Below are 144,179 nucleotides of genomic sequence, written 5' to 3'. Positions count from 1 at the left end.
GTTTATTCAAAAGAAAGAAAAGCTCTGAATTTACAATGCCCTAGACTGGTTGGTCTTACTATACAGCTGTGAGACCTGGCCCACTGAGGCACACACCTCAACAGTTTTGAACACAGATGCCTGAGGAGCATACTGGAGGTGCATCTGAGCAGGCAAATCACAAATATAATCATCTGTCAATGATTTGACTAGAAGTACAACATTACATCTATCATTTGATGCTGCCACTTGTCCTGGTTTGGCCATGTTTGCTGAAGACTGGCCAAGATTTTTACTGTCATTCTGGAGGTTTAATGATTTGCTGACATGCTCAGTATCACCAAGGATCACTATAATATTCCCTTTATCACCTTTGGTAATTATGATATTAGTATCTTTCTTGAAATCTGTAAGGACCTTTGTTTCATCTTTTGTTAGATTCTCCTCAATATGTTTCTTTTTGGACAAACCTTTTCTGAGGGTACTAGAAACCAAGCTTCTGGTATCTTGTGGATCAAAATTGATTGTTTTCTTGTTTAGAGTTATAGTTGACTATACACTGGAGAGGATTTCTTCTACTGGTATATGTTTGGGGGGATAGAAAATTTCTATACTTCTGAAAGAATGTCTAATTTCTTTTGATCAAATGTTTGTTGAATTAAATTGATGACTGCTGGACCTGGTGACACTCTATGAGTACATATAACCCTTGTAGAAAACTCCTCAAATGTAAGTATTTCTAGCTTATCTACATGTACTTTCCTGGTTATTGAAAAACAAACTTAGAATCTTTGTCATAGCTTAGGTAAGCTTATTACCATCTACCATTAGATGGTAAGCCTCAGAGCATACATAGGGGACTTTCCAAGGAAAATTCTCCACTGAGGTAACAGGGATTCCCAGTATGATTTTAAAATCAACGGAAATTAAATTTAAAAATTCAAAAAAAATTAAGAGAATTTTCCAGGGATAATTTTCAGCAAGGGGGAAATTCTCCAGGGAGGACTTTCCAGGAAGAATAATTTAAATAGAAGAATTTTTCATAAAATATTTTCTGCGGGAGGATTTTTTTTTGTGTGGGAGGGATTTTCCACAGAGGGGGAATGCAGGTTTCCCAGGATGATTTGAAAAATAATAAGAAATTAAATATTAAAAAAACAAGTTTTTCAAACTGAAAGTAAGGGGCAGCATCAAAACTTAAAAAAAATAGAAATTATTATGTATATATGGAGGGCTATCCCTTCCTCAGTCTCTTGCTTTATGTGATGAAGTATGACTTTTTGTCAATTCTTTAAGAATTGCTACTGAAACATTGAGCCATAGAGTTGGAATAATAAGCTTTTTTAAAGCTCTTAAAAAACTTTAGCATTAATAGCAAAGGTTGAGGAAGAGGCAGTTTCCCTCATATTTAAAATAATTTCTGTTTTCTTTTTGAGTTATAATGTTGCATGTTACTTTCAGTTGAAAAAACTGTTTTTTTTAAATTTAATTCATCAAATCAACCTAGTATCTGTTAATCCAGGTTTCTTATGGGGAACATCATTGGTCACCTCCTAAAGGTATAAAGTTGTATATGTCTGTTCTGTTCTCTTTTCTTCTTTTTTAGTGAAGTCCACATAGTAAGTTTTCAAATCCAAACATTTTGTGAAGTATAAATTGACAATGTTCCCCTGCAGTCTGCTGGGATGCCTGTGTTTAGAGTGATATCAAATAAAACTTATTATCAGTTAATATCAAATAAAACTGTATCAGTTATGCAGGCTTAATGTGGTGGTCACCTCCAAAAGGTATACAAAATCTGTATGTTCCTGTTCTGAGCTCTTTTTTCTTTGTTTTTGGTAAAGCCCACATAATGAGTTTTCAAATTACAACACTTTTGTGAAGTATAAATGAACATATTCCTCTCTATGCTGCTGTGATGATCTATTTTATGATGTAAATGAAATTCAGTATCTGTTAATCCAGGTTCTCAATGGAGAACATGACTGGTCATCTTGAAATGGTGTGAAAATCTATATTTTCCTGTTTTAGGCTCTTTTTACTTCTTTTTTTGTAAAGCCCACATAATGAGTTTTCAAATTACAGCACTTTCGCAAAGCATAAATGAACAATGTTCCTCTGTATGCTGCTGTGATGATCTATTTTATGTTGTAAATGAGATTCAGTATCTGTTAATCCAGGTTCTCAATTGAGAACATGATTGGTCATCTGGAAACGGTAGGAAAATCCGTATTTTCCTATTTTAGGCTCTTTTTTCTTCTCTTTTAGTAAAGCCCACATAATAAGTTTTCATATTACAACACTTTCATGAAGTATAAATGAATAATGTTCCACTGCATGCTGTTGTGATGCTCTAATTTAGGGTGATATAAAATGAGATTCAGTTTCTATTAATGCAGGGTCTGTATGGGGAATATGATTGGTCATATCCAAAAAGTATGAAAATATGTGTGTTGGTGTTCTGACCTCTTTCTTCTTTTTTTTGGCAAAGCCTTAAAAATAAGTTTTCAAATTGCATGCACTTTGGTAAAAGTATAAATGAAGAATGTTCCACTGCATGCTGTTGTGATGCTCTAGTTTAGAATGATAGGAAATGGGGTTCAATAGCTTGTCCCCTGAGAGTGGTTTTGTTGTAACTAAGGTTTTCAAAATTCTGAGAAAAACAACTTTGAAAATTACACCTTTGCTGGAACTTACACAGTACAACCGATTTTCTTTGCAAATACACAAAAAAAGAGAAAAATAACTAGGAGTGTTTCCCAAATATGAGATGAAAAAGATGAAGTTTTCATTGTCAAAACTTGAAATGGAACACAGATGCGATAATCCAACCTTACCAAAATTTTAGTATTTTAGATGCAACAAAATGGTGTGGGCTACCTATTCTTTTCACCATGAAGGTACAATAAACGAGTTCTGATGCAGCAATACTATTTGAAAAAGTATAAAAATTAAAAAAACACATCAGAAACGTTCATTTTTCTTGAGTTTCTTTGCTGGCCGACATTTTGCTTCAATGGAATCCTCCTCTGGACATGGATCTCGCACAGATGAAGAGGCTTCCAAACGTTCAGTAGCCCCCTTGACCTTGCAATACTGTTCAATTTTGGTTTCAAAATACTTCTGGTCTTGGTTGGGGATGAACTTCAGGAGACACTTGACATCTTTGATTTTTGTATCAGGTAGATCAATATTTTTGCCACAAAGTTTGGGCAAAACAAGACGTTCAACAACACGAACAGCCAAAATGTTGGGACACTGTTTAACCAAAGTACATTCTTGTGATATAGTAGCCATTTGCAAGCCTCCAGAGAAGGAAGTTTTGGCCCAAACTCTCTTTAGCGTTATCATGACAGAACTCAAGTTGTTTTACTTCTGAATACAGTACCAATTAGTACTTCTACAACTTTCCTGGCTTTTGCAAGTCAAAGAACTTTGACTGGCTCATTTGTAGGATATTCAAAGGATGTGTCTTTCTTACTTTCAGTAACTTCCTCATCAGACCTAGTAGAGAAAATAAATCAAGGTGCTTTAGCCCCTGCTCAATAGCGCTATGTACAACATCAACCTCCTGTATAGTTGAATGACCTGGTTCACAAAACTTCATAACCACTTTTTCTAAGCGTGACAATTTTCTTAAAGCATCTTGAATGGCAAAGCTTATAATTGAGTTTCGGTTCTGGGACACGTAGGAGTCCGACCAAGCAATTAACTGACAGATATCAGGGTAAGTATCAATAACTTTTTCCAGTATGGCCACTAGTCCACTAGCTATTTCGTTTGCTCCATGTCCAGCCTCGAACTCGGACGAAATGCAACAGTATACCTGTTTGATTTTCTTACTGTTTCAGACTGTTTGAAAAACTTACTGTTTCATTATAAATCCATTTTTTAATGTTATATAATCCACCAGCACCAATTTTCAGCAATTAAGTTGGATAAACAAATTTTATTTTGCCGTTTTCTTCTTCCTTGACGCCGAATTTTCAGTTAAAGTATGTGTTTTCGGTCATTTTTGACGAATTAATGCTACATTTCCTCAGCGCCAAAATTATTTATATTTAGGTTAGGTTAGTTAGGTGAGGTCAAAAAGTGTTTAAATTTGAATTTGCAATAGAAGCGATTATTAGATTTATAAAGAACATAAAAAAAGCATCAAGTGGTATGTTCACTTTATTTGCAAGTCAATAATATGTCCATTATATTTTTTAGTCAATAATATGAACTGCAAAAAAATTTACTGACAGACTGCTGCATTACAAGCAAGCACTACCAAAATGCGATCATAGCTAAGATTTCTTATGACAACTGATACGCAACAAAAATCATAACTTATCAGGTATTTGATCATATCAAACTATGCTCTATATATGTACAATGTATCATAGGATATATATAATGTATAATATAATATATTATATTCTTTGAACAAAAGATTAGTCAACTCCACAAAAATGAGGTACCCGGATTCCTGTAAATATTGTGCAGTTTGTGCAGATATAAATAATGTCCGTTTGTGTCTCATTGTGAAACGTTTACCAAATCTTTTCGTCTTCAAAAGTGCAAGTCGACAGAGTTCCGACAAAAATGCCCACGTAATTTTCCCGTATGAGAATCGACGGAATCGGATATAGCAAAAAATTTCACATTAGATGTCAATCTTAACTCCACTTCCCAAAAAAAGTTGCAGATACGACAGAATCGCTCTCAGGGGACAATCTGTTAATGCAGACTTTGTGTTGGGAACATTATTGGCCCCCTCCAAAAGTTATAAAATCTGTATGTTCCTGTTCTGAGTTCTTTTTTCCTATTTTTTAGTAAAACCTACATAGCAAGTACTTCTGTGAAGCATAAATGAACAATGTTCCTCTGCGTGCTGCTGGGACGCTCTTGTTTAGGGTGATATCAAACGAGATTCAGTATCTGTTGATGCAGGCTTCAGATGGGGAACATCATTGGTCACCTCCAAAAGGTAGAAAAAATCTTTCTAGATTAATACTTCAATGTAGCAACAATGTCCATGTTCAAAGTTGTACTGGTGCTTTAATCTTTTCAATATTTGCTAGCAGATATAACTCGAGGAGGGGGGGGGGACGAAATTGGCTAAAATCAGTTTAGCTATTTTTTAAAGATTTAGTTTAGGTCTAATGAGCAAAGTTGTAATTTGCGAGAATCAATATGCATATTTTTAAAAGAGTTGTTTTTAAATCTTCACATTGAAATTACCTTATCCTACAGTGCACATGTTGAAGTTTAATATTCTTCCTTTTCATCTATTTGGTGGATTTTATTGCATGAAAGCAATTTGTAATTTGGCTCATTGAAGAAATAATAGCCTTCCTACAAATTTTAATTTGTAGTTGATAGTAAAAATGCTTTTTAAGAAGAAGCTTGTAATAATGAAATTATTATGAGCAGGATTGTTTTTATTTTAATGCAAAAAGTGTAATTATTATGTTGACTAGAAGTTGTAACTATTAGAAAGTTCTGAAAAGAGGGTCTTGTGAAAAGAAAAGACATCTTATGAAAAGAAAGTAATCTGGTAGAATTTAAAGTCTTGCTAAGCTAGTTAATTTTATATCCTACTTTAAAAATTAAAATTTCTATGAGAATATATATATATATATATATATATATATATATATATATATATATATATATATATATATATATATATATATATATAATATATATAATATATATATATATATATATATATATATATATATATATATATATATATATATATATATATATATATATATATATATATATATATATATAATATATATATATATATATATATACTAGCTGTTGGGGTGGCGCTTCGCGCCACCCCAACACCTAGTTGGTGGGGGCGCTTCGCGCCCCCCCCAAGCCCCCCCGCGCGCGTAAGTCGTTACGCGCCATAATAGTTACGCGCCATTGTAGTTGTGTCCCTATGTCCCACCTGTGAATATAGATAGATATATATATATATGGTTTTAACTACGTAAAACTTGCGAATATACAACATTCTTTGCTGTCCCATTGTCTTTGCATATAAATAGATTGTCAGGTTTACCGACTCTTGAACATGCAACATATAATGGTCCATGGGAAAACAATCTGTATTCAGATCTATACCTCATGATTCTAATGATTGCCCTTGAGCTTTGTTGATGGTGATTGCTAATCGACCATTCCCTGTCCCGGTGTCCCGGTCGTCATTTACATCCCCCTGTTTCCCCCGGTGTCCCCGTTGTAGTTGTGTCCCTGTGTCCCGGTCGTCATTTATATTCCCTGTGTCCCGGTCGTCATTTGTATCCCGGTGTCCCGGTCTGTATATACATTCGTTTTTTAGTTTTGTTTTTCTCCTTTATTTTTTTCCTTTTTTTTTCTTTTTTAGCTTATTTAGATTTTTAGATTTTTTAGTTTTTTTATTAGTTTTTAGTTTTTTTTTTTCTTTTTAGTTTTTTTGTCCCGGTCGTCATTTATATCCCCCTGTTTCCCCCGGTGTCCCCGTTGTAGTTGTGTCCCTGTGTCCCGGTCGTCATTTATATTCCCTGTGTCCCGGTCTTATTTTTCAGTTTTTTCCTTTTTTTTAGTTTTTTTTTATTTTTTATTTTTTTAGTTTTTTACCTTTTTTTAGTTTTTTTAGGTTTTTTAGTTTTTTTAGTTTTTTAGCTTTTTTACTTTTTTATTAGTTTTTAGTTTTTTTGTAGTTTTTGCCTTTTTTTAGTTTTTTCAGTTTTTTTTTAGTTTTTTATTGGTTTTTACCTTTATTTTAGCTTATTTTTCAGTTTTTTCCTTTTTTTTAGTTTTTTTTAGTTTTTAGTTTTTTTAGTTTTTTACCTTTTTTTAGTTTTTTTAGTTTTTTTAGTTTTTAGCTTTTTTATTTTTTTTATTAGTTTTTAGTTTTTTTTGTAGTTTTTGCCTTTTTTTTAGTTTTTTTAGTTTTTTAGCTTTTTTATTAGTTTTTAGTTTTTTTTGTAGTTTTTGCCTTTTTTTAGTTTTTTTAGTTTTTTAGCTTTTTTATTTTTTTTATTAGTTTTTAGTTTTTTTTGTAGTTTTTGCCTTTTTTTAGTTTTTTCAGTTTTGACGTCACCTGATCCAGTTTTTTCAGGTGACGTCACCTGATCCACGATCCACAGATCCACAGACAACTTATTTTTATATATATAGATAGTTTTTTTTTTTTTTCTTATGTCCTGGTCGTCATTTATACTCCCTGTGTCCCGGTGCTTTGTTGATTGCTAATCGAACATTCCTTTTGTCCTGGTCGCTTTCTCTTTGAGTGTCGTCATTTATTAGTTTTTTCCTTTTTTTCTTTTTAGTTTTTTATTGGTTTTTACCTTTATTTTAGTTTATTTTTCGGTTTTTTCCTTTTTTTTAGTTTTTTTTTATTTTTTATTTTTTTTTAGTTTTTTACCTTTTTTTAGTTTTTTTAGTTTTTTAGCTTTTTTACTTTTTTTATTAGTTTTTAGTTTTTTTTTTGTAGTTTTTGCCTTTTTTTAGTTTTTTCAGTTTTTTTTTAGTTTTTTATTGGTTTTTACCTTTATAGTTTTTTTAGTTTTTTAGCTTTTTTTTTTTTATTAGTTTTTAGTTTTTTTTGTAGTTTTTGCCTTTTTTTAGTTTTTTCAGTTTTGACGTCACCTGATCCAGTTTTTTCAGGTGACGTCACCTGATCCATCCACACATCCACAGACAGACAACTTATTTTTATATATATAGATATATATATATATATATATATATATATATATATATATATATATATATATATATATATATATATATATATATATATATACAGAAAAAATTATTTAGACCAGAAACACAAAAAAAAGGCTTAATTAGGAGAGAAAGCATTAATAAAAGCAAATTATCTTTCTTGTCCTGTTTGTGGATCTACATGTGCTTTGTGTTTGTGCCAGGTTTTGTTCAAAGGTAATATAAAGGTAGTAAATATATCAGTATCCTAAAACAAAAAGAGTGTAAAAAAATATAGCATGTCCTGTGCAGCATTACTATTCAGTGCTAAATTGGTATTAGAGCAAACAAGGTAGGGTAGAGGAGGAAAGCAATCTAGTGACCTTTATTTCTATTTCAATAAACTTTTGTCTTTTAGAATTATCTCTTTGAGGATTTGGTGTCCAAGTTGTGTCTCTCTTCTAGACTCTAGATTTCCAGAAAACAATTCTGAAAAGTTGACCTTAAAATCACTCTTACAATTCATTTTTTGATTTAAATGGAATTTTCAGTGTTAATCAAATTTTTTGAAATTCTGTAACCATGTAAGGGTTAGAACCTAAAGTTGTAATCTGATTCATAGGTGGAATTATAAGATGGTGTTGTCTGTAGTCTTGGTTTGAGTGCATTTATTAGAACCAGTTTTTTTTTATGAAAGTCAAGATTCGGTGAGAAGTAAGTTATAAGTGCCCTATTTATCAATCAATCAATCATTTCGAGTTTCAGTCAGTTATGCCTTTCGAGTTTATTGGCCCAATTGTGTCATGAGGGTGGGAAGGAGGGGGGCTTTAAATTGTCACTTGTATATTGACCAGAATAGTCAGTTAGGTCTCAATCAAAATTGGGTAAAAGTAAGCTGGGTCATAGTTATCCCTTCTATTGGTCTGTGACCAATGTTAACTCTCTGGGTGATCAGGTCAGGAAGTTCTTTTCACGGGGACAATCCATCTGAGGTGTTGTTAAATATTGACCAAACTCGGCTGGTTGCTAAAGTAAGCGTCCTAGTTAGGCTTATTGGGGGTCTAGGCCCAATTCGAAAACGTTGGGAGAAGAGAAGAAGTTGGGCTGGTTTCTTGTCATCACAACATTTTTCAGAGTATATGGGTGGATTTCAACTGAAGATAAGATAATTTTAAGATAAGATAATTTTATTGAATGTAGTACATTTTTGCTGCACCTGCTATGAAAACCCCTAAGGGCTTGTTGGCAGCAGGTCGGAGTCTTCTACTCGGGATATTCTAAACAACACTTTTTTATGTTATTATACTTGCTAATATATACTAAATGCACATATTTACAACGACCATTCTACTTCCATAAAACACATACATAAATTCCATTCTTTTGCAAGGAAAAACCTTTTGGTTGCAGCCTTTAAGGTTACCAGATGACTTGCATTTCGAATCGCAACCGGTATTATATCCTAAGCTCTAGTCGTTTTTCTAAATTGATGTACTAGGTTTGATGCTCCTCGTGTATCATGACTATGGATATCACTAATAATGGAAAAAATGTTTTCGAAAGAAGAGAGAAGTAAATTATTAAGATATTTATATTCGATTCGATTTATTTATAACTCATCTTTTACAAAAAGAGGGCGAAACTCCCTTAAGATGGAGTAATAAGAAAAAAAGCTATAATAAATGCAAATAAACACCAACAGACAATCAAATAAATAATGCTGACCGAGGATGAGATATTATCGACATAGAAGAACAAAAATCATGTAGCCTTTTATCAATAACACATATAGGCGAAACTAGGCGGAATTTATTAATTAAGTAACTATTTCTAGTCCAAGGAGGGTAAATGAGAAGGAATTTCGGGTAACGAAAGTATACTTAACCCAACAGATAGTTTATGAGGTTCTCTAAAAACCTGCCAAACCAGATAAAGAGAGAGGAGATGAGGTACAACTAGGCTATTATAAATTTTTGCAAGATTTAATTTATCTATGTGTTTAATATTAGATACAATTGAAGCATAAGCAATTCCCAGTTTTTCTTCCAATTTTCAAGGGATGATTTCATGGTTTCTTTCATATTCTTTCCAAAAGGCACTCCAAGGTAAACTAATTTTTAAGAAAGGGGGACTTGAGCATTAGCTAAAGATAAAAAGTAGGGCCATTTGTCTCTGTAAAACTGAAAGCCACAACAGCAGTTTTTTCTACATTGAAATAAAGCTTAATTGCGTTTTCACATCCACTAAAAGTAAGGCTTAAATTCAAAATCATCTGCAAAAGTCATTAATGACAAATTAAATCCAGGGTAAATACAACTAAAATTAACAGAATCTCGGGCATATAAAACAGAGTTGTTAAATAAAGACGGTGAGGTAAGGCCACCTTGACGGACTTCTTTCAAAATATCAAAAAGGCAAGATCCTCCCTTTAACTTCGCCTTAAGGCGATGGTACATTTGTGAAAATATTAACTTGATATTCTCTAGTTTTTGAAGTATCAAGAAGTTGATTCTTAATGTAACTTTGTTAATATTTTGAGTAATGAATATTTTAGGTGATTAAATAGCTTTATTTTGAATTTGTTGAATTTTTTTTTTGTAAGATGACACACAATTACTTGCCCATATAGAGCAACCATAGGAAATATACGGGTAAAAAATAGTAAAATAAAATAATATAATACTTTTCTTTGAAACTAAGTTTTTAACTCGGTGAAGTACACCCAGATTTACCAAGCCTCATCTACCCAATCCACAAGTTTGATTGTAGTCATTTTGGTTGATAGTCTTTTTCTGAAACCAAATTGTTGTTTGTGAGAATTATTTTTTTTCAGGGTAATCATTTAGCTTCGATCCAATTACCTTTTCATATATCTTAGAAAAAAAAAGAAGAATAGAAATGGGTCTTTAATTTGAAGGGTTATCTCTCTTACCACCTTTGTGTAATGGTATTATCCTAGCGACCTTCAAAGCTTCCAGGAAAATCCCGTTTTCCATTGATTTATTAATCAAATAACATAGAATAGATGTTATAACTGACTAAACCGATTTGGCAATCGTCAAGGAAATTCCATCTACGCCACTTGAATTCGAATGCACTCTGTTGATAATTTTTCCCACTTCATTTACATAACAAGGAATGAAAGTCATTTAAGTATTTAAACTTTGGATTTTAAACTTGAACTTCGGATTCAACTATTTTGGGAACCTGTTCATTTTTTCCGACCATCTTCACATAGTTTTGCATCCTCACTACAAAAATATGTACATATATAGTTTGCTATATCGTTCAAAATGGTCAAATTCCCCCTTTAAGTTTGTAGCTTAATGATAAACTCTGTTTTATCCTTTTGACCCAGCAGTGAAGTACTGTTTTCCAGGCTTTTTTTTTCAGGTCACATCTATGCTTCATAAATTCATTTTGCAAATACGTTTTTTAGCTTATCGTTTCGATCCGTTTAAGATATTCGATGGGTCATTTTCTTCAAATGCTGGAGAAAAATCTATATGACCTATTTTTATCTCAAATCTTTAAAATTATCTTCTCTTAAATCACGGAAGAATTTTTTATTTAATTGATCATTCTTATTTATCATTCCACAGGAATTCTATATTTTACTCATGAGAAAAAAGTTGTCTGATCCATCTGTAATTAAAACATCAGCATATGAACATTCAAGTCGATTTCTGTCCACGAATATATTGTCAATTAGCGTTGCAGATTTCCCAGTAACTCATATAGGGGTAGTTATCAGTGGATATAGAAAAGAATAAATCATTAAATTGAGAAAATGTAGACGATTTGAAATTTTAAGGAGGCTAATATTAAAAATCTCCCATTAGCACTTTATATTTAGGTTCACTATTAAAATTTCCATGAAAGTCACCATCTCCCTAATAAAATTATCATCATTATATGGTGGTGTTTTATATACTAAACCGACAACTAGTATCTCAACTTTGTCTTTTATTAGTTTGGATTCAACTGGCTTCTGGGGGGGGGTCTTTGTCCCTAGATTCAACTAATATGTCGAGTTTCTACTGTTTTGGTTTTTCTGTGAATCCAGAACTACTACTGTGTAAGTTAGAAAACTCCTGCAAAAATACGAAAATCCTGACCAATCCTAGATTCTCAAAATCTCGAAAGAAATATTGTCAAGGCTTAAAATTTTTTTTTAAGCCTTGATCTGCATCTGCGCAAAGGAGATGTTGTATATCACCACAATTTGATGGGAAGTAAGTGATGGGTTCCTAATTATGCCTTTATGGAATAAAGTTCCACCAGATTTATGTGGGGAGGAAGAAGGGGACGTGTAAACCTGTTTTATCAGGACATTACTCAGATTAGGGTGTCAGATCTCAACAAAAGCCGGACGAAGTGCCACAGTTTTATCATTTTAGTTCTTCACCTTGCCTACCCCTAAAGGGGGAAAGCTTTTTCTATATTCATGCCCTTTATGACTTTTACCATAAATGGATTGTTGGACCTTTTTTTTAACTTTGTGGGAGGTAAGTATTAGTTTCCTGTGTAGGGTACTATGAGGTCTATATTCAATCTTATCTCTGGGGTTGGGAGGGCTGCTCAAAATTAATATCTACTAGAAGAGGCTAGCCAATTCCAACCTATCATGAAAAGAAGTAACAGGTAGCATCATAGTTATGCCCTTGGGGAAGGGAGGGGAAAGGGGTACAAATCAGCACCAACTCTCGGTAATAGTGTAGGATGGCTAAAGTTCTTGCTATTACAACATTTACCATAAATGTTGTTCGGAATTCAGTGAAACTTGGTAGCAGGTGAGCTAATTTTAACAGGGCACTTTTTAGGGTTTAGACAGGATTTTGCGTCCTTAGGGGAGAGGCTCCTAAATCGCTGTCGTCATAACCCTTACCAGAAGATGTTGTTTGATCCCATTGAAAAAGTGATGAGAGAAAATATGCTACACTTATCGTTCTAGTTTTTGGATATCTAGGATTGATTTTAATTTTGTGAAGGTAGAGGGGCTTCTAAATTTAAATCATCAAGATATCACCAAAAAGATGGCATTTGGTCTCAGAAAAAAATTATACAGTTAGCGTTGATTATCTATTTCCGATCATTTTCAGAGTATGGGGCCAAATTCGTCTTTGAGAAAGGCTAATCGCATCCCAATTAACATTGGGAGGATTTGCAGCCGGGACTGTAGTTGAACTTTTAAGGGTGTTGAGTTTTATCGATATATTATAAAGCATTTACTATTAGAACCAAGTACCATATAGACACTCAGATCTTGTTTCAGTTTTTGGTCAAGGTTCACTTTCGTATCCGTAGACTGACCGTTTTAAGGACGGACCATAGCCGTAAGAAATCGCCCGAGGGTTATTGCATAGATAATAAATAAAATAGAAACTTTAAAAAAATGACTAAGAAATGCATGTCCTTTCAATGGGTCCTTGAGGATAAAAGCACCTGTTTATCGTGTGTGGTTCAATTTCAAATTATCACTCAAATTGTTGTAAATGTAAACGTTTCGTTGTCGTTTGCATATTGTATTTCGTTACACATGGACCATTTCCATTGTGTATCATAACTTTCAGGATTTTAGCACTCGTCAGCTACTAAAGAATTACAATAATGAAATGATTGGATTCTTGATATCTAAAAGTATCTGGCAAGCATGGTTATCCATACCCATTTTTTTTTTAGGGCAGGGGACGTAAAATGTTCAAAAAAAGTATTTTTGGCTACAATTTTCCGATTTCTTGGAAAGAATTCTGAGAGAGAATTGTTTGCGAACCGAAAAGTACTTATGCTTTAAAGTTCATTGTACAAGCTGTTTGGTCATTTGACGTCGATAGTTTTTTTTTCAGTTTTGTTTTCTTTTTCTAAGCAAATCCTAATTCAATCTAAAAGAGCGTATCGTCTGTGGTGAAGATTATATTCGTGAAGATTGTATCCAATTAAATAGTAAAGTAAAATCAAAATATATAAGTAAAATAACTGCCATCTAATTCTGGGTTTTAGTACTATATCAGTATAATAGTAAACTAGATATTACGGAACAGAACAATGGAAATACTGGATAACAGGGTTGTTTTACTGCCCTTTGTTTTTTCGATAAGAAATAACTGTCAGCGATTATTTGTAACTAAATTTTTCAACCCAAACACATGTTGATGTCACTATTGCCAGATACCAGTTCTGAAAATCGGGCGTCTGTTCCAAGATGCTCAAATGCAAAGATAAAAATGATTTTCAGGAATATAAGTTTGATTTTTATGGCACTTGGTATTAATCAAGTGACATATAGCAATCGCAAATTCTGTCGGTCTGTCTTTCCCGGTTTTGCTACTTTAGGCACTTCCAGGTAAGCTAGGACGATGAAATTTGGCATAAGCTAAAGATTGGCACATGCCATCTTTTTGGTGATATCTTGATGATTTAAATTTAGAAGCCCCTCTACCTTCACAAAATTAAAATCAATCCTAGATATCCAAAAACCAGAACGATAAGAGTAGCATATTTTCTCTCATCACTTTTTCAATGGGATCAAACAACATCTTCTGGTAAGGGTTATGACGACAGCGATTTTAGAGCCTCTCCTAAATCGCATAAGCTAGGACGATGAAATTCGGTTAATTCGGGAAAAATAGAAAAAATGAAGTATTTTTAACTTACGAACAGGTGACGGGATCTTAATGAAATTTTATGTTTGGAAGGATATCGTGTCTCAGGGCTCTTATTTTAAATCTCGACCAGATCCGCCAAAATTGGGGAGAGTTGGGGGGGGGGGCCTAAAATCTTGGAAAACACTTAGAATGGAGGGATCGAGATGAAACTTGGTGGGAAAATAAGCAGAAGTCCTAGATACGTGATTGACAGAACCGGAACGGATCTGCTCTGTTTGAGCTGGGGGGTCAATTCTGAAAATTAGAAAAAATGAATATTTTTAACTTACGAAGCATTGATCGGAGCTTAATGAAATTTGAAGTTTGGAAGAATATCGTGTCTCAGAGCTCTTATTTTAAATCCTGACTGGATCTGGTGACATTGGAGGGAATTGAGGGGGGGGACCTAAAATCTCGGAAAACGCTTAGAGTTGAGGGATCGGGGTGAAACTTGGTGGGAAAAATAAGCACAAGTCCTAGATACGTGATCGACATAACTGGAGCGGATCCGCTCTCTTTGAAGGAGTTGGGGGGGGGGGAGGGTTAATTCTGAAATATTGAAAAAAATGTTTTTAACTTACAAAGGAGTGATCGGATCTTAATGAAATTTGATGTTTGGAGGGATATCGTGTCTCAGAACTCTTCTTTTAAATCCCGACTGGATCCGGTGACATTGGGGGGAGTTGAGGAGGAGGACCTAAAATCTTGGAAAACGCTAAGAGTGGAGGAATCGGGAAGAAACTTGGTGGTAAAATAATCATTAGTCCTAGATACGTGATTGAAATAACCGGAACGGATCCGCTCTCTTTGGGGGAGGAGGGTTAATTCTGAAAAATTAAAAAAAGAGGTATTTTTAACTTACGAAGGGGGATCGGATCTTAATAAAATTTAATATTTAGATTGATATTGTGATTCAGAGCTCTTATTTTAAATCCCGACTGGATCCGGTGAAGGGGAAGTTGGGGGGGGGGGCCTAAAATCTTGAAAAACTCTTAGAATGGAGGGATAGGGATGAAGTTCGAAGTTCGGTGGGAAAAATAAGCACAAGTCCTAGATACGGGATTGACATCACCGGAACGGATCTGTTCTCTTTGGGGGAGTTGGGGGGAGGGTTAATTCTAAAAAATTAGAAAAATGAGGTATTTTTGACTCACGAAAAAGTGATTGTATCTTAATGAAATTTCATATTTAGAAGGACCTCGAAACTCAGATCTCTTTTTTTAAATCCCGACCGGATCCAGTGTCATTGGGGGGGGGGGGAATCTTGGAAAACGCTTAAAGCGGAGATATCGGGATGAAACTTGGTGGAAAGGATAAGCACAAGTCCAAGATAGGTGACTGACATAACCGGACCTGATCCGCTCTTTTTGGCGGAGGTGGGGGGGGAGGAGTAATTCGAAAAATTAGAAAAAATGAGGTATTTGTAACTTACGAACGGTCGATCAGATCTTAATGAAATTTGATTTCTAGAAGGATGTTGTGCTTTAGAACTCTCATTTTAAATCTCGACCAGATCCAGTGACATTGAAGGGAGTTACAGGGGGAAACCGAAATTCTTGGAAAACATCAAAATCGAGGTATCCTACGAATGAGTGATCAGATCTTATTGAAACTTGATATATAGAAGAGTCTTATGTCTCAGATGCTCCATTTTCAATTCGAATCGGATCCGGGACATAGAGGGTTGGAGGGAGGAAACAGAAATCTTGGAAACTGGAAATCTTGGAAAACTCTTAGAGTGGAGAGATCGGGATGAAACTTGATGGGAAGAATAAACAAAAGTTGTAGATACGAGATTGACATAATTGGTACGGACCCGTTCTCTTTTCGGGAGCTGGGGGTTGTTAATTTGGAAAAATCAGAAAAATTGAGGTATTTTTAACTTAAGAACGGGTGACTGGATCTTAATGAAATTTGAAATTTAGAAGGAACTCATGTCTCAGAGCTCTTATTTCAAATCCCGACCAGATCTTTTGACATTGAAGGGAGTTGGAGGGGGAAACCAGAAACATTGGAAAACGCTTATAAATGTCTTAGATACGTGATTGACGTAGCTGGACTGGATCCGCTCTCTTTGGTGGAGTTAGGTGGTGGGGTTCAGTGCTTTAACGAGTTTGGTGCTTCTGGACGTGCTAGGACGATGAAAATTGGTAGGCGTGTCAGGGAGCTGCACAAATTGACTTGATAAAGTTGTTTTCCCCGATTCGACCATCTAGGGGGCTGAAGGGAGAGGTAAAATTAGAAAAATCGAGGTATTTTTAACTTACGAGTGGGTGATCGGATCTTAATGAATTTTGATATTTAGAAGGACTTCGTGACTCAGAGCTCTTATTTTAAATCCGGACCGCCATTAATCCTCTGATTTTTCTTTTAAAGCAATCTATTGATTCTCAGAATTTTGCTAGAGCTCATACCATATGAGCTCTTGGCTCTTTGTGCTTTCGACCTCGTCACAAGTGCCATATGGCTCTTGTTCTGTTCTCTGTTTCCATGCAAAACTTTTTGCAATCAAAGTTTAAACCAAAGAATATGGCTAAAGGGCTGGAGACAGTCGGCAAACGGTAGCGGTACAAAAACAGTTCCCTTTGCGCAAAACTAAACATCATGGGCACCAATAATGAAATGCAGTTTATAGGTAGTTGCATGATTGATCCCAAATTATTTCTATTGGTTTTTCTGCTGAAGAGAAGGAAACGAGCGAGGATTGAAACAGCTCAGGAAGAACATCCACCAAAGAAATGATCTTAGGTCACATCCATCTTGGATGTCCGGAATGGGAAATTCGGTGCCGTTTTGTAATTAATAATTTATTTATTACCCGCTTATTTTAACAATTTAAGCGGAGTAAAAACAAAAGGAAAGAAAAACAAAATTACACAGACAATACAATCTAATCAAAGGCTGGCAAGGACCCAAGCGTTGACAGGCATCAGCACCTAATCTAGAATAAAGTTTTTTTTATGAACAAAAATAATATCAGTGGCACAAATCAGTGACCCATGATCAGTGGCACAAATAGTATCAGTGACAATCTTCCAATTTCTATAAGAACACGGCAGACACAACAAATATTTGCAATAACGAAAATACAAAACTCTTATATTTTGTAATATATATTTTGTAATACTATATTATAGTAATATTATATTTTGTAATGAGAGATTCCGGCACCGGAACCTAGACAATTTTTCAAGCTCAAATCGCGGCCGTTTTCTTTGCAATTTGGTGCTAAAAAAAAAAGTTACGTGTGTCCAGCCTTAACTTATAAGAGTGGGAACTGGCGCTAGTGTCGACAAAAAAACTATCAACGCCATCTAGTATTTGGAAACACTTGGTATTTTTTCAAGCTCTAATCATTTTTCTGTTAGGAACTGAGATCAGACATTATTATCACAATTTTACCAATTACACTAATTAAATTAATTATTCTTATTATTACACTGAAAAATGCCAAGTGTCGCCAAACGCCAGATGACGTAGATTTTTTTTTGCTAGCACTAAAGCTGTTCCCGATTTTATATGTTACCCATACTCTTCGACTTAAACCTTATCTTCGTATATTTCTGCTAGCAAAGTAGGTGTAACTAGACCTAAGTTGCCTGAGCAACGTGAAGTGTTGCGGCAACCTTTGTCCGGCTTCGCCGAATAAAGTGTTGCGAGAGCAACACTTTGGTTTTGTTTCTTTGCTATCGGTTAAACGCTGAAGTTGTCAGCCTATCGAAGCTTTTAAAACGTTATGTTCAAAGAAGAACGCGATCAGTAATCGCATGATCAAAGGCTATTCCTCAGCGTTGAAAAAACAACAATAACAAAAGAATATCGAAAGAAGGGACTAAATTGACTTTGCAGCCAGTTGAACTTTATCCTTTTCAATCGTAGACATCGTCACGAATCAAGACTTGGAACAATATCTTATATAACCTAGTTGGTATTATAAAGCTATTCGTAGAATTTCAGGATCAAAATACCATAGATGACACTCTCTTAATTATTACGAAACTGCCTCGTTGTTTTACGTTATCGTTTGTACCCGTTGCGTAAACACTTAATTCTAGGTTACAGTGAGTATGGGTAGGCTACACCAATTAGCAAAAGTTACAAACCCCTCTTCACTAAAGAAGACTGTAGCCTAACAGACGATTATTACTTACAAGTCCCCCACATGTCTTACCACTGGAACCAACTCGGTCTTACCATCAAATACACTGGAAACAAATAATAGGTACACCAAATAGCAAAATTTGCAAACCCCTCACTGCCAGAGATGATTATGAGCTAACAACCGACCTTTCCTTACATGTCCCCTACATGTCTCACAATTGGTATCGGCTTATTTTTGGTTTCAGTGTGTACCCTACTACTGAAGTTGTCAACCCCTTGAAACTTTCAAACTAGTATAATCTCCTGTAGGAATTGTTGTACCAAAAATGGATGATATATACTTTGATCAGCTCATCAAGAGCTATCGATTGCCGTCAAAAAAAAATTCTATCTGTCTTAGTTCAAAAGTTGTTTTTTTTTTTTTTTTGCCGTAGGCCAACTTTCTAACGTCACCACTTAGAAAGGAGCAAAGGATAAGCTCCAATTTCTTTAGCAATGATAGAACTTTTAAAGCTTAAGAGGTACATTTGATAACATTTCTCTACCTCAATCCCAAGTCCGAAAGAACAAATGATAAACCCAGCCAAAATCACGGCAGCACTTTCGGAGTTGTCAACCCCTTTAAACTTTCAAACTGGTATATCTCATGAAGGAATTTCAGCTCATCAAAAGCTATCGACTGCCGTCGAAAAAAAAAATCTATCTGTCTTAGTTCAAAAGTTGACTTTTTTGCCGTAGGCCAACTTTCTAACGTCATCACTTAGAAAGGGGCAAAGGATAAACTCTAATTTCTTTAGCAATGAGAGAACTTTTAAAGTTTAAGAGGCACATCTGATACCATTTCTCTACCGCAATCCCAAGTGCGAAAAACCGAATGATAAACTCAGCCGAAATCACGGCAGCACTTTCGGACCCGTGGGAAAATGCCGCTTTTTTGCTTCTCTAAATTTTTCTATTTATCACTCAAAGAAGATATATTGGCTGTGAGGCAGGGTAACTGTCGCATATATTTAACACTTATAGATTTTAGTCCATCTTCAATTTGAAACTGGTGCCTGCCTGCTTGCCTGCTAGAACGGAGCTTTCCACTCGAAAGCAGGAACATGGTTTGATGAAACGAAAGCTTGGCTGCATAACTTCAGATAGTTCTCTCTGACATAGGCTATACAACTCCTCTTCACTTCACACACTATATGCTCTGGCTCAAGGACAAGCAAAAACCATCCTTTTTGGCCCCAGACAAGAGTTCTACGAAGCTTTCCAAAATGTAAAGTCATATTCATCAATCCGGCCTAAGGTCCACACTTTCCGTAAAAACCGCAGAGGTTAGACCCTTACCACTTTCTAGGAATAAGCTGAAATCGGGGTGCTAGGAACAAAAAAAAAAAAAAACACGACAAAACCAAAGTGTTGCTCTCGCAACACAATTAGAAAAATATATTTTTGTCACAGAAATGACAAAATACTTCTATAACCGCTACTTCATCTTTAGCTGTTTTTTTTAAAGATAGCGACATCAAAACAGGCATACACCCTTTGTTCTATGCCAATGCATTGGCAAAACACAAGCCGAGCAAATTTAAAGGTGAATAAAGCAAAAAATACCTACGAAGTAAGCTAGCTAAAAAAAAAATTATTTTGTCCTGGAAGGACCATCATACCTAGGGCCGTTCCTAGAGTTGGTGGCGCCCCGGGAAAGATTAATTACGGCACTCACCCTCCCGACTCAATCATAAATAGAGTAAGACCCAGAAGCCCGATCCCTGACACCCCCTCCAGCCATCGCACCCGGGCAGCTTACCCTGGTCGCTCGCCTCTTTGAACGACCCTAATTCAATTAAAGTTATTATAAATGGGACATAATGGCTCAGATCCGCCATCTTGTACAAAAATGAAACTCCTAAAATAGGTTATATGTTTTGGAAAAACTTTTCGTTTTACCTTTGCTCTTTCACTGTGAATTTTACCGTGAAATTTTGTACAATAAAATTGAATTTTATTGTGTTATCAGGTCATTTAGAGGAAGGAGAAAATGAGAGGGAAGCTGCAGTAAGAGAAACTGTGGAAGAAGCCGGAATAGGTCTTCAAGATTACGATATTCTCAACTTTAAGGAAAGTCTATCCGTAAGTTTATTAACATTCTTACTCTTATCAATTTTGGCATACATAATTTGATTTAACCCAAATACGGGCCAAGTTAAATAAACGATATAAGCGATATAAAATCTTCATAATTAAGAATAATAATTCCAAATTATTCCATGAGTGCCGGGAAGACGCGTGGCTCTTGAAGGATGTGGTATCAGAAGATTTTCCTATGGAGATATTACTACTATTACTTACAACTCCCTGGTGCACTCAGCCGCCTGATGCCAACACAGCTACGCAAGCTCCTCCATTCCGAACAGTTCAAAATCTTCCTCCTTATACCATCCCAGGAAGTGCTCATTTTCCTTAATTTTTTCCCTAGGTCATCTACCACCCCATTCAGGATGACCTGCTTTTCGCTTTCCCTAGACGGTTGGCCTACAAGAACAATCTTTGGAAATCTGTCATCCTGCATCCGCAGAACATATTCTAGCCATCTCAATCTTTCTCTCATTATAGCCCTAGAAAGTCGGATGGAACGAAATTGTTTCGTACATCTTACTGTTTGAGATACGGTCAGTCAGCCAGGTACCCAAAATAATCCGTAGGCAATTTCCCTTAAAAACATCTAGCAAACCCATCTCCATTTTTCGGACCACCCACTTTCCAGAACCATACTTGACCACTCTCATCATTGTAGCTTCTAAAATTCTAACCTTTGTTTGCAGACTGATCTTCCTATTCTTCCAAACATTTCAACTGCGAAAAAAAACCCTGTGCCTGTGGAGAAGAGGTAACAAAATTAAGAAGTTTATCTTTTAGACTACAATTTTTAATTTTTCGGAGTTTTTCTTCCCTCTAACCCCTTGGATTTTATAGATATCGTGTTTTCTTTTTTTGCTTTTCGCAGAATTTCGGTTCGTCATATTAATGGATTTGGATTTTTTGATTACGTGATTTTAAAATTTCTTCTTATTTTAATTTTCCTATATTTATGTATATATGGAACTCTGAATGTCTGAGATCTGGTTAATGTCGATATTCCCTGGTGAATGTCCGAGTTTTCTTTTTCTCTGCTTGGATTCAATTAGCATTGCGAATCAGCTTTTTCGGTCTTATGCAAGCTTTGATCGTAAAAGTTAAGGTTAGGTTAGGTTGAGCTGAATCAAAATAGTTTATAAATCTCAAAAATGCGTCAAAAACCTAACCCAACATAGGCCATCACCATCAAACCTTACATAAAACTGAAAAAGTTGACTGGCAACGCTGACTAATTCCAAGGAGAAAAAAAAGGTATTTCGGAGATCCACATGTGAATGTTGACATTCATCAATTTAGGATATTTGAAATGTGATAAAATGATATCATCCCAGCTGTCCTCTGTTTATCATCTTTTATTTAGTTTCTTTTTCTGGTATTAAGCATATATAATCTTTTTCAAGTATGAAGTAAAAGGAAGACCGAAGGTCTCAGTATATTTCCTGGCACGACTTAAAGACCCAAACAAAAAGATAACTATGTCAGAGGAACATCAGGACTACAAATGGCTCAACCTAAAAATGGCCAAAGATATTGCCCAATTTCAAGATTTGTGCAGCCTTCTTGATCGTTGTGAAGAATTCATCCGAACTAATTGTGATATGTAATTCTATTTCAGGTATTTGCTTTGCATTCTGTACACGACCATGATGTTTAAGTGTATGTGAAATTTTTCCCAAATTAAAGTAGTCTCCGATGAGCTTATAAGTTCTATTTTTGTAGCCGTACTTTTGAGAACTATCTTAAAATCACGTTCGCCCCAAAGAAAAAAAAAATTACCGATAATGAGAACGATGCCAGGTACTTCTTACTTCAAAATCTATCACAATTTGTAGAATATCCATCTAACCAGTTTAAAAGTAAGAACTAGTGATCTAGATGTATCTCTTGAGGATCAGAAGCCAAACTGACCTTTATTTGGAATTGAAAAAGGACGGGGCCCTAAATTATTTTAAACAGGACATCTAATGGCAGAGATGGTAAAGTCAAAGTAAGCCCCTCACCTGAAAGTTTTGGGAGTCTATATCCGATCTGACCCACGTGGAGAGGAGTGGGCTACCTAAACTCATGTTATAATGTGGGGTCCTATCCAAGAATTATTTTTTTTTTTTTTTGGGGGGGGGGATAAAAAATTAAAAAAGTTATCGAAAATTCGTTTATATTCGTTTTGTTACCTTTTTACGGGTCGGACAATCATTTTGGGGGGGGGGGATCAAGCCCCCCTATCCTCCCCTGGATTGTGTTATAAGCAGATCGGACTGAAAAATGGTCGTATATCAACCAAACTGTGTGGGAAGTAAGATCAAGATTTTAGTGTTGCATTTCGTAGGTCTAACCCTGAAGTGACCTTTTCGGGAAAGGGAAAGAGAAGGGGTCACTAATTTCTTCTCATGCTGATATCCGGTCGAAGGCAATACTGGATCTCAACCAAGCTTGGTTGAAAGTGAAAGTTGGTGTCCAATCTATGCTTTTTGGAGGCTAATATCTATTCTTTTTTCGTAGGGGGGGGGGAAGGGTCCTAACAATTTCTTTTATCGTAACTTATTATAAGGTCTCAGCCAAATATTGTGGTAAGTAAGAATCCTAAAACCTTCTTTTATGTGTTCATACCTTACCTTTGTCTTAGGAGGGATCCCAAAATTATTGTAACCGGAAAGAGTTGTCAGGGTTCAGTACAATTTGGTGGAAAGTAAGAATGATTTCCACAATTTACCTTTTCAGGGTGTGAACACAAAGAGACGTCCTTTTTTTATGATGATGATGTCTTTCAGACGATGCTGTATAATCTCAACCAAACTTTAGGAGATGTGTAAATATCCTAGTTTTCTTCTTCAGGCGTTTGGAACAAATTTATTCTCTTTGGGGGGGGGGGCTATGACGATTGCTCTTAAATTATTGTCATTAATGTTTAAAAGGTATCAGTGGATCTTAACTAAAAATAATTAGAAGTAACAGTTAATCTTCTCGTGAGGATCGGAATCTCTTTATTTGGTGGAATTTGTTCAAAAACACCTGTTCAATAGCTACAGTTAGTCTCAGTTAAGATTGTGCTCAGATATGAGCAAAACTCGAAAAAAATATGAAACTTTCCTTTGAAACATAAAAAAATCAGTTATGGTTAGAACCTATTTTAACAACAGGGTAAAAACCAGGATTAGAACCTGATTTCTCGATTATGTTCAGCTTGTTGTCTGTCAGAACCGCCCACACGCGCAGTGGCATAGTGGGCTACAATTTCTGTACCAGTAGGCATCTGAATGTAATATTTTTATAGTACAAGGAAAAACATTGAATTGCCACAAGGTATTGAGCACATTTAATATGCATTTAGTGTTTAATGTACTAAAAGGAGGCTAAAGCTTAAATTCTAATCAAACAGTTCGTGGTAACGAACTGCAGTAAGGAGCTACCCGGCTCACTAGCAACCGAAACTATAAAAATGGAATTTGATACCAATAGTTCAATCAAAAGAATCATATTTTTATGCTGATTCTAAATATATAAGTTTCATCAAGTCTAATTTTACCCATCAAAAGTTACGAGCCTGAGAAAATTTGCCTTATTTTAGAAAATAGGGAAATACCCCCTAAAAGTCATAGAATATTAACGAAAATCACACCATTAGATTCAGAGTATCAGAGAACTCTACTGTAGAATTTTCAAGTTCCTATCTACAAAAATGGGGAATTTGGTGTTTTTTCCCAGAAGACAGATCACGTGTTCATTTGGGTTTTTTTTCAGGGGTGATCTTATCGACCCAGTGGTCATAGAGTGTCGCGAGAGGGCTCATTCTAATGGAAATTAAAAGTTCTAGTGCCCTTTTTAAGTGACCAAAAAAAGTGGAGGGTATCTAGGCCCCCTCCCACGCTTATTTTTTCCCAAAGTCACCGTATCATAATTCTGAGGTAGCCATTTTGTTCAGCATAGTCGAAAAACTTAATAATTATGTCTGTCGGGACGACTTAATCCCCACAGTCCCCGGGGGAGGGGCTGCGAGTTACTAACTTCGACCATTGTTTACATATAGTAATGGTTATTGGAATGTGTACAGACTCAACGCCTCGCTCTTTACGCTAACGTTTTTTATTGTTTTAAAAAGTAGAGTTGTGAGAAAGAGTAAAAGTTTAGCGTAAAGACCGAGGCGTTGAGGAGGGGACAATCCCTTTCATATACGGAATAATTTCTGTTCGTTTTAAGTTTTAAAGTCGCTCCTTACTGGCAGTTAAAAAAACTTGTTTTTTGTATTTAATTGAATAAATAGAATTGAAAAAGTAAAATTCTTTTTATAATAAATAAAATTGAATCAGTAAAATTTGATTAGTGTAATATGCATTTTCATTTCAATGCTGTAATAACTGGAAAAGAAAATATTTGTAATATAATTCGCTTTCAGTGAAGCGTCAATGAAGTAATAGGCTTTAGATTTTTAAAGTTAGAAAAGGGGACAGTAGCTAAATTCTTGTTTGTAGTGGAGCTAAATTTGTCGTAAACGGTCTTGGGAAGAAATAAGACTAAACTAAATATTTGATATCTAATTATATCAGCCGCTGAAAAGCCCATCAGTTCAAAATTTGATTTTACTGTAATTTTATTTTTTATTTTCAATGTTGTAATAAGTACGTGAGAAAATGGTTTGTAATAAAGCACCATTTCCAGTAAAGTGCCAATGACGAAGTTGGTTTTAAACTTTTACAGTTAGGGAAGGAGGTAGTACCCATACTCTTTTTTGAATTGATTTTTGTTCGTTTCAATTTGTATGTTTAATTAAAGCTTTATTCGTTTTAAGATTTATTTATTTATTTGTATTAGTACATATTGTATGTTTATTTGCTATGATTGTTTATTTATTCTTTGTTCGTTTTGGGTTTCATTTATGCTACAGTTGTAAGATTTTTGCGTTCGTTTTAAGCTTGATTTGCATATTCAGTTTAAGCTGTTTATTTTAAGATTTAGTTATTCATTTATATTAGTACAACGAAAGAATAAAAACACAAGCAATATGAAACCAGAAGAATGGAACAATAAGAATTATGAAAGAAGACATAAGAAAACTAGAAAAAACTTTTTAAAAAGAAAAACCAAAAAAAATTGACCCCTTCCCCTCCCACAAAGAAAAGCAAACCAAATGTATTTAAGCTACTCCAACCAAATCCAGGTAATAAGAGTCCAGCCTAATACAGGTTAAATTTTAATTACTTGTAGTTTTAATGAAGGACAATTGTGATTTTCACCTTCTCTTCGTCACTTGATTAGTTGCAATCCTCTTTTCTTATTGTTAGACGTTTCTGTTCTTTTCTGGCTTTATCGGCATTGAACATGCCTCGTTTGACGCATATTTCTTATTAAAAAAATAGCGTTCATTTTTATCTTTACTTGTCCCTTTTTCGGTGGCCGGTATTAACCCCAGTAGAAAATACCCCCCGGAAATAGCGTTCCACGAATCCCGCCCGGAAAATTCCACCACCACGCAAAGGACTAGAACTCTTAATTACTGATCTAATGAGCACACTCCGAAGTTTCTGCGACCTTGAGTTGGAGGTGTGGATGAGGAAGGGACAGTCCACCTCCTCTACGGAATAGATTCTGCTCATTTTGGGGTTCAGTTTTTATTCTTTACTATCATAATAACGCGTAGACCAGAACTATTCGCAGAAATCGTAAGGGAGTAGATATCAATTTCAAATTTTTGATGCGTTTTTAAAGTTTCTTTTGAACCTTTCCCCTCTAAAAAACCTTCGCTGGAAAACACCCTTTTAATGCCCGTTTGCTCGGAAACTTGTCAACCATAAGGGGATTACTGGCATAATTTTAAAAACAATCAGAAATTCAAGTCTTTTTCAAACGAAAGCGCGCTAAGAAAAAATTTTCACCTCAGATCATCCACAAGAAATTTTCTGGGTGGAATTTTCAGCTAGAATGGAATTGTCTTGGGGGAATTCCCCTGGAAAGGAAGGAGGGTGTTTTTACGTGAAAACACCTTTCCACGGTGGATTTTTTCCGTGGGTGAAGGAATTTTTCAGGGAGGAAGAGCTGAATTTTTCGGTGTTATTTAAAGCGACCAGAAATTAAATTATAAAAAAGTTTCTTCAACTGAAAGTAAGAAGCAACGTTAAAACCTAAACGGACAGAAATTATTACGCATATGAAGAGGGGTTCCCCTTCCTCGAGACCTTGCTCTTTGCACTAAAGTTTTGACTTTTTTGTCCCAATTCCTTAAGAACGACTCCTGAAACACAATGGCCGTTTAATAAGAATAATAAGCTTTTTTTTCAATTTGCAATCACCTGTTATAAAATAGTGCCGGTGGGTGCAAAGTGGGGAAAGGGGATGGTGCCTGAAGCCATCTTGAGGGAGCCGGATTTTTTGGCATTACCTGATTAACAAACAGAAATTAAAATTTTAAAAAGTACATTTTTTCAACTTAAAATACAGAACAACATTGAAAAAGACAAGAATTAGTCCATATATGAGTGGTGCCTTCTATTCTGATTAAACGGCCCAAACGTTTATGAAGTCTTTCTAAAGGAATTGGAGAAAAAGTCGAACTTTAGCGTAAAAAGAGAGGGTTTAAAATGGGAAAGCCCCTCATATATTGAAAAATTTCATTTATTTAAAATTTTAATGTAGGTCCTTACTTTCAGTTGAAAAACTTGTTTTTTTTCTATTTAATTTCGTATAAGGGTTACTGCATAGACGACACATCATTAACACAGGATTCTGATTAATGGACAATTCTTCTGGGCTTGGTCTGCTTTGGTGGCCGTTTTCAGACTGAAAAATCCCTTCCTAGCTAGTTTATTTACTATGGGTTGCCTCCTCGTAATAGCATAATATTTGTAGGCACGGATATATAATGGGCTGGAGGTAATAGGTTTGAGACTGTCTGTGCAGGATTTCGACTCTTGTCGATAAAAGAGCGTTGCCAAGTGCTGAAAACCATGTTGTGATAAAGAATAGGCCCAGCATTGCGCAAAGCCTCCCTTCATACTGGAGGTCCCAGGAACTTCTTGCTCTCCGGTTCTAAGTCGACTTAAGCGCTCGGAGTAGACTTGATATGAGGTATTGGTCTCCGTCCTGCCTTGGTATCCAGGATCATTGCTTTTCCTGAGGCCAAAATAATTTCAATGATTTAAAGAACATGAAAATTGGAACTTGGAATGTTTTGACGTTAAAAAATAGCTATCGTATCGACATTTTGACTGGCGAATTGAGACGATTCAAACTGGACTTTTAGGAGTTTCAGAAACTCATATCCCAGGGATAGGAAGCATGACATTAGGTGATATAGAATTTGTTTACACGGGCAGGAAGGATAGGGTACAAGACAGGGAGTAGGGCTTATGATAAATAAGGAAGCTATTAAGTCTTTTTTAGGCTGGGAATTTATTAATAATGTGAATATATAGTAATGTGATATAATAATGTGAATACTAATCACTCATTTTCTGACTAAATTGTTCAGGGTTTCAGTTATAATAGTATTTGCCCCTGTAGAGCCGACTGAAGGAGATATTCAGACGACGGAGTGATTCAGATGAATTTTGCTTACAGTTACAGAAGCAAGTAGACAGGGTCCCAGGTACAAATATAGTGTTTTTATTAGATTTTAGCGCCCAGGTCGGTAGAAATAGGGATAGATGGTATCCTAGCCTAGCTAAATTTGGTGTGGGAAAAGAAAGGGATGCAAACTGTTGCATTTTGTGTTTGGTTATAAAATGGCACATTAGTTAACATCATAAATGCGGGATGGTAAGACAACATACCTTATTGATTATGTTATTGTAAACCGAAGACTGGCAGGATCAATACAAGATACTAGGGCACATAGGAGTGCTGTTATTGATGTTAAAAGTAAAGATTACCATCTGGTAGTGTCCAGGGTTAATTTAAAATTGAAATTTCGGAAGAGTAACTACCTCCTGGGAAGTTATAATGTTATGTACGAGAATTTGAGAGAAACCTTTCAGGAACAGTAGAATACTAAACTGGAGAATTTAAAATTTGACAATTTGGAAGATGGACGGAATTGCTCTAGGAAAACAATTAGTTAAGTTGCTAATGGTGTCTTAGGGAAGAAAGTTAGGGCTGCAGCTAGGAATATTAGTGAAAAAGCTGTATGTTTAATTGTGAGAAAGGGCTTGTACAAAAATTATCTGAGTGATAGATCATATGAAAGCAAAAGGTAAAGAAATTGGAGAAAACATTAAAATAGGAACAAAGGAGGTGTGAAGTGGAGACCATGGATAAAATTGCCGAGGATCTGGAAAATGCAGCTATAAGGCATATTAGTAAAATGTTGTACTGGTGTGTTAATAAATTGAGAGAGATTAGTCAATCTGGACCTGTTCCAGTTAAAAATAAGAACGAGGCCACAATTACAGATGAGGATAGAGTTAAAGAGAGATGGGCAGAACATTTTGAGAATGTCCTAAACCGAGATAGAGTTGCAGGAAAAGATATAGAAGAACAAGAAAAGTTTACGATACTTTAGATGTGAAGGAAGATTTGTTATGCGAGAAAGAATTAGCGACAGTACTAAAAGGATTAAAAAATAATAAGGCTCCAGGTGCTGATAGTGTGGTAAACATGTTCCTTAAATATGGTGGCTCTGAGGTTAGAAATACGTTACTGAAGATTATGAATATGATTTTTGAAAAAGGTGAAGTACCTAGTGATTTAGGAAAATCTTAATTAAACCGCTGTATAAAAAAGGTTGAGTGTGGTAATTATCGAGGCATTCGTCTGGTCTTTGTAGATAGCAAATTACGTAGTAATAAGATACTTTTTAGACTGAGAGATGCTGTACACAAAGTTTTAAGAGAAGAAAAGCGCAGTTTTAGAAATGATAGAGGATGTATTGACCAAATTTTCACTCTCAGGTTAATAATTGACAAGTGCCTGAGTTATTATACTCATTAGTCCTCACTTTTATAGATTATTAACAAGCGTTCGACTCTGTCGATAGAAGAGCTTTAGTAAAGGTTTTATCCTTGTATGATATCCCCCTTTATATGGACCACTTTGATGAATTTGTCTTAAGAAGCACAGATAAAGGCAATGGGAGACCATGGAATCAAATGAGGAAGAAAAAATCTCCTGGACTTAGATTGTGCTAGTATCCTAGATCAAAATGTGAGCAAAATGAAAGAACTTTTAGAGGTTTTGCGTGTTCAGGGTGCTAGAATAGGTTTGAAAATAAATGTAAAAAACACTAAGTCACTAAGGCCAGGTAAAAGTGAAGATGAAAAGATGACGCTGGGTAACAAAAAGATTGATCAAATGGACAGCTTAACTTACCTTGGTAGCATAATTAGTAAAAATGGTGGGAGCAGTGAAGATGTTATAAGTAGAATAGCCAAGGCTCAGGGTGTTTTTCCACAGTTGAAAAAATTGTAAGAATAGGAATATAAGTCTGCAAACCAAGATTAGAATATTGGAAGCTACAGTGGTCAAATATGGCTCCAAAGTGGTCAAGCATAGGCGCTCTGAAAAGCGGATGAAGATTTGCTAGATGTTTTCCAAAGAGATTGCCAACGGATTGTTCTGGGTATCCGGCTTACTGATCGTATTTCAAACAGTAGGCTGTACGTAAAGTGTGGTTCAATCCCGCTTTCTAGGGCAATAATGAGAGAAAGATTGAGATGGCCAAAGATTGTCCCTTTCCGCCAACTGTTTAGGGCTAAACGGGAAGCAGGTCGTCCGCGGTTGGGGTAGGAGGACGTCATAAACAAAGATTTAAAGGGAATGGGAGCTTCCTGAGAAGGTCTACAGATGAAGACTTTGTATAGATTGGGATGAAGGAGGAGTGTGCGTAGCTGTGTTGACCTCTGGCGGTCTGGTGTTGCGGTGGATTGTTGTTAGCAGTAGTAGCAGCATTGATTATTATAAATATTTTAATAACAAATACTAAATTATTGAAAATACCAGTGCCGTCCCGGAAGTATTACGATTTCTGTCAATTTTTCATGTGGAGATGTTACGGCGCAATTATCCGGTGGTTTGTTTCCCAGTGTTTTGATTTCTGAGAAATAATTTTCATGGAATGGGGCATCTCTGGAGTGATCGAGAAACTAATTAAAGATTAAAGTCTTATTGAAATGAAAGGATGCTAAGGAAAATTCTTCAGGCTGAATCGTCCGCAGGCGAGCTTTACAGGGAGGGGGATTCTCAGCGAGGATGGAAATGTCTGGAGGGAAGTGCCGTCCCGGAAGTATTACGATTTCTGTCAATTTTTCATGTGGAGATGTTACGGCGCAATTATCCGGTGGCTTTGTTCCCAGTGTTTTGATTTCTGAGAAATAATTCTCTGGAGCGATCGAGAAACTAATTAAAGATTAAAGTCTTATTGAAATGAAAGGATGCTAAGGAGAATTCTTCAGGCTGAATCGTTCCTTGGCGAGCTTTACAGGGAGGGGGATTCTCAGCGAGGATGGAAATGTCTGGAGGGAATTTGACGGGGGAAGGTTTACTTTACGTTGGATGAAATTTCAACGAAAGAGATTTCCGTGAGGGGGATGGTTGCCCCCACCATATATGAAGGATGTCCCCCTCCTTACCTTGATCTTTACGCTAAGGTTTGACTGTTTGTACCAATTTTTTAAGAGCGGTTACTGAAACATGGGGGCTTTTTCATTAGAATAGGAAGCTTTTTTAAAAGTGCTAACAGCCTTAGCGTAAAGAGTAATCCTAATGAGGAGGGGACAACACTTTATATAAGGAATAAATCTTCCAAAATCGATTTGCTTATTTTGTTTTTATTTTTCATGTACGGTCAGCCAAATTCGAACCTGCATTAGTTGAAAAACATACAGACTTAAATAAAAGAAAAGTTTTTAATTGGAAGTAAGGAGAAACATTAAAACTTAAAACAAACAGAAATTCTTCCGTATATGAAAAGGGGTTGTCCCCTCCTCAACGTCTCACTCTTTACGCTAAAGTTTTTATTGCTTCATAAAATAGAGTTGTGATAAAGAGTCAAACTTTAGGGTAAAGAGCGTGGCGTAGAGGATGGAACGACACCTTTCATATACGGAATAATTTCTGTTCGTTTTAAGTTTTAGTGTCGTTCCTTACTTTCAGTTAAAAAACTTGTTTTTTTCCATTTAATTCAAAAAAGAAAAGCCTATTGTCTATTGCTTAAACATAGCATTTGTTATTGGGAAGTAAACAGACATTTTTCGGGAAAGGAATTTTCTCTGGGGGGAATTTCGAGTGGTGGGATGTGGGGATGCCCCCTCTTAAATACTTCGCTCTTTACGCTAAAGTATGACTTTGTATCCCAATCCTTTACAAACAAAAAGTGAAAAACAAGGTTAGTTGAATTAGAATAAGATAGCTTTTTGAACATTCTAAATAACAATAGCGTGAAGAGCGAGGTACTGTGGAGGGGGTGTTATCCCCCTATCGTAATAATTGCTGTTCGTTTAATTTTTTGTCCTTACTTTCAGTCAAAAAACCTGCTTTTTTGTTTAGTCACGAAAAGGCATAAACGATTCTCAGGAGAAAACATTGAAATGCCGCTGATTTTTAATATTCAAAAATAGCCAGTAGATTATTTTTCTTTATCCTGGGGCTTAGCCCGTGTAATTTCAAATCTAAATTTTTATGGTAAGAATTTATGTCATCGAAGCTTTTTTCAATGTTATTCAATGTTTGAAAAAAAAATTGTGCAAAATACTCTTTAATTACAATTTTTGTTATTGAACTTGGGCAAAGCGAAGAGTAAATTAATTTGAGCCAAAAAAAAAAAAAAAAATCGGAGATATCGAAATCATTATAACAAATATAGAAAGTGAAAACATTGATATATCGTTTAATCAAATTATCGCCCAAAACATCCAATTTAAAGCGAAACATCTCATCGTAAAACTTAGCTAATAAGGGCCTTGAAGCAAAACAGTAGTTCGCTTTGCATGCATGATTTAATTGCCTATAGGCAGTTTTGCCTCCGCATCGCCTTTGCCAACGTGAATTAAAGTCAAGTAGCTGTTGGCATCGAGCCATGTCTATTTGTAGAAAAAGCCAAGACAGATAGTCCGACTGAGTGAGAGGCAAATCTGGTATCAGCCCTTATTATGATTGTATAAAAATGATGTCAATTCATTTGTTGATAGATAAGTCTATCTATCATCCGTCCGTGCGCCATTCCTAGGGTAGATAGTCATAGAAGTAAGGGATGAAAGAATTGGATTGATTTTGGGTAGATGCGTGACGGACTATGTTCGCTGGACTTGTGTGCAAAATCAGGGACTGAATTTGCTTGGACTCAGAGGCGAACAAGTGAAACATAAGTGAAAACCTAATCAGCCATGTAAGGGGAGAATGTGACGCAAATTATGCAAATAAGGTAAAAAAAATTTCTGGGGTTCTGACCATATCTAAAATTCTGTTATTTCCCGTAAAAATTAGAAATTATTAAGTGAACTTTTTAGAAGTCACCCAATGTTCAATTTCTGTAGAACAGGAGAATTTAGCTTATCGGGAGATGAGAGCAAAGGTTATAATTTTCGTCTATATTTCTGGAAAGGTGTATTAGAATATCCGTATTTCCAATTTGTTTAGAAGTAAACAATTAGGTATATTGTTTTTAATTCCTTATGCATATTAAGGCTTAGCCTCTAAGGTACACTTCAACCATTCTTTCTTTGACCTAATTCATTATGGAGGATTGGTGTGTCAAGTCCTGTAATCATGCCCAGGGATGGCTCTAAGGGGTTGACTCACCCCTCTGGTTTTTGGGAAGTCGTTTATTTTGACCTCATTGGGGTCCTAGGTGCTCAATTCTGAGACAGTCTAAGTTGTAGTTCCTTCTCCTGAAAACACTTTTGCATTTTTAAACTTCTCGGTAAGGAAATGACTGACTTTGACAAAACTCGGCTTCAATGGTAAAAAACCAAATACCAAAATCGCTTGTACATAGAATAGAGTCGTTTCAGTTTATCGTTTAATTTTCTAATGTCGTTTTTCAATAGAACCGTTTAAGTTAAATCAAGTTTAAAGAGGCCGGACTGGTAGCAATTTATGCCTTAAAAACCTGCTATGCTTGCGTATGATTTGTTTCTGTCTGGTCGTTTAGATTCTTGCTCTTACTTTTTGTGAAGTCATTCAAATCGTCTATTTTGGCCTTGTCCAATCCCCAGGTGCTCAATTCAGTCAGAGACCGTCTATGTTGTATTTTTCTTCTCCTGGAAAGGTTTTGGAATTTTTAGACTTCTCAGCAGAGAAATGGTTGATTTTAGCCTTGCTTAGCTTCAGTCGTAGATACCGAAAACTGAATTTGCACGGAAATAGAATAGTCGTTTTTATTTATAGTTTAATTCCTCTTTTAAATAATTTTGAATTTAAACATATTTGTTTAAATTAACCCAGGTTTAAATAGACTCGTCTGGTAGCCTAGCAACTGGCCTTAAAAATCTGTTTATGTTCGCCTAATGTCGAATTTTTCGGTCAAACTTTGACTACGAGTGGAAAAGAAGGCAAGAAATTCCTAAACACAATAGAAAAGTAATTAGAATTCAAAGAAAAGAAGCCCAGGAGACCCTTTCAAAGCAAATGTATACAGGATACTGAAAAAAACTCGATTATAATACGAGGTTGAAAGTTGGATATAATGTTGGAGAATAACAGGCAAGATTTGGCTGTGTACCCAGAATTTTTTCCGTAGGACACGAGTGCTTTTGAAGACTGCGACAGCCCATTCAAGTCAGAAGGTAAGTTCTTGCCAGGGACGACAGTAATGAGCGACGTTAAAACTTCTAACGAACAGAAGTTAGATAACAAATTATTCCAAATGTGTGCCGCCGGCTGTTTACGGTAATTTTCATGTCAGGCCATCGATCAACACGGATTACGAGAACGAGTCAAACATAGGGCAAGGCGTTTTCGATCAAAGACCCAACAAGGTATTTTTATGACATGTTTTACGAGGTCGAATACACTATATCCTTAGTTGTAGGTCTCAATGACATTGTTAAGACTGTCTGGGAACAATTTACGTTGAATACAAGGGATATCTTGGTGGAAATACAATGTACATTATCTTCTGTGTTGAGCTATGGAAAGAGTTAACAGTAGATTTCACTGAAGAACTTCTTAACATTCTTTCAACAATTAGTGGAGTTGTTGTCGAAAGTCGCAATTATGATTTTGAAAGAATAGTTCACAAGGGTCCAGGAAAGGAAGCCAATCTCTAGTGAAAACCAAAAAAAGTACCTTATTTCATGTGGTCTTACATGACTTCATGTAATATATATATATATATATATATATATATATATATATATATATATATATATATATATATATATATATATATATATATATATATATATATATATATATATATTTCATGTGGTCTTATATGTTATATATATATATATATATATATATATATATATATATATATATATATATATATATATATATATATATACATATACATATATATAAAATCGAAAACGAAGTATGATTCCGACAATTTTCTATCCATACAAATACAAAAACGCGAGTACAAACTTCCTCAAATGAAGGTTGATCTTACTATAGATGCAACTTCACAACAAAATCATCGCTTTCTAAAAATTTTATTAAAGTATATATTTATTGTACACACAAAAAGAAATATTTATGTGTAACACCGGCGTTAACATTAGCTGATAGCACAAAACTGAATAGTCAGAACTGACAACAAGATACAGAGAATGTAAAATGAAGTAAAATTAAGTACAATATTTTTCCTTAGATTCACCAAAACATTGCATCAGAAAGTTTTCGGTCTCTCTAAGAGGAATTTCTGAATAAACGGATCAATCCTTTATACACTCAAAAACACAAATGGTTTCCCCCTGGTACAAGCTCTTTGATGATGATATAAATTACGGCTAGAAGTAAAACATTTCTCACAAACATCACAATTGAAAGATTTTTCTCCAGCATGATTCATTTGATGACGAGATGAATGGGAACATCTAGTAATTTTTTTTCACAGAAGTTACATTTGAAAGATTTTTTTTCTGTGAGATGAATTTCTTAAAAAATGTATCAATTCGTTTACACACTCACAAACATAAATGGTTTCTTCTTGGTATGAGTTCTTTGATGATGATATAAATTACGTCTAGAAGTAAAACATTTCTCACAAACATCACATCTAAAAGGTTTTTCTCCAGTATGATTCCTTTGATGAAGAGATAAACTGGAACTCTGAGAAAAAAAATTTCCGCATAAATTACATTCAAAAGGTTTTTCTCCTGTATGAGTCCTTTGATGACGAGATAATTGAGAACCAGAGGTAAAACATTTCTCACAAATATCACATTTAAAAGGTTTTTCTCCAGTATGAGTCCTTTGATGAAGAGATAAACTGGAACTTTGAGAAAAACATTTTCCACATAAATTACATTCGAAAGGTTTTTCTCCTGTATGAGTCCTTTGATGACAAGATAATTGAGAACTAGAGGTAAAATGTTTGTCACAAATATCACATTTGAAAGGGTTTTCTCCAGTGTGAGTCAACTGATGAAGAGATAAACTGGAACTACGAGGAAAAAATTTTCCACATAAATTACATTCGAAAGGTTTTTCTCCTGTATGACTCTTTTGATGAAAAGTCAAACTGGAACTTTGAGTAAATTTTTTTCCGCATACGTTACACTCAAAAGGTTTTTCTCCAGTATGAGTCCTTTGATGCCGAGATAAATCACAATTAGAAGCAAAGCATTTCTCACAAATATCACATTTGAAAAGTTTTTCTCTAGTATGATTTCTTTGATGGCGAGATAAATCAGAACTAGCAGTAAAATACTTTTCACAAACCTCACATTTGAAAGGTCTTTCTCCAGTATGATTCATTTGATGACGAGACAAATAGGATCTTCTAGTAAATTTTTTTTCACATACATTACATTCAAAAGGTTTTTCTCCTGTATGAATTCTTTGATGAGAAGTCAAACTGGAACTTCGAGTAAATTTTTTTTTACATATATCACATTTGAAAGATTTTTCTCCTGTATGAGTCCTTTGATGACAAGACAAACTAGAACTCTGAGTGAATTTTTTTCCGCATACATTACAGTCAAAAGGTTTTTCTCCAGTATGAGTATTTTGATGCTGAGATTTCGCAGACATAGCAGTAAAATATTTCTCACAGATATCATATTTGTAAGGGTTTTCTCCAGTTTGAGTTCTTTGATTACAAGATAGATCGAAACCCGAAATTTCCTTTTTAGCAGAAGTGCTTTCACTGAATATATCAATGTCGGGGGGCATGTCGTATTGACAATCTAGATTCATTTCTGTTTTTAGGCATATTCTTGTACGATCAAGCTTATTAAATGCTCTGGATCCTTGTTTTGTGATACCATTTTTGTGGAAGGTTGCAATAGAGGGATCTAGAAAAAAATTTCACTCAAATTACAAGGTCTCGCATTTTACAAGCAATATTAAATTTGATATACGATCTAGCTTTTGTCAACTGTTAAGCTAACAAAATTACAAATAAGATTTGAATCTATTAGGTATTACATCGAAATGAAAATATTTTTTATCCCCTGGACCCATCTTAGCGTAAAAATCACGATTTTCCGGGATTTTACGATTGTAAACAAAATTGTCTATGTAAAAGGATAGTAAAATATCCACATATAAATCCTTTTCAATTGAAATTGTCGGATACTAAATTGTGCCTTACAAACAGTCTCTTGTTGATTCTCTTGAAGGACGTTCCGGCACTATATCTTCAAGTTTAGAAACAGAAATATTTGGCAACGTCTTTTCTAATAATCTGTGGTGTCAGGGACACCAAAACTATCCAGTATGACGTTAGTATATTTATTGACTAGTTCATATCAATTTTGGTTATCATAATAAGAAAACTTTCAACCGAATTACGATTATACTACACATATTACACAGAAATATGAATTAAATTGAGATTTTTTTCATAGCTTTTTGTAAAAAAGAAAACTTTGGATTCTGAAATTGGCTATAAATAATCATTCAAGAAACCTTTGTAAACCTCTTTCAGCCAGAGGGGCCATTTGGACAAAATCTTGGGGTAGGCATGAACTCCATCTTGCCCCCCCCCCTGAATCACTTCGTGTCGCGTAATCATCTAGGAAATGGGCATTTGACAGAACTCGAGAATTTTATTATGTATCAAACCTACTTTCAAAGTTTACAATGGTTAATAGCAAATAGCGTAATTACCCCAAGGGTCGTCAAGTAGTTATGCTCTTCGGTTAATAGGCGTGCAGTAATTTCAAATCAATTGGACAGAATGGATTATGTTGGACATAATGGATTATTATGGCCGGCAAAGGGCCCTTTGTGGTGGAAGCTTGGGCCCCCTGGAAAATCTGGGGTGGGCATTTGCCCACCCTGACCCCCCCCCCCCCCCCCAAATGGCGCCTTTGCTTTCAGCAACCTTGATATGTGAAAACTTGTCGATATTTGGGAAAAATCCAGCCAATTGATCAGAAAATGACTTAAGAACTACCAATCATTTTATATTTTCTGTCGTTTCTTTTAAGAAACAATATTTAGGATTTATAACCGGTTTTACTGTTCATCTTCAGTTCTCACCTTTTAGTTTATCAAAACTGACTTGAATGCTTCCCCTTTTCATCAGCCTTAGTAAATAAAAACTTGTTGACATTTTGAAAAATAAAAAATCCAGCCAGATGATCCGAAAGATTTTTCTGTTGTTGCTTTTAAGCAACAATATTCAAGAATTGAAACCGTTTTTAGTGTTAATCTTCAGCAACAGTATTCATTATTAACATTAAGCAACAGTATTCAGGAATTATAACTGTTATTAATGTCTATCTTAACAGAAAAGGCTTATCTAGCATACAACTTTTTTGTAATTTCAAAAAAGAACTTGAAACCCTGATGGCATTTTGTTTTCTTATTTATTCAACGTTAGCAGGACCAGAGTTTGGGGGTTTGTTTGAGAGCGTAACTGAAATTTTGAATCAATCTACATCCATTTCAATACCTATTCGGTACAAATGCTGTACTTTTTTTGCTGTACATTTTTTACAAATATGATTTGGCAAAAATGGGTCTTTTTGTGTCTTTTCCGGTGTGAACCAGAGAAGATGGGAAAGTTTTGCACTTTATTTTGAAATTTCCATGACGAAAAAGGATTTAACGCTGGAGTTCCATCTTCAGAAATTCTATTCTCTGCGCTTTTAGTAAGTGCCAATATACAAGTTTTGAAAAAAATCTCCCCAGTAAAGAAATAAATACATCAATTAAATCCAAAGCGGATTCATGAATAATAGATGCTATTAATTTTTAATTTAATTCAAAAAGCTGCATTAAACCCAAAAAGAGTCTTATTTTGCTATAGTTTGTTTTTTCAAAAGCAGAAGCCATTAAATGGAGCCTCAGAGAGACTTTGACATGAATGGGGAGCAGAATTTATCCCGAGTTTTTAGTTTACCAACACCACCAGTGCATACATCTACTGTCAATGGGCTTGACAATACATGCCAAACTTCAATTGAAAATCCCAAGGGATGAGATTGCTCAATAAATTATTCAAAATCGCTCGAAAGTATAAAAATTACTACCCTTACAATCTTCTTTTATAACCTAATTTTGTAGCACAGGATTTTAGTCATTAAACATTTAATTCGCACCTACACAACGAAATTTTTTGTTCAAAATTGTTTTTTTCAAAACTGTTTTACCATTAGATACGCATAGACTAGACACTATATTTTACATCAGGCTGGAATTTCAGACCACACAAAAATAAAAATTTATTTCCAGTTTTGCGGCTATTTTTCAGACTCACTACAATTCAGAATTAAATTATGGTATACTGTAATTATTGAAAAAGTCTCTTTAAAAAATTCTAAGAATAAGCCCTAAAAATTAATTCAAGCCAAAACATTACAACTGAAATTGCTACTTTTGCAATCCCTGTTCATTTTGATATGGAAACCTACAAAAAGACTTCTAAAATGTTACCGACACCATCCAAGTTAATATTTGGCTCCAGTTGAAGAGATTGGCAATCAGGATCGAGCTTGGCAGATACGTCTAAGAAAAAATTCAAAAGACTGCCTTCCACTTTAGGTAGTGACATAGCATTTGGAGTGCCAAACAAACTTTTTTCATCATTGGCCAATATATCTTCAAGCTCTAAAGGAAATTCAAGTTTAAATTTAAGTTTCAACACTTGCATGTCAAATTTCTTAACTAAGAACTTTTTTTAACCAATAAAATTTTCCGCAAATTTGGATTCAATACCCACCTTTGCGTCTTTTCGTTTTATCGAAGCTCCGTCGCTAGTCAATTAGTACCAATTCTTACTGTGTGTCGAGGTTGCGTTGTTTTGGATTCGAGTCTTGAATTTTTTTTTTCTAGTCCCTTTTTATCAGATAAATGCCCTTTTTGTAAACTTAACTTCATCTTTCCTTTTACTTCTTTGTTTTTTTTTTTCTTTCTTATAAGTAACAATTACATTTTCTTAACAATAAGAAGTAACAATTTTCTAGCAGGCGATTCAATTAGCTGCACAGTTAAAAGAGTGACTCATTCCTGTTAAAAATGTATTTTTGGACGCCAGTTTGGCTCAAATTCATAAAGGAGTGAAAGGGGGAATTAGTTCACAATTGTAGATTACGTGTCGCTTTATGTCACACCCTGTGTGGGATTTTATTGGTTGACCTTTGTTTTTCACATTCCCAGTTATTTTTATCTTTGTTTTTTTCCCACTGCCAGAAGTTGCAGTTTTGTATAACCTTTGATTTGGAAAGAAAAAAGATTGTTTTCTAATTTGACTCCTTTATTGTTAGCCTAGAGTGACATAGGTTATTTGAGAACTAAGATTATATGGGCTTGGTATAGGAGATAACCCTATACTGAGCAAGATCTTTCCGTGAGGGAAAGGAAACATTTTTTTGAGCGTGGCGACCGTGACCTTTAGCGTGGTGTCTTTGACCAATTAGCGTGGCACTTTTGCATCACGGGAGGTACACTTGTCATAACCCTAGCAGTTGCAGGACACGTAGAAATCCGAAGCGCGTTAGAGTTACCCTAAACCCTGCAGCACAGCCAGATTAATCTAGTAGCGTTAAATATCTCTGTAAAACTGAATTTAACCTTAAAACAAATTTCCAAAGCGATGTGCTTCTTAGATGAAGCTATGGTTTTTTTGTTTAAACAATCCTGACAGCAGAAGGAGTTTTAAAGTGTCCCAGGCGGCAGCTACAAATATTAATTGCTACAAGCAAAATTTATTTTACATTAAAAAAAAAAGCTGTACAAAAACATTGGACCAATTTTTTGTGAAAGAAAGTGGACTTATGACAGAACCCCTATATAACTGAAACTTCTTTTAACGGAAACCTGTGAAACTGAACCCTGGTTTAGGTCAACCCCAGGAGAACTAAACCCTCATGCAAATCATCCCCCATTTGACTGAACCCTCATACAACTTAACCCTCATTCAACTGTCTAAAAAAAAAAGAAAGAAAAATAGATCTACCAAGAATGTTTTCCAATCCTGCCCACTTAATTTTATAATAATACAATAGACCCTATTGAACATTTTGATACATAAAAAACAATATTTGAACTATATGTTTTTGGATAATAACATTACCATAAAATAGAACTCTTTGAAAAAGATACTTTTATTAATATGCACAGTTTTTTTTTTATTATTTTGAAAGTATTTAAAGATTGAAACTACTTTTTCAATTCTTCACATAGGTGTGCAACATAATCAAAACTTTCAGCTAATTTAATTTGTAAATACGAAATAACGCTAACTGGAAAGCCCATAATTTCCAAAAAAAAAAAACAAATAACGCTTTATTGGGCAATGATCTGAATTTCCTGAAAGTTTTCTTCAACTTTTGAGAGCTCTGGGGTTACCCCAGAGGTTAAAGTTTAAAAGCTCTGAAGTTAGAAACTCCCATTAAAACACGAACCAAATATTAGCTTCTAATCAGCACTAGGTCAAAATTATTTTTAGCCATGGGTTTGAGTTGAGTAGGTTTTGATTTGAAAAGGGTTGAGTTGCATAGGAGAAGAGTTAAGCAATGGGTTATAAGAATGGAGATTCAGTTAAGTGGAGGTGAGTTGCATAGAAGTTCACTTATATAGCGGTTCAATTGAATGATGGTTCAGCTGCATGGGGGTTTAGTTGAATAGTGTTTAAGTTGAAATAGGGTTAAGTTGCACAATGGTTCAGTTAAATTGGGGTTTCAGTCAAACCAGAATTCAGTTGCACCTGGGGTCAGATGAAAGAAGGTTCAGTTAAATGTGCAGGTACACCATCAGATTCGTCAGAAGTTTTGGTATCACAAGAGCAAAGGAAGAAACATAGAAAGAAAGATATAAAAAACAACCTTAACAAGTGGCTGAGAAACGAAAGCACTAAGAAAAACAAGGACGCGATTAAATTGAATATTAAAAACAGACCCAAATAGGCTGACAAAGAAAGATATACTGGTAAGCATGAGTACAGGCATCCCCCTCCCCTACACAAGACAGGCTCTTACAATACATGGAAAATCAGCAAATTTCCTTGATGGAGATCTGGACCTCTAAAGTCACCAGAGTATGGAATCTGGGGAAGATTCCAGCCAGAGAAAACCCAGAGCCAGTGATCTAAACACATGGACAATTAAAGGCAGGAAGGAGGATAAATAGAGAGGTATAACAAGTCATTTTAAAATAAAAAGTGGCACAAATGTCTAGAAAGAAATTGTTAGTTATTCCAGAAATAATTATAAGTCATTTGTTTTCAAAACCCAAAGCTATGGTTGACACAAAAATAAAATACATATAATAACTAATATGAAATAACTTTTTTTTCAATTTCAATCATTTACAGTTTATTTTATGTAATATTTTTAATAGTAGTCTAAATCAGCAACAAAACCCTTGATACCAAATACCTTCCTTAACAGCAGTACAACTAAAGTGGTTGAATGTGTCCATCTTTCACCAAGTTGTGTCCATTTGTCAAATACACATTCAGCTTTGGTAAATTCTGAAGGTAACCTTATTAGGTATCTCCAAACTTTGAACAGGTTTCAATATCCTTTCTTCCAAAGGTGAAAGGGAGAACCAAAAACTAAAAAACAGTTGGAAGATAAAATAACAAAAAGCAAAGAACCACAAGTTAAAAAAAAGATGAATGAACTGACATTTTCCCTTTTATTACACAACGTTCTGACTTTCATTAGCTGATATATTGCTTTCATTCACTGAACTCTTGCAGATCTAACCCTTGAGGCAACTGAACCTTTGTGCAACTCACCCCCTTTTTAACTGAACCTTCATTCAACTCAATTCCCATTTAACTGAACCCCCTACAATTGAACCATATTCAAATGAACCACATAAAACCAAACCCTTGTAGAACTCCAAACCTGTTTAAATGAACCCTTATACAATTCAGCCAGCTTTCAACTCAATCCGAAAACAAACCAACCCTCACTCAACTCAATATTCATTCAACTCAGCCCCAATTAGCTCAACTGAATCTGCTGTACCAGTTTAATTCCTGTTAATGGAATATACTACTTTAGGGGCAATAAAATTCACTTCATTAGACTGTTCTAGAACCATTTTCAAAAGTTGAGTTATTTTAAGGCAACAGACCCCCTCCTTCCCCTATTTCATAACTTCCCTTGATTTTAAAAGGGATTATCAGCAATATCTAAGGAAAAGCTAACAATATTATATGAGAATAGTCAGTCAATTTTGAATTAAACATAAAGGAAATACGCTTTATGTACACTAAGTTGAAAATTAAAAGAGAATTGTGAAGGGAATGCAGAACTAAATAAAAACAATTTAAAGTATTGTGAGCTTTCATGGAAAATGCCACCTGAAGCACAGTGTTAAATGTAGCACTATTTCATCATGTTTACCAGTATTCTCCTGCATGACCAAATTGTAGTACTTTTGTGCTACAATTTTTCCCTTTTGTCTTGGACTAAATAACAAGGATTTTGAAAAAAAAGCAAGAAGATATTACAAAAAAAAAAAAAAAAAATAAATGCAGATCATCTTTTTGTCATGTCTGATTTAAAAGATTGGTGTAAAGTTAGATATAACCAGACACAGATCTCAAGAAAAAAAAAATCAGTGGTTCTGATAGAAAAAGATATTTTTCATCACTATTTGTTAAAAATAACATCCCTGGAAAGAAATTGTGTGCTTTAAGTTTTTGATCTACGGGTTCCACTACAAGGTACATTTTTTTGATTTTTGAGTTACAGGAGACCAACATAGGTTTTGGGAAAGAAACTATGGAAAAAATGGGCAATTAACACAACTACAAAAGCAACTTGTTGATGCAAAAATTGAATAAAGGTTACTGGCCAAATTTGGGAGATAAAGCATTTATTAGTACCTATATTTATCATTTTCAACTAATATTTATCATTAAGTGCCATTTTAAGTGGCTTCCCTTAGTGCATCAACTTATTTACCTGGACTTTGAAGTTAGCAATATTTTATCTTCTATCCCCAAGAGCATTCATTGTTAATGGCAACAGAGACCAAACTGCCTTTCCATAACAAACAAACACACTTAGAAACAATAGGAAAAAAAATCCTCAAGACAGTGGAATTACATATATTCCACTATAGACAAATATTGACTGAATTGAATTCCATTGTCTTGAGAATATTTCCCCTATTTTTCTATGTGTGTTAATTTCATTCATCCTTTGTATTCAATTTTTAATTAAAACAAACAAAGAATTGTCTTCTTTCTTCTGAATATACATAGTTGCCAAATGGTGCACAGTTGCCAAATATAGCCAGAGATTATATTTCTATAGCATTATAGGTTACATTGGTTCAGTTGTTTTGCCCATTTTTGGAGGTAGTATTTCAAATTTTTGTGTAGTTCAGGCTATATTTTCGGAGATAGCCTGTGCAGAAGGGAGCAGTAACAAACATTCAAGAGGCTATGTTAGTACCAGCAGGGTTTCCAATCCTTAAACTGCTGGGGACAGGTGATCTACATATTGGACTTCCCACAGGTCTTATCTACTGCAGAATCTTTAAAGCTTGTAACACAATGCCACCAAAAGGACCTCATCAGAGCCCCAAACAAGGGATCAATAAGTGCACAACATGTGACAAGAACTTAGATGTAGACTCCAGTGCTAAGAATTGCAATGGATGTAGCCTCTGGATGTGCATTGATTGTCTGGAAATGTCAAAGGCAGAATTCTCTCTACTAAATAAATTGACATGGCAAGTTGGCTGTGAATAGAAATGCCCAGTTTGCAAAAGCAATCTACAAGTGACAGATAGAGCATCTTTGAATGATATTCAAAAAATTATGGACAAGACTTTTCAACCATTCCAGTCAATTCTTAGAGCAGTAAAAGAACTGAACAATGATGCAGTGAAAGAAGCATTTGCTGAACTGCAAGAACAGCCAACCACTAACATTGACAATCATTTTGGTAATATTGAAAGCCAATTGACAACTCTTGAACAATGTCCCTTGTTTGACAAGGATGTAGTTCAGAATTTGGTTGAGTCAGAGAATCAAACATTGAAAAGTGATTTTCAGATGCAGTTTGAAACCAAAGTTAAACTGATGATTGCAGTTTTTTTTTTAGCGACTTTTAGCATCAAAAGCTAATAGTGTCGTTTTTGGGGTCCCCTCTCAGAGAAGTTTACATGGAAAGATACCTTGCAAGTCATTGTGGGGTCCCAAATATAAGTGTTTTCAATGTCTGTCATCTGAGCAGTCAGCAAAGCCAAGCTGCAGCCACCACACCAAAAAAAGCCCTTTTCCCATATTATTCTATGGCCCAGATTTTAAGACTAAGAAACAGATTCTGCAAATGTCTTTCAAAAGAAAAGGTTCAGGTACAATTCAATTCCAGAATACTGTTTCCAGGACTGACCATGAGAAAAGAGCAAAGCTACACAAGGAGTTGCAGGTCAGGTATGCACAGGGCAAAGCTGACTCTCTATGGGAACTCTATAGTTCCAAAAATAGTCAACTGACTGCAATGGAACAATAAATGATATACCATGTAATATAACCAGTGTGAATAGTCAATTAGATGGTAAGGTTTTCCAAAATATAGCGTTTACACATAATAATAGAAGTGTGGCAAACAAAGAGACTTCTATGACTTCCAGCAGACTCAGTGTTGATGGTGGCAGCAGCTATTGTAAGAACATTGCTGGGCTTAGTGTGTTTTTTAGTTATGTTGACTGCATAACATTGACATTTCAGGAAATCAGATATGTCCTCTATGCAAATGAGGGAGACCTTTTGTGAAGTCAAACCAAAGCAAACCTCCCAACCCCTGACTGAAACCCAGATACAGATTGTTCACAATCCTTCCCTCAGATGAAGGTAGAGGAATTGCCATATATGTATGTGATAAGATCCAGATAGGCATAACTGATATTGAGTTATTCACATCTGCATACACTGCCCCCTCCCAACCCCACAACACTACTTAATTTACGCTCAAGCGTCTCCAAAAATATTAGATAAGGCTAAACTTGAATCTTGGCTTAAAAGCTTAATCCAAATAAGTCTGTTGGGCCAGATGGCATCCATCCACACCTCTTAAAGGAAGCTCACATCCAATTAGTACTGCCACTATCAAGGCTCTTCTAAAAGTCTACCGTTCTCAAACATTTGGTCACAAATAACCATCTATTGAAACACCAACATAGATTCCAACCAAGCAGATCAGTTGAAACAAATCTGATTGACTCACATAATTACATAACTGAGCTCATTGACCAAAGTCTCCCAGTTGATATGCTTCTTCTAGGCTTTGCTAAAGCCTTTTATAAAGTCTGTCATCTAAGTCTCCAGTTGAAACTAAAGGTAATTGGTATTGAAGAGGATGTGACGGACTGGATTGTCTTTCTTGAAGGGAAAAAAACAGCAAATCAAAGTTTTTGGTAAAGGTGGTAGAGCTTTCTATTCTGAAATACCAGATGTCTTAAGTGGGGTGCCTCAAGGAACTGATTGGGACCTACACTTTTGAATATCTTCATTAATGATGCTCCTAAAAACACGTCTAATAAACTTTGCCTGTATGCCAATGACTTGAAACTTATTGGTCCTGCCAACACACAGCAGAATATTGCCTCAATACAGTCAGACCTACACATCTTTTGCAAATGGGCCAATATATTGAGGCCTGAGTTTAATGTTGAAAAGTGCAGGATTCTCTATTTTGGAGTACATTTTGAAGCAACCCTTGATAGCAATACTCAATGTCATCAAATGCTAGTGTCAGACAATTAATTTCCAATAGTACCTCAGAAAAAGATTTGGAGGTCATTGTAGATGAAGACCTAAAATTCTACTGCCACACCCAAGGGCACCAGCAGAAAATCTTCCAGGGGGGGGGACACCAAAATAGAAGTGGTGGTTGGTAGCACAGAAAAAACTATCAATATTTCAATGATCTCTATTAGGATTGATAATCAAACAGTTCATGGTAGCAAACTATAAGTAAGGAGCAACCCAGCTCAATAGTAACCAAAACTCTAAAAAACTGAATTTCTATACCAATAAACACATTAATATGGATGGGTCTAAAATAGATGGATCTTTTGATATATCAAACGAATCGGCTTATTATGCTGATTCCAAATATATAAGTTTCATTAAGTTTAGTCTTACCCATCAAAGGCTACAAGCCTGAGAAAACTTTCTGATTTTCAAAAAAAGGAAAAACGATCTCCTAGAGGCCATAGAATTTTAATGAAAGACGCATCATCAGGTTCAGCATATCAAAGAACACAACTATAAAGTGCAGAAATGTGGAATTTTGTAATTTTTGCCAGAAGAAAGATCATGAATGAGTGCGTTTTTTTTTGTTTTTTTTTTTTCAGGGATCATTGTATGGACCCAGTAGGCGTAGAACGTCAGGAGATGTTTCATTCTAGTTCAAGTCCAAAAAATTGGAGGGCAACTAGACCCCCTCCCACACCACTTTTTCCCAAAATCATCCAATCAAAACTGTGACATAGCTTTTTTTCCAGCATAGTTGAAAGGCCCAATAACTATGTCTTTGGACATAAAGTGACTACCCAAAGCCCCCAGAGAAAGGTTTTTAAGTTATAAAATCTGCACGTTGCTTTATTTTTCATTGGTAAGTATGCATATGTTTTTCAGGTGGGATGGAGGACGAATTTTCTGCTGGTAGAATTTTCCATCAAAAGGGAAGTTTCCAGGGGTGAACTTTTCAGGGGAAATTTTACACTGGGTGAATTTGCCAGAATACCTATACAAAATTTCTTTATATGTCTTGCTTTCTCTTTACCAATTCAATTTTATATATAGAAACATTATAGTTTCATCTGACTCTTTGTCAAGCCAAAAGCTGCTGTCTTCAGCTTCTCAGCATAAGATGGACATAGATCATTTCATTGTCTTAGCATTATTTATAATCTTGTTTCAAGAGGCATAAGAACTTACTTCCAGTATGTTCCAAGCTACTCAGGTATAACTGGTAACCATCAGGCAGATGAAATTGCAAAAACTGCTTTCAATATTGAACAGCCATGTGGGAGACTGATCCCCATTAGAGACATATACCACTGGAGATTATTAGAGGTATTGTTAAATAAGAACAATCCCATTTTAATACCCTTCCCCAATAAGCACCTTTCTAAAGCTTATCACAGAATTCAGTCTGGCTCATATGGGATAGGTTATCAGGCGTTTTCATATCAGTTCCTTCTTCCCTCTTTGCAGGTACTGTAATTTAAAAAATGAAACAATTGATCATTACCTATTTGAATGTAATATGCTGATGTCTGCACAGTACATCCTGCAATTTAAACTGTTAAAGTCCTTCAAACACCACAAAATCTCACTATCAGCTACAAGTCTATCTGACTATACCTATACACAGAGCTCAGAAATCAGTGTTTATCTTCTTATATTTTAACTCCTAGAATTGAAAGGTCTCCTGAGAGAAATCTGAGCAGATTCACGATAAATAAGAAGCAACCAAATCAGTAGCTCTGTTTGTCTCACAGAGGAATCAAAAGGAAAAGGGCTGAATAGTCTCAAGTGAAAAGCCCTTGTTTGCTGAAACAGAAGAAGAAAATACAAAGCAAACAAAGGCTGAATCACCCTGGGGGATTAAAATAAAATATCACTAGCTTCAAAGTCCTGCTAAGTAGAGATACACATTTAGGGAAGCTGCTTAAAATGTCACTTAGGACAAATATAAGTAGAAATAAATGCTTTATCTGATGAACCCAGTCAATAATCCTTTATTCAATTTAGCAAAGTTCTAGTTTACCTACTTCTTTTTTTTATGATCTTCCCAAATGAATTTTACCCCTACCCCTATACATACCAAGACAAATGGACATTTGTCATTGCAGTCATTTGCATCAAGAATATACTTTACCAATACTCCCACCCCTAATGTGCAAGTATATACCTTATACCACAGCTGGGAGGCATTTAAAACAGTAGTCCTAGCTGCAAAAAAGAAATGTACCCAGGTATATTGGTTGCTCCTGCCAAAAACACTCCCCTTCCTACCCAAAGAAGTCAAAAGGACTAGACAGAAGAAGAGACCAGCATGGACCAAATATATAAAGTGCAAATGCATAGTCACTATGACATGTTCAAGAAATGTAGAAATGGGCTAAGAAATTTGACTTGGAAGATTGTAGAAAACCACAAGGAGACAATTGCAACTGATGTGAAGCAGAATTCAAAGAGGTTCTGGTGCCATGTCTCACCAGCTAATGCCTCTAAAAATGACATCCCAGATCTCATGAAAGAGGATGATACAAAGGCCTCATGGACTAAAGAAAAAGCAGATTTGCTTAACTCTAGCTTTGGTACAAACTTCTCCACACAGCCTATGCTGACCCTCTACCCACTTTAACAGAACAACCAATCCAAGAAGCAATGTACTTGACAAATATAAGCTTAGAGAATGTTCTGAAAGGGTGTAAAAAACTGGATGCCAACAAAGCTGCTGGGCCAGATAACCTACAACCCAGACTGTTTAAAGAAACAGCTGAACAAATTACTAAGCCAATAGCAGTGATATTTGAGATGTGATTCACTTCCAAATTGCTCCCGAGTGACTGGAAGCAGGCCAACATCAAGCCTATCTTCAAGAAAGGGAGAAAGTACCAAGCCAGTAATTATTGCCCTAAAAGTCTTATATTAGTTGTATGCAAGGTCCATGAGAGTATATAAATGATGCACTGGTCTCTCACCTTGAAAAAAAATAGTCACTTCCAAAAAGCCAGCATGGTTTCCACAAATGTTGCTTAATTGACACAAACCTAATTGAATCATACAACTTTGTGAAAAGACTCTTAGATGATGGTGGTTATATTGCTACATAGCCTTTAATAAGTAGAGCATCAATTTCTCCTGAAACTAAAGCATAAACAGCATAAAATAATTTTGTGTTCAATTATTTTGTGAAGGTCAGGGCCCTCTACAGGGAGAAGTGGAGATAGTTGCTATTATTTATTTTTATTTTTTCTTTGTTTTTTGGTTATAGACCAGGCCACTTCATATCAAAGGAGCTGTCGTAGAAACTTTGAAAAGGGCTCATTCGATTGGAAATTGAAAGGGCTATTGCCCTTTTAAATACTCGAAAGGGATTTGAGGGCAACTAGCACCCCTCCCACGACCACCATTTCCCGAAACAAATCCAATCAAAATTTTGAGATAGCCATTTTGCTCAATGTAGTTGAAAGGCTCGGAAATTATGTCTTTGAGGAAGACACCCCCTTCCCCCCACAGCCCTCAGGGTAAGGGTTGTAAATCATGCCATGGAGGCATATAAGGTTTATAGAGAAAATGTGATCGTATAAATTTCAGAGGAAGCTCATTGGACTGGTTATCAGAAGTTCAAGTGCCCTTTTTGAGATTCAGATTGATCCAAGGGTGGATCCCACAACCCCTATTTTCCCGAAATGCAATTAAATGGAAACTTTGAGATGGTATAGCACCAGGGTCTACCCTCAAATACGCTTGTCCTGTTTGGCATCTCCAATGAATTGTCGGACAGAACAGAGGCAGATCAAAAAAGGAACTGCCCTTCTTTGGAGAGCAAATCTAGTCACCCTTAAGGAAAGGAGAGCACAAATTTCCTTGCGCTTTGACAACAGTCCCATGCATAGTCCTCGTACTACTTCTCTTTTCCTTAGTGAACATTTACCCTCCGAACTCGTCCCCCACGTTCTGTTTTAAGAAAAAAATATGTGAAAAGATAATGTGATAGCCGCTTTGTTAAAATTTGAAAAAAACTTATTTTATTAATATATAAATAAGGTTTTTATGGAACGGGTGGTTGTTCGGATCGGATGGAGCTCACTTGATTGCAAGTCGAAAGTTTTAGCACCCTTTTTAAAAGTTAAAAGCGAATAGAGGGACGTCACAACCCCCCCTGAAGCCTATGATTCTCCAAAACGTATCTGATCGAAATCTTAAGAGAACTATTTTGTTCAGCATTGGTGAAAGGTCCAGTAATTATGTATTTGGGGATGTCAATCTGTCGACAATCCTCTGGACAAGGACTGTAAGTTGGGAAATTCGCTCATTGTTTAAACATAGTATATGTTACTGAGAAAGGTATGCGTGTTTGAATTTTTCTTTCTAAGATGACGAAGGGTTTTCAGCTGAGCCTTTCATGTTGAAGGGAGGGTTGAACTAAATCAAAAGACGTTATGTGTGTACTAATTGTTAAAAGTGTAAAACACAGGATTAATTGAGTATATTAATTTGGAAAATTCAGGAAATGATAAGGGAGATCAAAAAATCAAAAAGACAATATCAAAAAGACAATATTTAAATATTACCAATACTACAACACCTCCCACCACTACTACTACCATATTACTCCGTTAACAGTATCAAGGGGAAACTTGAACTGAATCAAAAGAAACTATGCGCATGCACATTGTGCAGATAGTGTATGTCAGTAGTTGATTTGGGTATTAAGTTGGAATATTCAGAGCATACTTAACGGGGAAGATCATCTCACCATAAGGCAACATATGCACACTACTACTAATACTACTGTCACTGCTAAATTTACTACTACTTTTCTATTGCAATTACTTGTAGGGCTAAGAGTATTGGGAAGAAAACTTCTTGAAGTATATGAACATAAATAATGACGAACACCACACTGCCTTTCCATAATACAAATATAGAAGAGAGAACAATGCGGACTTTTTTTTTCCAAGACAGTGAATTAACAAAACCTATTTGAATATTTTGAAACACACGAACATTATTAATCAACAAACTTTTCTGGAATGCTGCAGCAGTAATGAAATTATTCCTAGATCCTTAAGGCATAATTTTCACTTAAGCGCTTTGCGAGAGTCACAGTTCACACTTAAATTACAGCTAAAGACGTTATATTCTTAAGCTAAAGACGTTCATATTATTAAGGACAAAAAACAGAGAAGACAAGTAATTTCCTCAGAATGAAAATCCCTTTGGAATTTTCTGTATCAGAATTTGTCTACTGATGATTTTTTGCAGATTGTTAGGATGGAAAGGAATTTATTCCACCATGATCTCCGTATGTCAAAAGAGAGATCCACTAATAAGTTTGCAAGGTTGAAATATGAGTCTCAAATGGTCAACCCAGTTTACAATCCTAAGATAAGTCCAGGACCTGTGATTGTAAATATTTCATCTAAAAGACTTAGCTAGGTTGAAGAAAAAGTCCTAGAACAAGGGCCAAAATTCTCGTTTTTACCGAAACAAGTTCTAGTTGCAGACTTTGTAGTATCTTTCGAATCCTCTCTCCACAAATGTAGTGCTCTTGTTTCAAACCCAGATACAGTTATATCTTGCTTGATTAACACTCTTTACAACACTTCATTAAAGCTTCCTAATTCTCCAAATAACGCAATGTAAGAATCATATGACACAAAAGTTTTGAACAAACTCCGTAATGATTCCTCAATAATCACCAAAGCCGATAAAAGTAATTCCTTAGTAATTATAAATAAAAATGATTACGATAGTAAAATTCAGTCACATTTAAATGATATAAACAATTTGCTCAAAAAGCTATAAAAGAATTAAAAACTCTGAAAGAAAATGGCAGAATCAGTCCCCAGTTGTACAATAAATTTCTCCCTAGTGGTGTTTTTTGCTCAGAATTTTATGGATTACCAAAATTGCACAAACAAGGCATCCCTCTTTGCACTAACATTGGAAAATGGTTATGCACTGCATTTAAACCATTGCTTCACTCCCAAAAATATTATATAAAAAATTCAGTTGATCTTGTAGAAAAATTGAAACAGATAGATATTTCTGAAAATTCCATATTAAGCAGCTTTAACATAATTTCTATGTGTACTAGTATTAAGGTTTCAAAATCTGAGCAATTATTACAAAATAATCTGGAAAACAATTATCATCTAATCGAAGAGTCAGCAATAGGTCTAGACATTGATGTTCTCATGCATTTGATTAAACTATTTAACAAATATTCCATGCACTTCCAGTTTCGATATTCATATTACAAACAAAAAAAGGGCCTTCCTATGGGAGCACCTCTATCAGGCCTACTCGCAAATATTTTCGTCGAGCATCTGGAAAATTGGGCACTGGATTCATATTCTCTTAATCATGTATTTTGGGGACGCTCATGGACGACGTAATTTCAGTTTGAAATTACGGCGAAAATGAACTTAAAGATTTTCTAGAACATTTAAATTCTTGGGATAGAAACCTGAAATTCACTCTAGAGACCGAAACAGATGGAAAAGTACCTTTTCTAGATGTATTCATAGTACGTAGGGTGAATAAACTTAATTTTACGGCTTACAGAAAACCTACGCATAATAATAGATACCTTCACTTCAAATCTAACCATCTTCCACTGTTTAAAGGAGGCGTGGTAATATCTCTTGTGGATAGAGTACTTAATATCTGTTCAGAGCCGTATATTAAATTAAATATTATTACAGACATACTTTTTGGCAACGGGTACCCAATTTTTCTCATAAATACTGTTTTTGCTCAAAGATTAAAGATATATTCTTCTAAAGTCTTAAATCCCACACCAGTAAGTAATTCGAATAAGCCCACAACCACGATTTACCTACCTTATATTCCGAAAATTACTTCTAAATTGAAAAAACTTTGTTTAAAAAATAATTTACGTGTTGTCTTCACAAGTAACTTAAGTACAATGAATCTTCTCAATTGTGGTAAGGATAAAACCCCAGTTACTCGTTTAAGAGGGATGTATCAAAGTATTAAAATCTAAAAATAGGTCCATATCTTTCGATTGAGCTTTAAACAATCATATTTGCTAATGACCTCTAATTAGCCAATGACCTACGAATCAAACAAACTGTCCGCGAGGCAATCAAAATCAAACATAACTTAATTAATAATACATCCCAAAATAGTTACTTGGCTGAATACACATTCAACCCTATGTGATAATAATAATAGTAATAATATTTATTACCCACAAATATACAAAAGTATAAACAGTGGAGTACAAAGAAAAAATTAATAAACAAAGCAAAAACAAAAGTACACGTGACTCAACAATGGCAAGCACAATAAAGCTAATAATATAACAAAAAACAACAACAGTATAATAAAATAGACTAACAGATCAGTAGAACAGACGAAGTAAAGCTGTATTGATAACTAGAAATATTTACAAACACAATATAGACCGCCGCTCATCTTTCGCATTTATCAAATTCATCATTTATTAATAACCCACAAAGATAACCCTATGGAGAAAAGAAAAAGCAAACGAAATTAACAAAACAACCAAAAAAAGAAACTAAATACTTATCCTACATAATACATAAATAACAAGAGAAAATATAACTAAACTAGAAAGATAACTTATAAGAAGAAGAAGATTATGGCAGCATCACCCCATACAGGGAATTATTCTTGAAGAGAGATCGGACATAGCGAGAAAGCCGATTTTGGACGGCCAGGTATGGATTAAGAATGCCATATCTTTCACTAATCCAAGAGTTTCTAGTCCAGGGTGGTAGGCCTCACAAGAACTTACAAAAACGGTAAAAGCATGATCGGATGGTACGTTTGTTCCGATCGGTTAATAGAGCCCAAAACGGGGAAAGACCAATAACATGTGGCTGCACCAGCGCATTGAAAAGTCTTGCTCTGATATGTCTATTATAATTTGTCTTGGTAGATATGAGTAGACCATAAGATTTGCGGATCTTGCTGGTCAAATGTTCAACTAGCAGTGATCTCGGAGATTTCACATCACAACCGATTGGGAGCCCGAGGTAAACTAAAGTAGGCGCTGGTCTAACGACACTATTTCCAAGTCGGATATCAGGAACGTCATCTGAGCTTTGACGGTTGAAAACAACAGTTTCGCTGTTACTTTCGTTAAAAGATAGGTTTATTTCGGAATAAGTGTTTCTTAGAATATCAAAGTTCTTTTCTATCATCCCAAAAGAACGCCTTAAATTCAGTATATCATCGGCATAATTTAACAGTGATATATCTCTACCTCTAAACACAAGACTCATCTCAGCATCTTTTTGTGGTTCTACAACACTATTATTGTAAAGGGTAAGGGAAGAAACTGCACCTTACCGTATGCCTTTTTCTACAGGAACTACTACAGCCGAAATTTGTGGACCATCAATCGTCGGGACTTTAATTCTAACCTTCAGTTTCTTATATAAATTTTGGAGTGGTAGGACGATTGATCTTTCAAGGCCACGTTTGAGCGCACACGACAGTATCTGAGCATGGACGCCAGAATCGAACGCTCGGCATACATCATGACTAGCTGCTATAACCCTTTCCCCTGTCTGGCCACGCTCTAAAAGTACATTACAAATGAGATGGTGAACATGTTCCCTACTAACAGATTGATCAAAACCAAATTGATTATCAGGGCTTTCACAGACTCTACATAACTCATCAATAAAAAGAAAATCAAAAATTTTGCAAAAAACTGCTGCAACTGTTATGGGGTTGTGAGAACTGCATTGAGCAGGATCTTTTCCTTTCTTTCATACCGGCATGACAACCCCAACACAGAAGGAATCTGGCACTAAACCGCAAGTGAAGATCGTCTGGTATAACAGAGTGAGATGCTCAAGGACCCTTTGGCTGCCATGAGCTAAGTGTGTGCCACAAACTCGGTCAATGCCTCGCGAGAACTTCTTCTTTGCTTTAATTATCGCCGCCCGAACATCAGAAACAGTTACCACAAACCCGAGTGAAGGCGATGCTTCACTTAACAGGAGATCAAGGTTATCTTCATATTTCGACACAAGCTGAGCGTCGGGTGCTGCAAATTCTATTTTGTAATAACTATTCCACTGTTCTTTTGTGGGCCAGAGGCTGGGACCGTCGCAATCAGTTCTTTTTTCCTTTTAAGGAAATTCCATACGGCACTTGGCTCACTTTTCAGCGTGTTACTATTTTCGCCCAGAATGGCAGCATTGTGCTTCTGCAGGCATTTGGCAAACTTTCTTTTCAGATAAATCCGCACCGTATTCACAGCACCTGACCGGGGCTTTCCTATATCCATCCACATTTTGTGCCAAAACTTAGAAGCATGACGAAGCTGAGCTAGGAGTGGGTTTTCTTTCCAGCGTGGAACTTCAGTACCAATACGAACCCTGCGTTGTGGTACCGCAGCACTTTCAGTGACTCTCAAAGTATCGATTATTTCCATGCAATATACATTTAAATCAATCTGTTTCTCAGTGATTTCTAGACTGGGATTCGCTTGTAGAAGGTGGTAGGGTACCTTGATCCTTCCCATAATTTCATCACAAACAGACTGGTATACGTCTATATTGATCTTCTTCCAGTCGGATTTCTTACGCCACTTCCTGACTTTGCTGGGACCTATGCTTGGCTGTATAGTTGTATCGAAAGAACAGGATACGGGTAAGTGATCGGAAATGTTGATTGTAGTGTTCACATATTGAGAGGGGAGAGGCAATGTTGTTTGCTTGGTTTGAAGAAAGAAATCAATGGCCAAGGTTGCTCCTGCATTATGGATGTATATAAAACCAAAATCGTTCAAAAGAACCTCAAGACCGGCGAGGGTATTAAGGAAGATTTGTGAACGTGGGTTTGTAACAAACAGATTACAGTCCATGTCACCCGCTAGTATAACGTTTTGTCCCTGTTGTTTTGAACCACTAACTGAACTTGCTAATTTTTTTGCAAGCAATACTGAACTTGCATTCAGACTTAAGGTCTCGGTAGTCAGTTGGCATGTACACTGAGTAAATGACAGTCTCGTTTATTTTGACCGCAACATAATTGTCAGAAGAGGAGTGAAGAGTCGGTAGAAGTTCCGCTCGGGTGAGTATCGCTATACCACCGGATGGCCTACCTTCTCCACTTTGACTGGTTATCGCTTAAAACCCAAATACTTTCAGAAAGTGTTCTTGTATACATAATACGTCACATGACTCCATTAGGCGATACAGAAAAAGCCTTTTATTAATAACACCACCATTTATGTTCCAAGTAGTTATCCTTAAAGTTTGACTGTTCATTTCTTAAGCAGTAGTTTCTGTGCTTCTGGGCATTTACATGAATAACAGGGGTGGCCGGAGGAGCCACAGAGAGCGCATTTCATGAAAAGTTGACAGGGGTTTTCTTTGGAGTTCTGGTGGTCACCAGCGCATTTAGAGCATCTCGGGGAAGCTTTACAGTTATTTGCAGTATGACCGTAGCACTGGCATTTGTAGCACTGGGTAGGCAAAAACTTGTACTCAGTTATGGGTAGACGCTCGTAGCCAATAACAAGGGGATTCTCAGTGGCATACTTTAGGTGGTCACGTGACTCAAACTTTAATCGAAAAGACCTCGTACTTCCTAACTGAACAACTTCTGTACAGTTATTAGCGAGATCGCATAGGTCCCTTTTAGATAGTCCGTCAGGCACTTGGCGTACTATACCGAAAAAGGCAGGACTCTTCACTTTAGAATTAATGGATTGGTCTGCTTTGCTTAATGCGTCTGCTAGAGTATTGGCGGCACCCTTGTCCAACAGAACTACTTGCCATGCATCCCTCCTAGGCCTCAAAACAACTATGCCTGAACAGACACCCCCACAAGCTGTATCCAGGAAATCTTTTCGAGCGTCAGGATTATTCAAGTCTTTTGGTGGATTTTTCACAATAACTGAATAGGACGGTTTTGCGGGTGGGGGAGGTTTCATTTCAAAAATAGTTTGCACGACTGACCTTGCTTTATGGTGCTCAGCAAAGCTTTTAAATTCCATGTAGAGTTCATTAACCTTTCGATTTAACGTAACTGTTGTCTCCCCTGGCACACACGGGACCTGATCTGGCTCGAAAATCAGATAATGAGGTAGGCTTATCTTTTTCTCGTCACAAAGATCAAAAGCTCGAACCATATCGCTTACATTATCAGTCACTTTGAGGCGCTCAGTTACCCTAGTAATAGAAGTGTCAGCCCACAAGATCTTCTTTGCTTCAATTAACATCTCTCCTTTGTAAAAATCGCAAGCAATTTTACGATATTATCAGCTGAACAACCTGCATTTCTAGCCTGTGAAATGAAATTCAACACGGGATTCAAGACAAGTCTTTCACCTGGCATACATCCGGTGAAATTATCAAATTTTATCAAAATTCGTGGGCGGGACCACAATAGTTGTCAGTAAGGGCAAGAGCAAGTCAGGTAGCAATATTCATAAGATGTGTTCACGGCAAAGACTGATTGAAGACTTATCAAGATAATCTTGAATTCTTCTTTAATTCTTGAGGTAGACCGAAACTGTTGGAAGTGCAATACTCAAACCACCTGTTCCCAGCAGTTTAAGGATTAAAATCCCGCCAGTACCAATACGGCCTCTTGATCGTTTGATATTGCTCTCTTCTGCACAGACTATCTCCGGAAGTACGCAAAAAACGGCTATGCTAGCGTATTCTATGCTGTCAAGGAAACACAACGTTCGGCAACTGCGCATTTATAGCAACTTTATACATTGGGAAGAAGAAGAAACACTTGGATTTATTTTGTTTGTTTGGCTAATCCTCTTATTTGGTAGTCCCCATGGGGATAGAGAAAATTTGCTAACTTCAGAATCCAGGTAAGTGGAGTCAAATGCTGAGGGAAACCACTCAAAATAACATTAAAGGATAAATATAAACTGGAAACATCAAATATGAGTAGAAGTAATGTTCTGTCTCACAAATTTAGCCTATAATCCTGTATTCAGTTTTCAGACCACCCAGTTGCAGTTACTGCTGCTAATTTTTTTTTGTAAATAAGATTAATTATAGAAAATAATCAAATCCAAAATAAAACAGAAATAGGAACCCATAAAAACAAGCCCAATCCCAAAAGAACTACAAGATTAGTTGCAGAAAAGGCAAACATTGCAATAAGAAATTATTCTAGTTTTTAATAAATACAGCTAGTGAAATGAATTAACCTTTTTAGCTTGTAAAATGTTAACTTCTATCACACAGTCTTGGCTGGACTTTTTAAGAAGTAATGATGCCAAGGCTATTTTAGAAAACAGATTTTTAACCAAGAACTTTGATTGTAAGTGTTTTTTTTTGTGTTATTTTTTATTATTTTCTTTGCTATAGATGGCCCTTAGATATAGGGATGAAATATTCAAATAGGTTTTGTTCATTTGCTGTCTTGGAAAGAAAAGTCCTCATTATTCTATCTTCTGTTTTTGTATTATATGAACATACAGGCTATCAAAAGGACATGTCAGCAATGGCTAATTGTATTAAATTGAAACTTCCAGGACTTGACAAGAGCGATGTTCAACTGACCAAAAAGCAATGGATTAATACTACTGCTGCTAGTAGTACTATCACTGCTATTACTAGCATTATCAATACTACTACTGTGACTCCTAATATAACTGTGCCTAAAGGTGAATTTTGAGGTAGTCACTATTGTGACTACTTTTACAACTATGTCTTCTGGTACTTAGATGAAATTTTCCAATTTTGGATATGCAGAAACTGTATGGAATTAAATAGAAATACACATTGCCCACACAGGTTGTCAAGTGGACACATCAGAAATTTTTCAGCAATGGTTGATGGTATATTTTGAGCTGAAACTTTCAGCGTGTGTTGAGGGGGATGTTGAAGAAACCAAAGGTGCTATGTAACTAATGCTGTGTCTACTAATGCTGCTACAACTGTTGCTACTGTGCAAGTGAAGTGTATTAAACTGAAGCTTTTAAGCAATATTTAGGCCAATGTTGAACTAAAAAAAAAAAAAAAAAAATTAGAGCATGTAACTTTAAAAAGATGACAAAGCAATATCTGAAGAACAACTTATTTTATTAATTTAGACCTCTAAGGGTAAGTTGTGGGGGATTTTGAGCTAGCCAAACGGCACTATATTTATACTTTTAATGGTACCACTACAGTTAATGTAACTAATGATGCTGATGGTATTAAGGTGAAACTTTTAGGGAATGCTTAGGAGTTTCAATTAAAGGAAAAAACTGTAGGCATGTAGGTTTTCAAGAGGGTATATAAGCAATATCATAGGCAGCACTTCTCTACAATGGCTAGAATTATCATTGAAGCTTTTAAAGCAGCCGATCCAATTCAAAATTTAAAATTCTGGTGCCTTTTTAAGAGTAACAAGAGATTGGAGGGCAAGCAGCCCTTCTCTTAAGCCTATTCATTTTCCAAATGCATCCTGTCACAATTTTGAGACAGTCATTTTGTTCAGTACACAATAGGTACAAACGGTCCAGAAATGTCTTTAGGGATACTAGGCATGTCAACCCCCCTCCAATTATCCAACTGGCCCATAGTGCTTTAAAACTAGATGTTGCTTTAAAAATAAATAAAAAGGCATTGTAGTTATGATTGCTAATAAGACAACTCAGCAATATATTGAGAACAACTGGGGGTATTAATTTAAAACTTTTTTTTACTTCTTCTGGTCTTACAATTACTAGTTGCAAGTTACCACTTCTGCTCTTATAATTTAAATAAATAAAAAGAGTTCAAGTGTATCCAGGTTGTCAAAGAGCATAGATAGAATCTTTTGGGAATGATAATAAGTTATATTTTTCAAGTCAACTTCAGAAGCTATAAAATTAAATTAAAAAATACTGTCTGTGTCAGGAATAAAAATTGTTGAAAAAGTTTCTCCAACATACAAATAGCAACCCTTATTATGAATTATTTTACAAAAAAAAACAAAAAGAGTTTAATTTTTCTTTGAAAAAGAATATGTCAATAGAAACAAAAACCCATTAATTTTAAAAACCTTTTTCAAAGAAAAGTAAATAACTTTGTTAAACCAAGAATGAGTAAAAATGAAACTACCACAAATCATTATCAATAAATAAATGTAACTCAGAAAGAACAATAATTACAATAAATAGCCAAGTCAAACTCAAAACTAGCAAAAAATTTACATGAGTAGGGCTGATAACCCCCATGCCTTTTCAAGACTAGAACACAATTTGTACTTTACTGAAAACAAAACACATTTGAAATGTTTTCACTTTTCTTACTTTTATAAATGAAAAAAAAAATCACAACTTCAAGGAATATAAATATCAGTATATGTCAATTAAACTGACAATCCCTGTTTTTTTTTTTTTTTAATAAAATGCATATTGTGTTCTAGTCTTGAGAAAGTATGGGGTTGTCAGCCCTACTCATGTTAATTTCGGTTTGTTTTGAGTTTGACTTGGGTATTTTTTGTTCATTTTGAGTTTTATTTATTTATTGATTGATTATTATTATTGATTATTATTGACATTATTTATTACTTATTCATTTTTGCTCATTCTTAGCTTAATTGAGCTCTACTTTTATTTGAAAAAACTTGTTTTGTGGAAAAAGTTATTTAAATTATTTCAGTAAAAGGGTATGTCATGTCTCAAGTCTCCTAAAAGCTCAGGAGACTTTCAAAAATGTTTAGAACGTAAGAAGAAATAAAACTGGAAGTAGTCTTATTTGCAGTCGTAGCATTAATAGCCCAGGAAATTTCAATTTAACACCTTTACCTGCTCCTAAGACATTGACAATGCATCTTTCTGACAACCTAGATACACAGTTTCTTTGATTTAGTTCAACTTACCCCTCGTCATATGCCAATCTTTAACCTTGATACCCTTGCCCTTTTTGGACACACCCAGTGTCAAACACTCCTCCCTCTCTTAATGATATTTCTTATGTGTATAAAATTGAAAAACTGCAGGGTTTATATTCCTTGCCTTGGAGGCTGTGGTGGGATCAAATACAAAGAGGTATAATTTCTGAAGTTTTAAGATATTTCAACCAAAATCCTTTGTGCTCCCTGCTATTCATATTTTGCTATAGAAGTTGAAGATGTTTTGCAAGAGGGAAACTTTGATGCTCCAGACTTCATTCATTCTTCTAAACATGAAGATTTTATTTTGAATACTTTACTCACTTTTCACGACCAGCTTAACTTGATATTTACAAACAGGAAGTGGGCTCCACATGCAGTGTAGTTACTAGCCAAATTTCTGGGGGAGGATGGTGAAGTGAGGGATTCTACCAATTATCTGGTCATATTTACGGACTATTTTTTGTCAATATTTAGCATAATGTCCGTTCCAAATGCAATACATAAAATCACTGCACAAGTTGGTAAAACCGCTGATTTTACCGACCAAGATTGAGATTTGGTATATGTCATGTCGCTATTTTCATGTTCTTTATTTATTCAAAAGGAAAATTTTTGCACTAGCTGCAAAATAACAGCAGTCGCCAGTAAAACTACTGTGTTTACCGACTAAGTTTGAGACCTCTGTTGATGACATGTCAGTAATTTTGTGGTCTTTATTTAACCAAACAAAAGATTTTGGCGGCGTCGGAAAAATTGTGGCTCACGATTTTCGAAAATATCATGCCACGATTTTACTGACTTCCCAAAACATTGGGGGGGGGGGGTCTGAAGCTAAGGTTGTTAACCTGAAGCTTTTAAGTAATTTTTAGGCAGACAAAGAACTAAATCAAAATGAACTATGAGCAAGTAGATTGTGAAAACGGTGTAACAGCAAACTCTATGAAACGGCTTACATTATTAATTTGGAACATTCTGGCTATGATATGGCGGATTTTGAACTAGCCTAAAGGCACTATATGTATGCCACTACTACGACTACTATGATTCATTTGGCTAATGAGGCCAAGGGTATTAAGCTGAAACTTTTAGTGAATGTTTTGGGAGAATTTCAATTAAAAAAATACTACGCATGCAGGTTTTCAAGCAGTATTATAGAAGCGCAGGGCTATCACACGGACTTTTAAAATAGTTCATTTGATCAAAAACTAAAAGTTCTAGCGTCCTTTTTAGAGTCAAAAGTGACTTTTAAGGAAAAAAGCCCCCTTCCAAGCTAATAAATGTTCGAAACACCTCAAATCAAATTTTGAGATAGCCATTTTGTTCAGAATAGTTGAAAGGTCTAGTAACTCTGTATCTCAGGATGTCAACCGCCATAATCCTTTGACACTAATACACCTACTAAATCAAATTACTATCCTACTGCTACCACTAGTTTCGAAACAAATCAAAACACGCTACACACATACAGTTTGTCAAGAGGACACATCAGCAGCACCTTTGGAACATTTTAGTACTAAGTTCAACTGACGTTGTGTATTAAGGGAGATGGTGAAGAAAACCAAAGGTGCAATGCAAACTGCTACTCCTGCTACAACTCAAGTTAAAGGTATTAACGCAAAGCTTTCAAGAAAATTATAGATGTATGTTGAACTAAATCAAAATGAACTATGAGCAAGTAGATTGTCAGAAGGGTGGAACACCAACATTTCAGGAAAGGTTTTTATTATTAAGTTGGAACTTTCTGGGTATGATGTGACGGATTTTGGACTAGCCAACAGGGACTGAATATATGCTACTAATACTACTACTACGATTAACTTAGGATCTATTAAATATAAAAACACAAATAAAACATAACTATAGGGACTGATCATTGATCTCTGGGGCCTAAATGTAGCCCCTGGAGAACGTTGAGCATTCATATTAATATACCACTGGTTATTGATAAAACAACAAGGTATTAAACTTTGAAACCGAAAGAATACTGAAAAAAGACACTGATAAGCATTTAAAAAAGGCACAAATAAAAAGGCATGCTAAAAAGGCACTAAAGAATACTGAAAAAAGGCATTAAAGAAAAAAAATCCTCCTAAACATTATCCATTTGTTCTAGTAGAAATAAGATGCTTTTTATGGTTCTAGGCGTCTACCTCTCCGGAAAAATATCCAACCACATAAACTTCCCCCCTTAGAAAATACCCTCCACGGAAAATACACCCCCCACGAAGGAAAATACGCAGATATGTTCTTCGATTCCTTTGTGTTGAGTCGAGATCCATTTTTCCTGGAGTTCAGCTTAAAAAGCTTCAGAAATTTATGTAATCTGCTCCAGGGCTTGACTAGTAATGAAAATATCGTCATAATAGTATATTAAAGACAATAATTGACGATAAAAGCAATGAGTACAGTCAAAGATATTGAGCGTTGATATCAGAATTGTTGAAAAGACCAGGCGGTGGGACTACTCCTTGATAGACCCCCTTCTTCACTGGAAAAAATCTACTATGAAATTCAGGTGGCATATCTTCATCAGGCGGACGCGTAATTTGGAATACGAATTCAAAAGAGAATATACGTCAGGATGGTTCAGTCAACGTTTATTAAAACATCAATAAGACCAAGCAAAATATAAATTTAATTTTTTCGAGGGAGGGGACGAAAGAAGATTGTTCCCTTACTTTTTTCTGTATTTAACTTTTAACTATATTTTCTGTGCATAAGTCTCCTAACACTATTTTCTGTGTATCAGTACTCTTGTACCAGGAACGTGGGGGTGTAAGTTCAGGTGGTACAAAAACCTCAGTTTCGGGCTGCTATGTACATACTTTCGGCCCAGCAGATAGTTTTCAGTTAATTTTTTAAATCAGGTCTCTTAGTCTAAGATACAAATCTAAAACTGGCGAAAGTATAAACTTTTGTCAGTAGACCTTCTCGTAGGCCTTCTAACAAATACCATACTTTGAAATAAAATATTAGGCCCATGCATAAATGCGTGTAATCACACATATGTTTACAACAAACATCATACAGTACCCTTTAAAATCTTTCTCAGAGAAATGCAATATAAAGAGCCATGTTACCTTATTTTGTCATAGAAGCCTCTTCTGATGACACTCCAACAAACACGTAAATACTATTTATTAATTTAAAGGATTTACAAAAAATAAAATAGAAAAAATTACAAAATGAAAAAGAAACAAAACAATCAAATCGCTGCAATAAGAATAAAATGAAATGTACCGAACTTTTTTTAAACAGATTTTTTTTTCTACTGATTTTATTTAGCAGTGTTCATGTTTTTGTTTAGTTAGCAAAAACAAGTAAAAAGTATTCTTCGCCATGAAAGAATCAACTGATAAATTTTTTAACAATAAATTTGGCAGGACTCGAGAAATCCAAAAGTCAACCTTCTTAAGCAGTCGCCATTCAGAAGAATTCGTCGGTCAAAGTCTCCATACCAGACTGTTCACAGGAAGCAGATTAACAGGCAACAGCCAGGGATAGATTTGCTAGCCACTAAGATGGATCTAGCGCGAATTTTAATCTTCTACGTGGCTGGAGCCATCACAACCTCTACAATAGGATGCTCTGATCAATAAATACATGAAATACATACCTTTAAATACATTGAAGTATTCCATATAAATAGAAAAAAGAAATATTACAATTTAAAACTACTGAAAACATAGCTCCTTGTAGCATTTGCCACTTTCCAAAAAAAATTTTTGACGGGACTCATGATGGCCTGTCTTGCATTTTCCACCTCTGAGCCAGTAGGCCTAAGCATCGGATTGCAATACTTGATGTTACATACAAAAATATTTAATTAATTCCTACTCCCCTTCCCTACCTCTTTCTACATTTACCTGAAAACCCATGCACGTTTAGCAGTTTGGACATTAAATCAGCTATGATGGCCTCAGCCCCTATCACTATCTGCAGAACGACTCGCCCTCTCCCCTTCATGGTAGCTGATACGCAATTACAGATCACCAAATTTAATTTTATTATAAAAAAGGTGAATCAAATTCGCGAAATCCAGTACTGCTACCCTGTGGCATTACTTCCACTGCAGCTTTGAAGCGTAAAATACATGTTTTAAATACTGTTACGATCACCCTGGGAAAAAACAATAGACCTGCATCCAGATGAAAATTTTTTGTTTCTTCTAGAAACAAAAAATGTAAAATTCTACATTTTGTAACATTGCTTGCTGTTTTGGGAGTGTTTTGCTCTTTTTTTGAAAACAGGGTACATTTTCTTGGATTTATAACTTTTTTGGGCGATAATAAACTGAATGGATTTTGTACTAATTTAAAAAACTTTTTTCATAAGACAAGTTTTCCAAAGAAAAGTAAAGAGCTCCATTAAGCCAAGAATGAGCAAAAATAAAGACAGATAATTTTAAAAGTCAATTATGCTTATTTGAGTCAAACTCAAATAAGCAAAAATTAACATAAGTAGGGCTGATACTATGACCAGAACACAATTTGTGCTTTACTGAAAAAAAAAAAAAACACAACAAAACAACAAACAACAAATGACCGTGGATTTTCAGTTAAATTGACATATACTGACATATCTTCGTTAAGGTTTTCATATTTTTTTTCATTTATGAAAGTAAGAAAGGTGAAAACATTTCAAACATATTTTGTTTTCAGTAAAGCGCAAACTGTGTTTTAGTCTTGAGAAGGCTTGTGCTGTTTTGGGGTGGGGTAGGGGTATCCGCCCTTCGATCATTTTCAATTTTAAAAAGGTACTATAACTTCTGATTACCAATCCAATGAGCCCCTTCCAAATTTTATACGATCACCCTTTCAATGAAAACATGTGCCCTCAAGGCATTACTTACATCCCTTGCCCTGAGGGCTGTGGTGGGGGAGGGGGTTGTGATCTTCAAAGACAGAATTTTTGGACTTTTCAATTACGTTGAACAAAATGGCTATCTCAAAATTTTGATTGTATGTGACTGGGGAAATGGTGGGCATGAGAGAGGGGTTAGTTATCCTTCAATCACTTTTTGATATGAAAAGGGGCACTAGTCCTTAATTTTCAATCGAATGAGCACTTTTTGAATTTCCTACGACAATAAACGTTCATCTAAAAATTTCTGTCAGATGCATTTCGGGAAAGTACAAGGTATGTAGGGGTGAGGGTATCCACCCTCCAATCACTCTGAATTTTAAAAAGGACACTACAATTGCTGATTAGCGATCCAATGAGCCCCCTTCGAAGTTTATACGAGTATTCTTTCTATATAAACCTTAAATGCCCCCAGGGTATAAGTTACAACTTATGCCCTGAGGGCTGTTGGGGGCTGTCATCCTCAAAGACGGGATCTTTCAACTACGTTGAACAAAATTGCTATCTCAAAATTTTGATTGAATGTGTTTGGGGAAATGGTAGGTGTGGGAGGGAGTTTAGTTGCCCTCCAATCACTTTTAACTATTAAAAAGGGCACTAGCCCTTTCAATTTCCAATGGAATGAGCTCTTTTCGAAGTTTCTAGACGACTCCTTCGATACAAAGTTCCCTGGTCCAAAAAAAAAAAAAATTACATTGTGCCCACATCACTCAGTTGCATTGGAGTATCGAAACAAAGAGGGTCTACACTACATGGCCATTGTTAAACCAAAATGTGGTATCTTTGCAGGCAGGGTGAGTTTTGAGTATGGGCCCATAGAAATGTAAAGATCTTGGCAGAAACCCACTTTAGGGGCTTTAAGATTTTGGAAATCTGTCGATCTAGGGATGATACATGAAGCTTCTAGGCATGAAGAAAAGCACAAAATATCCTCTCGGAGGATGTTTTTAAGTTCTAAGAGGGAGATGTTTTAAGAAGGTGTTTAAAGACAAGTCTAGACTGTTACAATCTTTGGGAAGCAATAAATATTTCCGCAATTTTGGTTTGAGTCGGATTTTCCTGATCAGACTCCTAGTGGATTAAGATCAAATGTAGAATAATACGTAATGCATAAATATATTATTGGCTAAATGGATTGACCCCTTTAACAGGAGTCTTCGACGTTTAAAATTTTCTCAGATTTGTTTTATTTTTCATGCAAAGTTAGTCACTCTTTTATTTGATTTTTTTCTAAACGTATTTATAAATAAACTTGCTCCTAAGAAAACACATCTTCAAATATACTCGTCTGCCCCTCACCCAAAACCAGTATTTTGGTATCTCCTCCCCCCAGGAAAATTTTCTATGGACGCCCTTGAGAAGAAGGTGGGGTAGACCCCAAAAGTTTACATTGTGCGATACCAGTGGGAACGATCATTTTGTTTTAAATAATTAGAATTTATCACCGGTTTGATTATGTAACTAGGAGAGTCGTGCCAAAAAGACTGGTTTGGTGCTAATCTGTCGTTTATTGTTTGGGCGAGCCCTCTTGACAAAGAAAAAAAAATCAAGATGCGTCTATGTTTCAGATTGGACTCGCTACAGCTACAGTGTTAATGCGTATTTTGAATATCCTATATACAAAATGGCACCTGCGTTAAGTAAAGATTTACCTGATATAGAGGTACTGTTTTACTTCATAAAAAAATTATATGTTAGACTATGTTACCTTTCCATTTTTGATGTTTGAAATGAAAATATTAATTGCAGATAAAAATTTGTGAAAATAAATTTGATAATTTCATCTGAATTCCAACATAAATATATAGTATATAATACAACGTAAATACATAGGTAAATATATCACAGTTCATATGATTGACTTACCAATAAAGTGAACATACCATTCGATGCCTTTTTTATGCTCTTTACGAATATAATAGTCGCTTCTATCGCAAATTCAAATTTAAGCACTTTTTGACCTAATCTAAGCTAACCTAACCTTATAAATAATTTTGGCCCTGAGAAAATGTAGTATTATTTTGTCGAAAACGACCAAGAAAATGGTGCTGAGAAAACATAGTATTATTTTGTCGGAAACGGCCGATAACTCGTACTTTAATTGAAAATTCGTCATTTTTAAGAGCTCAAAAAGTGCTTAAATTTGAATTTGCGATAGAAGTGATTATTATGTTCGTAAAGAACATAAAAAAGGCATTAAGCGGTATGTTCACTTTATTGGTAAGTCAATTATATGAACTGTGATATATTTACCAATACATAGATTAAGTCAGATTTGCGTTTATATTAGACAGTATCAGATAAGGATACCAGATAAGAATACCAAGAGGAGGTTTGAACCTACAATAATAGATTGGCTGCTATTGAGAAAGAAGCATGTTAAAAAAAAGACTCGTACTTCATAAATTGCTGAATAATTGTAGCTAACGCATTTTGTATGCAGCTCTGCTATACTTCATCCGTAAATTGGATCTACTGGGACGAAACAAAAACCAGAAAAACAATAATGACAAGTGGTGGATTGTGTACAAAATGTATAATTCGGGCTGTATAATTGCACATTAGGGGTTGGGTGTAAAGTATAGGGGAGCTCCACGCACAATGTGTTAGCTACAATTATTCTGCATAATATGAAGTAAGAATTGTTTTCTTTACGTCTCTGTTTCTCAATAAGCTCTAAATTAGACATTTACCTACCTTATTGTTAAAGAAAATCTTTTCATAGTAGAACACCTGCTTTTTCCCCTTCTCTGACTTAAAATCCCGAATACAGACCTGTGCGCTGGGGGGGGGGGCGATAGGCTGCACGTCATGTCATCTTATATACACTAGAGGCAATATAAATAACATTTTATCTTGGAGTTTGAAGCAAAAAAGTATTTGAATATTTTCAGAAAAAATATTTTTTTTCTGAAGGAAGTTAAGAGTGAAAAATAAAAACAAACAAAAATTATTTATTCGTAATTCATTCAACATATATCTGCAAATTGGTTAAAAAAAACTTAGTATTTCCCTAAATTTAAAAAATGTTGAAAAACTAGCGCTTTACTGAAAAGGATACTTACGTGTTATAGCGACCATACCCAAGACGCAAAGTTAGGTTAATCCTACTGAAGAATGATCAAATATATCAAATACATCACACATCAACATATGATGGAAGTATATAACTTTGTAACAAAATTAGGAAACTACAACAGTGAATTATGGAAAGCAGGCCACCCAGGATTTTCGACCTCCCCCCCAAATGTTTGTATGACTCATAAAAACGTAACGAAAATGTATATGAACAATTTTTTTCCATCATTCCCTCGTTTTTCTTTTTATTTTAATTTAGTGCATGTGTTCCCACACTTTTTGAACTAATTGTTCGAAGTAACGTTTTAATTCAGGCTTAAAAAAAGATGTTGTTGGTTTTCCAAAACTGATGAATTTTTTAGCAGTATAATTATCTGGAACCGGTCGGAAATTCGTCTCAAATGACAATTTTCATTAAAATGAAACTATAAGAAACTGGAATCTTCCTATATTCGAACGGCAGGATAATTTATTATTCTATTTTATATGACTTTCTAGATGAACAGTTATTTTCTAGATAAATTATTGTATAGTAAAATCGTTTTTATAGTCATATTTTGGTATTATATAACAGGTTTCCGAATATTTTTTCCAAGGTTCTTAAGAAGGTTTAAAATTCAAGTTATTTGGATTTAGCTTAGACTTCTGATCATGCTTGGATCTTTATTAACACCCAATTTATTAAACGCATTATATTAAATACCTAACCTAACCAACTCTACATACTAAATATTAAATTAAAATATACCTACATAGTAGTTTATTTCACTGTGACTAGGCTAATTATCTCCGAATACAGACAGAGAAACCAGTTTTACTCAGATCAAGAACAACAGTGTGGTTGGTATAACACCTAAGTCCAACTAACTTATAAGGCTCTTAAATTGTCTTTACTTGTCATGAGATCAGTAAATTTCAGCATACAATTTTGATTCTCTGGAAGCCTCAAGTAAGACGAGTTTTCAGTAAAGCGCTAATCTTTTAAAATGCTACAAATTTAGAGAAATATCACGAATCTGTTTTTCCGAACCATATATTCTGCATAAACTGCGAAGCAATAAATTTTGTTCGTTTTGAGTTTCATCTTCGCCCTTAACTTCCATCAGAAATACTTTGCTTTTTTTTATTAATTTTGTCCATTTTTAGGTTTAGAAATATGCACAATAAACCGTACACAAATATTTTTCTTTCAAGGTGATGCAGCGAACGAAGTAAAAACTCAAGTTTTTATTAAAATAGGGCAATGTGCATATTAGGTTTTACTTTACATCCTCATAAGCTTTTCCTACAAATTTTTTTTTTAATATGAAGTCCGAGGGGTACATTATCTCAGATACCATTGAGAAGTTAAAGATGAAAAATACTGTCATTTACAGAATTCAGTCCTACATAAAATATATAGAGATTAAAATACCAAAGGAGGTTAAAAATCATTTATATTCGTATTTAATATAATTTACAAAATTCAGATCATTACTATTACAATGTTTCTGCTGCATTACTGCAAAAATTTAGAGTGTCTCATAAAAAAATATACTCTTGTTATTTTTTCTCCTTAGAATTCATCATTTTAGAAGAATTAAATCATTTGACAAAAAAAGGAAAAAAAGGAAAAACAAATAAACGAAAAATTCAAAATTTGATTAGTGCAAGCTACAATTTAAGACTTTAATTCACTTACTGGAGAGTTAAATTTAAAGAAGATATAGAGGTTCATTATCTTTGCGTCAATTTAAATTTTTACCATCATTTTAGAGATAAAGGAGAGGGAACAATCGTGAATTCTTAAGGGTAAAAGCAATGTCTAGAAGGTTTCCAGGTTTTTTTGAAATTCCTTTAAATTTCCTTTCGTAATAAACTTTAACTATTGAACACGTGTCGAAATAATATTTTCAAACAGTTCGTGGTAACGAACTGTAGTAAGGAGCGACCCGGCTCAATAGTAAACGAAACTCTAAAAAACGGAATTTCGATGCTAAAAGATATATAAAAAGAATCGGATTTTTATGCTGATTTTAAATATATAAGTTTCATCAAATTTAGTCTTTGTCATCAAAAGTTACGAGCCTGAGAAAATTTGCTTTATTTTGGAAAATAGGGGGAAACACCCCCTAAAATTTATAGGATCTTAACGAAAATCACACAATCACACCAATCACACAGGTCCAATCTACAAAAATGTGGGATTTCGTATTTTTTGCCAGAAGACAAATCACGGTTGCGTGTTTATTTGTTTGTTTGTTTGTTTGTTTTTTTTCCCCAGGGGTCATCGTATCGACCAAGTGGTCCTAGAGTGTTGCAAGAGGGCTCATTCTAACGGAAATGAAATGTTCTAGTGCCCTTTTTAAGCGACCAAAAAAATTGGAGGGCACCTAGGCCCCCTCCCACGGTCATTTTTTCCCAAAGTCAACGGATCAAAATTTTGAGATAGCCATTTTTTTCTGCATAGTCGAAAACCATAATAACAATGTCTTTGGGGATGACTTACCCCCCCCCCCCCCACAGTCCCTGGGGGAGGGGCTGCAAGTTACAAACTTCGACCAATGTTTACATACAGTAATGGTTATTGGGAAGTGTACCGACGTTTTCAGGTTTTTTTTTTGGTTTGGGTGTGGGGTTCAGGCGATGGGGCTATATGGGAGGATCTTTCCTTGGAGGAATATTTCATGGGGGAAGAGGAATTCAATGAAAAGGGCACAGGATTTTCTATCATTACTATTAAAAAAAAAACAATGAAAATATAAACATGAAAAAGTTTTTTCAATTGATAGTAAGGAGAAGCATTAAAACTTAAAACGAACAGAGAATATTACGCATATGAGGGGTTCTAAAAATACTTTAGCATAAAGAGCGAGGTATTTAGGAGGAGATAAATACTTCGCTCTTTATGCTAAATTATTTTTAGTAATTTCAACTATTTATTCTACAGCCTTTCTGATTTAGGGGTCATTCTTAAAGAATTGGGACAAAACTTAAGATTTAGCGTGAAGAGCGAGGTATTAACGAGGGGACAAACCCCCTCATATATATAATCAAAAATATAAGAATATAAACGTTTGTTACGTAAGTTAATTCTTAAGTTACGTATATTTTTTACTAATAAAAACGTTCGTTAAAAATTAAAAGTTCTAGTTGCCTTTTTAAGTAACCGAAAAATTGGAGGGCAACTAGGCCTCCTTCTCCACCCCTTATTTCTCAAAATCTTCTGATCAAAACTAAGAGAAAGCCATTTAGCCAAAAAAAGAATTAATATGCAAATTTCATTTTAATAATTTATGTACGGAGAGCCAAAATCAGACATGAATTAATTCAAAAACTTTCAGAAATTAAATAAAAAAACAAGTTTTTTGAAATGAAAGTAAGGAGCGACATTAAAACTTAAAAGAACAGAAATTGCTCCGTATATGAAAGGGGCTTTTCCAGTTTTTTATTGTTTTAAAAAGTAGAGTGGCGAGAAAGAATCTAATTTTAGCTCAAGGAGCGGGGCGTCGAGGAGGAAAAGCCCCTTTCATATACGGAGTAATTTCTGTTCGTTTTAAGTTTTAATGTCGCTCCTTACTTTCATTAAATAAAAAAAAACAAGTTTTTTCAACTGAAAGTAAGGAGTGACATCAAAACTTAAAACGCACAGAAATTACTTCGTATATGAAAGAGGCTGCTTCCTCATCAACGCCCCGCTCTTTACGCTAAAGTTTTTACTGTTTTAGAAAGAAGAATTGAGAGAAAGAGTCAAACTTTAGCGTAAAGAGCGGGGCGTTGATGAGGAAGCAGCCTCTTTCATATACGAAGTAATTTCTGTGCGTTTTAAGTTTTGATGTCACTCCTTACTTTCAGTTGAAAAAACTTGTTTTTTTTATTTAATTTCTGAACGTTTTTGAATCAATGCATGTTTTTATTTTGGCTCTCCGCAGAGGAATAATCAAAACGAAATTTGCATATTTTTTTTTTTTTGGCTCAATGGCTTTCTCATAATTTTGATCGAATGATTTTGAGAAAAAAAGAGCGGGGGACGAAGCCTAGTTGCCCCCCGATTTTTTGGTTAATTAAAAAGGCAACTAGAACTTTTAATTTTTTACGAATCTTTTTATTGGTAAAAGATTTACGTAACTTATAAATTAGCTTACGTAAAGAACTTTTGTATTCTCATGTTTTTATTACATATATGAGGGGATTCGCCCCATCGTCAGTACCTCGCTCTTTACACTAAAGCTTAAATTTTATCCCAATTCATTAAGAATGACCCCCTGAATCACAAAAGCCGTAGAATAAGTAGTTGAAATTACCGAAAATACTTTAGCGTAAAGAGCGAGGTATTAGAAGGAGGTGAGCCCCTCATATGGGTAATAATTTCTGTTTGTTTTAAGTTTTATTGCTGTTCCTTACTTCCAGCTGAAAAAGCTTTTTCACTTTTATTTTTTAATTGTTTTTTTTTTAAATAATGCTAGTAAATCCTGCTCTCCCTTTATGGAAATTTTCTTCTCCCATTACAAATTCTCGAAGGAAAGTTCCCCCAGCATATTCCCCTCTTCTCAACCCCTCCCCCAAACCAAAAAAATCCTCCTGAAAACGCCTGTATACTTCCCAATAACCATTACTATATGTAAGCACAGGTCAAAGTTTGTAACTTGTTGCCCCTCCCACGGGGACTGTGGGGGAGTAAGCCGTCCCCAAAGACATAGTTATAAGGTTTTTCGACTACGCTGAATAAAATGGCTATCTCAGAATTTTGATCCGTTGACTTTGGGAAAATAATTAGCGTGGGAGGGGGCCTAGGTGCCCTCCAATTTTTTGGTCACTTAATAAGGGCACTAGAACTTTTCATTTCCGTTAGAATGAGCCCTCTTGCAACATTCTAGGACAACTGGGTCGATACGATCACCCCTGGGAAAAAAAAAACAAACAAAAAAACAAATAAACACGCATCCGTGATCTGCCTTCTGGCAAAAAATAAAAAATTCCACATTTTTGTAGATAGGAGCTCGAAACTTCTACAGTAGGGTTCTCTGATACGCTGAATCTGATGGTGTGATTTTTGTTAAGATTCTATGACTTTTAGGGGGCGTTTCCCCCTATTTTCTAAAATAAGGCAAATTTTCTCAGGCTCGTAACTTTTGATGGATAAGACTAAACTTGATAAAACTTATATATTTAAAACCAGCATTAAAATGCGATTCTTTTGATGTAGCTATTGGTATCAAAATTCCATTTTTTAGAGTTTTGGTTACTATTGAGCCGGGTCGCTCCTTACTACGTTACCACGTTATACGAACCACGTTACCACGTTACCACGTTACCACAAACTGTTACCACGAACTGTTTGATTTCAAAAAACTTGTTTTTTTTATTTAATCTATTTCTAAATCACCTTCAACCGGCAACTTTTCTCACTAGACATTCCTTTTCAAAACACGTTTTCAAACTTTTCGTTACTATGGGCTATGGTTTGCTGCTTACTAGGTTATGAAAGGGGTAACATTAAAAAAGGGAACATTTTGTTGTTTAAGTTTGTTACCTGAAGTGTCCCCCTCACGACAGCAGATCGCAAGAGGGCAAAATGCAATCCGTTAGATATTGGCCTAGCTTCGTTTCAGGGTTACGCCTCGTGGCCATCACTGGTTGTTAAGGCCACCAAAGACCAGAAAAATCGAGCTAGATATCTAGTCTTTTGCTGCGGTACCCACTTGGAGCATAATATAGCTGAAGTACATTCCGCAACTGGAATGACCACTTTATTGTACAAGGACAGATAAAGATGTAAATAAGGCTTTTGAAGAGCAGCAATTATCCCCTAATATTTTCAAGACTCTGAGTAAAACCTACGTAGCGACATTAAAACTTAAGCAAAGGCCGTAGAATAAATAGTTGAAATTACTAAAAATACTCTAGCATAAAAACCAAGATATCTTGGAGGAGACGAACCCCCTAATATAAGTAATATTTTATGTTTATTTTAAGTTTTAATGCTACCTACTCGTTATTCCAAGTGAAAAAAATTTATTTATTTTCTCATTGTTTTTTTTTTAATAATGCTAGAAAGTCCTGCGCCCCCTTCATGGAAATTCTCTTCCCTCATGATAAATTCGTCCATGGAAAGATCCTCCTACGTAACCCCCTCCCCTGGCCCACCCCAACGCGAAAAAATCCCCCTGAAAACGTATGTACACTTCATAATAACCATTACTATATGTAAACAATGGTCAAGGTTTGTAACTTGCAGCCTCTCCCCCAGACTGGGGGGGAGTAAGTCGTCCCCAAGGATATAGTTTTTAGGTTTTCGACTAAGCTGAACAGAATGGCTATCTTTGGGGAAAAAATTTGCGTAGGAGGGGGATTAGGTGCCCTCCAATTTCTTTGGTCACTTAAAAAGGGCACTAGGACTTTTAGTATCCATTAGAATGAGCCCTTTCGCAACATTCTAGGATCACTAGGTCGATACGATCATCTCTGAAAAAAAAAACAAAAAAAAACACGCATCCGTGATCTGTCTTCTGGCAAAAAATACGAAATTCCACATTATTGTAGATAGGAGCTTGAAACATTTACAGTAGGGTTCTCTGATACGCTGAATCTGATGGTGTGATTTTTGTTAAGATTGTATGACTTTTAGGGGATATTTCCCCTTATTTTCTAAAATAAGGCAAATTTTCTCAGGCTCGTAACTTTTGATGGGTAAGACTAAACTTGATGAAACTTATATTTTAAAATCAGCATTAAAATGTGCTTCTTTTTACGTAACTATTGTGTCAAAATTGAGTCCGGGTGCGCTTAAATGAAAGCATATCCATGCGCAACATAGTCTAAATTCTACGAGAAAGATGGCATTAAAAATATTAACAATGTTTACAATGGGTTGAGCCAAATTTGCTTTGCTTCCGTTAAAATTAAGTTTATCATACCAATTTTGAGTGTCTTATCATTTACTCTAAGATCATTTTTGCTCCTTCTAAGGTTGTAGATGAAGTTAACAAATACTGAGAAGCTTTTACTTTTCTAAAAGTAACGACAAATCATCATTTGTAATTCTTCGTTTGACTGGTAAATAATCGTTTGAAGACTTTCAGTCAATTCTCCGTTTGACTGGTAAATAATTGACTGGTTCATTTAAATTGTTTGAATAATTTATCCGCTGCGGAATTTGACTTTAAATTTTTCAGTTGGCCTTATCATCTTCAGAAATTGACCGAACTTGTTTTTTTCATCCTAGTTTCAGTGGCTTATAATACAAAATTAAAATTAACTTTGCTGTATTGTCTTTTAATACATCTAATATCACAAATTTGGTATAGTGCTCAAGAATTTTCACTATATAACGCATTGGAGCACCAGCGTCGTTGGGTTACAGCGGGAGTAGGCTAGCCGCGTCAATACTGACTATCCTAAAACGGATACATCGGCTTATCAGTTTTTACTAATGCTGGTGAATGGTTTTAGGGATTCTATCTCTACGTAGAAAAATGTGGCAGTTTCCACATTTTACTCGTTTACCCATGTGTTCGAAAATGCAGATTTCTTTTGACCTCTCAAGAGTCTTTTCAACTGAACCATGTGACGCTGACATTCCGTGCGAATGAATTAATTCTTTAGAAGAATTAAAATCAGCATTTAAATGCGATTCTTTTGATGTAGCTATTGGTATCAAAATTCCATTTTTTAGAGTTATGGTTACTATTGAGCCGGGTCGCTCCTTACTACAGTTCGTTACCACGAACTGTTTGATTCACAAGAATCCTTGCCAAGGCAATTTTTGCTGTCAAATGGATCCTGAGTTTCCCTGGTCTTTTCGTTGGTAATAGTAGAGAATTTGATAGAGCATATATAGTCCGTCCATTAGTTCGAGTAGCCGTGGCATTCCATCCAACCGTGAACATATTTCTGAATTATGTTGTTCTTTTAGTTCGGTTCCCTTAATTGACGTCCAAGCGTCTAATTCCAGACACTTCAACGCCGGTGTCCCTTTTCTCAGGCTTTCCTGCCTCCTTCCTCCGGCCCATCCGTGCTATATTTTGCATCAGATTTCCCGAGCTTTCCTCAGCTTACCATTCCCAGTCAACAGGCCTAAATTTATGGCCACACGTTTTGCTTTAGGCGATTCCTGTTGACTGCCCGCATTTTTTCTTACTACACTACTTTTTATGTGCTCATTCTTTTTGTTAAGTGATTTAATTAGAATCTTTAATTTGTGGTTTATTTATGGGGCTAGCACATAGAGGGTTTTCTTTCTCTACACCAGCATTAGCGAATAAAAATTCGTCTGCCAGTTTGGTCGCTATTTCTATTTTTTTATCTTTACTAGCGATTTAAATGCGTCCTCCAAGTCATTTATATTATCAGCATTTTCCATTAGGACTTTTTTGAACGTTATGCGTAAACCTTTTCTAAATGAGTGTAGAGTTAATGACTTGACGGCGACGTTTCTTAAACATTGCCACAACCTATTTAATTTGCATATACTCTAGCTGTTCTTTCTACCCTTTTGAAAAATTGGTAAGTTTTCTTCAGAAAGCTGTTTACACTTGATTAGCTACTGTAAAATTGACTGGGGCTTCTTGGAGGAGCAAATGCTTCTAGAAGTTTTTTCTGTGGTGTTTCTAAGGTTAGAGTTTCTTCATCTAAGTCAGGAAAAAAAAATCGAAAATTGCCCTTATGAGCATTCCCGCTGTCGCTACCGCTTGTTTATCAGGTCAATTTAGGTACTATTAATGCGTCTCAACTGACTAATAAACTTGTTTATTTGAAAAGACTGTCAAAGGTTTAGTTAGGAATCCTAAATCAGTGGTTGCTCTTATTGAAAAAGAATCAGAACTTGTTGGCTGAGTAAACGGGTTTGTTTGATTTAGGTTTTTGGACGTAATTTGAAGTTAATGGTTTCCTAGTGCGGCTGTCTCTCACAGGCTTATTTCTTGAAAAAATTTAGCGACCTTTTCTTAATCATATTCACTAGTTGTTGGGTCAAAAGCATCAGGTATTTCTGTATTACGTTGTTGTTGCTGCATGATTTTCTGCATGATAAATACTTTAGCTTTTATTTTGTCAACACATGGCGCTTTGGGATTAAGCTATGGCACGGTGTTCATGATAACTTATTAATTTGGAAAGAGAAAGAGAGAGAGACAAAAAATATATTAAAAGGCTCAACGTTTGGGCGCAGAAAGATAACATAAATGTATGGTTCGGTAAAAAGCTCTAAATATTTTCCTAGGTGCACTAAAACAACTTATATGCTCACCACTAAAACAACTTAAAAACACCAAAACACTTCACTAAACATAACACTAGAACAACACTGAAACACTAAACAACTGTCTTCCCCCTTCTTTACAGGCCAATGAGTCTTTGGGGAGTTAGTAAAATGCAATACTGTATGTGTATTTCATGATGAATAAATCTTATCTTAGAAACTGCGCCAAAAATGTCCTTTTTGATGCATATTGCCTTTATGACGAAAGTTATCGAGACGTATTTACAAACAAAGCACTTCAAAAGGGAGGGCTACAAAGCTTCCCAGGGAGCCGTGGCTGGGGGCAGGGGGGCCGCGGTCGGGGGGTTGCCCATTTTGATCAATTTTTTCACTTTGCTTTGGCTGCTTCCGCTTATATTTGAGTCGGGAGAGGCGGGTACTGAAATTAATTTTCCTCCGGCATTACCAACCCTAGGAACGGCTTTGTTTACATAGAGCACAAGGATATGATAAGGGCCTTAAAATGAGCCATTAAACATCTCTACGATGCTGCAGTAGATTGCTACTTGTGACTCCTTACTAAGGGGATGGGAGGGAGAGTACACAAGAATAAGGATTTTCCAAAGGTTTTTGGCCATTGAGATTAGAACGGTACCCCTTTCATGCTTCCTAGCTTTTCTACTTCAAATATCGCACCAAAGAATGCCATTTTTGGTGTTATATGGCATTTTTTTTTATCAAGACAAATTTATAAAAATCAAGGAGATTAAAAAAAAAACTTTTAAATAAGATCTTAAGCAGCTTTTCATGATGTTGCAGTAGCCTGGTAGTTCTATTCGTCAGTAGGCAATTTATGAAAAGTATTAAGGGGACTGGGAGGGGCATGAGGGAGAGGGAGATTATAAACTCCAGACTTGGGATTTACTACCATGGAGATTATGGTTTTATTCTTTTCATTCTTCCCAGACTTTCCATTCTAGAATTGGCACCCAAGTTTTTCAGGTGCCACATGGCATTTTATGATGGTGCTATCAAGTGGAATTTTTTTTTAAACGATTAGATATAAAAATAAGCTTTTAAGTGAGCCCTTAAACAGCTCCCTGTTATGTTTCAATAACCCACTAGTGGTGAACAAAAATAAGCAGAAAAAAAGGCTATATCAGTGCTTCGTATGCAAAAAAGTGATTTCCCTGCCATCTTTTTTGCCATCATTTTTCAAGGTGAAGGGATGTAATTATTTTGTTCGATTTTCAATAATGGAAATTCCAGTGGTGGACTTTTCATTTCCATCCAATGCCATTTTTGTGGGGTTTTAGGTTTTTTTTTTTTTAAATACCCATAAATTTATTTTAAGTATGATATTTTACTATTCAGAATAATCGAATAATTTTTACCATTTCTGAATTAGCTACAATGGAGGTTTTTAAGAAAGAAGTATGATGATAGCCAGAACATATGAGAACCAACCTCTTAATTTTCTGGCTTGAGATTTGTTTTTGTCATAAAAAATTAAAGTATGTAAGAAACTTAAAGATGCGATAGACTACGTAAGAAAAGGTACTGTATGTGGCTGGGCAAACATTTATTTTTAACGAAACTTTTACGTAAGAGAGTAATCCTAGAAAAAAGAAATTATCTATAAGAAACAACCTACTTCTTGTTAAGTGTCGCTAGAATATTTGATTTTGTACACAACATTATTGCCTTATTCTAAGAAAAAAAAATTCTAAATTGGATATTTACGAAATGCAACAGTCATCTTTTGAAAATGTTTTCCAAGCCCCCCCGTAGGGGACAGATACAACGCTATCTTCAAAAATAAACAAATATAAATGAGGTTGTATTATTGACCAACGCTTCGCTATTTGCTCGAAACGTGGAACATAAACTCAGTTGATATCTTCAGTTGGACGTGATAAATCTGGCCAGTGTTCTAAGTGAGATAAAACAGAGCGTTATGCAACAAAACAATCACAGTGAAAAATTGAGCGCAACTACCCCTGATATTGAGGTAACATCGGAATTGGTCCTGGCTTGTAAATTCTTTTTCGGGGGGGGGGTATGCGTATCAGTAGTCTTCATTTTTTCTCTCTGTCAAATATATTTGGCGATATAGGTTTGAGATAAAGGGCTTTTCACTTACTTGGAAAGTAGTTGAGATGGACGAAGATTTGCCTTTGGAAATATCTACCTCCTCTCCCTCCACAGGACACAGACCTTAAATCAACTTTGAAAAGCCTTTTATTTATTAAAGTGAAACTTCCAGAACTAGATCTAAGGTAAAAATGGGTCCCATGAAAAATGTTTTGAGCCTCTTAACTTTGATAAATCTTTATTTATAGGGTTTTAAAGAACTTGTAATAAGGTGTTGTAAATAAGGAAAAAAAAATCTTAATATAGCTGTCAAAATAAATTCTACTAGCACTGAAATATATATTACTCATAACTATGTTAACTATGTTTTGATTTAGGACGGTCTTAGTGTGACCTTAAGAATTTTTATTGACTGGAATTTAATCATTAAGGACAATTGCCTAATAATCTCTTAGTGATCTTGAATCATAATAGGTAATGAATTTGTGAGGAATGTGAACATGTCCACTTTTATATTGAAATTTTTTTATGAACACCCTGTTTTATTTAGGCTTTACGGATAACTTTGGGTCCTTATGCGTGAGCTGGATCTATCATCTTTCCCCATGACGTGCTTTCTCTCTTTTTTTTTTTTTTTTTTTTTTTTTTTTTTTTTTTTTTTTTTTTTTTTTTTACTATGTTGATAAAGTAGCTAGTTCGAAATCTCGATCTGACGCCATAAGTTCTTTTGGAGCCCTTGTGGGTATTAAAAGGATATCATGTTGCATTCTAATCCATTTTGGCCCTCAAATGACTAAAGTAAAGGCGTTGGAATGAGCCCCTCCTCAACTCTCTAAAGCCATCCATTCTAAATGGTAACCATCTGGGAAAAGACGATACCATTGCTTTGACTATCATAATGGGATTCTGAACGTGAAGATTTGAATCCCAACCGATTTTATATATACTTTAGGGATCATTTTTAATCTGTGGGAAAACTACTCTCGTTTCCTTCTTAAAAAAAGAATTTTTTTTATATATTTTTAATTTAAATTTTTTAATTTTAATAAAACAGTTTTGTTTAATTATCCTTTATCCAGCTAGTATTATATTAAATAATGCATTTCTGCTAATATTGTTTAAGAATAATGACAATAATATTATTGTTCTTTATAACAGCGATACGTTTTTCTTTCAGAACTTATTGGCTTTGAATCCCAAAGTCAAGCCATACGCAAGTTTTGTTCCATCAGCAGAAACAAAGGTAAACAAAAAACATTGGAAGAGAAATGACGACCGAAAATGTGGGGTGAGTAATTATTTTCATTCCTACTCCTTCAAAAACTTTACGTCGGTGTCACATCTTGCTTGTGATATTTCAAAAGTTTTATATTGCCTGACAAATTTTAAACAAAAATAACGTTTCGGGATTTTGACTGATATTAACAATTATTTATTTATGCAAGGAGGTTTATTTAAAGCCTCTAAGAAATGACAAGAAAAAGGTTTCATATCGGAAGCTCAAATGTCAAACCATAACACCCTGCCGGTGAGAAAAGGAGACAATGTAATTTACAACAACAACAAAACGAAACATTAAGTATCTAGAGAACACGGAAGCGGAGATAAGATACGGAAAAACAGAAAAAGCCAGTCGATTAACCTTGCCAAATTTTGGTTGAGGTAGCATAAATACGCCACTCAGTTCCTTCATTGAATTAGAGCCTATTTTTTTGACGCTCAATCCTAATGAAATATCACAAAATATGATGAAATTATAATATTTTAAAAATAAACTTTGGGCTACATATTTACACATTAGGGGTGGGGGTAAAGTGTAGTGGGTCTGCATGCGAAATGTGTTATGTACAATTATTCTACATATTATGAAGTAAGAATTGTTTTCTAACTTCAAACTGTCCAAATACTTTACCCTCCCCCCTGATATGCAAATATATAACCCAAATTATTTATTTCCCATCTAATCTGTCTCTTCTCTTTGTCTTGTCTCACGTTAAGCTGAAAAAAAATAACAAAAAAACCGGTTTGTTCTCTAGTTTTAGACAGTTAAAATTGAGTGGCGTATAATACACAAGTACCCGCAGTAGAACAAAAATACAGCCCAACTTCTTTGGATTACCGCAAATGACGTGTGAATGGCTTTTCTCCCATCTCGTTTGTAACATGTTTTAACCATCTCCCTCTAAGTCCTTAAATATTTTGGCCATTTCTATTATGTGATAGAAAGGATCTACAGTCCACTTAGGGGTGGATCCAGGCGGGACCCTACCCTCAAGATTTTTCTTGCCCTTGTTTAGTTTTTTACTCTTTTTTGAAGTAAACTTTTCACTTTGGTTGACTATTGGCACCCTTGTCACATGCCCCCCCAGCTTTTGCTCTAGATCCGCCTTTGAGTCACTCTTTCTTTGTATTCACACAATAGTTTTTACTTTCCATCCAAAAATGTTATTTTTACCAGGGGCGAATCTCCAGCATTTTTATTCGGGGGGGGGGGGGGAGGGGGTGCAAGAGGGGTCCATATCCAGATAGTTAAGGGGCGTGGGACACATAATAATTTTTCCTCCACATTAATGAGGGGCAACTGTCCTCCCTTGCCCCTCCCCCCAAACGACGCCCCTGATTTTAACCTACTTTTGGTCTATCCATAAGTTTATCGCGATTTTGCTCTATCCTCCTTATTTTTTATTTATTTCGATTTTTTCTCTAGAATACTGTGTATGTACACCTCAAAAGCAAATCATTTAGCAGATAAAATGGGTGGTAATAATGATCATCAAACAGGACCAATAAAATTTAATAAAGAACGCCTACCAGCGGAGCCTTGTCTCATTCGCAAACAAAAAAAAAGGATAAATTGAAAAATCGCAAAGGGAAAAATAAAACACCAAATAGTTTACCTTTTTCTAAAGAGAGAAATTAATAAGCAGCGTAAAATATAGATTGCGCAGATGTTAAAAACGTTAAACATGCAGAAGAAAAAGAAGAATTATGATCAACCAGAAGTCAGACGTTTTTTTGTTTTTTTGTTTTTTTTTATTAAAATACAGCTTATAATTTCTTCCACCTGATTTTCTTATCGAAAGCGGGATCTGTTACGATCGGGAAAATCTAGTAAGTAAAATGTTCCTCCTGTGTAGTCGTAAAAAAAAAAACAGCACCGGTTCGTGCTTTTTTTCTATGTGTGTATGACGGTTGTTTTCAGTAAATGATTCTGATTGTGATTCCAACTGTATTTTGTAAATAATTAAAAATAACTTCATGAAATTGCAGCAAATTAAAGTAATCCCCGTCAATAGCTTAAATTATTTAGTTGTAAACTTTTTTTTTTTTTTTTTTTTTTTTTTTTTTTTTTTTTTTTTTATAGATAGAAATTTTCGTCGCCAAGTATTCGAGAAACAGCAACAGATTAGTTTAGTTCTTCACATCCATTTGGAAAAGTTTCTTGAGGGGATCCTATGAAAGGGGATGTTGATTGTAAGGCTGACAAAAATGCGGGAAGGTAAAGAGTACAGCTTTGAATAGATTTGGTTGGAAGAGGAGCGTGAGCAGCTCTTTTAGCCTCATACAACTTATTGCTCCTGTTAGTAGTAGTAGTATCATTCTTCTACGGAGCATCAATCCACCACTACTTTGCAACCATGCAATGTTTTCAATGGATAATGTCATCGAAGCTGCAATTTTGGAACGAAAAATTCAAGGGTAAAGATGCACTGTTGCCACAAATACACTGGGATCATGAACTAATTATTAAAAAAAAACTTGCCATTTGAATTCAGATGTTTACACTTTCTGGTGTCATGTGACTCCCTTCTTTCTGACTAAGTTCTGAATTTCCAGAATCTGTGCTTCTTACACCGGGAACTGTATTTGGCCAGCTTACACGTTGGGAAATCAAACCTACTCATTTTGTTCATGTACTCACCCGAAGGATAAACAAATATTTTGTCCTTTCATAAGCTCTCGAATGAATAAATAGAATTGAAACAGCACCTGAAATGTTTTCTGTATTAAAGTCAGTAATTTTTATGCTATCAATAAGTTGAATAGTATTATAAAGACTTCTCTTTCTTCTGAAATTGCCATAACGTGCGACATCTCTACTGTATCAAGTTAAAGTTCCAGGCATAATGATCTAGTTATAAGATTAGAAACAGTTAAAACGATCCAGCTACAAATGGATTAGTTGCAAAAAAGGAATAGAATAGAAAAGTCATTATCCAAAGGGATGGGACAATAAACATTCTTAGGGGAATAGTTTGAAATTCTAATTTCACGAAGGGACTTTTTGGACCAATTTTTTGTGACGAATTTCCAGAAAATCCTGAAAAATAGTGAATTTTCAAAAACTTGAAGAATAGAAGAAAAGTTGACTGTTGAAACGATGGGAAAAAACTGAAATTTGCTTCTCGCTTTGTAGTTTATTCACCTTTGCCATTTAGTTATCAATTACCTTTTTGGTGGCCTAGAACCAACTTGGTAAATTTTCGATTTACTTAGGTACAACAAATAGCTATAAAAATTTCATAGTTTAGAATTTAGGCTTTGCCGAAAAAACTAACAGCATCCGAAAAGGATGTTTTGAGGACTATAGAGAGATAAAAGGATTCTCCTAGTTCTTCTCCTCCCTTAATGTTGCTTCTAGAGTTTATTTTTATCTCTCCACGCAGAGTTGTGGTCCAGCCCCCTTGTTTAAGAACTTCGATGATATCAAACACACGACACTAAGTGAACGTGGTGCCCTACGAGAAGCATTAAGATGTCTCAAATGTGCCGATGCTCCTTGTCAAAAATCGTGTCCTACCCAATTGGACGTAAAGAGTTTCATAAGCAGTATTTCAACAAAGGTAAGTTTCTTGTCTTTGTCGTGTTTTGGGAACTAAACTGATACTGGGAGCGAAGTGAATTGCTGATTATGTAAAAAAAAACTTTTTCGCATGCTGACTAATGGTCTGCGTTGCGCAGGTAAACGATCTCCTGATTCAATCCTCCGGCCGGGAGTGCAATGCGTGTTTGTGGGCAACTCATCCGACGCTTCCCGTGTTTTTCCCCCAGATTTCTCCAGGTACCCATTTAGAGCTGGGTCAACTGTGGCTGAGCTTACAGGGTCACACCATGGAGAGCAAACAAATCACCAGTGACACCAGAACATGAACCCGCGACCTCAAGATTCCAAATCTTGAGCGCTATCCACTTAGCTAGCAATTCTGTAAGATTCGCGGAATTTGATTATAAATTACCTAATCCCTTAAAGTGTGCCAAATTAAAACTTGTTTTTTTAATGAAAGTAAAGAGGTATATTTAAACTCTAAGCAAACCGAAATTATTCTTCATATGGAAGGGGTCGCTGACCAACTCTACCCCGGTCTTTATGCATAAGTTTAGCTACTGCTTATCTTAAACCGCAAAAAACAGCGAAATGGCAACTGTAAATATTTTATTTACCGATTATATTAGAGCCTAAATATTTTAACTAAGAACTGATTGTTTAAAGCAAAGTAAATAAATATTTTTTTTCGATCCTCAAGGTGCAAATTAAAAATATGACTTTTTATTATATTGCTCTTTTGTTAGAGTTATTACTTTCGTTTGGAAAACTGTTTTCTTTAGCTTATTTAATATTTAAAACCATCCGTGATATTGAACGGTAAGTACTAAGTAGTTATTTTTACCAATTGAAACCGAAACTCTAAAAAAGGAAGTTTGACAATCACAAGAATCCGCTTTTAGTGCTGATTCTAAATGTGGTAAATTCTTTAACTTAAAGTAACCCATCATAAGCCATTAAAATTCATAATTTTGTTAATAGAAAGTTTGCGTAATTTACAAGAAGGGGAAGCACCCCCAAAATGGAAATTGATCCTGATGAATAATTACACTATCAAATCCAAAATCTTATTACGTATATTTCAAGCTGTTTTGTTGAAAAAAAATTTAAGTTTGTTATATTTTTTTCACGAGAAAACTATGCACGGTAAAAGAGATAAATTTCGGTGGAAGTAATAAATTTTATTTTGTCAGGTACCTTGCTTGTCTTGGGACCCATTGGCAATTGTTATTTTGTTTCCTCATTTGGATAACCAGTCTACTGTCTGAGACATAGTCTCTTGGACAAGCTAGCTAGGCCAAGGCTAGTTTTAAAAAATAAAAAGAGATAGTTATGGATGCTTATTTACTTTTTTTGCTTTCGTTTTCTTTTACTAGGGATAATCGTATCAAACAACTGGTTGTGTAATACTAGTTTAGGGATTATTTTAACGGAAAATAAAAGTTCTAGTGCCCTTTCTGCGTAAAATCGAGTGTTATGCCACAGCAAAGTGCCTATTTCTGCCATCTTGGGGCCTTACTGGATTGTGGCTTAACTTTGGATAGCCAATTGGCTTGAAACTACCAAAAAGCCATTTACGCTTCCTCTTCTTTTCAAAGTTGGTACTACCGCGTGATGGCGCAGTCGTCCTTAGACATATATTTAGTTCATACGAAATGGTCTGTTAGTGTAAGTTGTATTTACAGGAACACTAATATTACAGTATAGAATCGTTGGAAGGATATACGGTGGCAGTATAGGATCGGTTATTGGGAGGAAGTCAGTGGACCTTTTTTGGGTTGAGTGCCTAGGGCCATAAAAGTGGGTTTATACGCCAAAATTGCCCAATATTTTTATGAGAGACTAAGGATAAAAATTCAGTAAAATTTTCTGTTTATGAGGCTAAAAGAGTGGCACTTTCGAACTGATTCAGACATCAATTTGTTTATATTCATTTCAGGGGTGGGTTGGGGGTGGGGGTCAAACCCTCTAACCCCTCCTGGATACAGGCATCCCTGCTGACCTCACTTTAGTTAGTGTGTAAGTACAACAAGCATCCAGATATCAGTATTTTATATTGCGTCCATACATTTGTTTTGTATTCCTTCATTTCCTTTATAAAGCTTTATGAATTAGTTTATTCACTAGTTTTAGGGACTAGGGCTATATCCAGGGGGGTAACCGGTTTGACTCTACCTTCCCCGTCCCAAAATTTTTGTCCGACTGAAAAGGAGCAAAGTACTTGTAAACAAATTTTTTTGCGTTATCTAAATTTTTTGGAATTCATCCGCCCCCTCGAAAAAAGCCCCCTCCAATCTGAACAAAAATTCTAGATATCAACCTGCAAGGGACCCATTTTAAATTTAAATACTTAAAAAGTGCTTTTGAATCCAACCCCCCTCGATTAAAAAGTCCCCCCATCCGAACAAAAATCCTAGATACGGCCCTGCAAGGGACCCATTTTTAAATTGAAATGCCTGTCCACTAATTACATTAAGAAACTACAATAAAAACCTTGGCTGAATTCACTGATAAGTTTAAAGCGCATACGGTTTATTTTGCTTGTAGAAAATGTTCTAGAGAAATGATCAAAAACTAGTTTCTTATGGCTGTCCTTTTATTGGTTTAGCTATATATAGAGTTGTCGATTTGCATGGCAACTGATAAATCTTTTCTCAATGTTTTTTTTTCTCACTTTCTTTTACGTTAATCAATATGATATTTTGTTATTTGATTATACGAAGATTGTTTTAAAAATCTTGTCGAAATTTTTTTGGGTGCTTTTATGTTGAAAATCGATATTTTCAAAAACATGACTTACTCAATCATATCAAGTTTATCAATGAGAAATTCGCCATTATGAACTTGGGTTCCAGGTGGGGAGGGGGTAATGGCCCTGCCCCTGTCTTGAAAATTGAAAATTAACCTTTTGGTTATTTTATTAGACAAAATCGAGAAAAAGACAAAATCAAAGAAATTCAAATTCTCTAGATTTTGAATTTCTTTGTATCGTCATTTTTTTTAATCCTCCCTCCTCTCCACATTTGCTTGGCACTACTGATTAGAATTATGCTTTATCGAAAAATGAAACTCGTTGTAAAAAGAAAAAGAAAAGAATAAAGGTTCATGATCCCCGTTCTCGTTTCTTTAAGTTGTTTTTCTGCTCTCCTACGGTTGTAATATTTCCATGGAAAAAAAATTCACTATTGCTCCGTAGCTACGATTCAGTATCATCCATTAATCGAATTTTAAGTTAGTTTAGAACTTTTTTTCTAAGAAAAAGCCCAAACAACATAATAATTCTCGTCAGGTGAATGGGTAGATCTGAGGCTAATGAATGCAGTGATATAATTTTTTTCCCCTTCAGATGTCGCAGAATGGCTTAATTCATTGTTAAGCAACATTTACGAATCACACATATATATACAAATTGGTGGCAGGTGTTTACCCACCTCCCCCGGGAAATAAACCGTTGAAAATACCCCCTCCTCTCCGCAGAAATTACCCCCCTGAAAATCCCCCTTTAGAAAATATCCCCCTGAAAATGCCCTAGGCAGAAAATTCCGCGGGGGGTGGGGGTGATTATTTTCCGTGGGGATATTTTCTATGGGGGTATACGCTTATAACCAATCATCCATGGGGGGAGAGAAATTAGGCAGATTGGTGTTATCTCTGTGTTACCCGTGCAAGAACGTGATTTTCCTTGTTGTTCAAGATAGGGAACTGTAAACCCTCTTTTAAAGCATAAAGAGCAGAGAAAATGAAATCTGACTGTCTGAATTGCTTGAATACAAATTTTCACAGCTGGTTATAGTTTTTTTTTTAAATTCAGAAAAATTGGGAATTCCTTTTTCAAACAGTTCGTGGTAACGAACTGTAGTAAGGAGCGACCCGGCTCAATATTAAACGAAACTCTAAAAAACGGACTTTTGATGCTAAAAGATACATCAAAAGAATCAGATTTTCATGCTGATTTTAAATATATAAGTTTCATCAAATTTAGTTTTTGTCATCAAAAGTTACGAGCCTGAAAAAATTTGCCTTATTTTAGAAAATAGGGGAAAACACCCCCTAAAAGTCACAGAATCTCAACGAAAATCACACCATCGCATTCGGCGTATCAGAGAACCCTATAGCAAAATTTTCAAGCTCCTATCTACAAAAATATGGAATTTCGTATTTTTTGCCAGAAGACAAATCACGGGTGCGTGTTTATTTGTTTATTTGTTTTTTGTTTTTTTTTTTTCCCAGGGGTCATCGTATCGACCAAGTGGTCCTAGAATGTTGCAAGAGGGCTCATTCTAACGGAAATGAAAAGTTCTAGTGCCCTTTTTAAGTGACCAAAAAAATTGGAGGGCACCTAGGCCCCCTCCCACGCTCATTTTTTCTCCAAAGTCAACAGATCAAAATTTTGAGATAGCCATTTTGTTCTGCATAGTCAAAAACCATAATAACTATGTCTTGGGGAATGACTTACTCCCCCACAGTCCCTGGGGGAGGGGCTACAAGTTACAAACTTCGACTAGTGTTTATATATAATAATGGTTATTGGGAAGTGTACAGTCGTTTTCAGGGGATTTTTTTTTGGTTTTGGGGATGGGGTTGAGGGGAGGGGGCTATGTGGGAGGATCTTTCCTTGGAGAAATATGTCATGGGGGAACAGAAATTCAATGAAAAGGGCGCAGGATTTTCTAAAATTACCATAAAAGAAAACAATGAAAAAATAAACATGGAAAAGTTTTTTCAATTGAAAGTAAAGAGTAGCATTGAAACTTAAAACGATCACAGATTATTACGCATATAAGGGGTTTTAAAAATACTTTAGCACAAAGAACGGGGTATTTAGGAGGAGATAAATACCTCACTCTTTATGCTGTAGTATTTTTTAGCAATTTCAACTATTTATTCTACGGCCTTTCTGATTCAGGGGTCATTCTTAAAGAATTTGGACAAAACTTACGATTTAGTGTAAAGAACGAGGTATTAACGAGGGTACAAACCCCCTCATATACATAATAAAAATTAAAGAATATAAAAGTTTGTTACTTAAGTTAATTCTTAAGTTAAGTATTTTTTTACTAATAAAAAAATTCGTTAAAATTAAAATTTATAGTTGCCTTTTTATGTAACCGAAAAATTACTTAGCAACTAGGCCTCCTTCCCCATCCCTTATTTCTCAAAATCGTCTGATCAAAACTAAGAGAAAGCCATTTAGCCAGAAAAGGAATTAATATGCAAATTTCATTTTAATAATTTATGTGTGGAGAGTCAAAATCAAACATGCATTAATTCAAAAACGTTCAGAAATTACATAAAAAAACTAGTTTTTTTAACTGAAAGTAAGGAGCGACATTAAAACTTAAAACGAACAGAAATTACTCCGTATATGAAATAGGTTGTCCCCTCCGCAATCCCTCGCTCTTTACGCTAAAGTTTGACTCTTTGCCACAATTCTGCTTTTTAAAACAATTAAAAGCTTTAGCGTAAAGAGTGAGGGATTGTGGAGGGGACAACCCATTTCATATACGGAGTAATTTCTGTTCGTTTTAAGTTTTAATGTCGCTCCTTACTTTCAGTTAAAAAAACTAGTTTTTTTATGTAATTAATCAAAAAGACTCATGTGCGTCAAACAGTTTTTGGTAGTAGCAGCAACCAAATTCAAAAAAAAAAACGTGGGTAAAAAATAAGCTGAAACATATGGCACCAGACAGGCTAAGAAGGTGTAGCTTTTCTTAGAAGGTGTGTTTGTCTGTGGGAATCGACAGGTTGTTAATTTTATGAAGTGTGTTGGGCGACTTGCATTGCCAGTTTTATTTAATTAGTTTTGCTTATTTTTTCACGGTTCAGCGCGGCAACACTGTAGAAAACGTTAATGCCCTAAAAACATAATAATTTTGAAACAACCAAAGACAAATCTTTGAGAATTGCGGGGCATTACTATTTTCTATTAATATTTTGTGTTACTATTTTTATTATTACTATTTTCGAAATAGTGTTACTTGGGAAATAAGCGTCACTAGACAGCCTTTTTAAAAACCTGCTCCTTAAACTTTGTCTTTAAGTGCTCTACCGAACCCCAGGGACGTAATTTTCTGTGGGGCAGGGGGAGCTACTTCTCCCTATCAGGCCCCAGTTTGTTACCCCAGCTAAAATTTAGTTTCTACAAAAATCTTTTCAAAACAAAGATAGGCCTACATAATTCAAGCATCGACAGAAACAGATCAGTTTTCTTTCGTATACCTTTGCCTTTGTGGCTCATTTCTCATTTGCTAATTTTCACTTGACTTGTGAAAATTGACTCCAACTTTGCCCTCCTCCTGGGAATTTGACGATATTGCGCCCCTGCCCGAATATACTAATTAATCACTATCCTCTCAAATGCGCCCTAGTCCCCCTAAGTGAACCAGATTGAGCGCTAGGGGGTTTACCGAAGTGTGATTATTGCTTTGTATTGTTTTGTCTCCTTATTTCACATTAAAAGTTTGTTCATAATGCAATTTAACGTTAATAAAAGTTTTAACAACAAAAATTGTTAACAAAATTAAAACAAACAAAAGTATCAAAAATTATTATTCTGAACAAAATAATATTTTTCGGGTCTCAGCAAGTTTCCGCTCCCTTGACTTAAAAGGTTGACTAACTGTCTTCGATACTGCGTTTAATTTTTGATAAAGGTGGTACAATCTTCCTTTCTTCTAATTAAAAATGAAATGTTGCTGAATTTATCTTTTTTTGGCAGCACCAACATATAGACTCACATATAAACACAAATTATAAACACATCTTTTAGCCAACTAATTAATAGAGAAAATCACAAAGTTTACAGATTTGACTTCTCTAATTCTGTTCAAGACAGACTGTCTTGACTTCTTTAATATTGCGTTTAATTTGTAATAAAGGTGATACAATCTTCTTTTCTTCTAATTAAAAATGAAATGTTGCTGAATTTATCTTCTTTTCGACAGGACCAACATATAGACACACATATGAATACAAATTAGGAACATCTTTTAGCTAACTAATTAATCGAGAAAACCACAAAAATTTACACTTTCGGTAAGCAATACCAATTACAAGCAACACCCTTAGCAGTATCCAGTTGCAGATAATTACAATAGATCGGAATATTTGATGTATTTTCTTTTCTAGAACTATTATGGTGCAGCAAAGGCCATATTTTCGGACAATCCCCTAGGACTAACTTGTGGTATGGTATGCCCAACCTCAGATCTATGTGTTGGTGGCTGTAATCTTTATGCAGCTGAAGAAGGCCCTATTAATATTGGTGGTCTCCAACAATTTGCCACTGATGTAAGTTTTATTACTATTATTTTTAGTAGCCAATTTGGCCTAGACTATAAAATAAGAACTTTGTATCCTTAGTAACTGAAACTATCTACACTAGTAATATCACAGAACCGTATGTAAACCCAAAGCAGTAATTCCAGGTCAACAGCCTTGTTGTAGGAAAAGGAGGCATGTCGTTTTTTATGAAAAATATTTTACATTATATTTGGCCAAACTGCAGTATTGTTGGTACATTCATATTTTTTTTTATCTTATGCCATCAAAGAACTAAATATGAGTTAATAAGGCTAGTTGTAATGATATTTGCTGACTTGATTTCGTTTTTCCTTTCTGATTTAAAGTAGAGAACATGACCCTCGTAATTGCAGCACGTTGTAATATACTCTTACTAAATATTTTCATACACGGATAGAATTATGGATAACGACACTTGGATAAAGGGGGGGCATATAACGCACATAGCTTTACCATTCAAAGAAATTTGAAAAAAGATTTTTTTATTAATCATGTTAGTTCAAATAAACTTTTGACTATTCAAAAATGTTCAAACTGAGCCAAAATTAATAGGCTTTAAAATTATTTAGAATGACATTCATAACGGATGGTTCAATTCATTAAATTGTGGTATTTAGCTAAGAAATGCTTATCACTTCTTCTTGTCCTATTTATACCAAACTGCTGACTAAAGCCTCTACCTAATTTTTAGATTGTATTTCATATATAAGACTCGAACTGATAACACAAAACACGAGGGAATGGCGAGGGAGAAAATGCAAAGATGCCAAGAACTTTTACTTTTTCGTGGATTTTCAGGGAAACTAAAAAAATTGAAAATAGTGGAAGTACCGTGTACACCTGCTGATAGGCCTTTGAAACTTGGCGGGTCGGGGAGGGACTCGTGGAGTTTCAAAAGGGTGGAGCAGCCAATTTGCTCTTAGACTTCGGAGGAATTCATTCTAGTTTTGGATCTGGAGACTTGAAAGTTTCAGGAAATTATCCTTCCATCAGTCAGCGATTTCATCTCAACTTAAGAAACTTTTTTTTTATTTTAGACTTTTTTTTTTAATCTTTATGTAAGCTTGCTGTAACAGTTTTAGTCCCAATAGCTCAAAGTTCTGAACAATTAAAAATTGTGCGGCTCACGACACGGTACAACTCACTAAAAAATTTGTTTTATTTTTGAATAAATTGGGATGTCATTATTTTCTTTACTTTTGTTTTTATATTACGTAATGCTAGTTTTCCCGTCTGTTCTTCATTTTATGAATGGTATTGACGGCCATTGAACTTCAGTATTCCATGAATGGACGGCCATTGAACTTCAGTACATTGTTCTATTACCAAGATTTGTCAGCTCAAACGAGGAAAGAGAAAGAAATGTACCAACATGACCAATAAAAACAGGAAAAAGAAAAAGAGCTAGTTTCTTTTCGCTTTAATACTTTCTGTAATTCCTTTGCATATTTTCAGTTAAATTTCATCATTTTCTTCTATGCATTTTTGTTATGTTTTCTTACGAGTGAACAAAAATTTCAGTGTGTGTGGGGTGGAGGTCAAAGCGATGGTTTCTTATAGAAATCTAAAAAAAAATATTTCCTTGACTCGCCAGTTGGTCTTAAAAAATCCAGTTAAAAGATGCTTAACCCCCCACCCTCTCGATGAAAAAACCCGGATAGGTCCCTGCCGATACTTCCATATGCGTAAAATATTTCCTGTCATCTTTGCGACGTCATTTTCTGCCTCTGTCATTTGATATTGATGCCTATGAGACCCTCCCATTAAGTGTTACGAGTGTCATCTTTTGCACCACAAAATTTAATTTTATTATTAAAAATTTCCTCTCACATTTTCCTTCTCGTCAGCAACTTTCAAATATTAGTTAATCCTCAATCAACTTCGAAGGAGAAAGGTCAAGGCTAGACAACCCTAAATCTCACTCTGGAGAAATTTTGCCTTTGGCTTCTAGCCTACGTTTTTAATTTTTAGTAGCACCAGTCGTAGCACTGTAATACAAAAAAAGGGTTAAATAAATGTAGAAGGCTAACCTTAACTCTATGTTTTAAAATGCATTAAAATCTCCCATATGCAAAAGTTTTATTAGAAATAATCTTCCGTTTTAGATCTTCAAGCAAATGAGGATCCCTCAGATACGGCCACCAGATTTGCCAGAAGTAATGCCACCTAGCTATTCATCAAAAATTGCATTGATTGGTTGTGGCCCGGCTTCAATATCTTGTGCCACTTTTCTCGCCAGATTGGGATATTCCGATGTTACAATATTTGAACGAAATGAATACGTTGGAGGATTAAGGCAAGTATTTTGTTTATTTTGAAACGTCTTTGAGAGCCAGAGCAAACGTTAAACTTGAAATATGAACTAATTTCTACTTTTTAGAGCAAGTCCAAAGTTTGACATCTGGGGCATTTCTTTTTTTTGTGTCTAGTCATAGATTTCAGGGCTCTAAAGTTTTCAGGTTTCTAATAAATTCTTTATCCTCCATCGTTTTCGCCATATAGTAATTTATCAAACTTAAATTGTTTACGGTTTTATGCAATCTAAGATCCCTGTATTGTTCATTGATGTTCCTGGTTTTGTTTATTTCATTAAATTATTTTTGTTTATTTAATTATTTTTTGGCACGTGCATTTGTTGAGATGGCAAAATTGAAAAGATATTACAAACTTGAATTATAGTAAATTAGCACTTAGAATAACAGAGTTGGTAATTACACGTCAATAAACAAGATCTTAGGTAAAAATAAAAATAATTTATTTTATTAACCATGTAATAGAAGCACGATTAGTTACCATGGGTAGATAGGCCTCAATTTGACCGTGTTATACAGAAAGTCTCCAACCCAAATCGACCATAAGCTGGCAAATCTAGGCGTAAAATGTTAGCTATACTAAGAGAGGCTAGTTTATTTTGCCGCCCTCCCACTACTACGCGGTAGTTCTTTCTTTTCTTAGAGCTATTTCGCTTAGTCTTCCTAGATGCATATTCAAAGATGGATGAAATTGAGGATCGCATAGGACACAGTTTTGTGTAAAAGACGGTTAAACTCTAATGTCGTTCCTTTCTAAGGCTCTAAACCCCTATAAGGAGTTTTTAAAGGTTCTGTAAAGAGTCGTTGGCTTTGCTTTACCCCGTATAAGAACCCTTGGTTCTAACATACCTGTATAAGCCGTGTAGATTATTCCTTGAAGATGCAATCTGTGCACTCCTGATCCACAAGTTCTTGAACTGGTTTAAAAAAAAAATGACCGTCAGAAATACACAGATTCGCAGAGACGGGTCAGAAAAGAGCCATGTGAAAAATGAATCTTATTTCGACCTTTTTAAAAACTGGTTCATTAAAATTGCCCTTTTACAAAGAATTTTATCATTGAGGACGTAATTTTTCTAAATTTGCTTGGAAATATTGGTATTGATTACGAATAAGTATATGCTCTATAAAAAGAGCCATACTTTTTTATATTCTTACAGATCAGATGATAAAAGGTACAATTGTCTAATCCCAATCATAAAATACATTAGATGCAGGGAGGGAAGTGTAAATGTGACAAGTTTGAACAAACAGACACCCTCTTTGCGCACCTGATGTGAGTGAAGGTTGCAATAACTACAGTGCTACAAACCAAGAATTAAAAATCATCAGATTACCCATACTGCAGAAAATTTAAAGATTATGGATAACTTGTATTAATGATACTGCTATGTATTGTGTAACACTTTATAGTGATTTTTCGGAAGTGGAAAAGATAGCACGGAAGAGGAAGAGGTTCACACACGACTTGAACTTTGGTTTAGCAGCTCGGCTATTCGTTGCCCGATAAAAAGAATGTCCTCAGGGGACCAAGTGGTTGGCTCACTCTTTTTCGAACCAAAAAACAAAATAAAAATGTTTCTTCCGTCTACAAAATCACATTCAAATTAAATAACAACGTATTTGAATGTTGTATTACCCATTTCTAAATGTCATATGCTTTTGACCTTAAGATGACAGTCGTATGCAAAAGACCCTAATAAACTGCTCCATTTTATGCTCCCCCTCTCTCTCCTTCTCTATTCTCCATTTGTTAATAAGATGTCTCAGGGGCGCCATATTTCTCGATCTCGCCATATTTCTCGATCATGGGTTCATGGTATCTTTATCTACCATATATTGACTACAGTAAATCTCTCCCACATATAAAAAAGCAACTTCATTCAATCCTTGTAAATAAATTCAAGAAACAGTGATAAAAAAAAATCTTAAAGTGAATAGTTGTTTGTTTGGTGTTGATGAGGTGGGCTCATTTCTTTTTTTTTTCAAATAAGTTGCCGGTCATCGGTCATCCTCGTTTGCACACTGTTTTTGTTTTGTTTTTCGGATTGATATTTGCCGAGTGTCAGTTGTTTCGTGGGTGGGTTCCCGTCTAGTGGTGAGTCGTGGTTTTATTTATATTTATTTTATGCATTTGTTTTTGTTTTGTTTTTTTTCAAAGAGGTGTGCTATTTTGTTATACCGTGTCTTTTTTCAATCGACCTTGTGTCTCCGGCTTGACCCTTTTTTTATATTGTGTGTGTTGTACAGAAGTTTAAATAAAAGTCTTGAATCTTGTCTAATAGTCACCCTAGGTTAGAGTTAACATGTAACTTTACTCTTCTTTAAATTTAGTAGATGAATTATAAATGTTAAACGAATTTTTTCTATTCCTTGCCTTTGCTAAAACTGATTTAACACTCATTAGATTTTCTCTTTGACAGTTCTTCAGAAATTCCACAGTACAGACTGCCGTTTGATGTTGTTGACTTTGAAGTTGAACTCATGAAAGACCTTGGAGTGAAAATTATCCACAACAAAAGACTGTCTGTTGAAGATTTGACTTTACAGGTAAGAAAGCGAGGATGTTTATCTTTAGAAATTCAATTGATCATTAGATTTGTATTAGTTGCAAAAATATAGATTTGCTTGTGAAGTATAGTTACAGTGTATTGCTTTTATTTACCCGTTTTCACTTTATCATAGATTTAGGCTGAGGTCAATCTCAAATATGCTACATGTGCCGTACTGAGCATACTATAAATTGTGTTCAAGTTTTGTTTACAATTTTTAATTTATATCACAGAATTAAAAGCTGGTGAGTATAGGTTGAGTGCATCCTGGATTAGGCCATAATTTTTAAAAACGTACTTTTTCATGGTCATTGAGATATGTCGGGTCATGGACATATTTTGATGCAATTGATAAAGAAGCGAAAAACGAATAAAGATAAAATTAATTGAGAACTAAACCATATTGGCCTGACACAACAAATACAAAACTGAAAAAATAAAGGTCGAAAATGAGCTTTTTAGGGCCATTGAAAAATCTGGATGAACAAAACAAATATTTGGGAGAGCAACCGCCTCTCCTTTTCAGCGCTATCGAAGGAATTGAAAGGAAATTGTACTCCTAGTTTGTCCTCCCGGCATATTTGTCATGTTCTTTCAGTATTTCCATTGAACTTAGAAAACCGAATTCTCGATATTTATTTCTTCAGTTTATTTATTTTTTTTTGTTAATCTTACTTTGCGGAATGAAAACAGTCCGATAATTTTGCGGTCTTTTTAGTCCTTTAATTTATGTTGTTCGATTTTGTTGTATTCAGTTCATTGGTTGACTCACCCACGGTGTTAATGCAAACATTATTTGACACTGATAGGGTGTTCATGGGTTGGCGTCAAATTTATCTATTTTTGGTTGCATGCTCATCACACATCATGAAAAATACGCCATCTTCATTGAAATATTCAAACTCCGCTAAAAATTCAACATATGTTTATTTTTTCCTACTCAATCCTTTGAGCGCAACTTGCTGCATTAGTTATATGGGAGACTTTTTGTGTAGAAGAAAAGCCAAAATATACAGTTTTGTGAACCATGGTATAACAGTGTATGTGAATATACAGGAGATGAAGTGAAAAAGGTAAAGCCAAAAACGAGACTAAGTACCCATAACTCACTTAGACGGGGAGGGGAGCTGGATGAAAGTCATCTATCCGAGTGAACCTGTGTTTTCCAGCCGATTTATTAAACCTAGTATTCCCCCCCCCTCATTTACCTCTTATCTTTATCTGATTGAACTTAACAAAGAGCTCTAGTCAACTCTGTCTTAAGACCAGGGTAGAGTTGGATGGAGAAATCCATCTTTTTTTGAACAAATGATAGTTTTCACGAGGACGTGAAGTGCACATTAGTTCACCTTCGTTCAATGGGAAAATTGGCCCTAATTAAAATAATTTAGAATTCTGGCAATGTTAAGTGATAGTCTATGTTACCTACATAGAAATTGAAACTGTTACGTTCAGAACAGAATTATTTCAGATTTCAGTGATAACGACGAACTCTAAAAAAAGCATATTCGGGTGATGACATTCCTGCAGGTAAGGCCCAGTCCCCTCCTTTTTGGTAAATGTCGGATGAGCTTTGCTTTTTACCAATATTTGTCCTATTTTAGGGAATGAAAGATGACGGTTATAAAGCCGTGTTTCTTGGTATTGGATTACCTAATGGTAAACGAGACCCAATTTTCAAAGACCTCACAGAAGATATGGGCTTCTTTACTTCCAAGGATTTTTTACCAAAAGTATCAGCTGGAAGCAAACCAAGTAAGTTTCTAATAGTTTCTAAGTAAGTTCCAATAAACCAATTTTATAGTCTTGTTTAATCCGTCTCATTACTGTAAATAAAGAGCACCTTAACTTGGTGAAACAAAGTTTGCAAAGATCGAAATGCTCTATTAATGATTTATGACTGTGAAATGTATGCCTCATGTTTTTTCTAAGTATCATATTTTACAAGTTCTGGGATATCTTAGAAATGAAATCTCACTAAAAAAATATCTAAATATATCTTTAGACGCTACCTAATATTTCGTTTATAGCGCTGCCTAAATACAGAGCCATTATTTTTTTCTCTGACCGCTTTATGCAAAAGGGCTAATTGTAGAAACTTCGAATGTAGCTCAATTGATCTGAAATTTAAAGTTCTAGCGCCCTATTAAAAGTTGAAAGTAATTAGAGGGTGACCAGCTTTCTCTCATTGTCTTTCTTTCTACCCGGGTCCGGGCAAACCCCAAAGACGTTTTATCAAATTTTGAAATAACCAACTGTTTGAAAAAGTCCAAGATTCACTAAATATTCCTTGGGGATAGTATGACCCCAAAATCCTATGGACAAGGATTGTTTACAGATAGCTTTTATAGGCTTTATAAGCATTATCTTGGTTGCCAAGTGGCTTGAGATGCTCATGTATCGTTCTTAGGGTCAAAAGAGTCACACATTCTGTTGTGAATGGTGGATAGGGGGTGCTCTGGGCCCAGAAACGGGCCAAAAACTTTGTTTCTGATAAGTTATGGAAATTACAACCGTAAGTGGTTGGGTCAAGAGGAACCTATTGTAAAAAAAAAACTGGGCACTATTTCCCCCTTTCCCCAAAAATGGACCCTAAAAAGGTCAGTGCCGGTTCTGAACCCACATGTGTCCGGAGCGAAATCTGGATAAGTACCCTTCCTCTTGGTCTCCCACAAATATCCAGGCCGAATCTGAACAAAATTTTCATTTATTGACAAAACTATTTTCGATTTATTAATTAATTATGAATTTATTGTTTGCTTAATTTTTAATTTTTATTCAATTTATTTGATTATTTTAATTATCTGAATTTAAATATTTGATTATAACCTTTTATTTTTATTTTATTAATTATCTGGTAATTAATTTTAATTAATAATATAAAAATTAATTAATTAATAATAATTAACTGTTTTCATTTATTAGCTGTGCCCTTGTCTTCATTTTAATAAAATAATACTTCAAAACTTACAAAATGATTATAATCGTTAGTTCATTCATTAGAAATTTTGCGCCCCTAAAATTACTGCACCCGGGCCAAGTACCAGCTCTGTTCCTCGTCTAAAACTGCCTATGAACAAGAGCCAAAAAAATAATCCCCCGATGAGCTCAAAACTTGCATCTTTAAATCCTTGGGTCAAGAAGACCAAAGTAGAGGAAGAAATACATAGTCCGTCCTCAAAAGCAGGGCACGAGATGAGTCAGAATTTTTTTTCCAGGCTACTTTGCATGGTAGGGTTGGTTATATGGGGGATGGCCTTCCCATGATTCAAATGATTGCTGTCCTTTTGCTTTTCCATTTGAAATGCCTGCTTTTGGTATATTCATGGAAAATGTCTTTTTTGGGCTATTTTCATTGAAAAATCCGAAACAGCAGCAAAATCGCTTCCTTACATTCTGAAAAGTTAGTTTTGCCCTCCTTTTTCTTACATTCTCGTGGCTTGTAGCGAATTTTCTTGTAGAGCATCCATGTGTTAGACATTAAAATATTCGCCAAGAATACAAGGCCCTTACTGTAGAAAAATTTGAAGTCGAAGTTCAAAATCTGGGTTTGAGCATAATTTTCCTTAACTTTCGAATGAAATCGAAGCAGAGGTAAAATCCTGAGAATAAAAGTCGCCTTTTCAAAGAATAAAGTTGAATTGAAAGACAAAAATATATTTGCTCTAAGAAATTATAATTTGTGTCCTTTAAACTTGTCTAGTATTTTTCTTATTCGTATTATTTTAATGACAAAAGACGACTGTTTAAATATGTCTTGTTTCTAATAAAGTGAAAATGCCCTTGCCTTTTGGAGGTTTAAGAGAGCGTTTTCGCCAACTATTTTTTGAGGGAATTTCTGTATGTCTGAAGTTCGATTTAAGTGTTCGCTTTAATTTCTGCTCTCAACTATTCATCCATAGCTGTGTCTGCTATCTATATATGTTGTGTGATAATTCGTTTTAGCTCTTTTTCGTTTCGGGTTTCCTTTGTCCATTCATAGTAATTTTCCATCGTTTCAAGATTGAACTGTTTTATGACCTCATTTTTGCTCGTCTTAGGTTTTAATATGGTTCATTATTTTTCTTTGCAAACATTTCTTTGCGCATCTTTTTTAGATTAAAAACAAAAAATACAAATTTATCATTTTCTGATCTCAATGAAGCAATCATTATCGAGCGTTATACTCAAATAACAGTACAAACTTTTGTTAATCACATTTGTTAACGAAATGCTAGTTATAATCAACATTCTTACCTGAATTTGATAAAGCCGATTTATGCGGAAAAGCTGGTTATCAAAACTGAGGAAGCTGCTCATTCCACGGGAACTGAAATTTTTAGAGCTGAAAAAGGTTTGAGAGTGACTGGCCCCCATTTTACTACCTTTTCTTTTCTACGCCTAGTGCGCATCCTCCTAGCCTCTATAGCCCTTATGTCATCGGGTAGAAATTTCCTGATAGCACTTTTTTTCTGAATAGTGAAATCCATTATTGACAGATAGTGCAGTAAAAAAGCGGGCATGTCTGATCTTGTCTATTCGATCGGTTTAGTTTGAAACTTAAATCAGTTAGTGATGGAGTTTGGACGTGGGTTACCGAAACCATAATAGAAGGTGAAAATAGGCAACAAAACTTCCTGTTCTTGATCGTAATGATACTTAATTTGTAATTATTCTTGTGCCAAGGGGCTCAAATTACACAAAAAGAAAAAAGATTGGCTTGCAGTTAAATGGGGGCCATGAAAAGGGCCATTTTTCCCCAAATGGCTTGAAACTTACGTTCGTAAATTACTGGGTCAAGCGGATCCTACTTGAGAAACAAATTAATCGGGGTATTGGTCCCCTATATTGTTCTGTTTGTTCCAAATGTGCTCAGTTTTATCATACATTGTTTCTTCTGATAATCCTCCTTTCAACCTTTTGTTCAATAAAGATATTCTCTCTAATTTATCTTTCATTCTCACTTATTTAGTTTTATTACATCAAAACTCATGCAGCTGATCTTACAATCCTCTATTGCAGCTTAGTATATTCATGATTTTCGTCGTTTAAGACTTAACAAATTTTGTTTTAGATATGTGTGCCTGTAAGCAGTCCTTACCAAATTTGCATGGAAGCGTTATAGTTTTGGGTGCTGGAGATACAGCATTCGACTGCGCCACCTCATCGCTCCGTTGTGGAGCAAAACGCGTTTTTGTGGTCTTTAGAAAAGGTTTCACAAACATTCGAGCCGTACCAGAGGAGGTAAGACGTTTAGCAAACATTGAGTTTGCTTGGAAAAATAAGTGAAATAGAATACGGTTTGGTCGATGGCCGGCGTTTAACCTCCCCCTCGGCGTTTACCCCCGGAATATACCCCCCCAGAAAATATATCCCCGCGGAAGATGCCCTCCCCTGAAAAATAATCCTCTGAAGATACTCCCCATGGAAAATAGCCTCCAAAAATACCCCCCCTGGAAAATACAGCCACCCTTTGAAAACAACCCCCCGCGGAAAATATCCTCGGGTAAATATCCCATCATCACTTCCCCTCGTGGAAAACAAGGCTTTCCAAGTTTGACAATCTTATTTGAGCTTATCTTTTATTTTATCTTATTTGAGCAATCTTATTTGGGGGAAGGGATTTTAGTACTTGTGTATTATACGCCACTCACTCAAATTTACGCTTTGTAAAACTCGAGAACAAACAGGTATCTTCGTTAATTTCTTTCAGCTTTGCGTAAGATAAGACAAAGACAAGTAACAGAATAGATGGGAAATATATAATTTGGGCTATATATCTGTGCATAAGGGGGGGGGGTAAAGTATTTGGACAGTTTAAAGTCAGAAAACAATTCTTGCTTCATAATCCACAGAATTTTGCATGCAGGCTCGCTATACTTTTAAATTTTTGAAACATGGCTGAACCTAAACTGGATAGCAGACCAAAACAAAGGCTACAAAGCGGGGAATTTGATTGAGGAATTTTGCCCCAACCTTTTCTAATGTGTATAAAGAAGTTTATCCTTAGTAAAAATACTTTGGTTAAAAAAAATACATAAAAAACTGTTATCTATTTTGAATTTTTTTAAAGTATTATAATAAATTATTGTAAAACATTTGAACAATTGTAATTTTTCAAGAATTTGTAGTATTACTTCAAACGCAGATCTGCCGATTGTAATCATGTCTACACAATCTGAAGTCTTGATTGAAAGAGGACCGCAGTGAAATTGTTAGGTTAAGACAAAATGATTGGGACTTTTGGGGCCATTAACCTATACATGCCTAGTGTAAGGCAGACGACCATTTAGTCTTAAGATTGTCCCGAAGGACCCATCCGCACGAAAATGTATAAAAACTTTTACGTAAGAATTTAGTTTTTTTTTTGTTTAACCAGCTGGTTAACCTCAAAGTGATGCTACATTAAACTCTCTTCAGAAGCTTTTCTTTATAGAGAGATTACGCCTTCATTGTAAATGACAATAGTCATCAACAGCAGCTTCATTTCAAGCTCAACGATGATAAAACAGTGAGTCATCAAGAAATTTTTCTTGATGACATCATAATTACAATATGATGTAATTCCAAAACAATGCCAAGAATGCTACATTAAACTGTCTCTAGAAGCTTTTTCTCATGGATAGATTACACCTTCATTGTAAATGACAATAATCGTCAACAGTAGCTCGATTTCGAGCTACTGTTGATGATAAGACAGTAAGACCGTCGCTTGGGACTTGCTTTGAGTACACCCTATCTAAGTCAAAATATTTTCTTGATGAAAAATACTCATCGAAAAATTGTTTGTTTTATGGGAAATGATAGGAAAGATTTCAGTCGTGGAAAACCATGGACGCGTTATATAGAGATTGTGCAAACGCTCACGATTGATACAGTAGTACAGGCCTTTATATATGATGTATCAAACTTAAAATTCCTTGAGGGACTCTAAACTCTATAGGCCTTAAAATAATCTAGAAGATATAGTGATTGTTCGGAGATTCTTACCTAGATATAGAGTTTGCATCGAAGTAGACATAGTCTGGTAACAATCAGCAGTTTTTAGCCTGGTATGTCTCAGTAAACAGACGTCCCTCACTGAGACAAAGAACTCGAGGCATCGATAAGAATAAATCTGATACTTCAAAATGGTACGTTCAAATATTTCGACTGCTGAGAGTGCAGTACATAGGAAATTCAGTTTCTAGTACATCAAAATTTAGAATTCAACTTTAGGTAATATGTATGCAAATATGGCTTTGCATACAAAGTACTCTTTAGACAAAGATGTTCTTTTATCATGCAACCAATTAAGAGAAAAAAAAAAGGATACAAACGCTCAAATATTTTCATTTAGTTTCTTTATAATTAACTTTACGATTTTACTGTGTAATTCAGGATGGGACTGGTTTTCTTTTTCTCATGAGACTGACCTGAATTTTCTCTCTTTATCAGTTTTCAATGCTCCATGGGCCGAGGACAGCACAGAAGTTGATTGAAGGGAATTCTTCCTGTATTTGAGTAAATTTACGGGAGAGGAGGAGTCAAGTCTCTACACTCTAGTCAGCTGTTATTCTCTAGACTTTTCTGTATACCACCATTTACTCGTCTGTATTGGCGTAGAAGAACGTTGTAGGTGCTATGTCTGACAGTCCGTTTTCAGTGCATTTCACAACTGAAGTAATTATGGCTCTCGCTAAATATGAAAAAAAGACTGTCAGATTGAATTAAGAAACTACAGACAATGAATTAAGAACTGAAGCGTTCAAAACGTTTTAGACTTTTCTTTAATTAGGGATTTAGTACAGGGAAGAACTGTGATTGGTCACATTAGTAAATGCTTTGTAAGGCTTTCCAGAATTTGCTATATTTTTCAAAAAATTTGTCTAGCGATATTTAAAGAGGTATTTTTATTGTATTTTTTTTTCTTTCAAAACTATGAATTAGGCGCCCAATTATCATAAAAAAAAACTTGAAACATGGATTTTTGTAAAAAGCCAAGACGTAAGCCGAAATCTTAGAGTAGGAGCAGACATGTAGACAAGGAAGGTCTTCGAGCCAGTCTTTCTCTCTGAAATCTTAAGGTTTGAGCAACTTTTGATATAAATTCCTGTATTTTCCATATAATTAACCCATTTTCACTTTTTTGAACCTTGGTTTAAAATTCGAAACCCGAACAATCAAAAATAAAAAGAAGTTTGGTTGAATGGTTATTACTTTAAAGAATTTAATGTTTTTATTTATTTGTTTCTTGTACTTGCATTTCAATTTGGTTTACAGATGGAACTTGCACGGGAAGAAAAATGTGAATTTCTACCATTTATGTCACCACGAAAAGTAAATGTCAAAAATGGACGAATAGTCTCAATGGAGTTTTGTCGTACAGAGCAGCTAGATGATGGAACCTGGATTGAAGATGAAGATCAAACCATCAAACTTAAAGCTGATTTTGTCATATCTGCGTTTGGATCGGGCCTATTCGATGAAAATGGTAATTATCTATTATTCAAATCAAAGAAGAAAATGTTGATAAACAACGGACGTTGGCGAGTATGAAGAAAAAGAAGAAAAATCAACCTATGTTTAGCCTGTATAGAACAAGGCGTCTTCAGCTTTCAAAAAGCCAAAGAATCCAAAGTATAGAAACTTAAAAGGGAAGATTCTAAAGTCCGAAGAAAAATGAAAAATCAAACGAGTATATACAATAACTATTCCATGGAAAAACCAAGCGGTAGAATACACAATGCAATTAGATAGAATGGGTTTCTTCTATGCTTTTATAGAAGTATCCCCTTGTATTGTATATTCTAGTTTTTTCCCTTGAGTAGCTATTGTATATATATTGGTTTGACTTTTCTTTTTAATTGTTTAATAGATTTTAGGTTCTCTCCTTTTTTTATTTTTCATTATTTTTTTAACTTCCTACTCTCCTATCCGTTGTTTTTCAAGATTTTCTTGTTTTGGTTTTGCCATAATAGGTCGGTTTGATTTTAAATCTTTTATTAATCTATTCTATTCCTAATAATATTAGCTGCAACACTATTAAAAGCCAAACTATATCCACATACAGTTTATACCGGGTTACGTTATTTTATAAGCTAGTATGGGATAGCTTATGTAGAATATGAGGTAGTTTTTGGCCGCTTGGACAATACTCAGGCGACCTGCAAAAATACTTTTTCAAATTTTAAAGGGCTGAAAAGCAGCCCTTTTTTTTTTTTTTTTTTTTTCTTAAGCAAAAAGGTCCAGCAGTAATTACATCTTAATGTTGAAACTTTAAATGAAAAACATGTCACCAGTGGGACTCGAACCCAATACCTCTAGCGCATAAAACGATGTTGCAAAAATAAAACAATTATTTCAGGTTATGGCAGTCAAGCTCCAAAAAGCAGCTATTGACATTGAAAAGACGAGTGCGAAAGAATTTATATATATATATATATATAAATAAAATACAAATGGGTCAGTTCTGCTATGAAAATAAGAGTATTATCGTAATTTTTTCAGATTTTTAGGAGGATGACAGGGAAAGGAGAACGGATTCACTGTCTCGCCACATTATATTTCTATTAGTTTACACACATAAAATTTATATTGCATTTACGTTTCGTACTGACATTGAAATTCAGTCTTTATTAATAAGCATTGTGATCTTTAGCTAAACTGGACGCATAGTCTACATTAAAATCCTATGAAAAACTAACCTTCTGGCTGTCTCAGTTTATGGGTAGAATCTGTGGCTAGTCACCGGAAAGCTGTGGGATTTATTCCCACTTAAGGCGATTTTTAGAATCGACTTTCAAAATTAAAACATTGTACCTCTTACGTGGTGAACATGTTGCAACATGTTAAAATCAGACAACTCTCCATGATTGGAAGACCGTTAGTAGTGTTCTTAGGCCCGTTTCCCTTCCAATATGATTATAAAAAAGTTATAAAATGATGACTGAAAGGAAATAATACCCAGATCTTCACAATTAATTTTAGCCGGCAATAAACATAACTTAAAAGGGGTGATTCTTGACTGTAAAGTATTGTATTGCATTTGACCTTATATGGAATTTGATCCGGCCTTACAGCCAACCCGAACCAAGAGCGGTGTTACTGAAAAAGCAAAACGTACACTTGAACAATATACTATTTTGCCCTAATCTTATTTTATCCTGTATGTTATAATAAAATTTGTTTCAGTTAAGAATGCTCTGGCTCCGCTTAAAATGAACCGATGGGGTGTGCCTGAAGTCAACCCAATGACAATGGAGACAAGTGAACCCTGGGTATTTTGTGGAGGAGACATCGCCGGTGTCGCAGAGACAACTGTTGAATCTGTCAACGATGGAAAAACAGCCTCTTGGTTTATCCATAAGTATTTACAGGTACAAATAAAGTCATATGAGGTCATGCACATAACGTACACATAAGTGTACTGAAAATACTACACTTATTTATGAGATAACGGGGTATCACAGGCTTGGTTTTTCTGACTACAATGCCTTTTCATTTACTAATACAATGGAAACATAAAAATATGTAACTTACGAATTAAACTTTATTATGACGGTGAATTAAAAAAAAAAGTAAATTAAGAAAGTCTAAGTATTTCCCCTTTACATGCAGAACCCTCTGTCATTAGCAGAAAACAAAAAATCGAAAACTGGACTAAAGACAAAAATATAGAAAAATATCAAACAAAAGAGAGTCTCTCTACATAAAGAAAAGAGTGAAAAATGGTGAATAAAGAAAACGAAGTTCATACAGCCCGAATATTTCGTCTTTATATCCAGAAACCTTTGTCAATGAGAAAAAACTGAAAAAATGGAGTAAGAAAAAACATGTACAAATTTAACAAACAAAAGAGCCTCGCTACGTAAAAATAAAGAGAGAAAAATGATGAATAGAAAAAAGAAATAACTTAAGAAAGTCTGAATATTTTATCTTCACATCCAGAAACCTTTGAAAAAAAAGGAAAAACTAGAATAAAGATAAGATCCACAGAAATAATAAAGAGAACAGAGGCTCTTTGTATATAGAACAACAAAAAAGGATAGTGACATAAAACCAATTAGGCCAGTCCAAAAATTTTGCCTTCACTTCTAGAAGCCTTTCTCAACAGAAAAAGAAGGAAAACTGGAATAAAGAGAAAAATAACCAAGAGAAGAGAGCCTTTTCGCATAAAGAAGATTAGGGAAAGATAAATCCAAAGAAACCTGCATCTGAAAAACTATCGCATTCATTTTACAAGCGTTCTAAGCAGGGCCATATCCAGGATATTTCTCGGGGGGGTGGGGTCTACAAAGGTATTTTTCTGGGGTTATAAAAATTAACTTTAAAAAAAATACATAAAAAATTTGTTTATGTTCATTTTTTGTTACGTTCTCACGAGTTGGACAAACGTTTCGGGGGGTAGGGGGGGGGGAGGTTTTCAAACCCCCTAAATTCCTGGATATGTTCTAAGTCCTAAGCAGCTCCTGATAAAGATAAAACAGCTCCGATAAGGCTGAATCAGTAGTATTTTACGGATCCATCGCAATGAAATATGTCTACTGATAACATAAAAAGCTTACGGATAACCTAAATTGATACAAGTAAAGATTAAAATAAGAGCAACCTAAATACCTTTATTATATCTGAGTTTAAAAAAGTGAGTGACTTCTCGTTTGCAATCTTAAACGTATATTAGCTTCTTAAATCAGCATTAATATTCTAAAATTTTATTTAATCATTAAGCTCCCTTTTTACATTTTCTGCTCTAATATTGGTATTATAAGAGCTAGAGTTTATTTTCTTGTTAAACTATTGCGAATTGGATTTAAGCTGTAAACCTTTTTATCCCTCTTTACGCTTATACGCTTTCATTTTTGAGATTATTCTAAAGCTTTTAAAATTTCAACGTAATTACCAATTACGTATTTTTCTTTTATCGAACTCTACGTGCAGAAGGTCAAATAGATGATTGGCAACTACTGAGTAGAATATTTTAGCCTTTCATTTTATACCTTAGAAAAAAGTCAAAATGGCTCACATGATCAAAATTTGCAGCTTATTTTGCAGTTTAATTTGCATCAATGAGTGCCCGCTCAAAATTTTACAGTGGAGTCAAAAATAAGAAATCTGAACGGCTCACATGATCAAAACTTGCAGCTTATTTTGTAAACCAGTTATCAATGAGCGCCCGCAGAAAATTTTCCAGGGGGTGAAGGGACACTAGAATAGCAGTGGTTGGTGGGGGTAGGGGAATATATTTTAGGATACTTTTTCTTAGGGAGTTGTTTTTTCTAATTGTTTAGAAAGAAATTCTTCGAATCAAAAAAGTAACTAATTTTACATGCAACATGAAACAAAACTCGGTACCATTTTAAACGGTTTCAAAAAACTTTTAAAGTTTTGACAATATGTTCAAATTTTTCCAAAATTTTAATTCCAATCCAACATTTGAATTCTTAAGCAGAAAAGTGTTGGGATATCAATCAATTTACAATTATTGATATATACAATTTAACAGAAGTGCTTAAGAACCCGGAGGTTTCAGGGGCCGGTACCCCAGATCATACATTGGCTAGGCCTTGGCATGATTTGGGCAACGATAAGAAATTAAAAAATTACAAGTTTTTTTTTCAACCAAAAGAAAGGAGTAACTTTAAAACTTAAAACAAACAAAAATAAATCATATCTCATATAAGGGGAGTTTTTTTGCTCCTCAACTCCTCGCTCTTTACTCTGAAGTTTTTTTTTGTCCAAATTCTTTAAGAAAGTTTTCTGAAACACAAGAGCCATAGAGTTGTAAAAAGAAGCTGTTTTTAAAAGACTAAATACTTTAGCTTGACTTGTGAGGAGTTCAAGAGGAGATAGTTCAATCATACACAGAATAATTTCAGTTAGTTTTAAGTTTTAAAGTTGTTCCTTACTTTAAGTAAATTGTTTTTAACCTTATCACATTTCTTGAAATGGTAGAATTTTTTAAACCGATGCTTTTGCCAACACAAAAAAAAACGGTCAATATTTCAATGCTCCCTCTCTGGTTTTTTAACTGGTAGCAAAGCGTTAAGAAATTTTATTTTGAAAGGTAATGAAAAAAGTATGTTCAGTCAAATAAAAGTATATAACAATGAAAAAAAAAAAAAAAAAAAACAGTAGCCAACTTATCAAAAACAAGACATCTTGTTTTTCTCATAATTAATTTATAGTGCCAATTTCCAAAATAAATGCCCGACCTTGCCCCCCACCCCCCACCGTAGATGACCATGCAACTATCTATCATTTTTGCTTTATGGAGGCAATTGACCTTTATGACCTGGGCTTCAACGCGTTTCGGTGAGTCTGTCCGTAATATATTAATAATAGCAATGGGGGCAGTTGAGGCAGTAGTGATACTTATTTAATAACTTTTTGTATTACTCAGATTAACATTTCAAATAATGACTTGATTATATCCATCCCTAAATAGTATTATCACTGTTTCATCCCGAATAATAATGAGGATGATAATCCAAATAATAATGGATTTGAAAATTGGGCATCATACATACATGTATACACAGGATCGTTCACAGGAGGGACCAGCTATTTAAGTATAATTTGAAAATAAAAGTAATAAACAAATAAAACTCTAAAAGGAACTTAAATTTATATATATTACAGAACTATTATTAAGGAACTTACTTACATTTATATATATTATATATATATATATATATATATATATATATATATATATATATATATATATATATATATATATGTATATGTATATATATATATATATATATATATATGTATTTATATATGTATATAATATATATATATATATATATATATATATATATATATATATATATATATATATATATATATATATAAATAAACATAATTTTTTTCTTTCAGTCACTATACAATATTAGTGTGCCACAAGAACCAAAGCTTCCACAGTTCTATACTCCCATTGATTTAGTCGATATATCAGTGGAAATGTGTGGCCTGAGATTTATTAATCCATTTGGTTTGGCATCTGCTCCACCTACCACTACTTCTGCCATGATTAGGAGGGCTTTTGAAGCTGGATGGGGGTTTGCTCTCACAAAAACTTTCTCACTAGATAAGGTAATTTGAAATTTATCTTTTTTCCACATTTTACGGCTTCTTGTCATTGACTTTTTTTATTATGTCTTTTAGGTTTGTTAAGTAAGGTAATATAACTTAGAGACTACAGTTTAATTGTTTATGCTGGTGAATTCTAACAGTTTTTCTGCTGTCATTCTACATTCAATTTTGTCGTGTCCTAATCTTAGTCAATTTTGTCGGTTCTTCTAAGAGGGTAAACGAAAAATTTTACCACATCTATCTCTATTTCTCGACTAAGATTTTTGGCGTAGTTATGGCTATTGTGGAGCAGCGCTGCGAGTGTTCCGAAATAAATTGTACCAGTTTTGTGGCTAAAATTGTACACCAAGGGATTGATTTGTATCAGCTGAATTTAAGGTTAAAGATTTGCCATAACAAGAATTTTTTTTGATAAGCTCAAACTTGAACAGATATCAGACTCAGAAAGAAGCAAATAAAACAAAGATATACCGGAACCGTTGTTTTGTACCAAGAAATCTTCAAATGTACCGCATTGTATCAGGAGTTCTAAATTATACCAAAACGGTACAATTGTATCGTATTGGCAACGCTGTTGAAGACTTTCAAACTCCTCCCAGTGGCTACGCTGCTACTGACCAACCTATAATATAAATAATAGATAATACAAAAACAAAACTTATAATCATGTTTAAGTAATCAGATGGTGTATATTATATTATCATCAACTAATAAATGAGTTAAGATTATGACTAGGCGAAATTAAATATATTCTTCAAACTTAATATTTTACTTTCTGTTTTACTAAAGCAGAAGTTGTGATCTTTGTATAGACTCACGAATGCAAGTATAGTTAGGCAAAGTTCAAAGAAAGAAAGAAAGGAATAACTAGGGGAAGGAGAATACATACGATGTAAGGTTGTTTCCAAGAGAATCTTGAGTGTAAAAATTTGCAGTTTGCAAGCATTTGCACATTTCTTCGAAAATAAGCAATCTAAGGTATATAAACCTACTGACTTGATCATGGCTAAAGATGTATATGTTATATTGCCTGGTGTGCTTGATTTAAAAATATCATTTTACTGTAGTGCTATTTAAATAAATTTATAAAACAGACGGAGATATAAACATTACCATTTAAGTGAACCTTTAAACAAATCTCCGGAGCTCCAATGCCCTGCTAGCGTCAAAAAAGAAAATGAATCCTCATAAGTGGAACTAAGGTTAGAACATGATTTTCTATATTTCCAGGACAAGCGTACCGAAAGTCTGCTAAACTTCGGATTTTCTTCTAACAATTTTTTTATTTAAAATGATTGTCATTTTGGCGTTAAAGCTAAATTCTGACAGAAGACCGTGAGTTCATGCAAGCTCAGGGCCGTATCTAGGAGGGAGCTACCTGATTTAACGCCTCCTCCTACACAAAAAAAATCGTCCAACTTTTACAAGATTAACAAAAATAGATGTGAACACATTTTTGCACCTTGCTAATTACTAAGATTTTTTTGTAAAAAAAAATCTCCCTTCCCTGAAAAAAACCCTGGATACAACCTTCTGCAAGCGAAAGCGACCTCACTCTGTCCATTCCAACTAGAATGTCATATTGAAAACCATCAAACTTCAGTAAGTTTGATGGCTTCAAGTTCAGTAAAAATTAGTATATTTGACCACTAATTAGTAGGGGTTAGAGTCTTGGTGTCTCTGGTTATTTGGTTTGGAACGAGGGTCAATGGTGTGGCTCTGTAAGCTCAGCCTGAGTCGAGCCAGTTCTAAATGGGTCCCTAGAGAAGTCTGGGGGAAAAACACGGGAAGCGTCAGGTGATTTGCCAACCACGCATTGCTCTACCGGCCGAATAAATTGAATCAGGAGATCGGTACCTGCGCAACGCAGACCATTGGTGACCATGAGAATTTTTTTTTTTTAGTTTAAGTCTTAACATCCTTTGGTGCTAGGCTTCCGCCAAACTTCTCCTTTCCTGGAATGTGGTAAATTTTTAGACAGATATAAAAACCTGGAAATATTAAAGGTTTACCGTGTCTCGCAAACAATTAAAAAGTGATTTCAGAAAGCTTCAGACCTACAATCTCAGACTTAAATTTTCAAGAACTCCAAATGTAAAAATTGGTAAATATCCTCAAAAGAGATTCGATGGTGCATAAGACGTCGACGGGTTATTGCCGATGTTTCACTTACTCGGTCTTAATGCATGGAGCGGTAGCGAACTTGTCACCCAACCCTGCGGGAGTGGGAATCGAACGCCTGTCACCATTTTGCCAAGAAGAGCACCAATCCACCGTGCTATCGCAAGTTAATCAAAATATTAATGTGTTAAATTTTTCTTAAAGATTGTGACTTGTCAGGAGGTGGAGACTTATGAATGATAAACCCAATTCTAGTTTTTAATTGAACTATATTTGTGTTAAGATGGCCTTTGCTCTTTTTTGTTCTTTAGAGCTTCTTTTCTCTTTTCTTTTTTTAATTCTGATTCACTTTCTCTTGTTTCCCTTATTCTGATTTTCTCTTTTTTGCTTTTATCCTTATCTGAAGGTGTTTGCGTTACTTAGTATTGCCCACCAATTATCCAAAGTGTTTAGCTGACACATCGAACTCTGCTCTCACTTGTCTGGAGCTGTTATTTCGTTGTCATTATTCGTATTAACAAATATTTACCTGATTGGTCATGTATTTTCAAGGATTTGGTGACAAATGTATCACCCCGTATCGTCCGTGGCTCGACAACCAGTCACAACTACGGACCTGGACAAGGAGCATTTCTGAATATTGAACTTATCTCAGAAAAAACAAAAGCTTATTGGCTGAAATCCGTAACTGAGCTGAAAGCTGACTTCCCAAAGCATGTAAGAATTTCTGTTGATTTATTCTATTTCGATATTTATCCCACCAGCCGATGTGCCAAAAATTTATTTAATTACCTGTTTCGTCGTATGAAATTATTGCAGCTCCTCCTGAGAGAACGGTCCAGTTTACAAATTGATATCCTTTGACAAAGAGATCAAATAAATTTTCTTACTGAATCAATTTTTTAATTAATTTAAGTATTTAATTTTTAACTAATTTAGTCTTATTAGATTGATTTAAATAAATTAAATCTTCTTTTACAAAATCAGCCTAAATAATTAACAAAATTGATGTAAGGTAATTCCATTTATGTTTCTATATTTCCCAACATAGTAATATATTTCCGTGGCATCTCGTTGAGAACTCTGATAGAGGAAGGGGGGATTGGGAGGGTTTCGAAATAGTTGTGATGTGGTTCAGTGGATTTGGGACACGGGACACAAAAGTTGACAGCCCTGCAATTCGATTTTGTAATCACGCCTAGTGGAGCTATATGACTCTTGGTAATGATACAAAAAGAGAAATTAATATGTATGGTCATGAATTTGTCCAATTCAAATAGAAAAGCGTCACTAGATTAACTGAAACAAAGCAATTGCAATTAAAACAAACCAGCGTTGTGTACGCTGCTAACAGCTACAAAACAGCTATATATATATATGCTTCTAGAATCTTCAACTTGACCTAATGAGCTAAAGCTAAAGCTAATTCTGTATTCAATTGTCATACCACAGAGTTTCTATTGTGTTTATGCTGTAAATTTTGAATAGATCAGAAATAAAAGGCTTTTCGAGCCTTCTCTAGGTTGTCTCTCCAGAACAAAATATTTGATCCAATTGAGCTAAAACTAGTCTTGATCAGATTAATTTTGCAAAGAAAAAAGCACTTCTTGAAGATACTATCCTCTTAATTCATGTCATAAAATAATAATACTAATAATAAATCTTGTGAAAGAATGAGAAAAAAATCAGACCCTCAGAGTGTAACTATTTGTAAAGTCTGATTGAGGTGAAGAGGTCTATAGAGGCCATAGTCCTACGTTTGTCATCAAATCGTACGGATTGAAAATAGTTGATGATTCTTATTCAAACAAAGTTTAACCTGTAAAGTCTGATTGAGGTGAAGAGGTCTATAGAGGCCATAGTCCTACGTTTGTCATCAAATCGTACGGATTGAAAATAGTTGATGATTCTTATTCAAACAAAGTTTAACCTGTAAAGTCTGATTGAGGTGAAGAGGTCTATAGAGGCCATAGTCCTACGTTTGTCATCAAATCGTACGGATTGAAAATAGTTGATGATTCTTATTCAAACAAAGTTTAACCTGTAAAGTCTGATTGAGGTGAAGAGGTCTGTAGAGGCCATAGTCCTACGTTTGTCATCAAATCGTACGGATTGAAAATAGTTGATGATTCTTATTCAAACAAAGTTTAACCTGTAAAGTCTGATTGAGGTGAAGAGGTCTATAGAGGCCATAGTCCTACGTTTGTCATCAAATCGTACGGATTGAAAATAGTTGATGATTCTTATTCAAACAAAGTTTAACCTGTAAAGTCTGATTGAGGTGAAGAGGTCTGTAGAGGCCATAGTCCTACGTTTGTCATCAAATCGTACGGATTGAAAATTGTTGATGATTCTTATTCAAACAAAGTTTAACCTGTAAAGTCTGATTGAGGTGAAGAGGTCTATAGAGGCCATAGTCCTACGTTTGTCATCAAATCGTACGGATTGAAAATAGTTGATGATTCTTATTCAAACAAAGTTTAACCTGTAAAGTCTGATTGAGGTGAAGAGGTCTATAGAGGCCATAGTCCTACGTTTGTCATCAAATCGTACGGATTGAAAATAGTTGATGATTCTTATTCAAACAAAGTTTAACCTGTAAAGTCTGATTGAGGTAAAGAGGTCTATAGAGGCCATAGTCCTACGTTTGTCATCAAATCGTACGGATTGAAAATAGTTGATGATTCTTATTCAAACAAAGTTTAACCTGTAAAGTCTGATTGAGGTGAAGAGGTCTGTAGAGGCCATAGTCCTACGTTTGTCATCAAATCGTACGGATTGAAAATAGTTGATGATTCTTATTCAAACAAAGTTTAACCTGTAAAGTCTGATTGAGGTGAAGAGGTCTATAGAGGTCATAGTCCTACGTTTGTCATCAAATCGTACGGATTGAAAATAGTTGATGATTCTTATTCAAACAAAGTTTAACCTGTAAAGTCTGATTGAGGTGAAGAGGTCTGTAGAGGCCATAGTCCTACGTTTGTCATCAAATCGTACGGATTGAAAATTGTTGATGATTCTTATTCAAACAAAGTTTAACCTGTAAAGTCTGATTGAGGTGAAGAGGTCTATAGAGGCCATAGTCCTACGTTTGTCATCAAATCGTACGGATTGAAAATAGTTGATGATTCTTATTCAAACAAAGTTTAACCTGTAAAGTCTGATTGAGGTGAAGAGGTCTATAGAGGCCATAGTCCTACGTTTGTCATCAAATCGTACGGATTGAAAATAGTTGATGATTCTTATTCAAACAAAGTTTAACCTGCCCACATTTCTGCTAAAAAGATGGCTGCACCAAATCAGAACCTAGGTCGTTTTTGTGCAGTCACTGTATAATTTTTTTTTCGATGGGTAACAAAGCAGTGAACTTGTTAGCTTAAATGAACAGAAACCATCACACACATGAGTGGGGTTACTACCCCCTAAACCATCTGTAAATAGTGAATAAAATGCCTCAGTGGTTTTATATTTTAATCTTGAATACTTGTTCAATGCTATGCTAAATTTTAAATGATTGCTACCTTTGTCCTCAGTAATCAGCACATAAATAATATTCCAATATGTAATGTTAAAAATGTTTCTCAAGAGAGCCCCATAGATGTTTTCTTTTTGAAACTACGAGGGGTATAATAAGTTACTTTTAGAATTGATTATATAATAGGAAGTTCCCAAAAATTATGAAAAAAAAAGTCGGGGTTAAAGAATTTCAATCGTATTTTTAAAGTCAGTGCAGATTATTCTATCAAAATCGATTAGTTTCACGGACCGATGGTTTAAGGAATTGCATAATGTCGCAAGTCTCATTCGTAAATATAATACCCCCCCCCCCTCAATCAGTCCGTCTTTCTCCACATTACAGCAGTTTCCATGAGAAAAATCAAAAATAAACTATTCTGTGGTTCTCTTTTTCTCTCTTGTTTTTCCTTCTCCTATTTTTCTATTGTGTATTTTTTACGTTTACTACTTTCTGCTTTCAATTAGTTGCTGCTTAAGGATACCGAGAGGCCAGCATGTTAGTGAACTGAAACTTCCTCTTCTGTAAAATATGACCCTTAATCACTAGAGTTTGTAATTTTCTCATCTATGATAATTATTTTTTTTTTTTTTTTTTTGCTAGATCGTCATTGCAAGCATTATGTGTTCTTTTGATGAAAATGATTGGAAGACACTGGCAAAAGAAGCCGAAGATGCTGGTTCAGATGCGCTAGAGCTGAATCTGAGCTGTCCCCATGGAATGGGTGAAAAAGGAATGGGACTCGCTTGTGGACAGGTGACTCATATTGAATCTTCGTTTCTTTTGGCGTTCCGACAGCGTCAGAGAGCTGTGGGAGCGTCTAAGAGTGTGTTTAGAATGACACATTTTTAAATGGAGAACATGATTTTATAGTGAGCTGCAATAAGAGAGCTTATTGTTCGTGTGTGTATACTCCCAAATGCTGTATGAAAACACTACGTCTGAAAACACCAGGCAACCATCATTCTTTTTTCCTTTTTACTGGTTAGGTAGAATACCATCCCAAAATTCTTTGGAGGCGAGTATTTTTCCATGCAAAATCTGGAACAGGATGATAAAGGGGTCATAAAAAATCAAACGAAATTTAGTTTTCTGGAAAATTTGTATCAATAAATCAATAGTGAGCGAAACCGTAGTAATTTTTCCTGATTATATAGTACTACTACTACTACCTCACTGCAGCACCAAGCCGCCTGAGTAGAACACGAATGCACATGCTCCTTCTCCGTCCCAATTTATTCAAAGCCTCACTCTTCGTAATGGTATAACAATATTTAATAGTGATAACTGATATGGGTTGTGTGCTAAAAGAGGGCCAACCACCCCTCCTGGTTCAAGATTTGTCAGAATTCTCTTTGTGAAAAATGTGGGCATAAATTTTTCTTTTCTGTTTCGACCCTTGTCATCCAGAAAAAATTCCCCGAGACCCTCCTTCCCGATCTTGTTCATTCTTAGAATGAAGCGTCTGTCCGATAGTAGCAGTATTCCCTTTTTTAGGACGTGTAAATTTTTGTTTTCTGTTTTTAGCCCTCTCTATCTTTTATATTCTCAATCCTGTAGTTTGATATCATTAAACTATTCATTAGCACTATTTTATTTCAAATGTTGTTTCTTTTGTAATCTACAGCATCCCCTGATGGTTACTATATAGTATTTTATGGTAGTCTTAAAGAATACAAAGAGGAAATCGTGGATAACAGTGCTTGTAGAATACACTGTAACTTCTGAAGAGATAATTAGGGTAAATTTAAAAGCTAAAATCTACACGCTGGAAAATTTTAGGGTACATTTTTGGAAGGTGGAGTCATCAAATGAAGCTGGATGTTTGGACGTGGGATGTTTCTAAACTGAATGGTGGCTTATTGCTTATTGTCGTGTTTTTAAGTAGGATTTTTTTTCTCTTTCTCTCTCTTTTTCTTCTTTATTTTCCTCTTGTTTTTTCCCCACTTTTTTGTCTCATTTCATTTCATTTTTTTTTGTTAGTGTTGTCGGTACTGTTGTTCATTGAATGTTTACCAGCCACTACTAACAAGTCTTTGACTTTCTAAAGTGCCTGATGTGGTTCTTTTGTATATTGATGATATGCGTAATGAAAGTGTCTCTCTTTCTGTCTCTCTCAAAATGACTGGTCCAAATGATTATGGTACCTATGTATACTCTACCTACAGCTTTCCAAATTGGGGAATATATTCTACAAAAAAATATTCCTTTGAAAAAAATTCGTTTGAAATTTCTTAGAAAGTATACTGCTTGAATTACCACCTTATATGTGGTGGAAAATTATTCTTCTTGGAACTTAAAGAGTCAGGTGAGTGAATAAAGTGGGTTAGAGGAAAATCACTGGCGGCTGTGTTTATCTCATGTGTTTGTGTGCTGTGGTGGGTTATCAGTAGTAGTAGTAGACTAGCAGTATTTTTGCTGCCCTTGAAAAAACGTAAATACATAAGGTTTTGAAAAGCTTAAAAAAACTCAATTAAATTAGGAATAATATTCAAAATGTTTGGTTTGAGACCAGAAAATTAACTGCAATTTATTAAAGTAAAAATAGACATTAAAAGAGACATTTATTATACTTGAGTTATATTCCGATATTTCCACATTTTAGACTACCTCATTTATGGTTTACTAAGCCCTAAACCTTTTTCCTCTTTATTATTAAACTACTGGATTCTATAGAAGATAATATAGATAATTCTATAGAAGAAATAATACTTTTTTTCAAGCTTCCAATGCGTATCATCGTGTCTAGATAAAGTACGTATTTGACATGGTTGTCGAGAAAGTTGTGTTTCTCTTCATCAAAGTCCTCTAAAAAGGGGAACAGCCATTGATGGTGCATAGTCTGTCGAATTAAACGTTTCAGTTTCTCGGCTTTTTTTTTTTTTTTTTTTTTTTTTTTTTTTTTTTTTTTTTAGTAAGGAGAAGCAAGCCTCTCGTCCAACTTTGTGACAGTATGATATGCCCACAGGCCCGTTTTTCCAAGCATATAATCAGTCCACTGTGCTATCACTGCGCTTCCGTGTCCTATTAAGGGTGTTTATTTAATAAGATTTAAAGAGGCATATTCACTTCATAAAAGGCAGGGGAGACCAACCAACTTTACGTAAAGCGCTGTGTTGCAATTCCTCCATGTCATCTAACCGGCGCTAATCTGCTGATAGTATTTAAAGAGACTATTTACTTTATAAAAAGTGGGGAGACCAACTAACTTTCGGGAAAAGCGGTGTGCTACAAGGCCTCTGAATTATCTAATTGGTACTTATCTGCTGATAGCATTTAAAGAGATAATTTACTATAGATGAAACAGGAAAGACCAATTAACTTTCGGCTAGTGGCGTGCTGCAAGGCATCGAGTCACGTAGCCAGTGCTTTTCTACCTATATCCATTAAAGAGATTATTCATTTTATAGAGGGCAGGAAGATCAACTAACTTTTGGGAAAAGTGGTTTACTGCAATGCCTCCGAGCTATCTAAGTGGTGTTTATCTGCTGATAGCCTTTAAAGAGATTATTTACTTCACAGAAGGTAGGGTAGACCAGCTAACTTCTGAGAAAAGTGGGGAGCTGCTGGGTCTCTAGCTCAAATACTATGGATTTTGTTTGTTGCATATGAAGATGCTGTTCTATAGCATGTGAAGCCATACCGTTCTATACTATACTCTCGTTTTACGAAAATTTGCTGCTGAAACCCTAAAAAATGCATCTTCCTAATGAGCAATTAAAGCTTTTCTCCAGTGTAAAATTTAAAAATGTAAAATGTTTTTTAAATAAAAAAGGAATAGCTATATTTTTAACTGAATAAAACACTGTTTATATGGCCTTGTCCCAAAACCAGCATTAAAAATGGTGTTAAAAATTAAAAAAAAACATTTTTTTATTTTTATTTTTTAGGATCCCTATTTGGTAGAGAATATTTGCAAGTGGGTTCGTTCAACAGTCAAGATACCTTTCTTCGCCAAACTGACTCCAAATGTTACGAACATTGTTGATATTGCAAAAGCAGCTTATCAAGGTTTGGTATATCACATGTTTTTTTGTTTATTTGTGCTTAAGTCTTCTATAGTTTACTAAAATGTAAAAACGTAAAAAATGACAAAAAAAGCAATATCTGCTTAAGTTCACCTTCCGTTTGGCACCTTATAAATTTTCTGTAGTGGGACTTTCGCCGTTTATCCTTTCGAGATTTCATCTTGTGGATAATTGACCATGACTAAGAGATGAAACTTACATGACATCTAATCATATGGGGGTTTTAAAAAATTTTCTGAAGTGGACAGGGTGACAGAACATTGTTATATAGATTAAAGATTTTTATTTAGCAAACAATGTAGACAAACAAAAATGTTCAAACTGAGCCAACAGAGAGCTAAGCTCGAATCGAAGGCTCTCTATTATCACAATAAATAATATAATCCACCAAAAGACACAAAAAAAAATCAAAGAAGAAAAAATGACAACTTAAAGCAGGAAAGGGACAACAGCCATGTTGCTCAGAAATAATCTTAGAAATATATTTCTCTTAACTAACTCCCTCTCCCTCATCTCCAAATTTTGCCAGCAAGGTAAGTATGGTCCACCTTGTTTCAACTAGAATTCTGTAAGGATTTCCAGTCTTAATTATGAAGTTGGATTTTACTCCTCTCATCCCCTCTCGCCCTATTTCCTACCACTAGGCTTCTTAAAGAAACTTTGACATCTTGCGTCTTGCCTGGACCCAAATCATCCAAGGATTTTTCATCTGTTCGATTGTACCATTAAAGCAAATGTGTGACCCCTCTAAAGCCGACTCGCTCCTCTCCACTGCCGGCTCCCTGGAAAAAGAATGATCGTGCGGCCCCTCAAACTTTGGGCAGATTTCAACCCGTATGATGAGAACCATAAGTGGCACCTGTGGCTCTCTGACCACCACCCGACCACCGACTTCTCAGCCAAAAAAGTAAGCAGGTTTTTCATTACCTTATTGGCTTGAAACCTGTTGGGCAAATACCTTGGGCCAAAGGGACATGAAAAAGATTATTTTCTTAAATGCATACCTATTTTTCCACCTTTGCATTAACAGGTTACTATCTGCTTAAAATTGAGGTGACAGATATCTGGATCTAAGGCGACAGAGAGAATCAATCATTATGTGTAAGCCACTCCCGAGTCCCACCTACCCTCTGTAGTTTTAGTCCACGAGCTAGCAGGCTTCAAAGTTTGAAAAGTTACCTGAAGTATGAAACTTTAAGCTTTTACTGTTGACGTCACCGGTATAACATTTCTTGCTGGGTCTCCTTTGGTTTTGGCAACTACTTAGTACATTTGGAGCGAATCAGAGCACTTGGTTTGGTCAATTCCCCATCCAGCTACCGCAAAAGTTTAGCAAAATTTTCTGGTGCTCAACCTTTTAAGGATGAGCCAAACATTTCCTAAATTTTGTCCACCTCTACTAAAGATTATCATCCGTTGGTTTTGGAGCTTCTTTCCTCTCACATCGGTCCAACCTTCTCTTTGGTTGCCTATGCCTATCCTTGTAATAGAATCTCCTTATGATTGTAGATAAAATTGAAGGCGTAAAAGGATATCAAATATTCTAACCCCCCCCCCACCCAAGCCAATAATTTCGGTACTTGATTAACCATTTTTGTAACGTGTTTTTTAGGTTTTTTGATTACTACGGGCCGTGGTTTGTTCTTTTCTAGGTTGCAGACAGAATCTTACTTTTGCTGAGGACAGGGTAAAGAATTTTTAATTCTTAAACGAACACAAATTAGTTTTAAGAATGTTTTCAAATAAAAAGATAGCCAAGATAAGTAAAGAGTGACATTAAAATCTCAAAGGAACAGAAATGAAGTCATGCAATAATTCAATCTTAAAATGATCAGACATTGCTATGACTGAATAAATGACACCCAAACCAAATAGAAATTAAATTAACAATCGAACCAAACTTGAAATTAACACAAATTTTCTGAAATAAGAGTTGGCCCACCGCCTCCTCAATCCCTCTGAAAGCTAGATTCCTTTGCGCTTTGCCAAACCAAAAGAAACTGGAGTTGTCTTATTTACTGAAATTAAAATATTTTTCTTCTTAATATTTTTTATCACAGGAGGGGCTGATGGCGTGACCGCCACAAATACTGTTTCCGGCCTTGTGACAGTCAAAGCGGATAGCACATCATGGCCCGCAGTGGGTAAAGACAAACGAACCACTTATGGTGGAGTATCTGGCAACGCCATTCGACCGATCGCTTTACGTGCAGTTTCAGCTATTGCCAAGGCATTACCTGGTTTCCCAATTCTAGCAACAGGAGGTATTGATTCAGCAGATGCAGGATTACAGTTTCTTCAGTGTGGTGCGAGTGTATTGCAGGTATTTACTTTTTAAAACAACTTTAATAAGCTGATGTATCATTGTAAACGCTAAAAAAAAAAAAGTAAAAACACTACCCATCATAATACGAAATTCTAAAAACAAAAGCTCTCGAAATAATATTATTTGCTGCTACTACTACTATTACCAACTTATTGCAGCACCAAGCCATATGTGGTCTACATAGCTACCCATGCTTCTCCTCCACCCCAACCTTTTCAAAGTTTCATAATAGAAAGTGGAACATATCATATCACATTTTATCATAATGATAAAATCGCTCCTTGTGTATGCTTCAATTATGTATAAATCATTATCCTAGTTGCAGCGGTAAACGATCACGCCCCATAGTCAGAAAATGAAGTAGCCCATAACTCCTAAAACTAGAATCAGATCGAAAAACAAAGTACATTATTAGAACCTTCTTGTCCAATACCCCAATATGGGAAACTAACTTTCCCTTGGCTTGAAATATACTGGTTTGAAATTCAAGAAAAGTGGCTGTTACCACAATACTCCGTTGATTTTCTTTCCGTTTTTTCCCACATCTAGCAGGGCACTGGAACATAATAGAAAGCTGTTTAATGTCTCATTTTAAGAAAATTTCCGTATTTAGAAAACTTCTATAATTAACAAAACAATTTTTAATATAAATCATTTTTTACAAAAAAAACTGCATTTGCATGTTCATGATTGATGAATGACTTCACATTCGTAGGTATTTTATCATCATAACACAGAGCTATTTAATGGCTCATTTCAAAGGAAATTTCTGTATATAGAAACATTTTGTAATTGTCATGAAAATCATGCGCGCCACCCCAACACCTAGTTTGGTGGGGCCGCTTCGCACCCCCCAAGCCCCCCCCCCGCGTGCGTAAGTCGTTACGTGCCATATTAGTTACGCGCCATTGTAGTCGTGTCCATTGTTTTACAACAAAAAGATGGTACCTATGCATGTTCACCTTTTCATGTTATATTCGGTAAATTGGGAGTTTTAAGGATTCAGAGAAAATAGTGGATATACTCATAAATGGGAAAAAAGTAGACATTCATATGAAACTAGGTGAATCAGGAGAAGGTTTTTTTGTTGAAGAAACATCAGGAGATGAAGAATATCCTCCACTCATAGTTACATCCCCCATATCTACTGAAAGGCCAGATGGTTTTGCTGATAGTCAACTTTCCTTTAGAGATAAAGCTTCAAATGAAGGAGCTATCTCTAGAAAACAACCTGATTTTGAAACTAAAATACTGACTGTGGCAGATAGTGATGTACTGCTGCCATCTGAATTAGAGACATATGATTTTGACAAAAACTTGAAACCATCTCTTGTCAGTGATGCTGTAGAAAGTGGAAAGGTATCTCCAAGCGCAGGACATTCGAATAGTTCCTTAGTGAGAGAGCCAATCATTATTAATGTAAAAGGAAAAGTATTTCCATTATCGTGGAATTACCTAATAACCAGAATCGGTCTGAATCGGAAACAACTTTAGCAAAGAAAGTTGAGATGGAGAAAACAACTGAACCTGAGAATGAACAAATAGTAGAAAACGAAACCGCTTCTTTTTACATCGCTGAAGATAGACAGGAGGGGCAATCTTTTAAACCGGAGGAGGAGGAAGCAGTGACTGAACACATTGTTGAAGGAAAAACAATTGTGTTGAGCAAACAAATACCTACTTCAGAACAAATACCTTCCTCAGAAGAGCCACCTCGGAAGAAGAAGTGCAAGAAATCTCTCCGCTTAACATCGGATCAGATTGCCAAGTTAAATTTAGTTGAAGGTTCTAATGAAGTTCAGTTTAGTGTAACTACTGCCTATCAGGGTACAACGCGATGTGTATGTCACATTTACCTCTGGCGTTGGGATGATAAAGTAGTTATTAGTAATGTAGATGGTACAATTACTAAGTCTGATATTTTAGGTCTCATCTTGCCAATAGTTGGTAGGACCAGGACTCAGAGGGGTGTGGCACAGTTATTTACAAACATTCACAAAAATGGATACAAAATCCTCTACCTCTCTGCACGGGCTATCGGCCAAGCTCAAATAACTCGGGATTATCTCAGATGCTTGAAACAAGGGGATTTCTCCCTTCCTGACGGACCCATATTGCTTAACCCCACTACTTTGATGAATGTTTTACATAGAGAGATGATTGAAAGGAACCCGGAAGAATTTAAAATGGCTTGCTTAAAAGGTATAAAAAGCCTTTTTCCAAGTGAGAGATCCTTTCTATGCCGGGTATGCAAATAAAGTCAATGATATTTGGGCGTATAATGCAGTAGGTATCAAAGAGCAAAGAATATTCACGATAAACCCAAAAGGAGAGCTCAAGCGAGGGGTGGCCCATACCCTTTATCCTTCCCCTTCAACCTATGTTAGCCAGAGCACTCTGATAGACCACATTTTTCCATTTGTTTGGCAGGCCAACTCGTTTGACAATGCATGTGCAGAAGTCTCTCGGTTCAACTATTGGAAGGAGCCTATCCCAGAATTAAACGAAGAAATTCTTGAAGCAGTCAATGCTGGCAAGAAATAAGTTAATCTAGTGCCGTTGACATCATGTTCTAAGTTGCATTTTGTTCTTTACGTGATTTCTTTCAAGGAAGGTTTTACTAATTAATTCAATGCTTTAGATGGCTGAATAAGCCTCTGACTGACAAAATTAAACTAGCTTATGTTAATTTTTCGTATTGTTAATGAAAGGAACTTTGTATTTATCTGTCCACACTGTATCGGTTTGTCAAGTTTGAAAATCTCTTCTTTTTAATGTGTTCCGATTAGAGTTCAGTGTCGACAACAATTGTCAGTCTAGGGGTTGTTCACGCACTCCTAAGTGGTGTACACCTCGATGTGCTACTTGCTCCGCAACGTGTGTAAGACTTCAGCCCTGCGTGGTGACTGCAAGATGGTATACACGTTTTTTAAGTGGGCAACCCATCGTTCTCACATAAAGTGGTAACTTTGAGCTGCAATTATTTTATACCTATTTTGGCATAGAAGTTTGATTTATCACGGCTGTAGTCAGCTCATGTTTTTATGGCACTTGGTATTAACCAAGTGACGTATAGCAGTCGCCAATTCTGTCGGTCTGTCGGTCCCGGTTTTGCTACTTTAGGCACTTCCAGGTAAGCTAGGACGATGAAATTTGGCAAGCCTATCAGGGACCGGACCAGATTAAATTAGAAGTAGTCGTTTTCCCGATTTGACCATCTGGGGGGGGGAGTGGGGGCCCGGTTAATTCGCAAGAAATAGAAAAAATGAAGTATTTTTAACTTATCAGCGGGTGATTGGATCTTAATGAAATTTGATGTTTGGAATGATATTGTGTCTCAGAGCTCTTATTTTAAATCCCGACCGGATCTGATGACATTGGGGGAAGTTGGAGGGGGAAAACCTAAAGTCCCGGTTTTGCTACTTTAGGCACTTCCAGGTAAGCTAGGACGATGAAATTTGGCAAGCGTATCAGGGACCGGACCAGATTAAATTAGAAATAGTCGTTTTCCCGATTTGACCATCTGGGGGGGGGAGTAGGGGCCGGTTAATTCGGAAAAAATAGAAAAAATGAAGTATTTTTAACTTATGAGCGGGTGATTGGATCGTAATGAAATTTGATGTTTGGAATGATATTGTGTCTCAGAGCTCTTATTTTAAATCCCGACTGGGTCTGGTGACATTGGGGGGAGTTGGAGGGGGGAAACCTAAAATCTTGGAAAACACTTAGAGTAGAGGGATCGGAATGAAACTTGATGGGAAAAATAAGCGCGAGTCCCAGATACATGATTGACATAATCGGAACTGATTTGCTCTCTTTGGGGTAGTTGGGGGGGGGGGTAATTCTTAAAAATTAGAAAAATGAGGTATTTTCAACTTACGAACGGGTAATCGGATTTCAATGAAATTTGATGTTTAGAAGGATATCGTGTCTTAGAGCTCTTATTTTAAATCCCGACCGGATCTGGTGATGGGGGCGGGGAGTTGGGAGGAGGAAACCTAAAACTTGGAAAACACTTAAGAGTGGAGGGATCGGGATGAAACATGGTGGGAAAAATAAACACAAGTCCTAGATAGATGATTGACATAAACGGAACGGATCCGCTCTCTTTTGGGTAGTTGGGGGGGGGGGGTATTTCTGAAAAAAAGAGGTATTTTTAACTTACGAACGGGTGATCGGATCTCAATGAAATTTGATATTTAGAAGGATATCGCGGCTCAGAGCTCTTATTTTAAACCCGACCGGATCTGGTGACATTGGGGGGGGGAGTTGGGAGGGAGAAACCTAAGAATTGGAAAACACCTCCAACGAGTGGAGGGATCGGGATGAAACTTGGTGGAAAAAAAACACGAGTCCTAGATACATGATTGACATAACCAGAACGGATCCGCTCTCTTTGGGGTAGTTGGGGAGGGGGGGTTAATTCTGAAAAATTAGAAAAAATGAGGTATTTTCAACTTACGAACGGGTGATTGGATATCCATGAAATTTGATTTTTAGAAGGATATCGTGTCTCAAAGCTCTTATTTTAAATCCTGACCGGATCTGGTGACATTGGGGGAAGTTTGGGGTGGGGAGACCTAAAATGATGGGAAACGCTTAGATTGGAGGGATTGGGATGAAACTTGGTTGGAAAAATAAACAGAAGTCTTGCATACGTGATTTACATAATTGGAACGGATCTGCTCAATCGCGGGGGGGGGGGGGGGGGTGATTCTGAAAAATAAGAAAAATGACGTATTTTTAACTTACGAAGGAGTGATCGGATCTTCATGAAACTTCATATTTAGAAGGACCTCGTAACTCCGATATCTTATTTTAAATCTCAACCGGATCAAGGGTAATTGGGGGGGGGGGGGCAGTTGGGGGGACCGGAAATCTTAGAAAATACTTAAAGCGGTAAGATCAGGATGAAACTGGATGGGAAGAATAGAAACCTGTCTAAGATACGTGACTGACATAACTGGACGGGATCTGCTCTCTTTGGTGGAATTGGGGGGGGGGGGTAATTTTGAAAATTGAGGTATTTGTAACTTACGAAAGGGTGACCAGATCTTAATGAAATTTGATATTTAGAAGGATCTTGTGCTTTGAAGTTCTAATTTCAAATTCCGACCAGATCCTGTGACATTCGGAGGAGTTGGAGGGGGGAACCGGAATTCTTGGAAAACATGAAAATTGGAGTATTTATATCTTACGAATAGATGATCGGATCGTAATGAAATTTGATATTTAGAAGGAATTCATGTCTCAGAGCTCTTATTTCAAATCCCGACCAGATCTTTTGACATTGTGGGGATTTGGAGGGGGAAATCTTGGAAAAACGCTTGGAGTGTAGGAATCGGGATGAAGCTTGGTGGATAGAATAAACAAATGTCCTTGATACGTGATTGACAGAATCGTACTGGATTCGCTCTCTTTGGGGGAGTTGGGGGGAGGGGTTCAGTGATTTGGCGAATTCGGTGCTTCTGGACGTGCTAGGGCGATGAAATTTGGTAGGTGTGTCAGGGAGCTGCACAATTTGACTTGATAAAGTCGTTTTCGCAGATTCGACCATCTGGGGGGCAAAAGGGAGAGGAAAAATTAGAAAAAATTAGGTATTTATAACTTACGAGTGGGTGATCGGATCTTAATGAATTTTGATATTTAGAAGGACTTTGTGACTCAGAGCTCTTATTTTAAATCTTGACCGGCATTAAGCCTCTTATTTTCCGTTTTAAATCAATCTATTGATTCATAGAATTTTGTTAGAGCTCATATCATATGATCTCTTGGCTCTTAGCTCTTCTCGCCTCGTCACAAGTGCCATATGAGCTCTTAGCTCTTGTTTATTGATGTGTTTTCAGTACTGAGCCGTGCCCAGGATTTTCGCTGGGGAGGGGGTTTGTTCGTCGGGGATTTTTCTCTCGGGGGAGACTCTGTCTATCCGAAACCCTTGAAATTCTGATAAACCCAAAGTAGTTTCTTGTACTGAAATTCAGCATAAATAAAATTTTAAGGACAACTGACTACCTTCAGTATTAGTTAAATATTTTGGGTTTATCAGAATTTCAAGAGTTTTGGATAGGCATACTCTTCATTCCTGTTGTTTAAAGTGATTCAATTTTGTCGTTCCACGATCTGCCTTTCGTATTTTTGGGGGAAATTACCCCCTGGGGATGATTTGGTAGACATTACGGCTTCAATCCAGCAAGTCTCGGCAGTGAATTCTCCGAATTCACTGCCTCATGTACAACCACTCGGTAGGACAACTAGTGGCTGGCAGGGACTAAAATTTGATGTAGTAGCCCTAAGTTGTGTCTGCATCTCACAGGGGCACCTTGAAAAGGTTTTAACCAGTATTCATATTCTTATAATGGACTTTCTGATGTCTTGACAACGCTAGATGGAGTTGCTTTTTTTTTCGGAACAACCTTGAGTTTCCTCTCTCATTAGTTCTCCATACCCTTTTGCTTGAGGTCCATGTATAGACGTGGCAGGTTGACTAGACTCTTAAAGAGACATTGGAAGCTAGCTAAACTTGGATGTGAACGCTGCTTTAAAGAACGATTACAGATTTTGCCAATTTCTATCGTTATCTATTGAAATAAAGCCACAAATAAATATATATGAGCGTTGCCAGTAACTATACAGGTCATAACAGAAAATGGCCTGCTTACAAATCAGACACCTTTGTAGGAATTTACGTGTTCAGACGAAAAAAAAGGCAAATTAAAAAGCCATAGGAAAGGTCTGGAGGTTCCGGGTCTTAACAGAGCCAAAAGTCTCACACACAAAAACGTTTTTTGGAAGAAGGAAAATTTTGTTAAATTTTCGAATCAGGAATTGTTCTGTTACGGCGAAGGGGAGGAGCGCTTGAGCTCATTTTTTATAGTTTTATTCATTTATTTGCGCATTTCTGTATGTGCCTTTCAGTTTTCCGTCGTCTTTGAGCCACACCTAAACACCAACTCTGGCCAGACGTATATGTAGGGATATCAATCTAGCTGGAATTTTATTTGAACACTGCCATAAAGGGGAATTATCTTATTAAATTTAATCTATTAAACTTATTATTTAATTAAATTCTAATCTCTTTCTAAAGGTTGGCAGTTATTTGTCTATGATCTGTTTCTTTTTACAGGTTTACAGCTATCTCTATTATCTATATCTTTTTACAGGTTTGCAGCTCAGTGCAGAATCAAGATTTCACCGTAATCAGTGACTATATTACCGGACTGAAAACTCTGGTCTACCTCAAGTCCTTAGACTTACCGGAGTGGGATGGCCAATCACCTCCTACTCCAAGGCATCAAAAAGGAAAGCCAGTACCGAAAATTTTTGATGTTATTGATAAGGTACGGAAGATATGCTCACAGACGTTGAGGACTTAATTCAAAAGCGTGTGTACTATTTGTAGATGGCTTGGAGGAGGAATGGGCATTTAGGAAGAAAAAATTTGAGATCAGACTAGAAATATACTATTAAAGGTTTTAGCCCAAATTGGTATAATACTATATATGTGAAGATAGATTTACGTGCAGATATTTGAGCATTTGAATAAATACCATATAAATTATTATTTTTCGATGCGAAGGGGTATGAAAAAGTGCTAGTATCAGTAATCAAATACAATATTAAACGGTAGATCTATAAAGATAAATGTTTTTATTGAAAAGGGGGAAATATTGGGAAATAATAAAATAAATAACAACAAAAAAAAGATAAATTTGACAATATGTCTAACTAGCGTGATTTTTTCACGGTGGAGGGGTTCAATCCCCTCCTCCTCCAAAGTTTACATTAATTATTACTTACTCTCTAAACATAGCTTCAATGTTATGCCATTTACCCCAGACTCACCACATGACATCTTAAAATGTTTATAGGATTTAGCTAATAATTTCAATTTGCTGATATTGTCTAGTCATAACAAAAGTTTTTGAAAATATTTTTATCCTCTTTCTTTGACTGTCAACGTTTCCGAACAGTTTTGCCCTCCATGATATTCCCTTTGTCCTTTCCATAAGCGGAAAATTAATTTGCCCTTTCCATGAGCTGAAGTTTTTAATCGCAACAAAGTTTTATTTTTATATTCTAACTGCTTTGAAAATAATCCGGGTCTAGAATTATAACCCTACTTCCACAAAAGGAGGATGGAAAATCCACATTTACTTATATCAGTGAAATAAACTTACTCTCTAGGACTATTGGATTATTGGAACCTATTCGAGAAGGGCATTTGAGCCTCAAAAAGTATTTTGACAAGTGCACTCAGAAATTCTTTGTCCATATAACTACTGGCGATCCAGGGGGACTCCTTCCCCTCTCCTAAGATTTTTTGGTGCCTTCATCCCGTGTTTTTTCTGTTTTCACTCTTTTTATTTAAATAAATTTGACATTTTGGTCAATTATTAATGCCCTTCTAACATTGCCCCACAAGACTTTGCTCTAGAGCCTTAAATTAGTATTTCCTATCCTATATTTCCCTAATAATTTCGTGAAGAAAAATCAATCGCAGTACTCAGTTGATATCTTTTTTTTTATAGAAATCAATTTCTAAAATAACTTCCTCGTGTATCATAATAGTTCCATAACAACAATCTTTGTAGTTATGCTAGTAATGTCGACGCTTGGACCATTGTTTGTAAGCAAAAGTGTCTTGTTTGACTAACAGTCTTGTCTTGTCTGAAAAATCAACTTAAATCCTCCATTTACGTCCTCCTCCTCACGATTCTCCTCCGCATCACACTATCAATTCAGAATAAGCAAGTTTTATATTCGTAGCCAAAAATCATACACATTCTTTTGTCGATTTTAAGAGCCGATCAAACCAGCCTTTTTTTTTTTTTTTTTTTTTTTTTTTTTTTTTTTTTTTTTTTTTTTTTTTTTTTTTTTTTTTTTTTTTTTTTTTTTTTAGATAGATAGGTAATATATTTTATGAAGAACAACCTAGGGAAAATAGAATGAATTGATCTCATTATTTCAAAGTCTTTAGCTGATCTAAGGTTCTACAAGGTGGGTTTAAGGATTTTTCTAAAGAATCAATCCTTAAAGTTTTACAAAAACAAATTTCCTATACATTTTACAAACACAAATCTTTTTAAGCGCTTTGTGTCTTTATTGTCGAACTTACTTTACACATTGTTTAATTAATTGTGCCTTAGAAAAGAATAAAATGCAACAATAATGAATTTAGCCAAAATTGTAACGGACGAGGCTAGAAATGTAATAGGTAATTGCAGCTCTACTTTTCCCCAAAAAAATTGATATCAGAAAAGCAATGTACCAATCTTAAATTAGCTGTGGTAGTTATATAGATCTTATATGACATTTTTTTTCCTAACTGAAACTTACAGTCAACACGGGCACCTTTGCGCCGTCCTCTGTGTTTATTTGTCTTTTTTTCCCGTATCCATCCACTCCTGGTACAATAAAATTCTGATGTGCCTTAGCACCCCCCTCAAATCAGAATATTTTGCTGATCTTTCATCTCTTTTTCAGTTCTGTAAATATAGAGGTAAGAGGCTGCCCAGTTTCCGCCCCCTATTGCACGTCTCGAAATACTACTTATTCTGCCACGAGTTGCACACGTCACACCGCACTTCTCGTCACATAATTTTGTTTTTTACAAAATGTAGTATATTCACTATGTGTCTGCAGAAATAGTTTCAATTTGAATTTCTGATGTCAAAATTGTCTTTGCCGTATCTTGAACGCTTTTACTTTAATACACTGGATAGTATCAAGCTATTACTGCTACTACAACTGCTAAAATCTCACTTAGCACCAAACTATTCAAAGCTTCACACTTTACCCCCTTCCATGAAATTCCAATTTTCTTTAAATCCTTTTTTATGACCTCTTGTTGCCCCATTTGGGACAGTCAGCCTTTAATGTCACTGAAAATCTACTTAGTTCAAATAATAATAAAAAAAAACAAGCATATTTTTTAGTTTTCCCAACCTCCTGTAGAATTTATGTCGTGTAACCTAAAGCCTTTAGAATTGCCGCACCCAAAAATTCCCTGGAATATTGTGGGCTTAATCGCATTTCTTCAGCTTTGACTAATCAGGACCGTTTGTGGCAGAAAAAACTAAGTCTGATCGGTCAAATATAATAATGCCGAGCTAAGAAAAGGCACAAACAGTATTTAAAAAAAGAAGATGTGTGATGATGAAAAAGGTGAAAAGGATGTCGCAAAAAGCTTGTTATGTGCGTGAAGCTTTCTTGGTTATTTGGTAGAACGATTCCTGAATTCTTTTAGCCCTCTTCTCTCAATTTTTTTTTCTAGCATTTGCCAAGTTTTGGACCCTACCAGCATGAACGGGAGAGACAAATTGCAGAAGCCAAAACAAAGGAAGACATTCTAGAGGCCATAATTGAAAAAGCCAGACCTGGCCATACGACAAAGGGCCCCATACCAGCTATTAAAGATCTTATAGCTCAAGCAATTGATAAAATTGGACCATACAAGGATTTGAATAATAAGGAGCAAGTTGTCGCACTTATAGATGAGGTAAAATTAAGCAAATAGATTTTTCAATGACAATACCCAAAAAAAATTTTTTTTTTCGATGAAAATTCCAAAAGACATATTTACAGAGGATTACCTGCCCTCCTTGCTCCTCCTCCCCTATGACGGTACTAAAGTAAAGTTTTTAACTAATGAAATAGTTTAAATAAAAAATGAACGAAGCCAGTCGTCAGGTTACAATAGGTTATTAGTAATAGGTAATTGAATGTAGAAGTAATTTTAGTTTTAACAGTAAATTTAATTGGTACAGTTGAAATAATTGTAACTTGTTAAGTCAGAATCCAAGTACTAATGGGAATATTGTATGGTTAAAACACGTATCTTGGAAGTTTGTACGTTCGTCTAAAGGAGAAAACGCGCATATAGTCATGGCGAGTCTTCTATTTTCAAAGTTTTAAAAGATTGTGAATGTGCGATTTATGAGCTTTTCAAAGTTGTTTTTTAACGGTTTAATTAATTAAAACAAAGATAAAAATTGCACCGTCTAGCTATAAATTTTTCTTAAATTGGACTCCAGAAACCAGCTATCATTAATCATAATTAATGATTGGTTTTAAACTTCGTCCTAAAATGGCTCGTTATAAGTAATAGAGTTCTTAATTCTTTCTGTAATTATTATGCAAAGAATAGATCCATTTTTTTATCTGGTGTTTTGGAGCGCAAGTACTAATTATCTTTTTAAATATATTTTAATTTTGTATTATATTATTTAATCATAATGTATATTATTTATGTTGTTCATATTGTATTATGTATATAATTATCATTTATATATTAGTGTTATATAATTATTCTTAATAGTTAATTATTATTGATGATGATAATTTTCTTCTGGAACACCTTCTCTATTTTGAAACTTTTTAAATTCTTATTAGTATTTAGTTCATAAGATCATGTCATATATAAAAATAATATATTATATAATGCATATACTAAAACATTATTATGATATTTAAATATTGCTATAAATATAGATATTTAGTCTACAAGGTATATTCACAAAATAGTTGTGCTGCACATACAAAATAGGGTGTAAAATTTGTGCCATTATAAAGCAAAAAGGCAAGGTATACGGCACCAGACTTCACAGTAGAAAGCGGTTGAGGTGATCTCCTGTCCATGATCCTTCAGACTGTAATTTCTAAAGCTTCGTCGTTTGTGCTGTACAGGCAAAGATAATTTGTAACTATTTCTTATTTAGGAAATGTGCATCAACTGTGGAAAGTGTTACATGACCTGTAATGATTCTGGCTACCAGGCAATCGTATTTGATCCCAAAACTCATCTTCCTAGAGTTACCAAGGACTGCACTGGGTGCACACTATGCGCGTCAGTCTGCCCAATCATTGACTGCATAAGGTATAATGTTTTTTTTTTCTTCTTAATACCGATACGTTTTGATTTTCGGTTTAAATCCATGTTTTGGATTTTGCAAACTATGTATTGAGTATGTAGAGCATTTAGTAATTTTTGAGTATCAGATTACTCGAGAATATTGGAACTTTCGTTTTGAAATCAGGATTTCCGGTATTATTTCAATTTCCTTAGATTTTCGAAGAGATAATATGAAGTTATGTTGCTATTCAAATTTATTTGATTTCTAAAAAGTTAAGCTTCGAAAACAGGGTGTTTTATTTCGGTAAAACGTTGGGGAATTAGCAAAATAAAATCTTCAAAATTGAAAAAGTCACTGAAGAAATTTGCTAGAATATCAGGATCTCTCTATCGATGTTGGAAAAAAAGATATACGTTGTTCAGAAGAAAAAGTTACTTCTAGGATGTCCAGGAGATCGAGGCACTATGACACCTTTATAAATTGTTTCTTAGTTCATTTTCGAGTGTAAAAGAGTACATGCCGTCTTGCTTACTTTTAATGGCATTATAAATCTAAAATATAGTAAGCATCAAATTCAAGAATTTTTAGAAAAAAAATCAGAACTTCTTATGCTTCGAAATCAGAATTTACGGTAGTGTTTCCCAAATATTTATAAGAGATGCTGAAATTTTGCTCAGGTTTCCAAAAAGTTAATATGAAGTTCTATTAGTACTGAGGGTTATTTGAATTCTAAAAAGCTAAGTTTCGGAGCAAGGACATTTCAGTTTGACAAAATGAAGGGATTTCACAAGATTAAAACTCCAAAATAGAAAAAGTCGCAGAAAAAATTCATAGTGGAAAACCAATGCCAGCTCCAAGATCTCTTCCTTTCGCGGTCGAAAAAATTCTATCTTGCCTAGAAAAAAAAGTTGTCTCTAAGATGAGAAATACTTTTTAGAATTATTTCCAAGAAATCAAGAATAGTTACAGAATTGTGTTCTCTGATTCTCAGAGAAACAGTTTAATGTTATACTGGAGTACGACATTAAATTGTTCTGTTCAGCTTACTCTTGCCAGGTAGGATAGTTATTTTTACATCGCATGTCTTTTCGCTAAAACAAGATTTTGAGTTTGTATCTCTTACCGCTTTAGAGCTCCAAAGGCAGTAATGGTGCTCTGCGACACAACGAAACAAATCCAGGTTACACTGAGTATTTGTAGGTATTTGTTCTATAAAAGCTTCTGCACTCCCAAGTGGTGTATACAAACCTCATTTTAGGGATGAATGAGGTCAAATATCTCAGGTGAGAAGAATTCAAACCTCGGCAGAATGATAAAAATCTTCCTTTGCCTCTTCTGAGGCTCAAATAAAGCTACATGCTTGAGTCATTTTAAATCGACTGACCAGCAAGAAAAGATCAATTTGCCTCTACCACGTGACGGCTGGTACAAAAATACGCAAAAGTAAAACAGTTCAAAATAGGGATGAAACCTTTTAATTGACAGTGAACAGATATAAAATTATTTAACTGGATATTTCGAACACATATACAGTGTTCATCATCAGCAGTAAAACTAAAAGACATGAATAAAAATAAACAAAATTTATACCTAATAAAATAATTACTAGTAATAAACTTAGTTAATTACTATAAGTAATTAAATAGTTAATTACTATAAGTAATTAAATAGTTAATTACTAAGTAATAAACTAATAAAAACTACGAAACGTCTTGCCCCTCAAATAACCTTAGATGTGTATTTCCTCTAAAAAATAATTTTTCACCTACTAACGCAATAAATGTATTTCAGGATGGTGCCAAGAGAAGACCCATACATACCAAAGAGAGGCGTACCTGTAGCAAATGGATATTCAGGAGAGAACTATACGCCTCATGCAGTTGTGTAACATGCCTTGAGCTCCCTGATTACTGTGCAAAGAAATCCCGAAAACGATAGTGTTGTATGAAGTTGAACAAAGCCGTATCCAGGATTTTTCGGGGGGGGGGATAGAGGATATAAGAAGACTTTTAAAAACGCATCAAAATTTGCTTATATGTATTTGTGTTACGTTTTTACGAGTTAGAAAAATATTTCGAGAGGGGAGGTCACCCCCCCCCCTTGATCCGGCCTTGAGTTGGACGTATGGTTATGAAAATTGTAGCATAAAATTTAGATTAGCTTAGAGGGAATCGGAAGAATTAAATGTAAAATTGATAAAACCTTGCCGCTTTATCTACAGGGTTTCAAATACCATGATGTTTGTTGATTAAAAAATATATTTTATCATTACTGCCTCTTGTAATTTTAATATAATTTTAAGTGTGTGATGTAATAGACTATTTTAGTCCAATAAAGTAATTTCAGTCATAGATCAATTAATGCATCCACATCGATAGGGCAGCACGTCCTTTTCAAACAGGTAATTTTGGCTTATTGATTTTACATAACCCTAAATGTAAAAAGGAAATAACATAAATGTGGCACAACATACGCATCTAAACTTTTCGACGAGCCAAACTGTTCGATAAGTAACAATTGAGCCTAACTACTTTTGAAGCTCCTGTTTTTGCAAAATTTTTAGGGAAATTCCCGAAAATTTGGGCATAGTGGTGTGACTGAACAGATCACAAACGATGAGTCAAAAGTAATGAAAGAGAGAGGCGATACCACACTCACAGCTACCATTCTTGGGAGATACTTAACAGTTTTTAAGTGGCCACGGAATTCCTGTGTTGTTTTTAAAGTCACTTTCTTGTGAATAGGCTGCGCATATGCAGAGTGAACCTGGCATATATATCAGATGATAAATCGTATCAGTCCAATTTTTATTACAAAATAGATCACTCAGTGATAAATTATTACACCCCCCTGATAATGTGCCCTGTTCATATTCATTCAACCAGTGTTCGCTTATTCCATGTTGTTTTCTCATTCTTCAGCCTTGATCAATATAGAGCTGGTAAACTGGTCCAAATAACGACATTTTCTTGTAATTTTCTAACAATAACAGTATTTTTTCGTCAACATAAATGTCAATATATTTTAGGCAGCCTTTTAAATTTTTTACTTTTTTCAACCTGTTAAGTTCCATTGTGATAATAATTCTCGATATTTCATCTCGGATCATCCTAATGTCTTCTAGTTTTACAATCTTTATGGCAGCTTTTTTTTCGTTGTATTTCGTTTCACTTGCAAGGAGGACAGATTCATTTCGTCCTTGTCCTGGCACTGTCTTGCTCAAGCAGTACTAATCATTAAACATCTCCACACTAGTCTTTACACTCTTTACTAGGTTACAGCTGCTCCTGGAAACATAATTTATGTTGGATAGCCGATGTCTCTTCCAACAGAATATATCTTTCAATTCATCATTGCGGCTTAGACAGTTTTCCCATGCCTTTTCTTTTATAAACAGTTTTTGATTCATTCATAATCTTGTATAATTTTTCAAGGCGTTATATATACCAAAAACTTCCTTTTGTTCAGACCAAGAGACTGCGAGTTTCATTCTTAGGATTAGTTCAACTCAGAATTTCTTTTACACACAGAAAAAAAAAAAAACCTATGGCCCTTTCTTAGTTGGAACAATAAAAGACAAACCACATGGAATAAGTTAGGACAGTCAAAAATGGCACCATATCACAGAGAAAAAACTTTTCAAAAGATACTTGTTACATTATCTGTTATGGTATGACCTCATTAAGTACTGACGATACTGAAGGAATTATAACAAACATCACGATGTGGTTTTTACTTTTTAGGCCAATACTTTCTAGAGATTTTGGGTAAAAGTGATAGCACTAAAATAAGACGCTGCATTTGATACAATTTGTATTCTTAATAGCATTGTAAAAAGTTTTAATCGGATATTTCTTTTTTATGCTCAAAATTTGTAGAAATTATAGACTACTTTACCATATTTTTGTCCTTATCCAAAAGTTACCATATCAGAGGTCAAATTGTCACCTCAACATGCTGTCTTTCGCGAAATTATCTTTTTCAAACTTTAGAACTATATAAAAGGAAAATTAACAATTATGGTCTGGGGACCAATTGAAGCAAACACGAAGTCTTGCTAAGAATTACTGTCCCTAAATAAAAAATTGATCTATAGTTTGACCTAATCACCGATAGAATAATTAACATAGTTAGTATAATTAGTTAGCTAATTAACAGTGGGCTACACAGTGAAATACACACCCACAGAAAAACAACTTGTCAAGAAGTATCAGTGTTAAATTAAACACCCTACAAAGGGTTTTTCCGCTCAGTTTTTTTTGTTTGTTTTTTTTTTAGTGGAGCCGCGGTTATTCTATTTATTTAGAATGTGCAAGCTTTTGCACTTATTTTAAGAACTAATTTATTTTAATACTTTATCACTGAAATTACTGGAAAGCTCGTGGGTTCAACTCCATCTTTTTCCAATAGCAATTTTATTTAGTCATCATGGTTGCAGCTCTAGCTGCAGCCTATTAAAAGGCGAACTGGAGCCCATGGTAACCAAAAGTTTAAAAATGCAGGTTAAAAAAAGCTACCTAATGAGAAAAATTTCCATCTAACAGTGATTCGGGAATGATAACTTTTTTTTCGTTCACCTTAAAAATAGAAGTTAATAACGAAAAGAAAACTATGGTGATTTTTGAAAAACCTAAGATTTATTGAAACTGGTGTCTGATTGAAACAAAAACTTCACCATCGGTACAAAAATGGTCGAAAACCAATTTCTTTGTGCTTTATTTTCGTTTTTCATTGGTTCTGATGCTCGCTTTTGCTTGTCGTCTAACTGAAGATTATTTTTTTTTGTGGTTCAATTTTTGTTTTTGATCTGTTGTGATTCTTGCTAGTATTAGTCTTCTTACCGCATATTTCTTTTTTCTTCATTTTCGTCCATCATTACCACAGACATTTTTTCAATGCCCTTTTCTTTAGCTGTTCAGATTAGTCCCATCACGTTTGATGGCCCAGGTAGTAGCATGCCTTCTAGCCACATATTTTTTTGCCATTTATTATCGTTCATCATTAGTTAAGACATATTTTCCATACTCTTTGCTTCAGTTGTTCGGATTGGTCTTGTTTCGTTTGATGGTCCAGGTTTTTTTGTGAATTTGCGTTATTTGAGTCCTCCTCTTGGTCTTGTTACGCTTGGTAGTCCAGATGGATGGATAGAATTTCTTCATCTTCCAACGACTTATCATTTTCAACAATTGTAAATTTTCGTTTTTCGGGATGTTGGTCATACTTTTAATAGGTTTGGAGAACAAAAAGTTGCAAAAGCACCATCAATTGAAAACGTCAAATCCCTTTGTGGAATATTCATTCTAGTTTTAACTTAAAGGGGGTGGCAAAGCAGTAACTGCAGTTTATGTATAACAAGGATATTGCGATTTTTTTTTGCTACTGTTGTTTATTGCCATGATTGGTTGAATTTTCGATTTCGTTTGTCTTCTAACCAAAGATTTTTTTCGTGAATTATTTTCACTTGTGATTCGTCGTGATACTCGTCGTCACAAGTCTTCCAATCTGATATTTCTTTGCGTTTCATTTCGTTCGTCATGGTCTTCCACTTCTTTTCCATTCCATTTGCTTCAGCTGTTCGGATTTGTCTTTTCACGTTTGATGGTTTAGGTTGTTTATTTTCAGCAGTTGTAAACTTGTATTTTTAGAGTTGTTCTCATAACTTTGTTTACATGAAATTTTTTTTCCCGAATTTCGGCTCTAAACGAATTTCATTAAACTTGTGATCTATCTTGATCGTTTTTTAGACCAAGTAATCTCAGGCTACCAATTTTTGAAAAAAGAAATATTGAGCCTTTTTCGAAAAATAAAACAAAAATACACACACAATTGCTCGTTTAAAGAGAGTAGATATATTTATCTACTCTTCTAGTCCTCAACGCCGCACCGATTTTATTCTCAGCGGTTAATACCTGGACCAAAGGGGAAAATTGAAATTTTCAGCGTGCCCCCTATTTTTCTCCAGGGTCGTAGCGCCGGTTGACAGAAATTTGTCCTATTAGGAATGAGTTTCAAACCTATTGAAAATCACAAGCTACGTATTGTTCAGATAAAAACAAAAATTCATTAAACAGTTCATGGTAACGAGCTGTGAGAGAACTTTTAAAATTTATTAGGCACATCTGATACCATTTCCCTACCGCAATCCCAAGTCTGAAAAACCGAATGATAAACTCAGCTGAAATCACGAACAGAAATGGGTAGAAACAATAGATGGCAGCACTTTCGGACCCGTGGGAAAAAGCCACATTTTTGCTTCTGTAAATTTTTCTATTTATCACTCAAAGAAGATATGGTGGCTGTGGGGCCAGGTAACTGCCGCATATATTTAACACTTATGGATTTTAGTCCATCTTCAATGGACTTCCATCTTCAAGTGGTGCCTGCCTGCTTGCCTGCTAGAACGGAGCTTTCCACTCGAAAGCAGAAACATGGTTTGATGAAACGAAAGCTTGGCTGCACAACTTCAGATACTCCTCTCTGACATAGGCTATATAACTCCACTTCACTTCGCACACCATAGGCTCTGGCTCGTGGACAAGCAAAAACCATCCTTTTTGGCCCCAGGCAAGAGTTCTGCGGAGCTTTCCAAAATTTAATGTCATATTCATCAATTTTGCCTGAGGTCCACACTTTCCGTAAAAACCGCACAGGTTAGACCCTTACCAGTTTCCAGGAATAAGCTGAGATCGGTGGCATAGAAAAAAAAAACGGGACAAAACCAAAGTGTTGCTCTCGCAACACAATTTCAAGATATCAGTTTTAAGAAAAAAAAAAACTATGTAGCCTATTTTGAGTTCAGATCTTGGCACTCGGCAGGCTTGTAAATATGGATTCTCGTTGTGAGTAGCAACCTCTAAATGAGTCACCTCATTTGCTACTCTTTCTTCGGAAAATGGAGGGCTCCACATGGAACACATATGAAGGGTCCCAATGATTTGTAATTAATGGTTGCGTCGTTTATGACATCTTTGTAAGCTTGTGCTGGGTTTTGCGCCACATATTGTTAGCGTCAAAGATTGTAATGGCGTTGTTCTCCAAAATTAATATTTCCTTCTTCTTCACTTTCATTTTGTGACCCGTTCTGACTTTCGCGGTTGCTTGTGTTATAATAGCAAAATTCTTTGTCCATCATTTCATTTTTGACAAGTTCTGATACGGTACTCATTTTTTCGCTACCACTTGTAATTCTTGTTTCTGTTTATCTTCTAACCGCATATTTCTTTGTTCCTGCTGTAGCATATCTGTTAACCGTATATGTCTTTAATCTGCACTTTCATTTTTAACTCGCTCGACTCCTTGTTGCCGCTGATCTTGGAACCGGATATTTCTTCGTTTTTCGCTTTTGTTTTGTTGTAATTGTCCCAAGTATTCTAACTACATATTTCTTTGTTCTTCATTTTTGTCTTTCATTGCTTTAAACATTTTTTCAAAACCCTTTACCTTAGCTGCTCGGATTGGTCTTGTCACATTGGATCTAGGTTGTTCGTTTGTCCTCTAGGCATTACGAAACTGCTTAAAACGTCTTTTGTAAACAGACTAAATACACTTGGCATTTTATTGTCAGCTAGTTCTTTTTGTAACGTTACATACGTTATAGATATAAAAGTAGATCTTTTTGTAGGCCAGAATATCGCTTGATTCCAATTTTCCAAAATATTTTTGACTAGTTCTGATTTTCACTGTCGCTTATTTGGGTTAAATATGTAACCCCATATTTCTTCTAACCGAATATTTCTTTGTTCTTCCCTTTCAATTTTGAATAGTTGTAATTTCCAGTGTCGCAAGTAATCTAACTTTGTATTTCTTTGTTTCATGGTCTAGGTTATTCATTTGTCATTATGAAACTACTGAATACCCCATTTCCAAAAAGGCAAATTACATTGGGTATTTTATACTTAGCTATGTCTCTTGAGTAATTTTAACAATTGATTAGAGTAAGGTTGCATTCTGTGTCGAGTAATTATAATTAATTATGATAAGAAGTGGGCCCTCGCGACGTTTATCTGTGTTTAATCATTATAAGTTTAAGCGCGTAGTTTGAAAATTCAAAACACTGATAACAATATGCTAATCTGGGTAATACGGGACCCAGAGATCGAATCACGCTGCAGGAATGCACTGCAGGGCCGACGTAGGGACCTTAGTAGTCAAGAAGCGTCGTTAATTCTTAAATAATAATAATAATATGCTAATCTGACAGCAGGCCAATGCAAGGACATTTGCAATCAAAAGGCTAATCAATCTTTTTAATAATGACCGTTGAAATTGAAAGCGCTCTGGAAGAATACGTGAAAAAAATGCATTACTCAATATTCTCAAGCATAGTAATTGCATTATTCTATACATACAATTCTACTTGTTTTGTCCACCTATCTTAAATAGGTCCCGATTAGAACCAAAAATCATCAATTGCTTTATAAACATCA

At 35.2% G+C, this 144,179-nt stretch overlaps 3 protein-coding genes across 9 annotated transcripts in view; 2 read left to right on the top strand and 1 right to left on the bottom strand.

The window, feature by feature from the left end:
* The window catches only part of LOC136031375 (bis(5'-nucleosyl)-tetraphosphatase [asymmetrical]-like), a 39,465-nt gene extending 17,223 nt beyond the window's left edge, over positions 1–22,242 (top strand). For both annotated transcript variants that reach the window (XM_065710884.1, XM_065710886.1), the window contains exons 2-4: positions 4,798–4,951; positions 20,428–20,540; positions 21,947–22,242. In XM_065710884.1, coding sequence (XP_065566956.1) covers positions 4,834–4,951; positions 20,428–20,540; positions 21,947–22,150 — 435 coding nt within the window. In that variant the 5' untranslated portion in view covers positions 4,798–4,833 and the 3' untranslated portion in view covers positions 22,151–22,242. The remainder of the gene's footprint in view (positions 1–4,797; positions 4,952–20,427; positions 20,541–21,946) is intronic.
* A 12,872-nt stretch (positions 22,243–35,114) lies between these two features.
* LOC136031374 (zinc finger protein OZF-like) lies at positions 35,115–49,996 on the bottom strand. Of its 4 annotated transcripts, none has more exons than XM_065710881.1 (4): positions 49,776–49,996; positions 42,464–42,642; positions 39,522–39,695; positions 35,115–36,931 (listed from the first exon to the last, which is right to left on the bottom strand). In XM_065710881.1, exons 2-4 carry the CDS (start codon positions 42,504–42,506, stop codon positions 35,592–35,594), a joined length of 1,557 nt encoding a protein of 518 aa, XP_065566953.1. In that variant the 5' UTR covers positions 42,507–42,642; positions 49,776–49,996; the 3' UTR covers positions 35,115–35,591. The 4 variants fall into 4 exon arrangements, with proteins under 4 accessions (XP_065566953.1, XP_065566954.1, XP_065566952.1 ...); XM_065710882.1 differs by lacking the exon at positions 49,776–49,996 and adding an exon at positions 48,001–48,331; XM_065710880.1 differs by lacking the exon at positions 49,776–49,996 and adding an exon at positions 44,009–44,940.
* An 8,532-nt stretch (positions 49,997–58,528) lies between these two features.
* LOC136031370 (dihydropyrimidine dehydrogenase [NADP(+)]-like) lies at positions 58,529–138,104 on the top strand. 3 transcript variants are annotated; one of them, XM_065710874.1, is made up of 20 exons: positions 58,538–58,645; positions 68,082–68,176; positions 82,041–82,151; positions 85,531–85,707; positions 92,817–92,978; positions 95,096–95,286; positions 97,726–97,852; positions 99,459–99,609; positions 102,908–103,077; positions 106,096–106,306; positions 108,007–108,191; positions 111,697–111,912; positions 114,586–114,750; positions 118,151–118,303; positions 121,438–121,558; positions 123,636–123,898; positions 131,062–131,238; positions 134,175–134,399; positions 135,619–135,776; positions 137,545–138,104. In XM_065710874.1, exons 2-20 carry the CDS (start codon positions 68,138–68,140, stop codon positions 137,639–137,641), a joined length of 3,099 nt encoding a protein of 1,032 aa, XP_065566946.1. In that variant the 5' UTR covers positions 58,538–58,645; positions 68,082–68,137; the 3' UTR covers positions 137,642–138,104. The 3 variants fall into 3 exon arrangements, with proteins under 3 accessions (XP_065566947.1, XP_065566946.1, XP_065566945.1); XM_065710875.1 differs by lacking the exon at positions 68,082–68,176 and having other exon boundaries at positions 58,529–58,645; XM_065710873.1 differs by lacking the exons at positions 58,538–58,645; positions 68,082–68,176 and adding an exon at positions 80,659–80,780.
* Positions 138,105–144,179: the final 6,075 nt, after the last annotated feature.

The sequence above is a fragment of the Artemia franciscana genome, chromosome 9 (genome assembly GCF_032884065.1).
Source record: "Artemia franciscana chromosome 9, ASM3288406v1, whole genome shotgun sequence".
Taxonomy (NCBI): domain Eukaryota; kingdom Metazoa; phylum Arthropoda; class Branchiopoda; order Anostraca; family Artemiidae; genus Artemia; species Artemia franciscana.
This window is presented reverse-complemented; position numbering and strand designations above follow the sequence as displayed.

Bases quoted from the DNA above. Each gene is read 5' to 3' on its own strand.
- LOC136031374 (XM_065710881.1), bottom strand. From the start codon at position 42,506: ATGGACACATTCAACCACTTTAGTTGTACTGCTGTTAAGGAAG. The intron at 39,696-42,463 runs GTATTTGGTATC...AATTTCCTTTAG, and splicing joins TTGTACTGCTGTTAAGGAAG to AGCTTGAAGATATATTGGCC. The intron at 36,932-39,521 runs GTAACATTTTAG...ATTTTTTTCTAG, and splicing joins TATTAACTTGGATGGTGTCG to ATCCCTCTATTGCAACCTTC.
- LOC136031370 (XM_065710873.1), top strand. From the start codon at position 80,727: ATGCAACAAAACAATCACAGTGAAAAATTGAGCGCAACTACCCCTGAT. The intron at 92,979-95,095 runs GTAAGTTTTATT...CTTCCGTTTTAG, and splicing joins TCCAACAATTTGCCACTGAT to ATCTTCAAGCAAATGAGGAT. The intron at 135,777-137,544 runs GTATAATGTTTT...AATGTATTTCAG, and splicing joins CCAATCATTGACTGCATAAG to GATGGTGCCAAGAGAAGACC.